Source organism: Copadichromis virginalis, linkage group LG17 (genome assembly GCF_057382275.1).
Source record: "Copadichromis virginalis isolate Kocher_CV1m ecotype Utaka linkage group LG17, C_Virginalis_male_GT1.1, whole genome shotgun sequence".
NCBI lineage: Eukaryota > Metazoa > Chordata > Actinopteri > Cichliformes > Cichlidae > Copadichromis > Copadichromis virginalis.
In genome coordinates, this window is record NC_140634.1 from 31,001,153 (window position 1) to 31,145,331 (window position 144,179).

The following is a 144,179-nucleotide window of genomic DNA, read 5'->3' on the forward strand; positions in this document are numbered from 1 at the left end:
TTTGACAGCTCGGAGCCATCACAGCAGCAGAAGGCAGTCTATGCGTGTGTGTGTGGTTGTGTATGTGTGTGTTTTAGTCTCTGTGGGTGCAGGTGGTTGCGTATCTGTGCACGTACTGTACTGGTGTGTCGGTGTATGTGTATGCGTACATGCACACGAAAGACTAAAGGCAGAGACAGACAGTGACGTTTCTTCTGATTCAGAGACAAAGAGGGGGAAAAGGAAAGTGTAGCACAGAGGCTGGATGAAGGACAAATACATTTTTTTTAAAAGATCTGGGGCTGTGTCTGTGTGTGGTGTGTATCATATTGAGTATACATATTGATATGTGTCAGGAAGCCTGCAAGCAGACCAAACCCTCTCATTAGAGGGTTGTTGATGAGCAGACTCTTGCTTCACCATTTTCTCACCTTTTTGACATTATTTCCTCTCCCTTCCATCTCCGTAGACGCAGACAGAGCAAGCATAAACTCTTTGTGAGCCTAGACCTACTTCACCTTCACACACCTCCACACAGTCACACTGGGATCTGGCCTGAACAAAAAACACTCTTCAGCAGCTGCCACTAAACGACTCAGGAGCGGCTGGAGGTGAGATGTTTTGCTCAAGGGCACCTTGTCTTGAAGTGAATGCCTTTTTCTTCTTCTTCTTGTGTTTGAAAACGGGAACCGCTGTTAAGCACCGGTGGCCCTACAGTTGCAAACCTGTGCTTTTTGCTACGATTGCAGTCGCAGTCGACTGTATTTGCATTTGCTTATTTGTATCATGATTAACTGTTTTGTCAGAGCATCAGGGTATTGTGAAAAAAAAAATACATTAAATCTGCAATGACTAATTTTGATGGCTACAACAGCAGATATGACATAAGCAACTAATGTGTATAAAGTATGTTAGCTACTGTGGCTGCGTTTTGTTCTATTCTCTCTTAAGACGATCCCACACTGCTTCAATAATGTTGAGGTACAAGCTCTGAAGTAGCCAATCCATGACCGGTAGTGTTTCACTGTGCGTTTTTATTTTGCCAGGGAGTTGCCAGCTGTAGCCAATCAGATGCTTTCCAGATGGTGGTTCAAAAGTTGACAGTACCTTTTTGCATTCATAGTTCTGTCATTTCTAATGAGGCTTCACTGAACAGTGGATGGATCAACTGAAGGGCAAGACCTCAGGTTATGTGTCAGGTCAATGCTGGATTTTATTTCCTACATAACTTTCATATGATACTGTTAATCTACTGTGGATAGTTTTTCAGGCCTGCCACTTTTTCTTTTGTCCTCCATTTGTTCGCCTTGCTCAAATTTTAAGGACACACGCCACACCATGCTGAGATGTGCCATGTTGGTGCAAAAATACTATTTTATGCTTGTCAAATGGTTTCAAACTTATTCACAGAACTGTGTTAAGTAGCTTAACAATCAAAATCATTCCTCTGAATATAGTCAGGTACAAGGACTAGACCGAAAATGAGTGAATACACTTTGAAAGATTTTCAGAATGCCTGGAGAACTATTCTTCAATACCACCTTAAAAATGAAAAGAAAGTCTGGCTCCATGGAATCAAAATATAAAGACATAAAGGGTGACTTTTGTACTGTACTTATCAGTTAAACTGCAAAGCAAGCCCTTATAAGGTCATTAATACTTAATGCTAAATAAGATGAAATGGCACTCCTATGCTCACACGCCTAAAAAATACATAAATGAAAGCCTTAAAATATAATTAAACACTGCTGTCAAAAAAGAGGCCACAAATATAATTAATCACATTTTTTGTTAAAAATATTGATTACAGTAGCTTTACAGTTAGGGTTAGCTGTGATATGATCTAAGCTACTATTGCATATCTGCAACATACAAAACATACAGTGCTACATATGGTGTTTGAAGAAGAGTCCAACAATTTTGAGGGAATAAAAACAGGCAAAAAGATTTATCAACAGTTTGCCTCATACAGTCTCATTGTTTCTCCTTCCTGTTTGCCAGACAACCAATGCACATGAGTAAACAGGGAGAGTGAATGTTTGCTGCTTGTCAAGCACGCACACGCACGTGCGCTCGTGTGTGTGTGCGTGTGTGTCAGAGAGAGAAGATGGTTGTCCTTTTAAGAGGGCCAAACGATGGAAGGATTCGGGGTTTTTGTGTGTGTGTGTGTGTGTGTGTGTGTGTGTGTGTGTGTGTGTGTGTGTGTGTATATTAACAATGTACCCTCATGTCCCCTGTGTCAAAGCCTGGCTAAATCAAGTGAATCATGCTGTGTGTGTGTGTGTGTGTGTGTGTGTGTGTGTGTGTGTGTGTCAGGCCAGATCAATATGAACTAATCAATAGGAGAAGACAGCTAGAAGGACCTTGGGGACTGCAGATACGCACCTGGTGCACACACACATGCACGCACAGTCTCCTCTTTGTATTCCACGCTCAGTTTCTCTATTTATCTTCTCACTCCCCTTCCCATATCTCTTTCTCACTCTTACATTAGTCTCTTTTTAAAATATCTATTTTCTCTTTCGCGTAGTTCGAGCTCTAATCATGTATACACCTGTATGTCGCTGCCTAATTTACTCTTTGTCCGGTAACAAACCTGGTAAGGCGGGTTTCTTTAAGTTTGATCATATCAGTTGAACCATATCAATTCATATGTTTCAACTGATATTTCAAAAGATATATATTATAAATCTGCCATCACTCACCTGCTGCCATGCATCTCAATCCATGCTTTATTGCAACGAGCTGCAATTATTCTGATCAAAATGTTTGTAATAAATTGCTATTATTTGGGGAAGAATTACACCCTTTGTCAGAGTGTCAGAATATTCATTTCCTCTGACGGTGTAACAGGGCAGCCCTTAGTGGCTGGAAACACAGTGAGACAGACCAAAGCAAGTGTAGTGGAACAAAGTATTTATTTGCTATATGGCTCTCCTTAAAACCATCAACTTGTCGAGCTTCTTCACAGCACAAAAATCCATCCTCTAATGACAACTGGCAGCCTTAAATATGTTCAGCTGTCACAGACTAAACCATTATTCCACTCTCAGGTAAATTCTTAAATCCCAACCTTCCACCACAGTATACAATATATCAATAAGAATAAATAAATACATAAATACATTTCACATTTACATATTAATAAATATTTCACACTTAATGTTACACCAAACCCAATATTATAAAAACCCAGAAACCCAAGCACAACAAGATTCACCACACTCTCTTTACCAATGGACTCTCCCGGAACCTTTAAATGGTGTCTGGACCCCCAGGGAAACATTTGCCCAAACACCTTGAAGAGGACACAGGCAAGAAAGGTGAGTAATCATTAACTTACAAACACTTATTTGCACCACTTTTATCCCTAGATTTCACACACACATTTGCATTAGTTTTCCTTATTGGTAAACCTTAATAACAATCTCAATCACCATTCTTCTCTCCTGACAGACAACCACCACATTCCTTGATGAGGAGCAGCTGTGCAGGATCTGAAACAAGGCTACCAACTGATTTTAAAATTCCCAATAAATAGTCAATAAATATTTAAACTTCTTGTGTGCAAATCCATGCTTAAAGTGCAATGCTCATAAATTGCTTGATAAGGTGCTTTTAATAAAGTGAAAGGTGTGCTCTAAAGTGCTATACATATAATATAATATAAATGCAGTAAGGGAGTCCTCTTCCTTACAGACGGGTTTTAGGTTTTGTCCAGCCTGGTCTTGAATTTTGGTATCTATGGTACCAGTATTGATTTAAATTCTCAACACTGACCACATGTGGTACTTTTCTGAAAAAAGAAATAAGAGAAACTATCCATCTTCTTCTGCTTAGCCAACTCAGGGTCACAATTTGAGACTATACCAGCTGTCATATGGCAAGAGGGGTATATCCTGGAGAGGTTGCCAATCTATGGCAACCATTCGTGCTCACATTCACACCTACGGCCAATTTAGAATCACCAATTAACCTAATATTGCATGCATGTCTTTGGACTGTGGGTGCATGCACGCAAACTCCGAACAGAAACGCCCCAGCTAGTTCATGGAGTCAAACCCTGTGAGGCGATGGTGCTAACCACCAAAGAAAAACTAATATAAATATTATTATGCAAATAGAAATATATTCCATTTAAATAGACATTACTCAAACGTATTGTCAGAACTATTAAAAAATGGATGTCTTGAAAAACTTGGAAAAGAGTGACGTTCGTTCAGCTGTTTTTCAAAATAAAACATTCCAAGGACATAAATTATTTAAATAGCATTTTGTAATATTTAAAGCCTTACAGCTTTTCTTTTTTTTTCCCACACAAAAAACCCAAAGGTCTAGCAATAAGGCTGGACAAGTGCAAACAGTCGGAAAGATTTCCAGTGTGAATCTCTTTTCCTCCCATAGGACTTCTTACAGATCCACACACGCACGCCTACACATAGAAACCAATCAAAACCCCCATATTTCTTATAAAGTGTGAATCAAGCGTTTACCAAATCCTCAGTTGACAGGCTGCTTATCAGCAGGGACATTACAGCTCTGGTGGACTCACTCTGGTGAGTCTGAGGCACTTTGAGTTAAATTCGCTCAGCATGCAAATTGGGAAACTATAATTCAAGGGAGATAAGAGCACTCTGTCTCAATAATGCCTTTATATACTGAATATTAAATAACAGTTTGATGGAGATTTTCTTATGGTTTAAATGTCCACTTCCAGGGTTAATTGAAATGAACAGGGATAGACCAGTACTCTGAACCAGTTTACACCTTCGCAGGCTAATTTTTAAGAATTCCCTTGTGATTGGATCACTTCAGGGTCCCTTTTGCTTTTGATCATCCTGGTCTTTTTCTGTATCTTACTATTCACTATCCCCGCCTTTTTGTTTAACAACAGCATTCACTTGAGCTTTCCCCTCTGTGCACAACCAGATAACCCATGGTAAGAGCTTCCTGAAGGCTTGGCTTACCTTAGTCTTCACGTGCACCTATAAATGTGTTATAAGGCTGTGATGGCTTTGGAGGAACAACAGTGTCAACAGTGTCACAGAGTTCTTGCAAAGCTTGAAGAGTTTGGAATTGCTTTTCTTAGTGTGCATCATGCTCCCAAAGATGCAAACACGATTGCTGTGAAGGTGGGGAGTGGGAGCACAGTCCGGTCACTGTGGGTGTTCAGCTCCAGAGTAGCAAAACATACCCAGATTTTAGCATTCAGTCTGGGTTCAATAAACTGCTGTATTATTATCTCTCCTAACCCATCTGTTACTGGCTTTATTCCCGAAATAAACATGGATTTATCAGTCAGTCGCACTGTTTCTTTCCCCCAGTCAGTTGCTGTGAAATGCTGGTCTGAGCCCACCCCAAGCATTTGTCTTGTGTCCTCTTCAGAAAAGCGGTTTAGAGACTGCTGCTCATCCTCTGAGACCGCTGCTAGACGGGCTTCTTTTTGACAGGACTTTTGCACATAGCTTGCATTCTTTATTTAGTGGATTCTGTATATTTGATGCAGCTGTTTTTCTATCTCTCAGCGAACAAGGTTTGATGTATTGATCTTCCGAAGATGTGACTTGTGTGTGTATGTGTGTGTGCCTAATCATTTAGTGGAACCAGTTTGTGTAAAGGGTTTTAGAGCGTCCTAACCTTGCCCTTTAGAAACCTTCAGTGTAGGTGAGCCAGCACCTCTTAAAACAAATACGCTTAATTCCCTTCTCAGTGAGAGCTAGTCAATCCCAACATTGCTGACTTCACTTTCACAAGAGCATTAACAGTCCATGCATACACCTGAGTCCAGCCCGTATCACAGTGTGCTGCATTAAAGGGCTACTGCATGTATTTTGTATTTTTTTAAACTTCCTTTATAGAAGGAAAGCTCGTGATTACTATTCTAATACCAGTCACCTCTGACTGGAGTTGTAGGTTTTTATCAAGACCACTAATGCCAAAGAAAGCTGGTCTCCACACCTCTGATGTTAAAGTCTGAGGAGATTTGTTGTGTTTTTATTTTTCAGCCTTGAATTTTCGTAGCTATTGCATCAATATAGATTTTTGGATCTCAACATGTTTGCGCTCTCTGGTGAAAAACTGCCCATACTCCAAGAAATTTGCCTGAATCTTTTTTTTTCTCTCTTTCTTTTTCATAGCTATTGCACCTCTGCAGTTAGAACTGGCTTTTAAAACATAACGCATAACTTTTAGGGACATTTAAAGTGTCTAATATATGCATTTTAAGGTTAAAGCTCACCATTTTCTGCCATGCCGTTTCTACATTGTTAAATACATGTTTCACTGTCTGCAGTAACGCAGGTATCTGTGATGGCATCACTTTCAGCATCTTCCTCCTGCCCTCTGTTGCCCTCTAAAGACTCCCACCCCCCAAAAAACATCTCTGAAAAGTCATTTTAATGGAGGGAAATCTGCTCCATTGCGCAGTGCTCCCTGTCAAACACGTGTTCAACCCCATCGACTGCTGCTGCAGTTCTCTGTCTCCCTTTCTGCCCGCTTCCCGCGTTTGAGAAAAGCATGACAAATTTTTTTAACAAAATAAAGAGAAAGAAAAAGTTTTCACTTTATTGATGCTTGAATGACAAGTTCAACTGACAGGAAGGTACGGAGAGCTGGCAGAGAGGAACACACACACAAAGCGAGTGTCTACGCACATGCATTATGCACGCGGGCCTTCAATCATACGTATGCGGGAAGACAAGCACACACAAGCACACCACACCACCCACGCTCCCAACACACTGTCTCACCTGACAAATTAGAATGAGTGCGAGCCTGTTGGTTTTTGACTTTGCAGGTATCTGTCACATTTCTGTCAGAGCTTCACGTGGTTTCACATCAAGACAAAGAAAGGCTCTCTCTCGCTCTCTCCCTCTTTCTCTTCCTCTCTCCGTCCTTCGCCTCCTTCCTGCCGTTCTCCGTGTGGAGCAGAAATAGGGAGCAGAAGTCAGCATCACATGCTGCATAATTCTCAGTCTTCCGATTGTAATTGCCAAGGCTTTCATAAAACATTCAGCGACGACGTCCATGTTTTGATTTTGAATAAAGCAACATCTTATGTTTAAAATGAAAGATTTAGTGTGTTGTTTTCCTTATCCAATCTGTCGGAAAACAGCACAGAATGGCTTGTCTGGCAAATGTAACGACGCTGATCATTTTCTTAACATAGCTCTTGCTTAAATATCTTTATAAAAACTCTATACTATATAGCCATAATGGTGATGACGGACTGAAAATTCAAAGAGCCCACAGCGGTATATGACCTGATAACAGCATGTGGGAGATTAATAAAAAGTTGAACACCCAGAGGATCTAAGATTGAAGAGTGATTTATTGCTTTAGTCACTGTGAAATGATTATCAAATATGCAAAAAGTCCTCTTTTATTTTAATCATATGTTGAATATGTCCGGGTTTTGACAGCTGGGGAGCCAATAACACGCCATCTTGGGTGTCACTGAGTGCTTGCATAACTTGAACTGATTCTTTACGCCACACTACCAGAATATGGCAATGTAGCTCTTTTGTTTAGTCACCCAATTTGTGCACAGTGAAATATCTCAAATGCAACAAGTGTGCAGTGGCATAAAACAGTGGAAGCACTTATTGTCCCAAGAGGATTCACTACAAAGTAGCAGTGTGTTACAGTACTGTGCAGAAGTTTTGAGTTACATTTCATTTCTTTATATTTTGCAAGAAAATTTGGAAAGTAAGTGCACAGATTTATTGAAGCATGTGTGAACATACCCAGAAGTACAATATAGAAGGCGAAAACAGAGTTTGTACAACCCTAATGAGCTTGAAGGTCAATGTTTGCGATTGTTTGACCACCTTTATTCTCCAACACACCCTAAACCCTCTTAGACAAACTTTGACCTTTCGTTAAATAGTCTTCAGGAATAATTCTTCAGGTTTCTCAAAGGACATTCAAAGCTCTTCTTTGGATGTTGGCTGCCCTCTGTTTTGTTGTGTCTCAAGATGATCCCACACTGCTTCAGTAATGTTGAGGTCCAGCTACGGGAGGACAATTGATTACTAATTATTTTCTTTTTTTTCACACATTTGGGATCATTGCTTTCTGAAAGATGAAGCTGTTATCAATCCAGATGGTATTGGAACATCAAAATTTGATGTTTTTTCTGCATCCATAATTCTGTCAATTCTGACGACATCGCTGCACTCACTGTTGTACCTTTCTCCTGACCTCCGTGCATATTGTGATAATTTGAGGTGAAATGTTCAGATTTAGATTCTACCTCTTGTCCCTGAAAAGTATTCTTCTTAATAAAACTTAATAAGTTTTGCCTAATAATAAATACTAAGATTTTTATCAGTGAGTTTCTCCAGTTTGTTTGTTTTCCTCAAAGGAATAATGGGATCCTGTCTGGTGATCCCACTATTTTACCTTTAGCACCTCTAGGAAATTATACCTTAATCAGCTGATTGGCTCGTAATAAAAGCAGACATTTGCTGCAGTCGAAAACCAAATTTAAAAAAAAAAAGTAAAAACTAAGATGAAGACATGAAAATGTTAGATGTGTGTCTTTAGAGCAGTTAGAACCACAGACTCGCCTCTGTCTAGCAGGCAAAAATAATCAAATTCATTTGTTAGGAAGGTTTTTCACTAATTCATCAGTTACAGGTTGGATAATGTCAGTGTTCCTTCTTTTCCTGTAAAAGTTAGATTTTCAGAAGTGGGAAAAAACTCTTTTGACTTATCCCTAACGTCTTACCTTTGTAGAAAAGCAGCTCATTCCTTTGATAGGAATGTGCAGCAGAGGTGTGTGTGTGTGCCTCGTGTGCAACTGAAAATAATTAGCTGGTCTACTGGGCAAAAAAAGCACAACTGTTTTTTTATTTTATTCTTTTACATAGGTCATTTTAATATGTGTGTGCACACGTGTGTGTTGCGCCAGATATTGTTGGAGCGTGTGTGTTTGTGTGCGCACAGACGGTATTTTAACATGGCTAGCCGACTTCTTGCAGCCCACAGTTAAACAGTGACTCACAGATTCCTCTCTCCCTCTCATTCTCTTTCTCACCAACCTCAACTTTTTCTCATCTGTTTCTTTCCCCGTTCCCCTCCTCAATTTTTACCACTTCTCTACTTTTCTATCTTCCTCTCTCTGCTTTACTGCCTTGCTGCTGTTCCTATCTACAGGTTGGGTGCTGACTACAGCAGACTGTCGGACAGAGGTGCTTTTTCTTCCGCTTCTCTGCCTCTTCCCTGACTATGCCAGCTTTAAAACCAGTAAGTTACAGTAAAACCACACCATCCCCCCTCTGCTCTTTTAATGCTATTTTTGACCAACACTGGTTCTGAAAAGTGTGTACAGTATGTGCATGGATGCCTAAATCAGAAGCAGCAGTACATGTTCTTGACTGGAGCTGCTGGTTTAAAAAAAACGTTTCCTAAAGCACATAGACACACTGAGCCCCCGAGGGCCCCGGGGACAGCTCTACAGCAGACGGTAGAGCAGTCCACTGTACCTCAGCAACACCTCAACACCAGGTGCCACAAAGAGGAGGAAGGAGGCAGGGATAGTGGGGAAAGAAATGAGAATTGTAAGGGGGGCTGAAGAATGAGAAAGATAAGAAAGGAGCACTAAAGGAAAAAGAGAAATAAAGTTGGTGGTGAAAAGAGAATGACAAAGGTAAGATAAGAATGGGAAGTAGAGAGGTGAGAAGACAGGAAGGAAATAAGGCTTCAAAATAAGTTGACAAGAAGAATAAGAAAAAAAGGCGAGGATGAAAGCTGACCAGCAGACAGGCAGAGATCTAAAAACAGGCCAGAAAGACAGACAGACAACACAGCAGACGGGAGAGACAGAAGCTGTTGCAGCCAAAGGCATGTGGGGGAGGGCAGTAGCACTCCGCTGCTAATATCCCTGCTGCTTTGTTGTGAAAAACCCCAGTTCGCCTTTTAATGGCGAACTATTCCTTTAATGATAGCAGTAAAACACTCTCGCACACATACATAACACCGTTCCTCTCCACCTGACAGGAAATGTGGTTCAGAGCGCAACGTGACAAGTCACAGTTCAACTTTTACAACTTGCAGGCCAAACACACACACACACACACACACACACACACACAACAGATTTCAAAAGCAAAAACAGCACTATGAATAGTATGAAAAGGTTTTCTCAGTGACCTATATGCAGCAGAAATGTTGGTTTTGTCTGATTTAAGTGCCTGTAAGTTTTTGAAGTAACTTTGTTTGGGAGCTGTCAGTCATGCAGGCAGGCAGGCAGAATCTGTGAGGGGGAAGAGACAATCTCACTGAGAGGAAGCTACAACATGTTCTTTACATGAAGTCCTTTTCATCCGAGCTTCCTACAGTGCACACGCTGCTTTGCCCGAGCGCAATGCTGAACCTTTAGGATCCACGACAAAGTGAAAACCTGAGGAGAGTGGTGGTAGTCAGGTGATCAGCCTTTTGTGATATTCATCAACAAGGATAAGTAGAGCTTAAAAGCATAGCAGTGGCTCTCAATGTTATTCTGAAGCTGTAAATTCCTCTTTGTTAGCCATGTGGATCAATCATGTCTGGACATTTGGTTTTGCTGGCTAAAGAGAGATTATATCATTAAGCAACCATAGAAGATAGGACCTTGGATTGGATGTGAAAATTACAACTATTTTAATTTGTAAGCTAGCATGCAGTTTTAATTGACTTTAACTGAAGCAGACAAGCTTCTTCTCCCAAAAGCTAACATTCTTGTGACCCTATATGTCCTATAGTATAGGATCAGGCAGGAGCCAAACTGTTCACTGCTTTTTAAGATGGATTATAAATGATGCACGTGTCATGTGCAAAAAACGAACCAAAACTGCAGGAAGAGGGACGGCTTTTCCTGCTGTGCATTTGTACAGTTATTACCAAAGAGAAGTGCAACTGTCCTAAAGGAGAGTGTGCACTCAGAACATTCAGTGCAAATGAGCTCACGTGTTTAGTTTTTACACAAATCACGATATCTTCATGCAAGTTACTTTACTGTATAACCTGTTTTTTGTACTTGCAGTCTATGCACAGAGTGATATATCATGCCTTCTAAGCACATAATGCTGAACACCCAGCATTAAACTCACTCAGCTCTCTCTCTATTTGTTCAAAATGCAAATTGAGTCATTCTGTACAATAACATTCATGTTTGTATTCTCCTAAATTATTGATGAGATTTTGTTTTTAATTGAGAAGAAAACCTTCAATATTTTAAAGTAGGAAGGGCCGATGCCTCTTAGTTCTTCCGGACAACCTCCAGGGACTTACAGCAAAACAGTGAGGAGCAAGCAGATATAATGTTAAAACATGAGAGCTCTTCACTGTGTTCGTGTCCCCCAGTAGCACCCAGCAGCGGGGGGCTCAGGAGCAGAGTCTGACCTTTGACCTCCCTATGGAGTGTAGTGGACAAAAAGGGATTTTCCCTGTAGGGATTACTAAAGTATTGCATTATCATTTGAATGTAGCTGATTGCATCTTCGTCAGTCTACACTTCAGCCTGCCGACCTTTCTGTAGAAACCCACGATATGACCTTCTCTTCCGTATCTGCTCGGTAAAGGTCTGCATGCACAAATGTCAAATGATAAAGAAACAATTAGTTGCGTTGTACGTCTCCCACTTCTATTCATTAAACAGCATCCAAGCTACATTTTATCTCAGTGTCACACCTCTTTTACTTTACTCCTATGGCTTCATGTCGCCTTGCTGCAGCATGTAGGAACTCCTAATCTAACTCAGGCATTTAGCACATAAACACACATTTTCTGGTAGATTTAAAGCAACACTAATGCAGGGTCAAATTACATCAGCAACAGTAGCTCATAGCATTCTGTGGCTGACAAACAGGTTTGAGATGCTTCTGGGACAAAGCTGCTCAAAATGTCACAGACTGTGTCTCTCTTTTTTCTTTCTTTTTTCCACATCTCAGTGTGCACTGGTTGCAGCGTTATTGCACAAGACCAAAGGCCAGCTAAAGCAAACTTAAGAAACAGCAAACACTGGCATTCTGTGAGTGTGTGTGTGTGTCTTTCTTTCTGTCTTTCTCTGTCCCTGTGGTCAACAATCCCTCTGCTGGCCTTTATCCCCAAATCCCCATGGACAGAGAGTCAGGGGAGAGGGAATGCTTAAATGCTTTGAATGATGGTGTGGAATGCTAAAAAGCAGTCTGTGTGTGTGTGCGTGTGTGCATGGTGGTAAGTGGGGGGGGGCAAAGTAAGGGGGAGAGGGGTCTCTTGCCTGGTCTAGGATCTGGTATGCGTGACTGAACAAGAGGAGGAGAAAGAGAGGAAGAGAAGAAAAAAAAAAAGCACCCAAACCTGCCTTTCTAACTTCTAAAGGGAGACAATGGCTACTGACTGGCCTGGCAACCCCCTATGTGTGCGTGTGTGTGTGGTGTCACTTCACACACAGGACACGTCCTGATGGAAAGCAGAGAAGAGGGAGATCTGCTCTAACCAACTTTTAGATCTCATTACGCCGCACATGCAGCTGCACAGACGCAGCTCTGCCACATGTGAAGTAAAACACTGCGAAAAGGATCCAGACTAAATGCCCCAAACCCTTCATTTAAACCAGGAAATCCACCAAATACACCCCCCCCCAAAAAAAAAAAAAAACCCTGAGAGTTGCATCTGGAACTCAGTTAAGCTAAACACCTTTTGGTAGCGTTGTAGAGGACAAAAAAGAAAACAAAACAGACGTTTATGATTAGAAAAAATCAGCAGGGTAGAACAGTTTCCTGCAATAAACGCCTTGGTGATAATTAATTACACAGGCCCTGGCAGCCAAATCAAGACGGCAAGCATCCATTTTGAATCTGCTCATAAATAATAAAACAACACAAGAGAAATTTTTTCAGCCCTTTTGAGAAGCAAGACAGAACTGATGAGGGACAATGCTCAGAGATGCGTGGGCGATTATTGGGAGTAATGTATGAAAATAAGAGACCTTATTGTCTTAAATGCGCCTGAATATGGAATATATCTTTGTAGGACAAGAGCAGAGCAGTTGTGATTGTCTTTATGGAAAACAAGATTAAAATACCTTGTGGGTATTTTTTTATATTCCCCCTCCAAAAAAAACAAAACAGAAAACAATGGAGCGCTACACCTACACAAAAGTAATCCACACCGCTCTCGTTCGTTCATTATATAAATATCTTTAATTGTTTTAACCGTAAGAATATAAAACAATTTAATTTTGGGATTCTGCATTTTTTCTCTCTTTACAAACACATAATATACAGTACATCTTTTTATTGTCAAACACACGCACGCACACTCACTCACACACAGCTTTTTCAGCAGGACGCACATCCGTAGATTAATTTTCTAGCAGGTCATTGCATTACATTAAAACGCGCACACACTGGCGGCGGTGTGCGTGCGCGCGTGTGCATGTGTGTACAGCCTAAATGCGTGTGTGTGTGAGAGAGAGAGAGAGTGAGATGGGGAATAGCGAGGTGGAGAGAGGGTGAGTGAGTGAGTGAGTGAGAGAGACGCAGTCTGCTTGTAACCAGAGATGGGAAGGGAGAGAAAGAAAAATAATCGATTACTCCTTATTCTAAGCATGTCTCAAAATGGATTTGGGGTATTTTTATTCAGGGGGAGAAGGGTGAGAGATGGTAGGAAAAAGAAGAGGGTATAAAAAAAATAAAAAAAACTCCTCCTCCTCTCTCTATATACCGGTGAGAGCAACGTGAATATGAATGTGTCGGTATAAACGTGGGAAAAGAAAAGCCACGAACCCTGATTTGTTTCCACGAATAAAGGCTAAGATATAGAAATCACTTCAATTTGAAGTACGACGCTCTGAGCAACATTCACTTGACATTTATCTCCACCAGCATCCCTTTCACAACAAAAATACCTACAGCCTAATAATCCTGTAAGGACATACACTGGGTTTTTAATGACGGTCTGATCATACCTTTAACATGCATCTATCGTTATAGAATCACTACAGGTATAGGCTTGCAATCGCATCTCCTTTATATTGATCAAAGCTTGAATGCAATGCATCTCTAAAAGGGTGTAAAGTTGGACTTTATCCCTTTAAAAAAAAAAAAAAAATAGGAAAATTTTAACAATATAAAAAGCTCTTGCACTCAAGCAGGTTTTTAATGTATTTTGCATAAAGCGACGTCCTCTCACTCTCTGACTGGATCTGACAGCCCGCCTTCCCCTTTCCCCCTCTCGTGGCTCTCTCTGGGAAATTGCTCTTGTTTATGGGGGTAAATTAACAAAGGTAGTTAGATTGTGTCCTGGTCTCCTTTCTCTAGCTCTGCTCAGGGAAGAGGGAGGGAGGGTAGAGAGAGGCGATGGAGGGATGGGGGAGGGGGCAGACACAAGTCCCTTTAGGCACATTTTCTCCCAGTCTCTCTTTCCTTCTTAACAGTATACACCCTTTGAAAATAACCACATACGAGGTAGCCAAATGTTTTTTGTGTGTCTGTGTTGGGTTTTTTTTGTTGGTTTTTTTTTTTTTTTTAGGCGTGATGGCTGTAGCGGAGATTAGTCGTAAATGCCTCAGACTCACTGCAAAAATAAAAGTCCCACAGTAAAGTTTTAAAACCTCTGTTTTTGACTTTTAAGGATGGATGCAAGTTTTCGCATCCAGAATTTTCTGGAAGCAAGTGTCAGGAAGAGAAGCCGATTCTTCCATTAGGGAAAACGACACCTGATTGGAAACAAAATCTGGCAAACAAGCTGAAGTTATTCTAGTCCCAAGTCCAGTTTTTGTGAGGTCTTAAAACTCGATTTGAGACCAAAACATTGCGTTTAACACGGATTTTCGTGAGCTCATGACAGAAGTTTTGAATTGCTTTCTGCCAGGCTGAATATTGGAGTCAAACACTGATTTCAGTCCTGCAAGGCCAACAGAAAGAAAAATAAAACATTTTGAGCATACATCCTGGTCACATGGGAGAAGCACACTTTACACAGAAGGGGGAAAAAAAGGAAGGATTTCTCTCTTTTTAAATAAGAAAAGAAACTCCTCTGCCCACACATCCCTCCCTTTCCCCACTCTGTCTCCATCCAAAAAAGAAAAATAACACACACTCCCAAAACAAAAACAAAAAACCAAGCATTTCCAATCACCTCACTTTCTCACTCTCTGTCATCTGCCAGAGTCCCAGGTTCAACACTTTAAGGCAGGGGAGCTGTGTGATCCTCTCCAGTCCCCTCTTGGTGATCTTGGTACATCCATACAGGTCGATGCCCACCAGCTGGGTGAGGTGGTCCGCTATGAGCTCCAGCCCTTTGTCCGTGATGCGCACACACTGTCCAATGTTAAGGGTCCTCAGCTCGTGCATCTGCCTCACCATCCGGTTTATCCCGTCGTCGGAGATGTGACACGAGCACAGAGACAGGGACTTGAGCTGGTACAACCCCTGAGCGATGTACGCCAGAGTCTGGTCTCCTATCTTGTCACAGAACGAAACATCAAGCCCAGAGAGTCTTAGGGTGCCCATAGCAAGGTGCATTGTCCCCGTGTCGCTTATGTTGTCACAGGAGCGTAGGTTGAGGCTCCACAGGGAAGTCATATGTGAGAGGTGGATCATCCCTGCGTCTGAGATCCCCCCACAGAAGCTCAGGTTCAGTACCCGGAGCTTGGTCAGCCCCTTGGAAATGTGTTTGAGTGACAGGTCTGTCAGTTTCTGACAGTCTTGGAGGGTCAGGTACTCCAAGTTCAAGCAGCCCTCTGCTGCACTACGGGTCATGCCCGCCAAATGTCCAATCCCCACATCTGAGACATGTCTGCAGGACCTCAGATTGAGGCTCTTGAGTCTGTGGAGGCCCCAGGCTATCAACAGAAGCCCAGTGTTGGTAATGTTGCTGCAGCCACCAAGCTCCAGCACCTCCAGGTTCTTCAGATACTGAGCAATCCTCCCTAGACTAGAGTCTGTTATCTGCTTGCACAGACTTAGGTTCAAAACCCGAAGTGATGGGATCTCCTGCACGAACGCATGGCCCAGCCCGTTATCCGTGAGGTTGTAGCAGCCGGACAGATTGAGGGACTCGATGTTTGGCATTCCCTGGATGACATAGCTCAGGCTGCGGCGCAGAGACAGGATCTGGACCCTCCGGATGCCCCTGGCCTGGAGGCTGGGGAATAAGGAGGGATTCGCCCTGCGGAGGTGCAGCTTGGCTTCCACCCCCCTCCACACTGACTTGTGGTAGGATGCGTCCCTCCAAGCGATGCACACTTGGGCTACCCTGCCTTTGTCCCTCACGTCCAGATAACTGAAAATCATTGCCAAAATTTCTGGGAAGAGGCACGAAATGTGCGTCTCCATTGTTTTTCAAAACCCAGGCATATAAAAATTAATACTCCACACCTCCAAGGCTTAAAAGAAAAACAGAAGACTTAACTCAATCACACCCTCCTCTCGCACAAAATGCAAAAGTATCAACAGTCCCAGCTATCCACAGAAGTAAAAAAAGAAGAAGAAATTGGAGTTGTGTGTTTCTCTCTTTTTCTCACACTGAACTGTGCAAAATCGATCAAACTCCCTCCAGTGCCACGTGATCCGGTCTGGTTGCGCAGTAGGATTCAAATGTATTAAAAAAGAAAAAAGGGGGAAAAAACAACAAAAAAGAGCGTTTATTCCTGCCTCAACCCCTCTCTCCGCCAAAAAGAGGAGGAGAGGGGGCGAAAGGAAGAAGGAGGAGGAGAGGAGGAAAAGCGTCAATCCTTCCCCCTCTCGCTCCCTCTCTCAGACGACGCTTCCTTGTATTATACCTACAAAAAGCCTTCCTCTCTCCGCCGTGCGAGGATCCAGACGGTCATACATTTCAGATTAAGAAAGTAAAAACAAAACCAACTCGCTTACCGACACGTATTAAGAAGCGACCCCATGGTAGAAAAGCAAAAAAGATAGAGTTGGAGCGGCTTTATAGGCAGAGCGAGAGAGAGAGAGAGAGAGGGGCGTCCTGGGCTCAAAGCCTTTGTCTGCTCTTTTCAAACCGACTTGGCAGGGACCCCAGCACTCTAGCTGTACCGAAGGGGTGGAGGGAAGTAATAATATCACCCTCGTCTCTTTAAAATGTATTTAACGACAACCACCGTTACTACGGGCGTTTTAATAGCACGTCGTTACACCGAAACGTTCTTACAATGATTTAATAGCAGATGTAGCTTGAAATTAATTCGCTATTTTATCGACCCACCCCTACCCCCTCCGTGTCACACAGTTGGTTTGTCCCGCCTCAGCTGGAACGGTGCGAACAGTTTCCCTTGGAAACCAACTTCTTACAATTCAGTTCACTTTGGGCTTTAACCCTTTGAGCGGACCACACGGGAAACACAGGGAAGCCAAGTGGAGAAGCTCCTTTCAGTCCGCTTACTTGGCATGAACGTTTAGTATTTTTATTCTGAATTTGTTGTTATTGTTGTTGGTGTTGTAACTAGAGCGCTTCTACAGCTGCCAGCCGCGTTCATTGTCTTTTTTTGTAAACAGCCCCTCTCCGTCCACTCTCCTCCAACACTTTACTTTATTGCAAAACCAGAAAATAAACGTACTTTTCCAGAGACGATCAATCAACATGTCATCAGTCAAATACTGGGAAGAATAACTGTGGCTCCAATAAAACAAAACTGAGTTTAAAGAATAGTTTAAATAACGCTGAAAACAATGTACAACCCGTGAGTAAAATCCCTTTTAATTAATTTGAACATGCTTTATTGGCTTGGTATTTGGCAGAAAGTTGCCAAAGCCTTAAGACCACATCAGAGGTTGTGTCAGTGTGTGTGGGTCACTCCCTTCACTACACAGGCACACACACACACACACACACACACACACACACACACACACACACACACACACACACACACACACACACACACACATATAAGGTTGCTGTTCTACAGCCACTTTTTACAACTAATAGGCTCATGATATACAAATGTACAAGATACATACATTAAAGTTGGAGCATAGATTACTATGGTAATAAAATATTCTATAAAGTGTAAAGCAAATAAAATGTCAAAGGCTTTCTTTCTCTCATGTGTCTCTCATAAAGAAGCAAACTTTGAAGCTGTTGTCTCACATCTGGCATTGGTTATGTTTTGATAGTTGAATAATCAAAGACTTATTTTAGTCTCAGCTGATGGCACTGAGAATATATCAATCAGTGTGTGTGAGTTTCAGTAATAGATTGCTATATATAGATGTTTTCTAATGTTGCTTATTCAGTGTATCAAACCATAATAATGACCAATTATAGCAATAAAGGTACATTTTAAAATTTACCTTTGTTGCCTAAGTCAAGAAACCATCACCTGCACTAGTCTAATTTAGTTAGATTTAGGATGTTTCATAAACCAAGAATGCATCTGAAACCTATGTAGACAAGTCGATAAGGATAGGGAATGATTATTAGGGGAAAAATGGATATTTCAGTATAGAAATATATTGTGTAGCCCATATGACATCTTAAAAAAAGATTTCTGTAAATGAAATAGCCAACGAACAAATTCAAACATGATTTGGATAAGTGAACCTTCCTGAACAGTCTTAAATCTGAGAGTCAGTCCTCATGAGCGCATCTTCAAAATCTACTAACTGCAACAAAGTGCTAACAATTTGGATGAATCAAAAAGCCGTAGGGAATTGCAAGAAAGTTTCAGAGTGTTCGTCTGAAACTTTTACTCTTTCTGCATGCACACAGCACGAAAGAGAAAGGCAAGCCGTTGTGCTGCAGCCGCTCACTTGGAGCGGCGTGCATGTGAATATATTACAGTGTGATAGATTTGTGGATATTTCTTGCTTTGTACATGATTTGTCTGGCATCTGTTGGGCTGTCCGTCCATGCGCTGTCAGTATTTTCCAGAGCGTTATTGGTTATGAATTTGCTTAACTGCTCAGTTGGGGAATCTGTGTGTAGTTTGTAGTTTCTGTGGTTTCATGCATGTTAACTTAACTGGTAATTCTAAATTAGTGTGCATGGTTCTCTGTCTCTCTGTATTAGCCCTGTGCTGGACTGTTGACCTGATCACAGTATACCCTGCCTCTCACCAAGTGTTATAGCTTCCATCCCCCATGACCCTGGCAGGTTTAGTGGTTAAGACTAAGGGGACTAGTGGATGATTGCAGGGACTGTGTAATGATGATAAGATATGGCTGGCAAAACTATAACTTTTATTGCCTTAGTTTAGTAGCAGGAATGCTAGTGTTCCATATCCTCCACTGCTAAGGCAGCTGTGTCTATATGTGTATGTGTAGACTGAAATTAAAAGATGTGACATTTTCTGGATGCATCTCAAAGCAGCAGTGTAATTTTGTTGCTGCAAAGTGACCATCGTGGGTGTAGTGCTAAATTATCAACTAATGTTTGCAAACTTTTTCTTACAGAGGGTTGAAACTGATGAGACATACCATGAAGATATGGGAAAGAGTTTTTGAAGCTAGGTTAAGAAGAGAGGTTATGATCAGTGAGCAGCATGGCTTCATGCCGAGAAAGAACACTATTGATGTGATGTGGTGCAGGACATGTATGAGGATGGTGAGACAGTGGTGGCATCTGTTGGGCTATCCGTCCATGCGCTGTCAGTATTTTCCAACAACATGCCAACAACATGCTGACAGATGAGGTTAGGCAGCAGTCACTGTGAACTATGATGTTTGCAGGTGATCTGTGATCTGTAGTGAGAGCAGGGAGCAGGTGCAAGAGAGCCTGGAGAGGTGAAGGCATGCTCTGGAGTGAAAGTCAGTAGAAGCAAGACAGAATACATCTGTGTGAATGAGAGGGACAGAGGTGTAACAGTGAAACTTCAAGGAGCAAAGGTAGTAAAAGTAGATAAGTTTAAATACCTGGGTTCAACCATCCGTAGCAAGAGGCAATGCTCAAGGGAGGAGGAGAAGAGAGTGGAGATGAGATTTGATTTGTAAGAGAAGGAGAGCAGCAAGAGTGAAAGGGAAGGTTTATACGATGGTAGAGAGACCTACTTTGATATGATTTGGAGATGGTAGCACTGACAAAGAGACAGGAGGTGGAGCTGAACATTGTAAAATGTTTATTGGGAGTGACCAGGATTGAAAGGATAAGAAATTAGTACATCAGAGGGGCAGCTCAAATCGAGTAGTTTGAAGACAAAGTTAGGGGGTGAGATGATTGGGAGATATCCAGATGGTGGATTTACTAGGCAAAGGATGTCGAAGATGGAGCTGCCAGGTCAGAAAAAAGAGGAAGACTTAGATTCAAGATGTAGTGAAGGAGGACATGCAAAGGGTTGGTGTGACTGAGATGTGACAGGACGATGTTAGGGATAGGGTAAAATGAAGGCAGATAGACAGTTGTAACAACCTCTAAAGTGATAAGCTGGAAGAAGAAAAAGCTAGGAAATTTTGTTAGCAAGCCGTCTTCATAAACTGCACGGCACAGATACAGATATCTTTTATTAGTGCAACACTAATAAAATACTTGAAGTTTGTGCTCAGAAGTTTGGAGCACAAACCTCTCAGATGGACTATACCTCACAGCAAGTCATATTATTTGCCATTATTCAATTAAATTAGAGAGCAGACTGATGCTGACTACAGCTAAGCCTTTTACTTTAAGTCTTAATCAAATTGAAAAGGGTTAGTTATAAACAAGACCACTCGTCTCAGTTATTATTATTGATTTCTAAATTATCTAATGAAACTAAAACTTTTTTGTAGGCAGTCTTATAAGAAACTCTATTTTTTTGCATGGCTTAATTTTTTCAGCAGCAGAGGTTGTCAGTTGCTATATGCATACACATTACAGGATATCTATGTGATTCTGTAGCCTTCGTCATGTAAACACGATTGTTTTTAAATGTTCGCATCTTCTCAAGCACACACACATGCACGCACGAGCTTCTTTGTGTGCGCGTTTGTGTGCATGCGTGCGTGTATGTGCGATAAAACGACAGGGGAGCCGTTTGCTGTAGCCCGTGGAGTGTGGCAGAGTGGCTACGAGATAGCAAAGAGAGAGGAAGAGCTGATGAGAAACATAGAGGCAAAGCGATAGGAGAGAGGCAACAGTGATCAGGTGCAGATAAGACAGAGGGAGAGGGGCTGCAGAAAACGCCGCTTTTACGTGGAAAAAAAAAAGCAGCCATGCACAACTGACGGCAACTCTCCTTTCTCCCACTTCTCCCTCTTATTCTCTTGTTCTCCTTCCTCATGATGGATGTTCAGATTCGTCTTAATGCAAAGCCCAAATGTTACTGAAAGGGCTGTTGATCTCTTTAATAATTTTGCATGACCATGTTCCCCATATCCTTTTATATGCATCTGCACTGAAAGACATAGAAAATAAAATTCACTGTCTTTGTTCCATGTAAAACTCTCAAATGACTTATATTAGTCTCAGCTCAGCTGAGCTGGGACTAATATGCCCTACTCTACGTTAACAACATCAAACAAATGTTTTCCAGTACGCAGTCTAATTTGTGTTACTGTCTGTTCTGTCTCTCTGAAATTGTACTGTATGCACACATTGTTTCACTACTTTCTCTTTCTGCTTCTCTTCACAATTCTTCCAAATTATTGCCATGAATTATAGCGTTAAAACATTACCAACATGAATTAGAATGAGCACGTATACAAGATGTGTTATGACAGTGTTTATAATTTAGCACGAAGAATTGCTCATACTAGCCCGACAGTTTAAACCCACTCCACAACAAGGTGCTCTCTGTGAGTTTTGCTTGTAACTGTGTGTGCCTCATAAAGTATAAACATTCATCAAAATATCTATCTCAGGCTGGAAAACACTCGTGCCTCCAGTGTGAACACAGAAGTATTATGGGGATCCAGCCAGTACAGAGTCATGCTTGCCTGCAACAACTCAACTGCAAGTCACCTTTGGGCAATGATACTATGTGTAGGTTAAATACTGATTGCTGGCTTTAAGAGTAAAGGGAACAACCACTGGGAAATTCACTCAGCAGAGGAAGAAACACAAAATACATGAAAGAAGTGTTGATGAGAAGCACAGTGGACAGTTTTAATTGTTTTTATCCCTTGGTTGCTACAAATAAGTTCTTTGTCATCTATTAATTCTGCCTTTTCCCAGAGGCAAAGCTAAAAAAAAACAAAAACAAAAATTAGCAGATCCATCTGCAAAGTTCTGGTTAGGAACAGTGCAGAGTCATAAACTGCGTAAAAAAAAAAAAAGTGTGGGACTAACAGGGGATTTAGGTTTCTGTTTTAAATATGCTCTTTTGGTACACTGTAACTGCAAAACCGTCTGAAACTCTATGCTGGAACCTGATGCGCACATCACATCAGCGCAGATCACAGCTATCGTGATTGGCCTGATTCCTCCTATGCATTGACGGCTACTTTTTCACAGTGAAAGAAAAACGATTATCACCTCAAAACAAGGAATAATAATTATAGAGGCATAGGACTGACAGATGTGAGAGATTGACAAAATTAGCTAAACAAAAAAACCAAGAAAAACACGTGATCACAACGAAGAGTGGGGAGGCAGGAGAGAAAAACAACAAAGTCCCAGGATTTTATTTCTTTTCTATTGTGGTTAGCAGTGCACAAGGTAATTAACACCATGCACAGGCATGAATAATGGCTACGGCCCCTCAGATAGGTTACATCATAACCGGTGTGGGTAAAAGTCTAAATCAGCAGTATGAGGTGCAGCCAATGTCAAAAAGGCTTTAATATGTAGTCCTTCTAATGGGCTGCAGGGGGAGACTCCTCTGTAAAAAAAAAAGAAAAAAAAAAAAGATAATAATTAAAAAAGAAAAGAAAAAAAAGAAAAATAAAAGCAAAAATTAAAAGGACTTCTTTAATTTTGTCTTACTACACCATGACTGCGACACCATGGCTTATATTGAAGACCGCTTCTAGGCTTTAAAATATACAGTGTGAATATTATTACTACTATTTGCAAGTAGCCAAGTATAGATAACATAGTAGTATTTGGTTCAAACATCGATTTGAGCTTTTTAAAACACATCAAAGAAACATAAAGGCTGTATTTATAAATGCAAAGCACCTAGTATGTCCCACTCTGCTTTTAGCTTATATTCTGTAACTTCATCAAGGGCAAAAACAAAGCAGTTAACTGCACTGTCCCCTGTGGCTGCCAACACCTACGTCCTTGGTATCCGGGCACAGAGTGTGTCATGCATTTTCAAAATAGCAAACCTGACATGAATACCAAGCCATATAATGATACAGCAAACACCTTGAGATCTAAACATGGTGGGAGATTATTAACACCAGCTCTCAGTTAAATGTGGCTAAACTGTGGCCAGCTCTGGTCTGCTGGACAAACCTCCCGGAAATCAACAGGGGTGAAAGAAGAAAGCCATAATCTGTTTAGTTAAACCAAACCGTACATGGATTTTGAACTTGTTTCTGTGTATTCATACCAAAAATTGACCTTAAGACTGTAGCCAGACTGGCTTGTTCAAAAAACTTTATATGCATCACCAAAAGTGTCTTTGGTTTGTCGCTCTCGTCATCTGTAGCATGAAAGAAAGAGCGATGAGGTAAAAGATGCGTAAATAAATAGTCTAGAAATGACATAAAAACTGAGAGGCAGGTCTATATGCCACAGGCTTTCTCCTCAGCAGCAGTAGCTGAGTCTGTCTCTGCATGACCTGCCTGTGTGTCTGTGTGTGTGTCTCTGTGTGTGTGTGGTGTGCACACTGCATTTTTTTTTCTCCTGTTTTCCTGTCTCCCTCTGTCTGCCTCACATCACAGCTCTGTGTGCGTGTGTGTGTGTGTGTGTGTGTGTGTGTGCGTCGTCTTGCTGCTGTGGTGTGTCATACCCCTCTTAGAAAACCCGCTGGGCCCAAGCTAGCACTCACACTGAGTGAGAGAGCAGCGGAAGAGGGATAGATGGATAAGAGAAGGAAGACGAAAAGTGAGATGTGGGGGGGGAGGAATGACTACGGAAAAAGGAAGTGGAAGAAAAGAGTGTCAGTATGTTAAAATAGAGGTTGAAAAAATCAGTGTGTGTGTGTGTGTGTGAGAGAGAGAGAGAGAGAGAGAGAGAGAGAAAGAGACAGTGTGCTTTCAAAGTGTTCTATAACACAAGACTCTACTCGTCATGTGACCAGACGTGTGTGTGTGTCTGTCTTTTTGTGTATGTGTTTGTGTGTAACTTTATGTGTCTGTATTTGATGATTCAGGGGAGGACTCTAACTGGATAATTGCTCTCCTCCACAATGTGATTCTGCACCCACAGCGATTGCTGGTTGCCAAGGTTACATGGGCGTGTGTCAACACATATCCCTGAATGGCAACACCTTCCTGAAAGGATATTACCATGACTCGGTAGATTATATTTCTTTTTAGCACACAAACAAAACATAAAGAATGCGTGTGCGCACACACACACACACACACACATACACACACACACACACACACACACGCATGCATGCATGCACACCAGCATATGAAAGAAAACAGTAACAACACCTCAATGGCCCTAAGATGCATGTGGGTGTGTACACATATGCACGCTGTACACTGTACACCTTAAATCTTTTATGTTCCTTCAGGTCTTTCCTCGCTTCAACTGTACAGTACTTAAACATGGGTGTGTGTGTGTGTGTGCGTGCGTGCGTGTGTGTGTGTGTGTGTGTGTGTGTGTGTGTGTGTGTGTGTGTGTGCGTGCGTGCGTGCGTGTGTGTGTGTGTGTTTTACACCTGCCTTCAAAGCTTCTCTGCTCTTCTCTTCCCTCTTTCCCTCCCAGCTCCCTTCTTGCATCTCTCTTTCTCTCTCCCTCTCTAATAATCTCCCTCTCACATGGGGGCTGGTGTGTCTTCTTTAAGCTCACGTTCTCTACAAGAGGCCAGTGAGCTTCAGAGCAGGGACCCCCACTAGGGGGTGGGGCACTGGCCAACCCCCAAAATTTGCTGGTCCCCAAGTGGGCCCCCTGGCAAGATTGTCCTATGTTGGTAATAATTTAAAAAAAACAACAAAAAAAACATGATCACAAGAGAGAGGATGACATCCTACAATGAGTTGAAACATTAACTTGTTATTTGTTCCTGCAATATACAGTTTTTGCCCTTCGTATTACGTCACTTTGTATGTCCCTCCAGATTTCCTGTCATCAACCCCTCCCCTCTACTGAACCCCTGCACTGTTCTGTTTTTGGTGTGCCACCTAAATATTTTTAGTGGCCCCCATATGGCCACCCCTATGAAAAAATTCTGGAGGCAAACTTGTTTCAGGGTTCTGCACAGTATCTTAGCTGTCCCTAGGACTGCACTCTAATGGACAGAGACCTCTGATGTTGTGGATGGAATGCTGCTGGAGCCACTCTTCCATTGTGGTGATCACTTTAGGCTTCCTTCAGCCCCAGGTACTTCTTAATCTTCTTGTGCTCATTTTTTCTGATGTTATACTGTCAGATGGGATTTCCACATCTATCACAACTGCTCTCTTTTGCTTCTGATCAGCCACCGCTATATCTGGTTGGTTAACCAGCAGCTGCTTGTCTTGAACTTGAAGTCCCACAGGGTCTTAGCCCCGTTATTCTCAGCTGCTTTTAGTGCCGTGCTCCAGCGGGACTTGGAGACGTATAATCCGCATGAGGCACAGATGTTTTTGTACATTATCCCGGTCACTTGGTTGAGCTTTTCAGTCTACGCTGGCCCCAGCTTGCATCTTACATCCTGCTGTGTACCGGAGTGTCTCAGGGGCATCGTCATGCAGCCTGAACCTTGGGTCCTGTCAACTGTGATAGACATCTGCCTTCATGGATATGGTACTTGGGACCTGTTCATTCCCTGTCATGGTCAGAGTCTCTGTGTGCTCCTTGTCCTTTTTAAGCCTCCGGTACTACCTCTTGATATCAGCCACTTCTTTCCACCTCTGGTCTTTCAAAGTATTTGCTTTTCCTCATCTTTATCACCATATGTCTTCTGCCTGAAGCACTTTCAGACCAGGTTATCCTAAGGGCCATCTTCCTGATGTAGTTAGGGTTAGATGTTCCTTATTTCATCCCAGGTTTTGGTTTTAACACTCCTTATTCTGCTTCATCGCATTGCTCATAGAGCCTTGAGGTGTTGGACTTAGGGTTAAACCCTCTGTGTGTTGTGAGAAGTTTTCCTGTCTTGACATCATTATGATGTATTTCTTTCTGTGTCCAGCTTACTATTCTAGCTGATTATCTAATGATTTTCAAGGCTGAGGTCTTCTTCTTACCACTACCACACTATTTAACTGTTGTAGACCGTTGTGGTGTGTACTATACTCAGGTACATGTAGGTGTCCTGTAAGTGTCCTGATGACATTTGCTACACTCATCCAGCTTTGGCACTGACAGTGAGTTGATGTCATCCATGCGTAGGAGGTGGCTGATGGTCACTCCATTTTTGAGTGTGCTTCCATATTCACTCTTTAAGCTGGCTGAGGGGAGTTTGGGACACAGCAAAACAGCAGCATCACCTTTGTACGTGCGACACTTGGTGGTGAGTTGTGCAATGGCCTTTGAGTTAACTTCCAGTGTTGTTTTCCTCAGCTGCTTGAGTTCTTGAAGGTTATCAGTGAGGGTTAAAGTGTCAAGAACTCTAGGATCCGCGAGGGCATTGAGGCTTTGTTGCAGTCAATCCAGGGGGTGCTCAGATTAGTCTGGCTAGAGTCTTGGATGACTGCTCTGTCGTATAGTGCTGGTGGATTTGTCCTCTGCTTTTCCTTCTGATGCCCTTCTGAGCATTATTCCTGTGCTGTTATGATGCCTGAGAGGCAGGTTATCAACTAGGTGTTTGAAGGAGTTGTACCCCTGTGGGGACCTGCCTGCTCCTAGGTAATCATATAATCAGATCAGATCTTTATGCTGTCCATCTGTCCAGCTGTTCACGCCTTGCTGTCTGACTTAGTGATGTTACTTTTTTCTGCTTTGGATCTGAGGGATTGCTGCTGCTTTCTGGTCCAGCAGCCATTTGGCATTTGTGTTTTAGGGATGCCTCCTTCCCACAGATGTTCTTTCATTATTGCACAGTCACAGCTCTACTCCTTCTGTTATGGCACAATATACATGGCCATTAAGAGCAAAAAGACAAAAAGGGTGATGCACAAAAGGGTGGAGACACCAGGAGGTCAATGCCAGGAGTTGCAAGCCTATTTTCTGTGTATCTGAGTCGCTCTTTTTTACATCCATCTCTATCTATCTATCTTTACCTCAATTTCTTTTTATTTGTTCATTTTTGTGCACTTTCTCCTACCTCTCTCTCCCTCTCTGGCAGCTCTTCTGTGCTTCCATCTCACCACAATGCCTCAAAGATTGCATGTGTGCATGCATGTCTATGAGTGTGTGTCTATGTTATGCACTGCCGCTTTGCTCCAATTTTTTGCACCACACAGGCTGCCTAGGTGTGTGTGTGTCCCTTCAACAATGCTTTTCTTTTCTGCCAGCTCTGCAGTCTGACATAGGAGATTTTTCAGTCCGTGTGCTCTCTCTCCCTCAGTAGTCAGCATTTTGGCATTTTCTCAATGCACTCTGTCATCTTTTGGCATGAATAGTCTGCATATTGTTGTGTGTGTTTATGTGTGTGCTTGTGTCTGTGGATGTGTGTGTGCATGCATTAGCCTGACAGGATCTCTCCATGTCTCTGTGTTTGTACCGGGACCCATGAAAGTGTAAAACAGTTCATTTTCAATCCTAGAAATTACTCTCGGTGGTGTGGATATACAGTGCCAATGCCAGAGCAATGAGCAAATACGAGACTGAGCACAATCACCTGAGTCCTCCCGCAAGACAAGAGCTATTCAAACAATTTAACCAGAATTTGTTCAAATGTTTTTACCTGTTAAGACTTGTGTTAAATTGGTGTGAAACTCACTCTGGAAAACACGGGACTTCTTTAAGAAAAGCAAAAGTCACTCAAGCAAGCTGTAGTCTTAAAAAAACTCTAACTGGACTTAGTTAAAATCTAAAACCAAACATAAGACCAAAATAAATCTTAAAATACTTGAGCTTTCATACCGAGACGTGTCTTTGAAATATCAACGCTTGAATGAGAAAAATAAAAAATATTCAGGACACAGATGACTCGCCAACAGTTGATAAATGTGCTGCCAAACAGATTTTTACTCACCAGCTGGCTCCCACATCAAAGATATTTTAAATAACGAAAAAGATTTAATTCCAAATTTAGGTTGCGTTCATTTTATTAATCTCACATTATTTTGGTCGCTTGCCACTCGTACACAGAACAGCTTAGATTTGAATCCTCTGAACAATCCTTTTCAAATAAAATTTAGCAAAGTACGTCTTCCCAAGTAAAAATAAGATAATAATACAATTTTCTATAAACTGCAGGGACTCCTCTCTCATTTGCCTACAGTGACATGTCCCAGTGTCTTCGTTATAAACATTGAATGACAGATAGCTGTTTCCACAGCAACCAGTATGCATGTTTATATGGGTTTATGGCAAAAAATTACGTCCAGATGATGAGAACGAGAGTTGAAGAAAACCTTGGACTTTGTGATGATAATGGTAATCGACCTCTGCACAATTCATCTTTGAGAGAATATGAACATCACAATGCTGATGTTCTATTGTAGAAGGCCAAGGTGAGATCAAGACAAGGGAGAAAAATGGATGAATGGATGGTTGCACCTAAGCTTTTGTATGTCTTACGTCTCTCAGTGCTACTTGAAATACTTGTAACTAAGTGAGTTTACTGGAAATGATTAGAAAATGCACATAGCTGTCTACACAGTGTACATCAAAGTAGAAACCAAGGCATGAAATAATTACATGGAGGCCCACAAAACTGGATGCTGTCAACGAACGATAAACTGAAGGTGTCCAGCTCCATCTCAAGGTCTTATTAATGAATGCAATGAATGATCCTGGGCCAACAGGTAACCAGGATCCCAATGGGTACTAGCAATGAGAGCCAAGGGCAACCATCAGTGCTACACTTCAACGACTGGGCCTTCATCAAAGTAGCCAACTGGAGGCCATCCCTCAATAAAAAGTCACATGACAGCCAGCTGTTAGCCTCCCAGAGGTTTTTGATTATGCCTTAATCAAACAAAGATTGAACATATTAGCCAAAAATCAAAACAGATTATGTGGGAACAGCCAGCACTGAGCATCCCCATTAATATCGCCGCTAAAGTTAAGCATGGTGGTGGTAGGATCATTCATGTGGGGAGGAGCATATTGCCACAAAAACACTACAACACACAAAAATCTAATGATACTGGACCTGATTTAGAGTCTGGTCCTGAAGCTAAGGCATGATCTGTGACGCTTGTCGAATCACTCCTGGGTTGACTTGAGGCTCTCATAACTGCAAAAGATACCTTGAGTAATATATAAAAGGATTATATCAGACTGTTATTATCAGTAAATTAACAAAACGCCCCAAAATTGTTTTATGCAGATTAGTAACACAAAAAATTAAAAATAAAACATGAATTGAATCTATTTTAAGATGATTCTGAAGCATAAAAAAATGTTGAAAGAGTTGAAATTGGAAGGCTGTCAACTTTGTGAGAGTATACTAGGTTTATTTTAAGGCGAGGGTACAACTTCTGCTAAGCATATAGAAATTGTGGTTTGGGTCAAAGTACAGCCCTGAGAAATGAATGTAAGTCAACTGAATGTCCTCCCAAGTGATGGCAACAGGACTGCGTGTGTTCTGACCTGACACAGAAGAAGGCTTCCCAGGGATTTACAGGCCATATGAATCAATTCGGAGACGAGCATTAAATCAGGCCAGACCAGCCGAGACTTCCGCTGTTTCATCCCCTGATGAGCATGTGAAAGTTGTTCTGACCCACACCGTGTCTGTGTGTCTTACTATAACTTTCTATGGGCCAATTTCTTATTGGTGTTACTCTGATATGTGTGAGTGCATATAGAGCTCTTCCGTGTCACAAAGACATTCAGTTCTCCGTCCCAGAGGGTGGAGAAGTTGCTTTTGACATTCATTTGAAGCATGTGTATAAGGGTGAGTGAGGCAGAGAGCAAAAATGTGTTTGTGTCAGAGTGTTTGTTTTTCTCTACATGACCATGCTCATGAATTTCTGTATGTGTGCACATCTGCTGTGTGTGCGTATTTGTTTGTGTGTTAATTTCTCCAGGGAGGGGATTAGGAGACCAGTGTAGTTTTGAACTCCAGGGCACAGGGAATCTGGGGATCTGGCCCAGCCTCAGTGGCTTCTCCCTGGGCTTTCTGATCAGGGATTCAGCCTCTCCCAGGTTTCCTGTCCAGTGCCAACAAGAATTTTCTCAGTTGCGCCACTTGCACTCACACTCCAAGAAAACACAATGCCATTTTACTCTTAACAGAGTTGATTTAAATCCGAGCAACAAATTAACCTTTTTTCTTTGTGACATAGATTCGATCGTGGGACGATCATGGCTCAAGAGTTGGCAGTTTGTCTTATAATCGGAAGGTTGCCGGTTTGAGCCCTGGCTCCGACAGTCTTAGTCGTTGTGTTCTTGGGCAAGACATTTCACCCGTTGCCTACTGGTGGTGGTCAGAGGGCCCGGTGGCGCCAGTGTCTGGCAGCCTCGCCTCTGTCAGTGCGCCCCAGGGTGGCTGTGGGTACAATGTAGCTTGCCATCACCAGTGGGTGGATGACTGAATGTAGTGTAAAGCGCTATACAGACACAGGCCATTTACCATAAATTTGACAAGGTATGTAAACATTTCTCAGAGAGCTTTTGACTTCAGATTGACATGACAGCATCACACAGTTTCTGCTGATTTGTTAATTGCACATTGGATTGAGATTTCCTCCATACCATTACACTACCAGCAACACCATAAATTGCTGATACAAGGCAGGATGAAGCCATGCTTTCATGTTGTTTACACCAAGTTATGACCCCATCATCATTCAGATGGTGGGGTCATAAGGTGTTTTGTGTTCAAAGATGCTTCTGGTTGAAGTGGTTCAAAGCTCTGGTCTGGCCATTCTCCTCTGACCTCTGACATCAACAACGCACTTTTGCTCAGAGAACTGCTGCACACTGGATATTTTCTCTTCTTCCGACCATTCTCTGTAAACCGAAGACATGTTTGTGTGGGGAAAACCCCAAAAGATCAGCAAATCTGAAAAAGTCAGACCAGCCTGTTTGGCACCAACAGCCATGTCACGTTCAAAGTCACATAAATCACCTTTCTTCCCCTTTTTCATGCTCGGTTTGAACTTCCCAAAGTTGTCTTGACCATGTCTACATGCCTAAAAGCATTGAGTTGCTGACATGTGTTTGGCTGATTAAATATTTGCGTTAACAAGCAGCTGCTTTAGAAGATGAATTTAATCATCCTGATGTCACCCCTTGTTTGCGGAGTACAGCTTTGAAGGACTGAGTTTGACTAAAGTGTCTGTTTGTGTCGTTTGAATCAGATCGAAGTGTTTATCACGTATTGCTTGCTAATACGATAAGCAAGGTGAATCCATAAGCTGTATGCATCACACAGACACAAAACAGAGCAGAAAATAACAGCAAATCATAGCATTTGTGTCATACTCTCATTAAAAATGGTTGTTTGTGGTCACCATTGGCACAAACATGAATGAAGTCCAGTTCACTTAGGTGGTACCTAACAGACAGCTAATCAACCTGGAACAGGATTATTGGTAGGTTGCCTATGCATATGTGCTTCTGTGCAAAGAAAAGCACATAGTTGGACGGAGATGACACTGCAGTTAGGTTAAATGCTGACTGGCTACAAAATGGGCTTGAACAGGAAAAGGAGCGACAGCAGAGTCCACCACATAAAGAGAAGTGCGAAAAAACAGTAGCGATTTCTTTTTTTTAAAACTGCATGAAAAACACGATAGCAGCTGCAGTTGCCACTTCCTATTTATTTTAATTCTGGGTAGCTGTTGATGACAGCTAGCAAGTACAATGTGTAGACCAACCACCAAAGTCCCTTTAGTCTGCACCCATTTGTCAGTCCAAGCTGCCACACGTTATGCCTTGATACAATTTAATTGGGTGAATGGCATAAAAATTGACCCCCGTAAAGAGGCACATCAGCTGTAAAGACTTTCATAGACAGCTGGTTATGCAAATTGTAAATTTGGGCATTTGAAATGGGGCGATACAAGTATTGACCCACATTTGGAGCCATTCACAATTAGCCATTTTAGGCAACTGTGGTTTTTGGTACTTCCTCTGTCGGCTTTAATTCTCAGACCCAGTTATTGTGCACTTGTTTGCAATATTTTAAATGGCTTTGTTTTTGGCAAAGTAATACAAAACCATATACTTTAACTTGATTTGCCTTTAGCTGAACCAACTCTACTGTCCAAGTATGTTGACATACAAGAAATAGTTGTCCTATATATATATTTATAGAAATAGATATGCAATCAAGGCTAACAAAAATTGCTCATGTGGTAACACAGAGCAGCAGATATACAGTACCGAGACACACTTTATGGACATGTTAAATGAAGAACAGTAAAGAGTAAAAAGAAAGTGTTGGTGTTCGTGACATTAAAGAAAAGGGAACGTGAGAGCGACTTCTTATGGACGCCTTTCTGCACATCTGATTGGAGAGAGGGACAGATAAGAACAAAGACGGCAATCTGACTTTCAGACTGAGAGAGAGAAACAGAAACGCGTGAGAGATATTGAGAGATGAAGGAGGCACGGGCTTCGTAGTGGAGTAACAGAACAAAGCAGAAGGATGCAGAGAAACAGATGGTGATACAGGGCAGAGAGATGTGTGAGAACGAGGGAAAAGGAGACAGAAAGACTGCGATGGAGAAGTGTAGAGAAGATATATTTAGAGAAAGAGGGAGAGAGAGTTTTAGCCTCCCAGCTAGAGGCATGACTCATCTTCTGCCAGCTGACAGAAGGATGGATGGAGACAAGGAAAGGGGGTGGGGGTGGTGGCGGGGTGGACAGAGCTGGGAAGAGGAGGGATGGAGCAGATGAAGGAAGAGAGGGGAGCGCAAGTGTGACGGAGGAGGGCGACAGACAGGGAAAGGGGGACAGCACAGAGAGAGAGAGGGGTGATGAAGGGTGGAAAACAGAATAGAAGAGAATGAGTTTCCACAGGCCATTTTACATGCAACCACACATGTACACCGAAAAAACAAAGAGACAGATATAAAGCCCAGGGCCCATCTCAGCTGCTTCCAAGTCCCGCTGAACTTCCCCCAGGGGTGTATGTGTGTGTGAGAGTGAGAGAGGATGATATAAGCAGCAGATTTCCCCGCAGCAGTCTGTTGCCGCACACGTGTGTGATTGTGTACGTGCACATGTGTGTGTTTTGGAAAGGGAACAGAGACATGAAGAGCACTCGGGATGACAGAAAGAAGGCGAGAGCGGCGCTGGTATAGTAAGCGAAGCAGGTAGTTTCGTCATCACGTGCGGCTGTGGCTGAATTTCAGTTCTTTCTCTTGCTGCTTTCTTTGTTGAGCGTCTGCACAAAAGTTGGTAAATATTATATATTTGTTCCAGCTTGTTCTTCTTGTTGTTTTCCAAAGAAAACAGCGGGGGCTTAAAGCTGTGCGTGGAATAGGAGAGGCTTCATTTGAAAATACAGTTTCTGTCATGGCACAGTAGACAGAGTAGGTGTGCTAGGTGATAAATCACTGCAAACCCTTCATTAAACACATTCAGTAAAATCTAATCTGGCTGTGTGTTTATTGTGGAAATGGATTAATTATATAGTGCGTAGAATATTAGTTGTTAGTTGGCAGCATTGTTTATAAAGAAGACTATTCCTCAACTGTTCAACTGGTGTTTGAACTCGCTGTATATCCAGACATCTGCATTGCAAAAGCCTCATTGAGAAAACCCTTGAATCCCTGCGGGCATCTACAGGCTCAATGTTCTGCAGCTCTGCAGGACTTCTGACCTTCAGATAGAAGTAGCAGAAAAATCACAGTCTTTTTTGCCTATTGAATGCAATAAACTTGTTTATGCTCATACTATATCTTTATTGTGAACAAATTACATAAACACCTCTTGCATTTAGAGGGCAGCAACCAAAGAGAATTTCAGGCATTTGTGCTTTACGTGTTCATAAAACATGTAAATCTTTAATCGTACTTGACGTTTTTCCAATAGCTGTAGTTACTATGAGTTTGACCCATGGATGGTAAAATTCTCATGTCATATCTGCAGATTTTTCTCTTCTGGCTTCAGTCGTAAGTCATTAGAAGGCATGGGAAATCACTTGTGATATTAAGTCGGCCTTGAATAATTAAAATGCAGTTAAATGTTGCGCCAAATCACAAAAACTCTTTATATTGTAAGACAAAGACCCTACAATAATACAAAGTTAAATGTGAATGCATTAGTGATAATCATAAACAAAACAATAACGGTCACTGTTGGGTCCAGTTTTTGATACGTTGTAATTATAATATATGAAATTGTGTATCGGAAATTCCCGCATACTCATCATAGGTATGAATGTGATTTTTCTGTGGTGGAATAATTGTACAGCGTACAATTTCAAAAACAAGAATTGGATGCACAAGTTTTGGACAATTAATTTTCGATTTTCTCTAAATCACAAAGGGTCAAAATTACCATAAAATGAGTCAAATCTTTTAATAAGTGGTGCTGAAACCTCTACAATGTCTTTTAATTTGACAAGGCCAAGGCCTATTAACCTCTCATTAATGATTATGATTGACTGCAACTGGTAGTTTCTCTTTGCCAGCATAAAAATGATTTGTTTGACAGCAAGTCCAAGGACCTCGGTGAAGATTGATGGAGGAGTACTGTAGATTTCATAACGCGGGACGCCATTTCTAAATAACTGCAGATTCCAAGTTCTTCAGATGTGTCACCACGTTGCACAAGTCTGGAAAAAGACCCGAACTGTCAGCCTCATTTGAAAGAAAACTGGTTAGGATGTTCAGGAACAGTCCAGGAACCACCAAAGCTTAAGCCTGCCATGAACTGGAAAATGCTGAACCACCAGCATCATTGTCCATAGTGAAGCCAGTTTTACATTGTCATGGACTGAGAGGATCCCGACCAAGAAAGATAAAAAAAAATCAACACCTTCAGGCACCACTGAAATTCACAGCTACCCACATGGACGAGCCAAATGCCCTCTGAGGAAAGGTTTTACGGTCAGACCTGACAAAGTTTTTCAAGGTGAGGCTTTCAAACCTAACAACACTGCACCATACGCCATGTATGGTGGTTGTAGCATCATGATCTGGGGCTGTTTTGCTGCCAGTGGTACATTGCAAAAAGCGGATGAAAAAATAAAAGAGGACTCGCCCCAAATTCTCCAACTTCACCCCAAGTCAACAGCTAGACTGTTGAAACTTCGACACAGCTGGGTGCTCCCACAGAACAATGACCCCAAACACAAATCGAAACTGGTTTTGGAATGGATAAAGCGGGCTAATATTAAGATGCTTTGCCAAAGCCCCCAACCTCAACACTATTGAAGAAATTGTCTGCCAAAACGAGTGGTCAAATATCCAGCCACAAATATGCCAGATGCTTGTTGATGGCTACCAAAAGCATCTGATCGTGGTGCAACAACCTAAGGGATATTTATATCCCTTAGGTTGTTGCACCACGATTTGTGAATTACAGAAAATCTCAAATAAATGCAAACTCGTACACCCAATTCTTCTTTTTTAAAGCCATCAAAGATGTATGCTGTACAATCACTTCACCCTGGAAAAAGATGGGTTCAAAGAAGTTAACAAAAGCCTGAAATTACCATGAAATTCATGCTTATGATGAGTGAATACAAACTTCTGACCACAGCATTAGTATTTAGTTACCTTTTAAATAAAATGTTGTAATTGGTTTTACTTTAATTTTAATAATAGACTATTTTAAATCAAATTTTACTATAAACTGCCTAAATGGACTGTGTTAGTACTGATGCAGTAGCCCAGACAGGAAACACCATCTGATTTTGATGTAAGCTCAGGTGGTCTCCTTGACTCAAACACAAGGCCAAGGTTTTCCTGCTTCCTACAAAAATAAAAGCAGGTACATTAAAAAAAAAAAAGTGCCCAACATGATTAGACAAAGTCTCGATTGTCTTTCAGTTGCTGAGTCTACTTTAAATATTTCCCTCTAAATACAACCAGTTCGCAGCAGTGACAGTGATTTTAAAAAAATAATATTTAGCATTTTGTCCCGAGCAGCTTCCAGGCAATCAGCTCAGGCTCCGTCAGCTGCCGCTTCCCCTGCAGGAGAGAACGGGCTGGTTGTTTTGCTGAATTCTGGCACTGTAGGCAATAAGAAGTGAGGCTGTTGTTAATCCAGCGAGGAGCTGCCGACTTTCTCAGGCATTGCTCCCTGTTGCATGGCTATTGCTCATATCCTCTAGGGACAAGTCCCCCCCTCTCTTCTCTCTCCACTCCCCTCTCTCTCTCTCTCTCTGTATCCATTACTTGGGCACTCCCTCTCTCTTTCACCCTCTCTATTTTCCCTCCTTCATCTCACTTTGTCCAACTTTTCTGTGCCTCTCACCCACCCCACCCTTCGTCTTTTTTACCCTTTCCTTTGACTGTGTCGAGCGCTAAGGATAAACTGCGCCTCCTTGTGTTTCTACACGAGCATCACAGGTTGGCAGTAAACCAGTCTCAGCTGACACACATCATGCTTGCGCCGCTCCTGTAGTTCTGAAGCTGTAGGTCATGTCCCAGAATAGGTGGTTGACCTGTTTTTCTCTTTAGTGCCGAAATCAATCTGATTATTTTTAATTACACGGATTCTCATGAGGAGAGTCCTCTTTATATTTGTAGACATTTCTCCAAAATGCAGATTCAGCTTCAGGAAAGGGGTTAGAAAAAAACAGTGTGCGGAAGACTTGAAGTGACTGAAAGTGACTTGTTTCTTATTTGATTTGACTTTTAAAATTAAAGTTAAAGGTTAAAGGTAACCTTTACTGACAAATGCTGTGCAGCAAGGCATCAGTAGATGGAGCTGCAGTGTCGTTCAAACTGCGTGCTGTGTCCCAGCCTCTCATTATGTTCACTTACAGTACCATATACATAATGGCGTGTATGGCACTGAGAATGAGATTAAATAAATGTGCTTACTTTACATCTATAAAATAGCAACATCCTGCAGCACATGCTGTCTCCGTGTAGTCATAAACCGATAGAGTGGAAATGTATTCTTGAAGTATTCAGTTCACTTTAATCCTAATAGCTTTACTGGCATGACTACATGAGTACTACCAGAGCGCTGTATGAAGGCATGGATGCAGACTGACTGAAAAAGAAAATCTGAACGCATGTATTTGGGTCACTGTGTGAGGAGGAGTAGATGTGTGTATCCCAAATGAAGACACAGTTGTCATACAGGGAGTGCAGAATTATTAGGCAAGTTCTATTTTTGAGGAATAATTTTATTATTGAACAACAACCATGTTCTCAATGAACCCAAAAAACTCATTAATATCAAAGCTGAATGTTTTTGGAAGTAGTTTTTAGTTTTAGCTATTTTAGGGGGATATCTGTGTGTGCAGGTGACTATTACTGTGCATAATTATTAGGCAACTTAACAAAAAACAAATATATACCCATTTCAATTATTTATTTTTACCAGTGAAACCAATATAACATCTCCGCATTCACAAATATACATTTCTGACATTCAAAAACAAAAACAAATCAGCGACCAATATAGCCACCTTTCTTTGCAAGGACACTCAAAAGCCTGCCATCCATGGATTCTGTCAGTGTTTTGATCTGTTCACCATCAACATTGCGTGCAGCAGCAACCACAGCCTCCCAGACACTGTTCAGAGAGGTGTACTGTTTTCCCTCCTTGTAAATCTCACATTTGATGATGGACCACAGGTTCTCAATGGGGTTCAGATCAGGTGAACAAGGAGGCCATGTCATTAGTTTTTCTTCTTTTATACCCTTTCTTGCCAGCCACGCTGTGGAGGACTTGGACGCGTGTGATGGAGCATTGTCCTGCATGAAAATCATGTTTTTCTTGAAGGATGCAGACTTCTTCCTGCACCACTGCTTGAAGAAGGTGTCTTCCAGAAACTGGCAGTAGGACTGGGAGTTGAGCTTGACTCCATCCTCAACCCGAAAAGGCCCCACAAGCTCATCTTTGATGATACCAGCCCAAACCAGTACTCCACCTCCACCTTGCTGGCGTCTGAGTCGGACTGGAGCTCTCTGCCCTTTACCAATCCAGCCACGGGCCCATCCATCTGGCCCATCAAGACTCACTCTCATGTCATAAGTCCATAAAACCTTAGAAAAACCAGTCTTTGAGATATTTCTTGGCCCAGTCTTGACGTTTCAGCTTGTGTGTCTTGTTCAGTGGTGGTCGTCTTTCAGCCTTTCTTACCTTGGCCATGTCTCTGAGTATTGCACACCTTGTGCTTTTGGGCACTCCAGTGATGTTGCAGCTCTGAAATATGGCCAAACTGGTGGCAAGTGGCATCTTGGCAGCTGCACGCTTGACTTTTCTCAGTTCATGGGCAGTTATTTTGCGCCTTGGTTTTTCCACACGCTTCCTGCGACCCTGTTGACTATTTTGAATGAAACGCTTGATTGTTCGATGATCACGCTTCAGAAGCTTTGCAATTTTGAGACTGCTGCATCCCTCTGCAAGATATCTCACTATTTTTGACTTTTCTGAGCCTGTCAAGTCCTTCTTTTGACCCATTTTGCCAAAGGAAAGGACGTTGCCTAATAATTATGCACACCTGATATAGGCTGTTGATGTCATTAGACCACACCCCTTCTCATTACAGAGATGCACATCACCTAATATGCTTAATTGGTAGTAGGCTTTTGAGCCTATACAGCTTGGAGTAAGACAACATGCATGAAGAGGATGAAGTGGACAAAATACTCATTTGCCTAATAATTCTGCACTCCCTGTAGAGACCTCGGAGTGAAATGTCACTGGCGAAAGTCAAAATAAAGAAGTTTTCATCTACAACTTTGTGCAGTTTTGGTTTTGTTGGGCTCGAAGAGTCCGTTTATTCCGCTGTCAGACTTTAACCCGCTCACATAAAACACTGCAGAATGTCAGTCACATGTGACTGCCACATAGATCACTTAAAAACAAAATGTGTGTATGCGTGTGCGTGTTGGGGAAGTTTATTGCAGGTCTATTATTATGCAGAGACGAGAGACACCCCACTCTCTGTTAGTGCGCTCCACTTTGACACCGACAGAAACTCCATGTTTAGTGAACGGGGAAATACACATCCCCGTTCACTAAACCTCTCTCAGTGAATTGTTTAAAAAGAGAAATTCGATATTTTTGATCCTCATAGGTTTTTACGCACCCGGGATACACCTTAAGTTGTTAATTAGATATTTTTTGTCTTATTTTACACAATTAACGTGTATATATAGGCAGCAAAGGATTTTCACCATCATTTTGTGTGTTAAATTATGCTACTATAAAGTTTCGTTACGTAGGGGAGACCGGGGATAGTTGTAACATTTTTGACATTTCTGTCTGTAAATTGGAGCTCTTTTAAGGTAGTGGATTCAAAACGTAATGCAAAGTATTTACATGTCTCGGCTATTAAATAGTGCAGCTATTTTCTCTGCAGCACAATTACCCATTGCATGGTATGGTCTCAAACACGAAGAGTGAAATGTTACAATTAACCCCATAGTCTGGGTTAGTTGTAACATATCCTGGGGTAAAATGTAACACAATGAAATAAGGGTACTAACAAAACATTAACATGTAATCTTTGTTTATTCAACACATGAATGCACTTACATCCATTTATGTAGCTCTGTGTGTGTGTGACAGAATGCAGAAATCTAGCTTTTGAACATATTCCAACCCCCCAAAAAAGACAAATTATGGAATTTTCTGCAACTGAATATTTAATTAATTTTGGTTGGTCTTCCTTGAGTTTGGCCTCATTGGCTCAGTGGGCATTATAACTTACAACTCTTGCACCAATTTTGAACATAACAATGAAGCTGAAAAAATGTAGTTGTTCACCAGCATTGCAATTCCATTACTTTTTATCATGGCTTACCTAGGTGTGGTTTGCAAAGTGCTTCAGAAAGATGAGGAAATCTGTTTCTTGCATCCATCCTGACTTATTTCCACTACCAGTACTTCCTACTGGTCCATCTCTGACACAGAGGTCTGCATAATGTATGTGTGGGAACACAAACAGTGGAGGAATTGTGTTGCCAATGGCATTAACCGCATATACAAAAGCGACCAGTGAACCTCTCTCTGCTGATGTCGTTGCCCCAACTTGTTTAATATAAGTTAAAGTAATAGTGTGGTAAGTTGTAACATCTGCATTATTGTTACAACTAACCCAGACTGTTGCTGTTACAACTGACCCAGACTCCTATAGCCATGAACTAGCTAACATTACAGCCAACGGCTAAAACATTAGCACTAAAGACCTACACAGAATATATCCCCATAGACATACAAATAACATAATTTAAGTTTGATGAGTTTAACTGCAAAGCAGATAATGCTATTAGAAACTGAAATAAAGTAGAAAAACTTACTTTTTGGCATACAAATTACTTTTTTTCGTGTTAAATTGTCTGTGTTTGACAAAATGTGCTGATTTTTCACATGTGATAGCAGAACTGAATTGGGCATGCACAGGATGAGTCACATCATTTGAAACTTAGCCCTGATTGGAGAAATTGGAAGTGTTACAACTGACCCACGTTACAACTATCCCCGGTCTCCCCTATAGCCACTATAACCTGTGGGCAGTGTGTCGTAATATTCTCGTATCCCGTCGTTGTTTCTGAACTTGGTGAACCTTATGGTGGTTTTAAAAGTGGTCAATGCTCTAACGAAGCCCAGTATATACCTGCTTGATTAATGTTCTGAGTAGTTTCTCTGGACTTCAGGAACTCCAGTCTTTTCCTTTTTCTTCCCTCCGGTTGTGGACGCGCTCTTTTGAGAGGCATTGAACCACATTAAACAGCCTATTCCTCCGCAGGTTCACCGCCCACCGACCCATCGTAGTTTGCTTTTGACCGGGTTATGAATTGAGGAGAACTCGCTTCAACACGCCTTCTCTTTACTTCTAGACTTTTCATTACTCCTGAACGCGCTCGCGTGTGTGTGTCCAGCTACAAATGTGAAATGTTTGTGTGTAAGACGTGGTAGCATCGCCTTTTATATTTGCTGACCAAAAGAGAGAGGATTAGGCGATTTTGAAGCACTCACCTTTTATTCAAACAAATTATTCACTTCAGCTAGTCAAAGGAATCTGACCCACGTGAACTTTTTTTGTAGGGTTGATTGAGGTTTTTCCAAAACGTTCGACCCCCATCACGTCTTTCAACTTTGTTCGCTTATTGCGTTTAAACGCCCCAGAGTAATCCCTCTACTAAAATATATTTTATATATACAGTTTAAACACTGAAACACTGTCCTGATTACATTTCACCCAGACATAAACGTAAATAAATAAACACTTTTCATTTTTAATTTAACTTAGTAAAATGTCCCAACTTGATGGACCGTTTATTAAACGCTGATCAGAGAGGGGGAAAGGGATTAGAAAAGGTATTAGCTGTGTTATTCCGGAGGTGATGCTTAAAATGGTCACCAGAGATAATCTCTGTCTATCTAACAAGTTTTTGCTCATGTCAAATCCCAGTGAACAACAACCTCATAGTCCTCACAGGTGTTAGAAGTGGTTTGGCGTTGAAAGTTCACAGTGTTAAATAGTCATCTGATTTTCTTGCACACAATCACCGGTGCATAATGTATAGAGGACTGAGGAGGGGAGGGCAGAAGAGGGTTCTGAGGTGAAGTGGGGGTGAGAGAAGGAGGAGGAGTGTATACGAGAGAGTGTGTGTGTGCGTGAGAAAGAGATAGTGGTGGTAGTAGTAGAGTGGCCGTAAGGGGACAGGAAGGGCAAGGAACAGTCGCTTTGCTGCTCAATTAGTTTTTTAATATCCTTGTTAATCTTTTCTTGAGGCAAAAACGGGATCGCACTTTTTACTTTTGTACTTTTGTTTTATTTATTTTATCATAAGGCCCTGGATTTCTCCAGGGAGAATTCATATCGCTCTGTGCGTAAAATCCAAACTCATACCAAAGTATTTTACGCACGACTTAGACCTGGGATTTCAGCGAATAAACTGGATTATTTGACCTTTAGGAAAACGTTAATGTGATTTCAGATTACCCAACGACAGTAAGGTCACCTGAAAATTACAATCTCCGTCTTTTTATTGGATTTTTAAAAATTGCTTTTTGTAAATATAGTTGATCAAACTAGAGACGAGAGGATACAGCAGGCAGAAACAAGTGGTCGGTAGGAGCAGATTTCGTCGTACTCAAACCCGCCGCTTTGCCTCCCGTCAGGCCTCTAAAAAGACTGAGCAGGACGACTCCTCATTCACTGCTCATGTCTCCTCAGCAGAGCACTTTCCCGGCGTTGAAGCGGCGGACCATGGACAACAGGCCTGTCCGGACAAAACGAACCGGTGCCGTCCGACATCTGCTGTTGGCTGCCGCCTTCCTTGTCTGCAGCTCGCAACTGCTGATGGTGGACGCGAACTCGTGGTGGTAAGTAAATGATTGCGCACTGGTTTGCACTGGTTTCTGAAAGTTATGGTTAGTAGAGTAACGGCGACTAAAACGTGGGTGAGTGACCCTCCCCAAATTTTGTGCCGTCAAGAGAGCAAATAAGAAAAACATCAGATTCGCACAATAGACCAATTTTTGTTGATTTCTGTCATGCTGAAGCATAATGAATGGAATTTCTTTGAGCCATGGCTTCACTTTGTGCTGCTTCTTGCATCTGTGCTTGTGTGTGTGTTTTGGGGGTTAGTTTTGCGTGGTGCGCTAGTGGTGGGACACTAACAGTGAATGGAACAAATGTGAAGGCTCTGTCACAATATTTACTCTGGCTGAGCCCCAAATGGCATTGCATGGCGGGCTGCTGCTGTGCCTACAGGATCGCAAATTAGCCACACTTGTTCTTGACTTACAAAAACTTACTGCGGTGGCCCAGTTCAGGGTGGCTCTGTGGAATGATACTCCTAGAGGTCAGAATGAAATTACAGGACCAGATGTCCATCTTAGAAGTCTAGCCGTTAAAACAGCCTGAGATACTCAGTAGTTTGCACTCATGTTCAAGACTAAAAGGGAAACTTTCATAGCCCAGGTGATCTGAATAGATTATTACATGATTTTTCTGTGTTAGGCAGTCAGATTTGAAAGGAAAGGAAGTGGCTGCAGAGATGTTCACCAGAAGACTCTTATCTATATTTTATTGGCCACTTGTACCAATAAACCCAGCATGTGTCTGAATTTTTGCCCTCTGCTGTGCTGACCTCTACTCACAAAGGAGTCACAGATTCCATAAACTCAGTTTGAGGCATTTCTGTTTAAATTTCAACATCTACGGTTTTTTAGTTGAAATGACCTCTGTCTCTCAGGTCACTCGGTCTGACCCCGATGCAGCGGCCAGAGATGTACATTATTGGAGCTCAGCCTCTCTGCAGTCAGCTGTCTGGTCTCTCCCAGGTAAGTTAGTATCTGTGTGCTTTGGAAACGATTCTCCTCTAAGTCAACAAGGCTTTTATTTTGTTAGAATAAAAGCATATCTCAGTTTTGCACCTCTGATTCTTCTGCATGATTTTTTTTTTTTAAGAATAAGCCTTGATCTTCTTGTCACTTCCTTTTCTGTACCCTTTTGCAACCTAACTGGGGAGCTGGTCGAATAAAAGCGCAATTTCCCTGCAGGTACCACTGAAATATAAAACTGTTAACCAGCTAATGTCTGCTAATCTTATCTCTGCTGCTGCAGGGTCAGAGGAAGCTGTGCCAGCTGTACCAAGACCACATGACCTATATTGGAGATGGAGCCAAGACAGGCATCAAGGAATGTCAGTACCAGTTCAGACAGAGGAGATGGAACTGCAGCACAGTGGACAACACTTCAGTGTTTGGGCGGGTCATGCAGATTGGTGAGTTTACTGTAACTGAGGAGGGAAAAAATGTGATTAAAAGGGCATGACACAGCCTTTAAAAGCTCTCAGACAATATGAGACTAACAGCAAATTACAATCTTGTGTTTTCAGTTCTTTTTCTGGGATTTTATCTTTTCAAAATCTTATCACCAACTATTCTATAAATGCTTACATGTGCTTGTTTTGTATGTCAGCTCTGTTTCTGTTGCTTCTTAAACACAAGATATTTCAAACTGAGCTCCTACCATCCTAGAAAATTCAGATTACATGTGTGTGGGTTTTATGGCCCTCAGTCAAAGCAGACAGATAAAGAAATGTCAGCGGCACCACAGCTAATGTGTGATGGCCTGTTTCAAAACACCATATAAGCAACAGATAACAGAGGCTCAGCATCCAGCCAAAGGCTCGTTTTCAACTACAGCTCTTACTTCATTGTGGCAGCATATGTCTCCTCTCTCTTATAGTTTTATTCTGGTGATTTTTTTTTAAGATTATCAGTTTTAAAAAGAAGATTTATTCCACTTTTTGGTCACATTATATAAAATAGGTAGCTACAGGTTTTGATTACATTTTTTTAGCCTGTAATTGTATCCAATAAAATATGGCATATATAGATATGAGTTATGTGGTAAAAAGATGGGTAACTTGAGGTGAAATAGCACAGTAGAAGTGGAAAGATTGTTGTTTGTTAGTGCAGTGGCATTAAGATTAGCATAAAAGACATATCACATAAATAGTGTTAAGCCAGATGCTACATATAACATATAAATACACATAAAACACACACATATATATATAAGGACAGTGTAAAATTATTTTTAGAGATATTAAGATGTCAAATTTTTTCTCATTATAAAAAGTGGTGTCATTAGAATATAATATGTGTGTAAAATAAATGTCCTTCAAAATGTTCCTATTTCCGCATTTTAGGCATGATAATGCCAAGCGCATGCTGTTCTATTTAAAGAAATCGACCATTAACAATCCCAAGAAATTATAAAATAAAGAGAAACAGAACTCAAATTCAGACTGAAAAACCTCATTAAAAATCCAACATATGACAACATCTGAAATATTCACTTCGACCCAACTATTACCGTGAAAAAAGCCGGTATACTTTACGCAGGCGCACTAAAACGAAAAATGTAGTCCTTCGATCAAAAAGACGGGGAAAAGAAGCAGTCACAAAGGAAGACTTCAGTAGGCATAAAACAGGAAAGGCATGTACGCTTTATGCATATCTCCAGTATTTTAATAAACAGATACCCGGAGCGCAGATTTTCGGATCGATAACTTTCGCGTCTAATTCCCAGCAGGCGATGTGGGAATCGCCTCATCAACAAGTATGTGCCAAATCCGCTGCGGGCTCTCTCACTCTGCTTCCATGCCTGTCTTTCTGTTGACAGTCTAGCTCCAGGTTTATATGGAGGTGTTAGTCGGTCCATTGTCCTGCGGCTCTTCTTTTGAAATGCACTGATGAGCTGACACCGAGCCGGCAGATCCGGACCTGCTATTTGAAGTCTAGGCTCCGCAGTCTCATAAAACCACCCGCTCTCTATCTCCCTGTCTTGTCTGGCTTTCTTTATCCTGCTGCATAACATGAACGGATATTTGCATGCATACCTTCCTGTCTTGACTGGCTGCTGTTGTTTCGGGGCCACAGAAATTGTCTAATATAGAGACCATTGTGCGCTATTTAAATAAGGGGGAAAAAGGAAAGTGAAAGTTTTGCGTTCTGTATATTAGAGTAGGGCATAAATACTAATAAATGGTTTGTATGTGTATAAGAATAATGTGAAGTAGGGTAATATTAAAAAAAAAAAAAAGCTGCAATATTGTAGCTGTAGAGACCATGACAGTAAGGTGATGGTGAGAAAGACAAAAAGCACATTTTGTTTAAATCTTTATTTAAATTGAACTTGAAGGTAAGCGCTGTGTAAGGTTACTCTTTAAATAAGCACTGTTGTAGCAGCTTTATGCTGGAAGCAAGGACAGAGGGTGTAGAGATCACTCAGTAAGGTCGTGCATATGGTATATTTTAAATACAGATATTTTGCCCTTTTCAAACACTCATATTGAAGCTAATCATCTCAGTGAATGCTGCCTCTACCAGGAAAAGCACTTCAAAGCTCCTTGTTATTCTCATGTAAATCATGGTGTTTCAGAGCACTTAGTCTCCACCTGTCAGGCCGTTGTCCTTGTCCTTGTCACTTCTTTGTGCGCTGAAGTGTGTATTAATGCAGAGAATAGGACAAGCAGGCTGTCTTGTGTATTCCACGTTGGTGTTAGTGAATGGAAATCATTAATATGGACCAGTCTGTGAAATGTATTGCACCCAGGCCACTTCAAAGAGCGACCAAGACTGTAAAAATACAGTTGTTTATTAGAAGCTAGTGGCATTTAAGCAAACTCCTTCAAAGTGCATTACTCTGGCTGGAAATTATGTAAATTGTTGTGAGATGACCATCTACAGTAAATGCACAGTGTGACAAACATTCCCAGAAGTTTCTTCCATGGATTTTTGCCCAGCTCCTTTCTTCTTATTCCTACATGTTATCTCCTTTAAGGGTCAGTTCACCCAAATTACACAAACAGATTATCTCTGGAGCCATCGAGTCATGCAGACAGTTCGGTTTTATTTGCTTTTCGGATATCCATCACTCAGATTTCTGCTTTTAGCCCCATACAATGGTGAGGATACAGCAGTACAATTCTTCTGAAAGTTCTTTATTTGTTTATTTTTTTCAACTAATCTCTCTTCTTTAAAGTAAAAAACTGTGGGAAGGAATGTTTCAGATGTATTTCCTTTTGGCTCTGAGCTCCACGAGTTCAGTTTTTATCGCATGAGTGCTGCAATGATGATTTGTAATCTGGTAGAAGTAACTCTTTAACGTTATGGTTGAGTAGCCAGGACTTGGACAGATATACCCAGAGGCCAACCACATGAGGAAAACTGATATGCTGGAGAAACCGATATGTTTACATCATCAAATGCTGCACGTGCATGATCTGGCATTTAAAGTTGTGGAGTTAACCAGGTATGAGGTCAGGGCCTCAAATCACTTCTATTGTCTATTGTTAGTTCAAGTGGGGTGTGGGGCTGTTAGCTGTGTGTTTGTGTGTGCGTATGTGTGTGTGTGTGTGCGTGAGAGAGAGAGAGAGAGAGAGAGAGAGAGAGAGAGAGAGAGAGAGAAGGGGTTATTTAGCTGTGCAGCTACCTGTGTTTCCTGTCAGTGATGTGACAGCAAAACTGCAGCTTTACTGTGTGTCAGAATTCACATGCTTAACTCCTGTTTTCCTTCCTCCATCAGGCTCCAGGGAAACAGCCTTCACCTACGCCATCAGCGCAGCCGGTGTGGTCAATGCCGTCAGCCGTGCGTGCCGCGAGGGCGAGCTCTCCACCTGCGGCTGCAGCCGCGCCGCTCGCCCCAGAGACCTGCCGCGTGACTGGCTGTGGGGTGGCTGCGGTGATAATGTGCATTACGGCTACAGGTTTGCTCGGGAGTTTGTCGACGCCAGGGAGAGGGAGAAGAATTACCCCCGAGGGTCACCCGAGCATGCCCGGATGCTGATGAACTTGCATAATAATGAAGCAGGGAGACAGGTATGGGACAACGAAAAAAAGCTTTATCTCTCAACAAAACCATCGCTGTGTTAACTTTCCCAAGGTTACTGTTGTCTTCTTCATATGTTTCCCTGTCAGGAATGTGTGTAAGCTGAGTGGGCCTCTGATTGCCTGACCGGGCAGTATTTATATGCCTGTGTATGTGGGTTATTTATTGGGAGGGTCCAAATGGTATACTGGTAACGCCCTTGGAGTCTGGCGGGGCTGACAGGTCAGAGCACATTCCTCCGGTGTAACACACAGGCACATACACAGACATACAAAAATCCAACACTGAGAGGGGCTTTAAAGGAAATTTTACAAGACATTAAAAACAAGAGAGACAGACTCAAAGCTGGGGTGGTATGATGGTCATTAAGCTTCCTTTCCACTCCAGTTACTGAACAATGGCAATGATGGTGATTCAACAAATGGTCTAGTAACTGAAGTTATCTGGAAGGTTCTCAGGTAGGGAGAGAAAGAAACCTCTTGCCTTTCTCTCTCTCTCACACACACACACACACACACACACACACACACACACACACACACACACCTACACCTTTCTCGTAAACTCTCCATTTGCCCATTCTGGTGTTCCCTGGAACAGGAGAACACGTTTATCTTCACTTAGAGAAGCTTTGTTTAAGCTGTTTACAAGACAGAGACGCTGCCTGTGCGTGTGTGTGTGTGTGTGCTCACCTCAGCTTCATTTGATTTGTGTATGAGACGGTGAGCCTAGTTTTGTGCATGTGTGCGTCAGAGGTCAAAGGTGAGGGTCTGGAGAGGTTGTGTTTCTGCTGAGAGTCCCTTTGGGGCTCTACGAGAGTATATGAGGGAAAGATCTACTGCTGCAGCAACCTTTCACACGCACAGTTCAGTGACATACGCATGCTTTTTTTGAATGACTTTTCCTCCTGTCTCCCGTTTGATCCTTTGCTTTCATTGTTGTCTGTCCATCGAAACGGAAGAGAGGCAAAGGGAGAGATGAAAAGGAGGAGAGCCACAGACAGGAAGACAGTTTCTCTCCTTCTCTCTATCCCCCCGGCCCCACCCTGCTTTCTGTCTTTCTATCGTGGACACGCTGGTTTGTCCTAAGCAGGATTTGTCTTGCTTGGTTGAACAAGGCAAACCACAGGGCTTTTGTGGAGGTGACAGCGGTGTCCGTGTGTGTGTGTGTGTGTCCGTGTGTGTGTGTGTGTGTGTGTGTGTGTGTGTGTGTGTGTTTGCAGCCTCATTTGATTTGTGTGAGCGGTGGACAACGTGGTCGTCCGTGTGCACAAACGTCTGGAGACAGAGACACAGGGTGAGGGATGGACCTCCGTCACACTTCTGCGACTCTCAAAGACTTTCGCACACTTACACACACACAGACACACACACACAAATACACACGCAGAGAGCTACTAACTTCCACTGTCTCCACATAAATCAAATGAGGCAGCGCTCGTTACACAGACCCAAAAAACAGCCAGACATACATTCCCGGCCTTTTTTGAGATGCCTCTGCTCTGAACACACAAGATCATTTTCAATCACTATGTCAGCCCCCGGGTCCTTTTGTTAAAGGGGGGGGGGGGGGGGATACACACACACACCACACACACACACACACACAGACACAGCTCCTAAACCCCTAACCCTGTCTGAGTAAAAACCTATTGTGCCTGACACAGAGACTGTGTCTCCACCACGGATCACTGAGCGTGTGTGTGTGTGTGTGTGTGTGTGTGTGTGTGTGTGTGTGTGTGTGTGTGTGTGTGTGTTCATCAGGTCCAGTGTCACTGTGCCTAGCAGGCATGACCTACCAAATAGCTCAGTGTGATGCTGGACACACACATGCATGGTTTGGTTTGAGCAACATGAGGCTATTGGCAGGTAGTAGTATGTAATGAAAAGCTCTATACATCAAACAATGATGTTCAGAGTAATGAAGGAAATGAAACAAAGTCACAAAATTAAGCACTGGCTGTGAAGAAATGTTAATTGGGAAGATTAGCACAGAAAAACATAGTAATGGCGTCCCCATCCTTGTTACGTGAAATGTTACTGTCGCTGTAAACATGTCATAAACCACACAGTCGGGAGTCTCAGTGAAAACAAAGGCTCGTAAAATTGGCAAGGAGTCATAAAACATGAGAATTTCCTCCTTTAAACTTATATCTGAAAGTTTTTCTTAATTCTCAGAGTCCCATTCTTCTGAAGCTACAACACATTTCTGAAAGGTTGTATTATATGGCCTTTCTATTCCTTCTGTTCTTTCAGTTTAAGTTAAACTTAAGAACGTATCAAAGAGAGAATCACCAAAAATCATTTTACCCTTCCACAAAATGACACTGTCCCCTGTTCCCCGACTGACGGGGGGTCACTGAGGTCGGTTCATGGGATTGGAGGGTGCCGAGTGCTATGCCTGCTGGGCAGTAAAGTAGAGGAGAGGGAACAGGGGTGGAAGGTGGGGGTCGCTGGGGAGGCTGTTTGGGACGCCGGGGTTAACAGAGGTGAGAAGGTAATTGAGATCAGGCAGTGTGAGGAGACAGAGTGATGGGTTTCGTTTGTCTGAGGGTGAATCGGGGGAAATCGGGAGTCAGAAGAACTCGATTCGGCAAGAATTGTGTGGAGATGCGCTGGAGTTTGTTTAAGTGGTTGTAGGTGCTTGCACAATACCAAGAACAATTTGTACTTGTTTGTGTGTCTATGCTTGGGGTGTGGGTGTGGGTTGTTTGGTTTGTTTATATTGCAGTTTAATTGACCTGGTAAAGCTGCAGGGGTGAAGGGCTCCCCCTAAAGCCCACTGCTGTGAGGACAATAAATCTTAGATTTCCTGTTCCTGTTTTTCTAACAAGGCCAAACGCTGTAAAGTAGGAGCTGTTTTATCTTAAGGAGGAAAAAAAAGCTTGTTCATGTGTTTAAATCAATAATTGTCATGTTCCAATTATTTTCAAGGGATAGTTTTTTATATGGGAACTATGTGGGAAAGACTACTTACAATAGAGGAACATTTCCTCCAGTTAGCGGGCCTTTTATTCCAAGTCAGCTGTTTGTTTTACTTTGGTGGGGTCATGTTGACAGCAGCGTCGAAGAACAGCACATATGGAGAAAAAAATCATTTTCTTTGCTTTCCATTTTCCCTCCTGTTTATCTGTTTCACTCTGCGTTCATTGTATAGCCCACCTAACAGAGGTTTCTTAAATAAACAGATAATTTTGCCTCCACAAAGCCAGTTTTGGAGAAAATGTTGCAGTGTGTGTGTGTGTGTGTGCAGCAACGTTTGTGCAGCAACGTTTGCACAACTCATCTCTTCTTTATGTTTTGGGGTCTTTTAATTGGCCGTTCCAACAGTGTAGCAGCTCCATGATGCTTTTTTATGTTCCCCTCTCACTATGTGCTCGCTGTAATGATGAGAGCTGAGCAGTTACAGATTTTTACCACTAGATGGCAGCAGCTTAGCAGCAAATCGATTGTAAATCTGCACCACAGAGCTGGAGCTAAAGCTGCTGACCTGGAGGTGAGACTGAAGCATCACAATGACAGGTATTAGGAGGAAAGAGAAACATGGGTTATTTTGCTTCAGCTTGTGCATAGTAATCCCTCCCACTGCACTTATCTCAGTGTATTTTACTGTATATAGTAACCTTTAGTAGTATAGTATGTAGACTATTTTTCTTTTTACTAATATTTCTTTATTCACTTTTTCTTCCTGTGCTTTGTGAATTTCCCCCATGTGGTAGTGTAGTAGTAGTGAAAATTTATTGTGTAAAAACTAATGTGGAGTTTTGGGGGGTTTTGATCTCTGTATACATTTTGATTATTTAACATTTATATCTTTTTTCTATTACTCCAACAGGCGGTTTACAACCTGGCTAATGTGGCCTGTAAGTGTCATGGAGTTTCGGGTTCCTGCAGTTTGAAGACCTGTTGGCTCCAGCTGGCCGACTTCAGACATGTTGGAGAGTTCCTGAAAGAGAAATACGACAGCGCAGCAGCCATGCGGGTTGGACGCAAGGTACTAAATCCATTCATGTCTCTGTCTCCTCCCTCAGGAGCCATTTGAAGTATTGCCTCTGCTAATTCTGTCCTTGATCCACCAGGGAAAGCTGGAGCTTCTAGACAAGCGCTTCAACCCACCCACCACTCAGGACATGGTCTACATCGACCCCAGCCCGGATTATTGCCTCCGCAATGAGACCACAGGATCGCTGGGCACCCAGGGCCGACTGTGCAACAAAACCTCGGAGGGCATGGACGGCTGCGAGCTGATGTGCTGCGGCAGAGGTTACGACCAGTTTAAGACCTACAAGCACGAGCGCTGCCACTGCAAGTTCCACTGGTGCTGCTACGTCAAGTGCAAACGCTGCACGACGCTCGTGGATCAGTTTGTGTGTAAATAGCGCACTTCAGGATTTGGAGGAGGCGGCGGTGACGACTAAGGGCGCCGGAGGTGACGGGACGGTGATGTTTCGAGAGTTTTGTTCAGGATTAGACGCACAAAAATCAGATTTCTGACAAATGTCCTCATCTCCCACCATTTCACATCAAGCCAAGCAAAAAGCAATAAATAAATAAATAAAAACTGCATAGCACCTGTGCAGCATATTCTTTGGAAGTAGATAACACATCAATGGATGGAAAGGTAGGGCAAAAGACACCTCGGATTTTTATTTCCCCCCACCCTCTGTCATCGCTTTCTGCTGTCGTCCTGATCACAATCATAAAGGAAACAAGCAAAGCTGATGGACAATGAATGATACTGAGGATGATCTGTGAGAGGAGATGTGACTGGTGTGAGATAAAAAAATAAATATATAATTAAATAATAAATAAATACACAACTCTTGATTGCTATTTAAAGAGACTCAAATAAACCCAGGACACAGTTTGGACCCCACCCTTCAGAGAAATCTATTGATGCTTTGGGAAAAGTGATCACTTGTGTCACCATTGTTTGTTGTCTGACCTTTTAACCCTGCGAGAGAGATTCTGAGATTTAAGAGATGTGTTATCATGCACGGCAGAAATGCAGAAAAGTTCCGATTGGTGGTGTAAATAAGGTAGGAAATTAATCAAAAAGATGAATAAATGAAAAGTAGGAATACACAAATGCGCGCACAAGCTGCATCTGTTTCTGTTTCACAACACAGTGAGGTTCAGGGAAAAAAACTCTTCAAAAGACTAAATGCACCACCTGTTTTGTACAAGTAGCAGCAGAGGGTGTAGTTGCTGCTGTTCCTTGTATCATCAAAGCAGTAATCCTGCACCCGTGACCTGACAAGTGTGACTATGCAGGTTAATGAGGCTTGGTGGTTGAAGCCATCGTGACACCACGGCTGTTTAAACAAGCAGCTCACATCGGCCGTCCGGCTCCGTGACCTTCACGTGACAGCAAAGTGAGCGAAACCTCCATTAGTGAGATTAATGTGCTGTACCTGCCTTAATGAAGCCACACTGAGAGACACGTTCGCTGTGAGTGGACATCTTCATCTTGCGTTGTAGCGCAACTCGATAAGAGCAGCAAACAGCCCCCGTGGTGTCGACTTAGCAGTCCTGTCGTAGCGTGATTTTTAGCCTGTTTCTATTGGCTCGGTTGTGATACAGATGTTAGATGCAGTTGGCACGAAGAGGACAGAGTGAGCAGGCGAGGATGGAGCGCGCCGTGGAAACTCATGAACGTGCAAAAACAGAGAGGACTTAAGGTTTATTACTTTTAACAAAAAGAACAAATAGTAGATGAGAACAGAAAGTATATTTTATTATTGTTTTTGATTCTCCTGTTTTCTATGTTTTTATACATGAGCATTACTGTGTATTCTTTTGATAAACTACTCTTTGGAAAAATGAGGTTTTCTGTGTTTTAAGTCTGCTGCAGTTCTTCCAGGAAAGTTTTTATCCAGGCCCTGTCTTCCCCATCAACATAATAAGCACAGACACGTCTTTGTCATCGGGGTGGCTGTTTTCTCAGGTACAGGCAGAACTTTATTAGGGACAACAAGACATTTAATCTCGACTTAATCTGCACATTTACATTTAAATGAACCTTAAATTACTCTTTCTTGATCATATCAGTGTTACAGTAGCCTAAAGACATGAATGTTCTCACGTCCATTGTTTTTATGTGGATGTATTGGTTTTTTCCAATATAAAAATATAAAATATGATGTATATTCATAAATGACCTTAAGGATCTGATTTATTAGTAGCTTACACTTATTAATCATTCAGTTTTCTTAACTTTCTCACGCCTCCTTGAGACCTTTGATCCCATCAGATGGCCAAACAGCTTGTCCAGTCCTGGACTCTTCTTCTGCTCTTTTATATCTAAATCATCAAGGCTGGATTCTCCCACAGCCTCTTTATGGAACCAGCAGGATGGCTTCATCATGTATCTGCAACTGTAAAATATCCCAGCAGAATTTGCCCAAAGCTGAATGTCAAGTGCACAGTCACGGTTAAGCAGGTCTGTACGGTGACCTTACTAGCAATCCCATTACTTTTAGCTTCTCACGAGTAATTGGATTAGACTACTGACCAGAGCACCATGACCGACCTACAGCGCTGTCCCTCTGTAATCCTCCTCACCTACTTTTGTAGGCAATCTGCACTTGCTGGTTAGGTAGTATGATCATTTCAGTGTGCACGTGTTGGTTGTGTATCTACAAATGCATACCTATCAGCCACAATATTAAAACAAGCTCCATGGCAGAATTGGCCTTCTTCAGCCAGACAAAACTACAAAACGAGGCAGCACCAAAGCTCTGCAGATCCTAATCACATAAAAAAATCATTGGTGTGTAATTAAACAAGGAAAATCCTTAGGGGACCACAGGAAGAAGCAGGGCTGCTCTCAGTATCTCAGCACTGGACACAAGGGGACATCCGAACCCACCGTTTTAGGCAGGTGGTTTTAATGTTGTGGCACATCGGCATATGTGTGCATTTAATGGAGATTAGAAGAGTGAAAGTGTAACCTGATGGTTGGTCTAATCCTTTTTACCTGACAGCCATCTGCTGTTGTGATGCTGCTAAGTTGAGCTCTCTGAAACAAACAACCAACAGTGAGTAATTCTTCCTTTCTTTGATGAGGCCTTCTCATCCCGTGAGAATATTACTGGTTATGTTTACAAAAATAGTTCAGAAGAGTATGGATGCCAAACTGTCTGACTTAAAGATGACCAGAAAATGTTTGCAAACCGGTCAGGAACACCATTAATGAGACCCGGCTCCAGGAAGACCTCTTGGCGTCTGACTGCCAGCTTGTTAGTTGTTTAGCCTAACCAGTTTAACGGCATATTTTCTTCCTTATGCACTTGGACTACATTACTGTGACAATGACTCACACAATTTATCATAACATCATAACATTTGTTTCCTTTCTCAGAGGTGTTCTGACATTGAGCAATGAGCTCATTTCCTGTACAACCTGTCCTCCCCACATGTTGGAGAAGGAGTTGGAAGCTCTGGTTGCTTGTCCCATGTCCAGCAAAAAGCAACCTAAGAGGCTGAAATCCTCCATTATGGGAGAAAAAATAACAGCAAATAGCTGTGAACTACAACAAATCTGATGTGTTTTACTATGCAGAACATGTTGTTCTTTGTACAAACCATAGTGAGTCACGGTGATAAAGTGTTATAATGTCATTGGTATTCAACTGCATTTTATTTTAGTTACTGTATTTAGCATCAACAAAAAGCTGCTTTTCATCATTTTACTGAGGCTGTACATTATGCCAGAAGCAAACTACACATGGGGATGTCACACGTGGTGTTTATAGATTATCCAGCAGCTGTTGTGGTTAAAGAGATCTATATGCAAACTCTCTGATCTGGATTAGCTGAACTGAAGGAGAGACACAACCCCACTTTTTCAGACACACACACATGCGCACAGTAACTCAAAAGCCTGATTCTGAGTCGGCTGCTCTGTTTGTGTCTTTTTCGTAGCTCAAAGACCAAGTTAACCAAAGATGCTCAGACACTTATCCATAAGCTCATTCAACCATATGCTTTCTGTAAGATTTGGCCGCAGCAGAATGGATCACTGAGTCCCAATGAACCAGAACATCTAATCTTCTGTAGATATGGAAAAACCATGTATGGTCAGTTCCCACATCAATACAGCAACAACTTCTTTCATCCTTATTGACGTTTATCGCATGGTTTGTAATTGCACAAAATGCCTATTCAGGTTAAAAAAAACACTGCACAATGAGGAAAGATGTAAGAAACCAACATGTTTATTAATGAAGAGTGACGCCAAACATAAAGCAACCAGGCGTCACGAGAATATACTAACATCAAGTTAAGCCAGTCTTGTTAATTATTCAGGGCCTTTTCAAGTGTTATGCCAAAACAGACTCAGTATTCAGATCTAGCAAGCTACACCTAAGGAACAAAACAATTAGCAATGCATAGTCTTCTTGTCTGGCTTGGCAACTTTGCTTAACTGAAAGCTACGTTAGTTAGTAATTAAAACTTGCCCTGGCCTGTGAAGGAGAGAATGAGAGGTGCAGTAACCTTAACAGGTTTGGTGGGTGTTACATCAGGTGTTCTATTCTTCTGTAAACCCTGCGAGGACACGTGCAAGTGACCATGGGGGGGAAGCTTGGTAAAATAAAACTTTCTATTGCTTTATTTGAACCTGTGGAGATGAGTTTATTCTTAATTACAGATAAACTTTTCTATCACTAACAGTCACCCAATTTGCAATTTTAATATGCTGTTCTCTTCAAGATAATTTTTAACCATTTTAACCGTAGTTGGCAGTGTGATCCAAAAGAAAATGACTCTGAGTGACACTTACCTTAGCAAAGAAGAAAACACAGGTGTGAATCTGGTTTAGGTGTGTACAGGTGTGTTGTGTCATGTTGTGGATACCTGGATCCCAGCAACAGTTGAAGAAACACTGTAACGCACGCCTATTAAATTCTGCACTGATAACTAATGGAAAGTTACTTATAATGTGAGGTAAACAATGACTTATTTGAGAGAAATCAAGTCAGTTTCTCCCCGGCATTTCTTAATTTTCTACTTTTACACAATCAAGTTTACTGTGCACAGATTAGACTTGTAAATGCTCAAATGTTCATGAAACATTTAAAATCAAATCAAATCACTTTTATTGTCACATCACATGTGCAGGCACACTGGCACAGCACATGCGAGTGAAATTCTTGTGTGCGAGCCCCACAAGCAACAGAGATGTGCAAACACAACAACACAAACGAGCAAAATACAAGAATGGCCAACCTGAAACTAATAAATATATGTACAATATATAATAGTATATGCATTTCTGGATGTGTATACTAAATATTTTCCTACGTGTGTGTGTGTGTGTGTGTGTGTGTGTGTGTGTGTGTGTGTGTGTGTGTATACACATTTTTACAAATTAAATAGTAAAAAAAAAATAATAATAATAATAATAATAATAATAATAATAATAATAATAATAAAATATATAAAATATACAGAGTTGAATATGTGCAGAACAAGTGGCATTTATATACAGTGTGGAGTGCATAATGTTGAAGTTCCAGTAGTGAAGCTGTAGTAGTGAATCATTATGATTTCATTATTTAGCCAAATAAAACCATCTTCCTGACTAAAGCAGGCAAGTCTTCTGTGTTTCTCCACTTGTTACAGAACCAACAGATCATTCAAATGGCCACAAACTCCAAAATAACACAGAGCAACAAAAAAAAAAGCTTTAAATCAGTAATCAAGGTTATGCAAACCTGCATGACCACACGACTGTGAGTTCATTAGAGAGCTGTGGAGCTGGAAAGGTGTTTTATAAGCAAATGTTTAGATCATTTCCTAATCAAGCATTTGGAAGAAAAATGTCAGTTCCCAAGCTTTATTTTTGCACGTAAACATTTAAAGTGCGACGCTGAAAACTAATTCCATTGTGTAGTTTGTCTGCTGTATTTCCCAGCAGAGAAACTGAGCACACTTTGTCATGTGCTTTTAAAAAGAGAAAAATGATCAGTTTTGGTATCAGTACACAAGGTTAAAATCACATTATGTACTCATGCGCTCTAAGTCCTTGACATTTGAAGAAACATCAGTTACACCGCAAAGTAAACAAGAAACCTTTGTGAAAAGATATGAAATCTGTGATGGTCGCTGAGATAAACTGATTTGCTTGAAAACATTTTTTATCAACAGCAAAAGTTCTAAAACCTCGGTAAAGATATATAAAATTATAATTTACAAGTTATATGAGATCCTGTCAATATTACCAACTTCTTTGTTTTGCAAATGAATCCAATTCTTTTCTCAATTTTTTTTTATTTAACTGTACTTATTTTTGTAACACGCAGCATCCTTGTTTTATCTGTCTCTTTGTAATCTATATAGAGTCAATCCAATGCACTTATTCAAAGAAGATAAAACTTTAGTGATAAGATATCCCAATTGCAACAGAAGAACACAGATATAATCAGGTCAAAGTTCTGAGGTAACGTCATCATGCATTGCCTGCCACAGAGATTATCTGTTTCAGCGCAGCAGTGGATATAAGATTTTAGTGTTTTCAGAGTCAAGTCACTCCTTCCAAATACTATTTCTTAAAAGTAAGACAATATCTGTTGTTAAACACGTGGTTCCAGCAGAACCTCTGAGCCTGGTTCTGCTTTAGGTTTTTTCCTGTTAAATGCTAGCTTTGTGAAGTGCTTGCTCTCAGGAGGTTGTTGGATTGTTGTGGGGTCTTTACCTAATCGTAAAAAGCGCCTTGAGGTGACTGCTGTTGTGATTCAGCGCAATTTAAATAAACCTGAACTAAACTGAATTGAAATGGTACTGTGAACTTGCTTAAGCAGTTCAATGTTCAATTTCAATTTTCATCGCACGTGACCAGGAAGGACAAGGTTAGAAAAGAGTATACCAGAGGAACAGCTTGGGTTGAGCATTTTGGAGGCATAGTTAGAGGGGCATGGCTTAGATGGTTTGGAGATGTGCAGAGGAGGATAGTGGATATACTGGACAAAGGATGTTGAATATGAAGCTTACAGGCAAAAAAAGAAAGAAAAAGAGCACAGAGAAGATTCATGGATGCTGGAGATGCAGAGAGTTGGTGTAACAGAAGAGACAACCAATAACTGAATAGTTTATTGGTATATCAACATAACAATTTGCCTGTAGTTAGCAACTGTGATCAGTAATACACTGTTTAAGTCCTATAATCTGCAAAAGCAAACCAAAGAAACTCGCATGTAAACATGTGTTTATTGATTTATTGATTAGCATTCAAATATCTCAGTGAATACAGAATAAAGATTACCACAAAGCAAGAAAGCACGAGACAAGGCTAATCAAAAGGTATTGGCTGAAGCATTTGCTTATTGTTTTAACAAAAGATCTTTTGCATGCAGCTCCTGTACACAGGGCTCGAAGCAAAGAATAAAGCAAAGCAAAGCAAAAACAAACAAACAAACAAAAGAAAAGAAAAAAACTTTCCACCTTAGATAAGTAACTACATCAAAGCAAAACCATCAAGAGTTTCAGTATTATTATTTTTGCTCTTTTCATTCTTGATTTATATATTTCTCTGTTTTTAAACATGTTTTTAAACAAGGAAAATGAACTACACCTTTTTAAATCACTGTCATAACTATTCCACAGGTTAACTCCTCTAACAGAAACACATCTCTGCTTTATATATATATTTGTTCTTATCTTGTTTTTTTTTAAAAAAAGAAATCTGTTCCCCTTAAGTCATATTGACTCTCTCTGACTTTAAACAGCTTCTGAGTACTTGTTTTAGATCAGAGACTGACACTTTCATAAAATAAACAAAATGATGTCTCAAAAATACTTGATAGCTTAATCAATATTTTAATTAATGATTAGTTGCAGACCAAATACACGAACACTGGATTGTTTAGCTAATGTGGTTTGGCAGGTGATTGCTCAATTTCCACATAGCAGCTGCTTGCCAAACAAGTTTTGGCAAAGATGAACTGCTGGTTTAGGGCATTGAAGAACACTGTAGTGCACAGATACCTAGCTCACATTATATAAATCTAACTATAACATATATTCGTCTCAAGTGCGGAATATGGTTATAATGTGATTTCATTCTTGATCATTTACGATTATAAACTCGGCCTATGAATAAAAACTACAAAAACGCTTCTTCGTTTATGGAATGTACCTTTCTGTTCCTGATAGTCTCTGATTGGTGAGTTTTCATAAAGTGCGATGTGATTGGCTCATGCAAGCTCATGCGAGCGGCGTCACTCAGTGAATGCCTGCCTCCCGTCGTTTCTGGGTCCAGTCTAGTCCAGAGACTGTGAGAAGCTGCTTATAGTGGAGAGAGCAGAGCAGAGTACCCACCACAACTCTCCCTCAGCTGTAGTATCTATAGCCAGACTACGGACAGACCAAGTCATCCGGAGCAGGTGAGTACTACAATTCTCATTTGTTTCTGTTAATTCTTATTGTTGTTGTTCTGTCTTGTTTAGAGCTGTTTTATTTCTTGTCGGACTTTCCTGGCGTAACGTTAGCGCCACCCTGAATGTAACCTGCCAGCTAGCAGCTTTGCTATTCAGCTAATTCTGGGCTGTCAAAACAACGGCATAGTCTGCTAGCCAGCTAGAAAGCACAGCTTTGCTTTCTTTTTCCAAGTCATTTTTATTCTTGTGAGAGCATATTTGGCATATTTGGAGGTAGATAGGTGGCTCTGGGAGGCTGTCAAAAGAAAAAGAAGCTTTCTTAAAGAGTTATCTGGGTTCTTTCGGAGGTGTCAGCTCTTGTTAGCGGACTAGCCAGCCCGCTAGCTCGGTGTAAACAAACCATCATCGCTGCCTGTCGCTGAGCAGCAGTCTGCTTCTTATTACAGCTCGTGTCAAACGTAAGAAATATTTTTTCGTCAACGTAATGTTATACAAATAAAAACGCCCCTTGGTGTATGTCTTGTAGTAAAAGTAAACGAATTGTCGCTGTCAACAAAAACGTAGTGCAGCTAGAGTTTTAGGTTTCTTTGTCTTGCTTGCTCCCGTGTTGTGTTGACTCCGGGTACTGTGAGTTTACTCTGAGTGGCTCTTCAGTGTATTCGAAGCTTGTCATCTAAAATAAAAGAAGCGGGAAGCTGCTGTTTAGGCTGATTCATTTAATCACTTGACAGTCTTTTGTAGAGTCAGTTTTGTTCATCTTAAATGCATACTGTGCTTTCCACCTTCTTCCTTCTTTCCATTGATGACTTGTTAAATCTGATAAACTGCCTGGAAATGGCATCATATTTTTTTTTCTGATTCTTTAGCTCAAAACATTCATGTTATTTCATAAACAAATTGTGTTCCTATTTTTTTAAATTTTTTTTTTTAAAAAAGGTGTAAGCTGAGCTCCTGTTAACAATCCTAAAAGAGGTGATTTTGTGTAAGTCAGTGTGACCTGTAACTTTTTTTTTTTCAGAAAGCTATAGTCATTTCTTTCATGTGTGAGGAATAGTTGATTCATCTTATCTGCTAACATTCATTAAAAATACTTAACTTTATGGAAATATGATTGTTACATTATGACACTCATCACCAGGAGACAACACTGAAGGCCGGTTCAAAATGGTCACTGTACTTCCTCAGCTAAATTTTCTGTACATTTACAACTGTAAGTAAATTATGATATTTGATAATAATAGTCTTGAATGCCTACAAGTTATTGTAGTAACAACCAAGCCTGTGTTAATTATTGGGTTAATATTAGTTAAGAGCATTTGCACCAATCAGAGATGAGGTAAATGCTGATTTTGGAGCACATTGGCCCATGATGCCTTATGTATACCTCTTTGGAACTAAAAAAGCCCATCATCAGCTTGTGAGATTGTTTTTAAAGAATGATCTCACTTAAAACTTCCAAAAAAAAATTGAGCATACCAGTACCCCGTGTTAAAGTTTGTTGCCCACTCAATCCATCAGTCCTGGTGCTGACCCTGATTAGCAAACTGTAAGTCAGGAGATCTCAATCTCAATAAAACCTGTGGGAGATCTTGGACTTTGCATCTTGTACAACACACTCTATAGAAGAATATCTTCTGGACATCCCTTTAGAAGTTGTCTGGAAACTTGTAGAAATAGCACAAAGACACTTTTTTTTTTTTTTTTTTTTTTTTCCCGCTGAACACCCTATGAGGGCACTTAGTTGTGTTCTTTCACTAATTTCCCACCCTTGTGTATGTACTCTTTGGATTGTTATGCTACCTAATATTTCCTTTTAGCTGAATATTATATGAATGCCCATCCCATTTCAGTATTTTAACAGTTCGGTTTGCCACAAAACATGAAGTCATCTCATACATTTTTTATTGGCTGGGGTAGCTTATAACACATTTGTCCTGAATCCAAACTTTATATGCACAGAAACACTTCCAGCTCTGCCCTAAATTGAGATTAGCTTATGGATATTTCATGGAGCATCTTTTTTTTTTTAATTGGATATTTTATGCATTTCTTTATGTTTGAATTTCTTTTATTCTTGTCTTTCCAGTAGGGCCCTGCCCTTACTTTGCTCTGTCATTATTTCCAAGTTCAAGTTTAGCTTTTGTTGACCTTAACAGCACCAGAAAGAACCTTAAAACCGTTGCCTGTAAACAGAATTACATACACCCACACTACCTACTTCAATTCTCAAGTACCTGTATGTGTCTTCTATTTGAAAATCCACACAAGGATGCAAAGCAGATGCATGCATTGGGTTTTACATAAAGTCCATGCCCTGTAGAAAAGTCAAGTTGTGCATAGAGCAGGGTTCTCACAGGACCACGCCATAAGTTTTTGTAGTAATTTCTTGTTGGAGGATATTGATTTGTTGTTATAGAAAAACTGAATCTGTTGCGTAGGTTATGTTTGTACCACACCAGCTAGACATGGTTATTGAGCAATACGTCATATTTCTCCAGGAAGTTCAACTCTCTGGAGAACTTAATGTATAATGAAGTCAGCCTTTGACAGCGTGCCAGGCAGGAGAGCAGCTAAACATAGCTTCTAAGAATAGTAGAGATCTGTCATTGCTAAGTTGATTGATCATAACACAGAGTAGCTGCTCTCTCTTTCTCTTATATTTCCCTTCTCTTTAGTCCTTTTTTTCTTTTTCATGCACAACAGGGGTGTGTGTGTGTTTGTCTCTGTTTGTGTTGTTGTGTGCCAAACAAAACAAAAAAACTCAGGCCTTTGTTTAAAATGGTTTGTTCAAATGCTGTTGCCTAAATAGGCCTGGAGAGACACACAATACTCCCAGCTTGTACTCTAAACAGTGTAAACTATGTTAAAATGTGTCTGCATGTGTGTGAGTTTGTACTTTGAAGACTAGCAGATGAGTCACTAGATTTGCAGTAAAACTAATTTCAGTCGTAAAGTTCAATTGTGTATAACCAAAACAATTAATTGATTAGTAGATCAACAGAAAGTAAATTAGCAAAGAATCAGTTGATTAGCAGTGCTAAAAGTGTACTCCTTCTAGTCTCTCATATCTGTATTTGTGGTATTGTCTGTGAGTCACAAAACCCCCCAAAAAACAAGTTTTTCTGACATTTCATTGGATAACATGGCAAGTGGTCTGAAAGAAATCAGCAGTGGTAATTTTAACTGTTTAACTATTATTTTTAAAACCTTTAGTTATCTTCATGCACATGCCTTGTGTAAAGAACACGTGTTGCAGAATCTGAAAAAGATTTTTAATTACAAAAAAACATAACCTGAGCTAATCAGTCAACTTTATTGCTTGACTCCCCATTAAAATATCTTACTGTAATCCTTAGAAAACAAAAAGTAAACTTGTGTTTTATCCAGTCTGCTCCACATGACACAGAATAACAAGTTTGTGTTTAGTGGCTTTAGGTTCCCTCTTTCATTTTCAGGTCTCATTTCTGTTCATTTGACCTACTTTTAGATTACCACCTAGTGTCTGAAAACATTTGGTTGTGCTGTTTCTCCAGCAGAGCCAGCAGCACAGTGACCTTGATGTGGTCACGTGGTTGATGGGTTATGGGCTTTTTTCTTTGGTTCCAGTTAGAGACTAAAAGCTTCATCTTCTAATATTTTCCCTCCACTAGTAATTTGCTCAGGATGTGGTCTCAGTATTGTTTACTTCGGGCCTTGAGATGTTTATGTAATTTCAAGGACAGTTTGTTAAGTGATTTTTCTGTATCATGTTCGATATTTTAGCCTTCATCACCAGTCTGCGACTCAAAGTAACAGGCAGAACCATGTGGCTGTTTCATGTTATTTTCTCCATCTGGAGCACGTGCTCCAAACCCTTTCAGCGTATTGAATTACTTCCACACAAATCACAGGTGATGAGCTCTTCAGCTATAGAGAAGATTTCCCCTTTAGACTGCATCATTTGAAGGATATTAAGAGTATTACAATAAAACCAGCATGGCGTCTGGTGCCTGGACCCACCAGTTTATAGCACAACTCTGTGTTTACTGGTCTGACCACAGGGTTCTCCTTTGGTAATCAGGTCAATGCATTATTGGTTAGTGAAAATGTTTTTGTACATGCTGTCCTCAGTAAATGTCATTTTACAATATCTTTAATATATAATATCTTTTTGGGGGGAGGTCACTATTTGAGCAAAAACTGTGGCGCGGCATATTCACCTACAACCATGTCTGTCAAGCATGGGGGGGAACTGTACTGTGTGTGTGCTGCAAAGCTGAGAACAAAAGTGTGTGTGTGTGTGTGTAGATTACATCACACTGGTTGCCTTTGTTTAGCTTTCCATCATAAGACTCCAGCATCAGAAAGTCACTGTTTCATCAGGACTTATCAGGTCACCAGTAGAGACATGCTCAGCAACTGTTTTAGAACAAAAGCTCTAAAACTGGGATTGTGTTTGATGTAGAAAAACATGCTAAACTGGCTGTCAAGTAGTCTGACGTGTGCTAATTTACTCCAGAAGCTGACCCCACCCGTGTGAAGCTGCAAGTAGGTAAAAGCAAACACTTATTCACTCTATCCAATCTCTTAACTTTAGGTGTGTGGATAAAGAGTGTAGGAGGGTGTGTATAGGTTTGTTAAATTTAAAGGATGTCTCAGGGGAGCCATATAGTCCCCGAGAACAGTAAAGGCAGCCATGTGGTCTCTAAACATCAGGTTTAAATCACTACGAGGCAGCTACACATACAAAGAGTGGCTTGTTCGATGCGTGTAGGAACATGCACATGTTATAAAGCACAATTAGGTAAATGCAGTTTTGAGGACAGCGTAAAACTGCGTAGGACCTTACCTAAGTTTAACTTTCTTAAACATAGCTGATAAATGCACACGAATAATTGCTTTGTAGGAACAGAACCAAAGGTGCACAGAAAGCAAAAAATAGATGTAAGGTATTGACGTCAAAACCATTTTTCTCAGTGTCTGCATAAACAAGGTCAGGGGCTTAAGATATTGACAGTTTAATGAGACAAGAGTCTTCACCAACAATGGAAAATTCCTGCACTAATTAAAATACTCCCACATAAACCTAACTGCATTCACTGTTATCTCACAATTCCCTGCCTTTCCGAGGCAAAGATTTTTTTGTTTTTGTTTGTTTTGACTGGTACTAATATATGCATAGTGAAAGGAGATGGCCAAAATCTGACAAAACATGACAGCAGGTCTGTAGTAAAGTTTATGACATTGTTGAAATGTCACTGAACAAAGTGTGTTGTTGCGCAGTTTTTATCTTATGCAACAAGTTTGTGGCTCTTAAATTTATGTCAATTTAAAAAGAGCTTACACATATCAGAGGCCAGTGTCTGTTTTAATCTCCATTTAAATCAGTTGGTTTTTTGTTTTTTGTTTATAAAAAAAGCTGACATAGAAGATCTAAATGGCGGTATTAAATAACAGTCCTTATGTAAACATACTGCGACCTACTTTCTGTTCATTGGCTATTTTTACATTAAGAAAGTCTGCTAATGTACTTTGATATAGACTTAGCAAGTTTAGATGCTCAATAAGTGGACTTATTTGTTTCACCTTTATTTTGTGTTAAAACTTCTATATTATGTGTATATTTACAAGAAGGGAGAAAATTCAGATCTGTGTAAACCTGTTCTGCTTGACATAAGACAGACAAACTTGTGCAACCTGTTTGGTCATGAAAAAATTGATTGTCATGCCCAGGCTGGATATTAAGCAACATTGGGTAGATTATTTTACTTCGATGATCCCTGCTTTGGGCCTGTGTTATGCTAAATGTGTGTTATTGCTTTGGTTAAAAAATGCGTTATGTTGATTAAGTAGCAGTCCAGAAGGTGACTAAAAAGTGACTCGAGCAGCTTGACTTTTGTTCCTTTAACATGTACTTCCTTCTGACAACATTAACAACTTAACAGTCAGTACCTGTAGAGATAAAGCAGGGACGCAGTTATTAAAGTTTTCCGGTTGCAATACAACACCATTAAACTAGGTTTGAGTGTCTTCTTTTACAGAACACTCTGAGAATCAGACTTCAGACATTATCCCATCTCAACTTAGAAGGAAAAAGAATAGTAAATAGGAAAAACAGTGCAAAAATATGTTCGACATAGGCTTGACTTAAAGATTGCCAAGTTAAAAAATATATATATATTTACCACAATTATTTGCTCTAGTTTTTGCAAGCCATTGTATTGCTGTCCCTCCCAGTCAAGCTGGTTCCTCCTTTTCCTCTCAGTTTCACTGTGAGTCACACACAAGAGACACACACACAAGTAAAATAATATTAATCGATTTGATGAAAACACCTTATGTTACAGTAGGTGCAATAAAAGATTCACAACAGCTGCTGTACCACGGTGACAAAGGCTACGTTCACACTGCAGGCGAAAGCGCATCAAATCTGACTTTTTTGACCCTATGCGACCCAATCCGATCATGGTCTGACAGTGTGACTGGCACAAATCCGATCTGGGTCACTTTCGTATGATGTTTTAGAAAGCGACTGCTGTTTGAATGGTCATGTCGCATTAAATCCGTCTTTTACATCACTGACACAAGACAGACGCCAATTATCAGCGCCGGAGAAGCGCCTGAGAATGCATCGCGAACGCTTCCTGGCCATCCAGCGTAGATGTTAGTGAAACTTTTGGGAAGACAGCATTGGAGAAACGTGAACATTTTATTTGTACTGTATAATCTGCAGATTCTGACAGAAATCTGCAACTATTCTTTGAAGCACTGCTCCTCTCTAAAAAAGCAATAAGGATAATTATTAGGCCATATGTAAATAACAAAATAACTTTATAACTTAAAGCAAAATTGGGAAACGTAAAGTCCGAAACAAGTCTTTATATTAAGGGCCGTCAGTCAAACATTGTTTGGTCTGGGTCTAAACAGAGCGCGTTGTGTGTGACATCTTTTTTTGTGCATACAGGCCGCTTTGAGGGTTCACACTAGAGCGTGTTTGCTGTTACATTTTATTTGTAGTGTGAACAAGCAGACAAAAAAAATCAAATTTGATCAAAAAATCAGAATTGAGCATTAAGACCTGTAGTGTGAACGTAGCCAAAGTGAAGGAGGCCAATGGAGGATGCGTCATGCATTAGAGCTCTTCAGTCATGTCAACTGGTAGAAAAACCTTTAGACTGCTTACCTTTTGCTGCTATTATCCTCCGTCCTACAGTATGTTACCCACTGACACCCAACCCAGGCAGTGGTTAGATATTGGTTTATCATGATTTTTAGATTTTAGTTGGTTACATTTATTTTTATTTTTTTTATTTTTTTTATTTTTTACAGCATCTTAAGTGAATATGTATTATCTCACCCAAAATTTGCAAGGTAAAGCACTACTAAGTACCAGTAACACAAGAGTACCGCAGACACACAAATGTTGAATCTGTAAATTATTTTAATAATAACAGAACCAATAATAATATATAAACTCATAATCAGTCAATACAAGAGAACATTTTTGCACCAAAGGGGGAGCAGGAAAAAAGACATCTTTTCCTGGTCTCTCTCTGGAATTTGAAACGGTTATCCGTCTCTATGTTTGAACACAGTTTTGTTTTTTGTTTTATTTCTGCAGCAGGAAGAGCAACACTACTTGTACTATGCTGACCTTTGTCCTACATTTGCTTTTCACTAAATCAAAGTAAAGCAAACTCTGTTTAATTTGCACTAGTCTATGACCTACAACTGTGTGTCATTACACAAACACCCACACACTGATGCAGTCCACAGGCATAGTTGCCTGTCTGCCAAGCAGATGATGCTGCAAAGGATGAGTTTAATGAGTCATACTTTCTGCCCTTCACTCACATTTATTTCTTGCATCTCTCTATTCTCTCTGTCTGCTTTATTTTGCAGAAGTGAGGTTTTCACCTGCTTCTGTCCACTGCTTTCACCTATAATGAAGGTCCTCACATTTTTTTCCCCTCGGCTATCTGGAGAGACATTAAGGCACCCACCACACCTATGTCCTCTATTACAGGTCATTTGTACATATTGCTTGGCAATAAAATGATAACGGTCATTATTGTGAAACTATCTTTCCGTGATGGAAATATAAGACATGGTTAATATAACCTCAGTAGAACTATTTGGATTCATGTGTTTAAATGAAATTTAACAGCACAGCTCCAAATAGGAGTAAAAAACAGAAATTTTAAGCATGAGCCATTTGATCTGTTTTGTATCTATTTATCATGATGAGATATTATTTTTATAATATTTTCCAGCTTTATTTTTACATATGATAATTGTGGCAGCTGTGATTTAGAGCAAAAATGGTCACAGCCATCATGAGCGATCGTCCTGTTGACCTAAAATCGTTGTCAGTGCACGTTTTAAGAAGCAGAAATGGGTAATTCTGCTTTTTGGCTTTTTCCCCCGCTATACTTCCACTTTCTGCAGCTGCCAGATGTTCACCACTCCTAGTTTTCCTTCAGGAGGAATAAAGAAATCGAGAGCAAATCAATCCGCATTGATGTTTCCGCTCAGCCTTCAGTTGTTCTTATTGTCTTTCTTTCCTCGGTGGCTTTCTTTCCCCACTTTTATCCGAGTTTGCTGTTAGTGTCCTGGATTGATTTCTTGGGTTTTTGAAGCCTCTTCTATACTCCTGACGGACTACTGCTTGTGGCTTCATACCCCTGACACACACGTCTTATCAGTCTTTATATTTATTGCCAAAAATATCCAGCTATTGTTCTAAAATATTATCTATAAGATGGAGAAGAGTAAATATGTGTTTGTCGTCCATGTGCCTTTGATTTTGAGGGTTTAGTGAGCGAATGCAATGACTTGGAAAACTGCACAATGTGAAGCAAGAGATACTGATTTGGATGGCACAGTGAACTCTGTGTGACAATCTGAACACTTTACTTCTGGATAAAAGCAAACCAACCAGCCTTCTGTCTGCTGTTTTGTAAAGTGATTTTAAATTGGTGCCTTTGGATTTAGTACATCAGACAGAACATGCAGCGGGAGGCGGTGCAGATAAGATGTGCTCGGTGATGATATACTAAAAATAAACACTCTTAAGCAGTAAGTCAGAGCTGTGGAGGTTTTTTTTTTTTTTTTTTTTTTTTTTTCCATCTTCGATGTAGTGGTTTTAACAAAAATATGTGCACCTCGTCCTTTCACCGCAACTTGTTTTCTTTCATTTTCAAGGCTGGTAAGCACTTTTAAACTTGTTTTCATTCTTTCAAACTGAAGACCGGAGCTGAGTGACATCAGTAATGTAATCTTTAAACATGCGTGCTCATAGCATGCTATCACAGCCTGCATGAAGTGGATACATGCACTCATTGTACTGTGGATATTGACCTTTGAGTCGGATCAATAGCATCAATGTTAAAAGCTCAATAGTGTCCATCATTAAAGTAATGTGTAATAATGTGACCTCAAGGTTGTTGTGATATCAATACATTTTTAGTGATTTTTTTTTTTTTAAACTGATATTAAGGTTTAGTGAGGTGTTTTTTTTTTTTTTTGTTTGTTTGTTTTTCTTTCCATATATGGTGCAAAATACTGTGCAACTTCCTAAAATGAAAACTAAACAGTCCCCCAGAAAATTTCAATAAAGGTTAAGCTCATGCACATGAAAGGAGGTGCACCCAATATTTCAAAATATGGATTGCTTTCTATTTTAAAATATTGCTGACAGCATGCATTCTGGATTGCTTGCGCTGTTGTATTTTTTTTTTCAATTCTTTTTAGGACATAGTTGAAAAGCACTAGAGGAGTTTATTTTCAGTAAAGGGAAGCATTACTCAGGGGCTCTCCAGGAGAGATTTTGAGTGGGAGCGTCAGTTAATTCCAGTTAGTTCCAGCGGGTCGTCCACCTGGCTCCTTTTTGTCCAGCCCTCTGTCTCTCCCCGAGTACCACTCAGGGTCAGGTAGATGGCATTTAGTGAGTGGCTATAATTAGCAGAAGAACAGAGCAGATGGTAAAGTTGTCTGTGTTATTGGTTTGTTTCATAGGTGATGAGTGTGGAAAATTATTGGACGTCACAGCAGGACGTTAATAGGGAACAATAAGCGTGTACATGACATTCACAAGCCTTTTATGAGCCAAGAAAATTGTGATCATAGATTTACCCAGCATGAAGCATCTTGATGGTGAGTCATTTCACATCCTGTCGACAGACATTGTGTGTCAGCTGGTCTCTCAGAAATGAAACCTCTTTGGGCTTTGGCTCAGACCCTGGGAAGCCCCATTTGGTTTGGTGTCTAAAAATGATAATTTTTTTTCTCTCTTTTTATCTCATGTTCCCTGATAGCGTGCCTTTTTATCTCAGTATGGGGTCAGAACTGTGGCGCTTGTGTCTTTCCCTTTAAGTAGTTCCAATCATTGTGTTTTGACTTTGACTTCCCAGGCAGCTGGACACAGACAAGTGAAAAGACTCAACTTTGTAAAGCTTTTTAGTGAGTCTGTTCTCAAACCTGCAAATTTATTGTTTTGCTTTACAGAGTTGAAGCTTTCTGTTGTTTTTTTCTTCTTCTTCTTCTTCTTCTTCTTCTTCTTTCTTCTTTCTTCTTTCTTCTTTCTTCTTTCTTCTTTCTTCTTTCTTCTTTCTTCTTTCTTCTTTCTTCTTTCTTCTTTCTTCTTTCTTCTTTCTTCTTCCTTCTTCCTTCTTTCTATTTCATTTTATGATTTTTTTTATTTTTTCCAGTTCAGTTTCAGTTAGTTTCTGGAGTGGGTTTGCACATCTCAGTTTTGTTTCTATTAGCTCATCTGGCTGAAGGACCGATGAGCTCATGCCGTGGCCAGACGTCCATCGTCTGTCTGTCCACAGGTCATAAGAATCTCTACTCCTCCCAGAGTATTTGTCAGATTTCAGTGGAACTTGGACACAATGATCACCTAATGGGAATGTGGGACTTCACCCAAACTGTGGTCAAGGTCAAGTTCATATTTATCATTCTCGGTGATTTTAATTCACATTAGTTTGTGCAATATAGCCAGTCAGCTTGTTTCTGACCTGACATATATCGTGACACATGTTTTATAATGTTTACTTCGAGTTGTTTTAATAGCATGTGTGGTGTTTGTCAGGGGTAATTTACTAGTTGTTTAAGTTATTTGACTAACCAGGGGAAAGATTAAAGACTTTCTGAGCATAAATCACAATATATTTGACTTACAATCATGTAAACATCCCAGTCTCAAAAAACAAACGCACCAAAACTTCCTCATAATTATTGTATTTGATCAGCATAAGGCTAAAGACCTTTCCTTCCTATTTTCTATTTTGTTACACTGTAATGCTTTTTCACATCTATTTTTTGGTGTTATTTACATGTATAACTTTGTGGTTATTCTCATAATATTGTTGTTTTTGTCACAACCACACAGAACAAAACTTGTCTGCGACTTGAATCATCTGGAGAGCTGTTTGCGCCTGTGTAGCAATCAGACCACAAGACTATTGTCCTGGGAATCCACTATTATAGCTGCCAAAATACCCTTCAAGAATACTTTATTCCCCTTTTTTTCTAGTTAATAGGGACCCTCCATGAAATCTAACTTTTCATCATGACGGAAAATAACAGTGCAACTAGAGTGGGAAAGAGTGTAATTTTCGTAAATGGTCGATTGGGGAGAAGCTGAAAGGAAAGGGGGAGAGATTGATTGGACAGTCTTTAGATGTAGAAGTGCTTCGATTTGGGAACTTGCCCACTGGCCAGTCATCTCAGTTCAGCTAAAATAGTCGCCATCATCTTCTCTGCGTATAATAGAGCGTGCTGGTCAATGTCACAGGGTTTGACACTCAGCATTTTTCCTGCGGCTCTAAGGATTTTCTTTGTTCTTAGCTTTGGATAGTTTTTTCCTTTCTTGTTTACTTTCTTTTTACCCTTCGCCGCCACACTTATGGGAGTATGTAACAATTGCTTTACATACATACTTGCATCACCCTAATACAAATGGTACGTTAAGTGGTTCGTGTTTGTACGCACATGCTTTGTGTTCCTCTTTTACCCTTGAGTGTACAGAATCCCCTAATGCTTGTTTGGTAGCACAGAGAGATGGTTTAAATGAAGTGGTCCAATGCTCGAGGGCGTACTCACATCAACTTGGCCTCTCGGGAGCAAATGTGTGTGTGCTGGAGAGGCACAGTGAATAAACAGTATGCCGATATGTGTGTGTAGGTGTATTTCTCATTATGTACAGAGCATTAAAGGTTCAGTGAATGTTTAAAAACATGCTGCAGACAGTATAAACATACAAATATGAGCATGCTGTACTGCTGTTGATATTGTGAGGCTACCTTATGAATTTTGTTCATTAGCTACATTATGAATGTCTCTTTGCATTGCGATTGAATTGTTCAACCATGCTGCCCACACTGTTTATCTAACTTAAACGACGTTTATATTTGCCTGTAAAATCCAACGAAGAACTGTTCTGAGAAATAGTGACGTATTTTGTGAACGATAAAGGAAATTGATTGTAAGTTCTGAACCTCCGTGTCTTTTTCCTGTGTGTGTGTGAAACACTTGTCTCTGTCCTTGACACTTCTTGTCGCTAAGCAACTCAACATGACAGCAATTTGGCAGCGCCTAGCTGGCTTTGAGTGTTTGTAGGTGCAGTAGTTTAAGGCCTCGATGCCATGAGCAACTTTTTTTGAAGTGACAGAGAATGCAGTAATCAATGGTAGCTGTTTGGCTGTGGTGATATTTCTGCAGGACACTTTGTGTGTCAGGAGAACACAAACGTGTGACCTTTTCAGGCCATGCTGCCACTAAATTTATTTTTAGTCTGGGCGGCCAAGCCAAAAACCAAACACGAAGCCTCACTAATGCACTGGCTGTTACGGGTGTGTGCAGGATCATGTATTTATTTTATAATATATATTTTGTTTCTTATTGCATTCTGTTTTTCAGTTACTTGGAGACTGTTATTGTGAATGATTGTATTAGGTTAATGTTATAAACTTGTGGTTTCAGGGTTTTTTCTGCTTAAAATGGTCCTTTGGAGTTTGTCACATAATCATTGGTCCAGATTTAGTTTGCCAAAGAATCTGTGGTACTCTTTGTAGCACAAGTTCATATATTTTGCTGTTATTTCTGGCCTTCTAATACACCAAAATGTATTTTATGTTTGAATAAATGAAACCCCACTTAGAAAAAAATTGTTTCTTTTGAAAGATCCTGGACATTTTAACAGTTGTGAAGTAGATTTGTTTTGATCACATGTTATGACTATGTATTTAAATTTGAGAATAAACAAATAACTTTGGTTTTTCCTGTTTGTTTCTTTGTCTTCCTCAAAAAATGTAGTCTCCTTCAAGTCAAGTGGCAGTCCTGCCCGCCTTCTCAGTGGATTCCTGGTTGGTCACCCATCTCACCAACCAGATTTCATCAACATCTGCGAGTCTGTCCGCTGCCCTCTGAGTTCACCTCAGTCTTCGTTGGAGGCCAGTCCAGCACTTCAAGCTGGACGGAGGAGAGAAGAGTGGGGCCGAGGGCCCAACATTTGTGTTGCGACATAGAACTTCAAATCTCATAGCACAACACACCACAGAGTCTACGCCTACAGGTCCCATGAGTCCACGGGAGAAAGCAGACTTGCCCACCTCAGGTTCTTCAACCAGTCACCTCAGCACCGCAGAGTGCCCCTCGCACAGTGGGGTAAGTATGACACGCACACACACACAATTTGCTGTGGTTGGTTCAGAGCAGTGAGGCGTGATGTGGGTCAGCTGGTTACACTGTAAAAGTATCCCACCAAAACACACACCCTCAAGTTCATAAATAAACAGGTGTTGTTAACAGGAAAGTATAATATAGTGTAACTGATGCTGACCAGTCTGTTGACCTAATAATAAAATAAAAAAACATGAGCTGGAGGATTTTTTTTAAGTTTAATTAAAGAAATGAATGTCAATTTTCTTTTATATTTTATATCAGTTTATTAGCAAAGTGCAAACTCGCTGGGGGCTCTTGTGTACATAAATACAAAGTAGATTTGAAGCACACACACCACACACATCGATTAAAAACAGTAATTGGCACTGAGGGTTAATCACTTGGTCATAGTCTGGCCTCAGTTTGTGTCCTTTGGAGTTTATTGAACGGCATATTTAATTTAACATAAAAAGGCTGCGAGGCTTTTCTTTATTAATGAGCATTATAAAGTTAGAAATGCCAATAACTGTTTAGGAACATTTTGGACCTACTTTGTTGTTAGTTCTGCGAGTGAGCTTTTGTTAGGGAATTATCCTTTAATCATTTAACATTAAACCATTAAAAATAAAACAAATAAAGCACAGTACATAAAACATGAGTTGAAGTAACACATTAACACTCTTCTCAGTGGGAAGTTTCCTGGAGACAGAAAAGTTGTGAAGTATTTTACATAAAGCATATCCAGTACAAAAAGCACAATCTATGCCATTAGCAGTTTGACAAAGCTGTGCGTATAAAACTTCAAATGCAGTCTGCTGCTATACCTGAGCAGCTTAGAAAGAGTTGCTGGAGAATTAAATTTTGCACGTTTTCATCACGAACCTCCTCCTCAGCTTTTCCAACCTCAACTTATTATTGACACCCTCACCACCTTCTAGGCTGCTCAGACTCAATGATGAGTCATTCTGGGGTGTAGTAATTAGCAGTGCATTTTGATGAGGTTGCCTCAGGGACTGCCTGATGTTCACTTTTGGTTCCTCTCTAAAATCTCAAGCAATGTGGATAGTGAATAAGGCCAAAACTCACAGCTCCTGAAATAAGCCTGTTAGTACTATATAGAGTTGTCTTCGTGGAAGGAAAGCAAATGTTACCAAAAATCAGTGTGTTTAGCACCATATGAAGGTAACCTATCACACAAATGTGCCAGACACTCACCCTCAGAGGCACCATTTGTCCTTTTTCAGACTGAACGTGTGTGTGTATACAGTCGGAGCTGCTGTTCTATTGTTCGCTGTGAAAGACGATCAGCAGTGGGACACTGAGCTGAAACACAATAGTATTTGTGTGTCTGCTTGTGTTTGGCCTTTTTACCCGCTGTAACAGAACACAGACACCTGAGACAGCATCGGGGCTCCCTGCCCCAGTCAGCAGGGACACGCTGTGTTAACACCCCACAGGCCACATTTGAATTTTTAAGTGTTTTGCTCAGGTGTTAGCTTCTCTCAGATGTGTTGTTTGTGCTTGTGCGGTTTGGTTTTGGGGGTGGTATTACACTTCCTGTTTTCCGTGAAACTGGAACTTTTTTTTTTTTCTTTGTCAGTGTGACCTATATATTTCATATGTTTGATTTACATTTGATTTTATGGTAGGGAGATGATCTCCTGTTCAGAAAAATGTACACGTGTCTGTTTTTCTGATAGTTTTGAACTTGTCCCTGTGGGATTCTGGCATTTGAGTGCTTTCCTGGTCACACCCCTCTGTTGCAGAGACGAATTTTGAAACAATAGTTTCACATCCCAAAGTCATCAGCCTGCTATCTTTGCATGAACTATGTGTTATAGGGAATTTGGTGCTCATAACTGTTTTAGAAATAGCATAAAAGTTAGAGATTGTCATGAAAGATGCCTGTAAGGGCTAAAAACACAACATCATTAAAGTCAAATTATGGGTCTTTTTACAGGTCATTTAATTTACTGAAAGTAATTAAGATGTTGAAGAATTTAAGGTGGTAATATCTGTTACATGAGTCCAGTCCAGTTTAAAGTTTTTCATAATGGAGATAATGGAAAATAATTTGAGTAGGAATAAGAAAATATCCCACATAGGAACAAAAATATCCGCAGAACCCAATAAACTCAGTCAACATTATGTCCTCTGTTTTGTTTTTTTTGTTTGTTTTTTTAAAAAAAAGCTGTTTATCCTAAGATAACAAATAATGACAAACTCTCATAACACATGTAGTACACACAGCGCTGAATGAGACACAGCTAAGGAATTTGTTTTCAGTCACGTACACACAACAACGTAAAAGGAAAATGCCAACAGACGAATGACGTCTTCAAACATCCTCACTTCGTCAGGGTGTTTTTTTTTTATTTTTATTTTATTAAACTTTTATCCATCTCAGGTTAATGTAACATCACTTTTTACTTCCTTTTCTTGTACCTGTCATCCACAATCACAGTCATTAAGTAATTCTAGCATCCTTCTTAGTCATTATTCATTAAACCCTCAAACATTGTGGGGAACAAATTAGCACTTACAGTCACCAGTTAGTATATTGGTTATACCTTGCCGGTGCCAGGTTGGGCCTCCTTTTTCCTTCAGATCCACTTTAACTCTTTGTTACACAGATTCAACCAGATGCTGGAAACATTGCTCAGAGATTTTGGTCCATGTTGACACGAAAGCATCACAGTGGCTGCACATCCATGATGTGAATCTTTTCTTCTGCATACTTTGGTTGTAGCCATTTTTCTCTGACCTCTGACATCAATAAGGCATTTTGTCACAGAAACTTCAGTTCACTGGATGTTTTTATCTATTTTAGACCATTTCTGTAAAGCTTAGAGATAATAAATCCCAGTTGATCAGCAGTTTCTGAAATGCCAACAATGTAATTTCGAAGTTTCCCTAAATGTTTCCCTAAATGCCTTAAGTTGCTGCCATTTGATTGGCTGATTGAGTATTTGAACAAAGTGGCCAGTGAGGGTTTTCTATTTTGAAGTAACCCACCAGCATTGTTTGTGAAAATATCAGCAAGAAGGCAAATAAAATCCCCTGCTTTTAAAAATATCCCAGCTTGGTAAGGCTTTCAGAGCTTCCATTCTTTATCCAGTGAAGCAAGGAAGGAAAAAAACTTGCTTCAAGGTCTTTAACTGTGAACAGCTTGATAAAAATCTAGGACTTTGTTGCTGGACTTGCAAATTCATGCCTACTTGCGTTCATTTGCACAAACAGTTTGTCTTGTGACCACTGGAGGTGTGTGTGTGTGTGTGTGTGTGTGTGTGTGTGTGTGTTTACCCTTACTGCCCCAAGAGAGCAGCTGTACATGTGTGAGTCACATGTCTGTTGTGCTGTGCAAGGGTTAGCGTGTATAAGTGTGAGCACTTCCCTCCAACACCAGTTCAAGTTCCAACTCTTGTGTCATTGGTCCTCAGAGTTGGACCATGTAGTTTAAAGTTCACTGGAGGATGTTGAACCTCTTTTGCTCACCCCTGACCAAGCTAGAGAAGCTAATCATTCATTACAAACACAGTATGTGTATGTAGGTGTGTGTAAGTGCATGTGCGCCATCATTAGTCAGGAGAAAGTCATTAGCCAGGTATACATATAGGGTAGTTAATGAGCCTGAGGGGAGCTGGATATATGTTTCTTTTTGTGTGTGTGTGTGTGTGTGTGTGTGTGTGTGTGTGGCATTGGGCAATATTGCTGTTTTGGGACTTTTGAGAAAAAGTGCCTCATTTAATCTTGAGCAGACCGATACCTTGAGGGATTTCCTCTTCTTGTGTCTATATATCATCCAAGACCAACTTTTTAGCTCATGCTCAGAGGAAAAGTGTTGCGAGTCTTTCTGCTGTCATGCTCTGACATTCATTTTTCTTTCTTTCTTTTTTTAGGTTTTATTCAGTATCTTAAGAGATCCCAGATACAGCACATTTTGATTCATTTTCACAAACGTTCTTGCAATAAATAACTGTGCAATCCCTTCATCTCTTTGTTTAGTCTTTAAAAAATGTAACACATCCAAAATGAACAACCACTCCCACTTTAATCATGCCATATTATAACAGACTGATAAATTGAAATCACAACAGAATATATAACCTTTTTATTTCACTCTTAAACTACTGCCACGTTAAAAAAAGAATAATTAAAATGGCTTAAGGCAGAACTTCCCAAAGTGTGGGGCTCGCCAAACCAACTTCATTCTAAGCCAAAGACTAGAAAATATGGTGAAGCATATCTTCCCTTTGGTTTCACCTGCACAAGTGCCAAGGTAGGTCTCGCCTGCATAATTGATTTTCCCTGTGTCGGGAGCAGCGCTGGGCTCTCCAAGTCACGACAAACAGTATCCCACAGCTGTTTATGTTGTCAAACCCATTTTGCACAGAGAGGCATTTTTTGAAAAATGTATTGATAGCAATGTTGAATATTATTACACAGGAAAAAAACAACTACAGTAAAATAATCACACCGTGACGCCTCTGCCTTTCTAAATGGAGGGACAGTAACTGCGTGTGTATCTGCAAGCATTTAAAAACTGAAGGTAGAGACAAAATACTGTTAATCTGACTATCTGCCATTCTGCAATTCATCTCATGTAAACAATAACGTGGCGCACAGCATGACGTGAAAAAAGGCACATACCTTTGACGTTGCGTGACCAACTCTGTATTCCTCGTCCACGCGTAAACGGAAAAAAGGAGTTTTAAAAAATCTCAGTTTTCGGTGATTCAAAACGCCGTTTACGTGTGGACGAAACAGCTGCGTTTTCAAAAATGCCCGTGTAGGTGCGGACGTAGCGTAAAAGAGTTAGTAGAGTATTTTATTACTACCTGTAATTTATTGCAGATTACTTGTATTTGCTTAATTGTTTACTAAATGTTTGAGGTGTGAAAGAAACCGCAATGGAGCAAAATATGGGTGTGTGTGGCTGGAGGATGTGTTTGCATGCACGCATCAGAAGGGGGGTGGGGCGCGAACATTTTTCTTATAAAACAAAGGGGGGCCTAGCAAAAAAAGTTTGGGAACCACTGACTTAAGGCATTAAAACATCCCATCACTTAACAAAGCTGGTGAAAGTCAGCGTGCCTGCACTGCACTGATAAGGTTATTTACCTTGTGTGTCAGACACAGATGCATTTTGCTACAATATGAGATAAAAAAAAAAAAATTTAAAAAAATGTATATTTGTGGTATTTCTATTTTCAGTAAACACATGTACCAGGCTTAGCTTTGCAAATGTGAACACTGTGTTTGCTGTTTCCGGCTAATCTTTGAGTTTTGGACTGTTGGGCAGGAAGAATGAGCCATATGAATAAGTCCGTTTCAGCTTTGGGCTGCAAGTTGAACATGCTATCAATTCTTTTTAATTCAGTGTTTGGGAAGAGGCTCCCAACTGTCCTTCGGGAATTTGTTTTCCACCCCCCAAAAAATGGAGAGGAGAAGTGTTCAGCTTATACATGACACCAACTGTGACACGTTTACACAAAATACACGTGACTGTGCCAGACGAGCAACGATCTGGGCCTCGCTGACCTCCGGACTGCGTTGTTACTCATACACGATGAGCTGGTGCATGGTGACCTCACCGAGATAAGAATGAATGGTTTTTGGATAGATGGGATCATATCAGTAGACATGCACTCTCTCCTATACAGAGCGAAATCTGACTCTGTAACCTCTGCCATAATACCTTGTTGACAACCATGCAGCTGAGTCACATGTTCAGGCTTTTTCACAGGCGTGTTTATCTCTGAATGTAAGCACAAGTGTGTGAGGGGTAGCCCAGAGTTCCAGGAAAATTGTCCTGCTTCGCTGTGACAGACCTCCTCCTGTCCTCTCAGTTTTTAGGTCTGATTACAGCAGCTTCAGCTGAGCAGCTGGCAGCTCGGCTATTTGCGTCGCCTGCTGCTAAACCTCAGCACTGTGGCTGATTTCAAATGAACTGATGTTTCACAAGAAAAGCAAAAAAAAGTTTCTGTGCCTGCATCACTGGCAGTCGGTCATTTTCAGTTTCTCTGTATTTTTCTTCCTGAGAATATGCGCAGACACCCATAGCTTCCTCTTTGCAATCAGCCTCTTTCATCAGCTTTTACGTGGCAGAGAAAGACGAAAGCTGCTAACTACCAGCTACAGAATACCCATATTAAACCCGCTTCTCACGATCAGAGCAGGAAAGCACTCTGGCAGGATTTAACAGCTGTTTTTGCAGATTTTAATAACAACATCTCTACGGTCGTGTGAAAACAGCCTCCAAAATGTCAGCTTCACACCAGGTAACAGAAACGGCCTTTTCAGTCATTTATTATTTGTAATCAAACCTTTTGTGTAGGGGGAAAAAAGTTTACTAAGCTAGCATACTGTAGCTCAGAGCAGGAGAGCAGGTTGTCTACTAATCGGAAGGTTCGTGGTTTGATCTCTGGCTGCTCCAGTCTGTATGCAGAATATCCTTGGGCAAGATAGTAACCCAAGGTTTATTTAAAAAAAAAAAAGTGTTAAAAATGAGGTCAATTGTACTAAATCACTATTTTTCTGACAAACACACTAACAGATTATGTCCCACGGTGTTATGTGCAGGCGTTACTTCAGGGCTTCAGCGTTGTCGTACATATAGATTGTTTGGTGAAGTTTTGTTGATAAAACTCAGTCACAAGATTCAGTCTTGTTTTCACATGATGTTAGCATAATTTTATTCTGATATTCACATGGATTCAAATTACAGCAAGACAGGTTAGGCGAGTAGCTTGTTGCTAGGATAAATTATAAATAAACTGTGCGCTTTGCATCCAAAACTAATCGGGGATTTTAGTCTGGTCGTGAGATGACAGTAGTTGTATTGATAACTGCAGTAGATGCTGTGCTGCTTATGTGTCATACACTTTCTACATCAGCGAAGAGCACCACACGTGTCTCAAAAGCCGACGAGGATATAATATCGCAAGAACAGCTACTCGTCCGTCTGTGCATCTGCAACCGAGCATAATCCTGACCTTAGAGGACATGCTGTTGTTCCTGCTGTGCACAGACACGTGTGCACACACAGAGTTACTCAAGAATCTCACAATCCACAACCAGACTGGCAGCACCTGAAGTTAAGGCCACACCTGTATTACTTGCATGCATGGACACACATGAGAGGTTATCCATGAGAGATGCAAAGACCAGAGGGCACACGTGATTGTTTGGCAGTCACCCAGATACCCTCTGCTGACATAGTGCACTAGGTCCTTTGCACATAAGTACACCGAGAATCAACGTTAGGTGAAACAGCAGATTCATGAAAATATTGCCCTCAAGTGTGATGGAAGCTTTTGTCCCTTCCTTGCATTTTTGCGGCCTCTGATTTGTTCTCATGTGTGGTTAAACACTGTGTGCACACAGATTCAAGGAAAAATAAACTTCGGAGACGTTCACTTTCAGTTCCTAAACGGCATGTCATGGTCAGTAGGCACACGTGCACGAGCAGAGACCTTGCTGTTGCAGTGTATTTTGCTGGTGGGTCTTTAAAAACGGGGTTAGTCATGCATTATATATAAAACAGGACTCTCATTCTCCCTCTTTCTGCAACCCACTTGTTCTCGTGTCCCTCTCTGTCTTGCCACTTTTCCCCTAATTTCCTCACTTGGCCTTTTCCTGCTCCTCTGGAGTATTAAAAAGAACAAGAGGGATGCCATTTCTAATCATCTCCTATTAAACATAAATAAATCTGTGGCTTGTTAAGAAATTCACACTGAAATATTAAAATTGACAGAAAAAAACTATCCTTTGGCAAATTTGGTTATATTCCACTGAACACAGTGGAAATGGCATGCATTTAAAACATGAAAGTGGCACAAAAAGGGCCCAGGATAGCCGGAGGGTTAAGAGGAATAAAAAAATAACAATAATCATCAGTGTATGTGTTTTGATGCATGTGTGGCCTTAATACTTATCAGCTTTCCCACCTGAAACCGCACACATCATCGGTGTGTCGGCGAGCGCTTAACTGTGTGCGACTGTTTGTTTGCGTGTCAGTAATGATGAATGACTGTGTATTTATCACAAAGCGCTAGCCATATTAATTCTGCCACAGACTACCCAGCGGTGACAGCTATTGTGTTGGATTGAATTCACACTGTCTGTTTAAGCCTCTATTTATAAATGATAGCTCAGACAAACGGGGACTGCAGCGATTTAATAATAAAATGGCTTTGTTTTCTTTACACAATAGCTTTAATTTTCTTCCTTTTACAGTTTTGTTAATCTGATTTGTTTGTGTATGCAGTCAGATAGGGATGATAAAATGTGTATTTTTACATGCGCGTATTCTCTTATAGTTTTTGTGCACCACATGCTGGGATATGGGACAGTTTAAAAGCTTTGCACGGACTGTCTGAGGAGTTGTCAGTAACAGCGTTAAAGGTAGAACGAAAAGAAAAACGATGGAGCTAAATTCTCGAGTTGTAAATTTATGAATGTAAATAAGTTGTTATGTTTCCTGGTTTGAATAGTGAAGTAGATTAAAGGGAGGTCAGTTTATTTTACATTTTGGCTTATTTTTAAACACTTCATCATCTTGCTTCAGTAGACTTGTCTCGCGTGCTGACAGCATATGAATCAGCGCGGCGCCTCAGCTGCACGGGCACAAATCTGCAAGGAGGCTTTCAGCTGTTTGAGTCTGACAGCAGCTGGAAGTGTCGAAACCCTGTTTTTATTTACTTTGTTTGAACTAATATTAGCTTTTATTGCTGGTTTATTCATCTGGATTTTTACTTACCACTACAATATTTTATTATATATTAATAATTATATACCTTGAACTGCAATACTTGCACAAAAGGTGCTATATAAAAAAAATAGTTTTTTTTTTTTTTTTTAAACATAGCACATTTAAACACAGTTATGAGTTTGACATTGACTGAAGTGTTGCACATGAAGCCACTCATGTATATAAGATTTGAACAAGTTACAACTTTTAGAAAATAAGAAACTTAAAATATTTAATTAAAAAGCTGTTCACTGGTAAAAAAACAAAAAACAAACACTCTAATTTGCTACAGTTAGCTTCAGATGAAAGTGGTCTTAAATATCCTCAGTGTATGATCACATTGTACAGTGTGTGCTCTTCCAGTCACTGGTCAGCAGTAGGTTTAAGAAAGGATCTATGATGAGTCTTGTCACTCATGTTGAATGTAATTTGCATGTGAGAGGAGGATTGCACAAGCTTAGATCGATGATAGCTCCCACATGTTTGAACTGGGTAGCATGCAGCCAGAGCAGGTTCATGGTAAAGGTGTCAGAAAACAGCTGGTCCTCTTCGACTAAGTGTGTGTGTGTGTGTGTGTGTGTGTGTGTGTGTTTCTTTGCAGAGCGTCCCAGAGTGCGACGACAAGAAAAGGGTAAGCGAAGAGGATGACAGAGGAAGAAAAGAGGAGGAAACGGAGGAGGAGGAGGAGGATGAGAGGAACGGTGATGAAGGCTTCATGGGAATGACTCCACTCCTGCAAGCACACCACGCCATGGAGAGGATGGAGGAGTTTGTACACAAGGTGCAAAAAACAAAACAAAAAAAAACAACCCAACCCCCCCACACTCACAAACACACTTCAGACCTTCGTCTTAACTTATCTGAAAAGATTGTTGGGGAGCGCTCCACCTTTTAATTCCACCGCCCACTAAATTAGGTACTCCTCCCTTGGGGTATGTTTGCTTTACTGAGGAGGTTTTATAACAACACTCAATAAAGCCACATAGTAAACGACAGCAATAAACCCATAAAAACAGCTACGGTAGAGTTCTGTGTTTGCTTAGTTTTTTTTATTTTTATCGCTTATACAGAATGTGTTTCAAAAGACGGAGAGTTAAAAAAAAGAGTTCAGTAATTTAGTGCAGTTTAAGAGCATAAAGCTAAAAAAGGCCAGCACTGTTACGCCGCAGGAAGCTCTTCAGATGTGGTTCTTGATACATACAGATGCAAACAGTTATGACACTGTGATGTAAAGACGCGTCACTGTGTCGAAATAAAAATAATCACGCGACTATAAGAATTAGAGTGTGTGCTTTTGAAACAGCACAGCCTGGACGAGTGTCCTGTAGCTAAAAATAGCTGTATGTAAATTGGTGGAGTCAGTATATTTATTTACATAATAGTTGTCATTTGACACTCCTGATCTGCACTCCAGTCCAGTAAACTGCAGCAGTTTTCCATTCATACCAGATCATGATGTAGATGTTTCCTCTTTTTCCCTTATTAACCAATCAGATGTGGGAGGGTCGGTGGCGCGTCATTCCTCACGATGTACTCCCCGATTGGCTGAAGGACAACGACTTCCTGCTTCACGGCCACAGGCCTCCCATGCCTTCGTTTCGCGCCTGCTTCAAGAGCATCTTTAGAATCCACACAGAGACGGGAAACATCTGGACACACCTGCTAGGTAAGACACACACACACACACACACGCGCACACACTGAGAGAGTTTTCTAAAACTCAATACTTTTGTGCATCTTTAACTTTCTGTATTCTTCATTTTAACCTTTTTATCCTAATCTTAAATTGTCTCTGCAAAAATGTTGAGGCATGATGAGATGGCAGATGTACTGGAGCACACACGCACACATGCACACACGCACACACACCACGAGAACAGGATTAGGGTTAACGGCTGGAAATAACAGGAGTGGGATTGTTTTTTCCTGTGTGTATTTCTGAAATGTATTACTCCACTCCTTATTTTATTCTTCAGCTAATCTGCATATTTATCCAGACTTCATTAGGTAACAGAGAACCTTGTGCAAACCTGCTAACTTGTTACGTTGCATAAAAACGTGTGTGTCGAAAGCCAAGCGACTGCCGTCAGTAGATGGGTCCAGGAAATCCAGTGTGTTATTTTTCTGCTTGAGTGGAAGAGTTGTAGTTGATCCCAGATTTTTAAAACTCTTTATTTATCCTTCCTTCTACACCTCTATAAACAAGTTTTGTTCTTCTCTCTGCTGCCACCTTGTGGCGTGTGAGAGTGTGCACCTCGGCGTCATTGTAGTGGAGAAATTGTGAGTCCTGATACTTTTTCATTTTAATATCACTGATATCCATCTTACCCTGTCATCTCATCTCTCTGCAGGCTGTTTGTTTTTCCTCTGTCTGGGCCTGATGTACATGTTCAGACCCAACATGTCTTTTGTGGCTCCGGTCCAAGAGAAGGTGGTGATCGGGATGTTTTTCCTGGGAGCCATCCTCTGCCTTTCATTCTCCTGGCTCTTCCACACAGTCTACTGCCACTCTGAGGGCGTGTCCAGAGTCTTCTCCAAGTAAGAAATGTCTCGGTCTTCATGCTGTATTGGGGACGTCTTTTCTTCAGCAGTAAGCTCACGATGTTGTTGTGTCTCCAGGTTGGACTACAGTGGGATCGCCTTCCTGATCATGGGCTCCTTCGTCCCCTGGTTGTATTATTCCTTCTACTGCTCCCCTCAGCCCTGCTTCATCTACCTGATAGTGGTCTGTGTACTAGGACTGGCTGCCATCACCGTATCACAGTGCGACTTCTTTGCCACTCCGCAGTACAGAGGAGTCAGAGCAGGTAGATTGGGATAAGTGAGGATGGGTTGGGTTTGTGGTCATGTGGCTTCAGGCCTGTTATTTACAATAGAGGACACCATATTTGGTCCATAAACTGCATATTTCGCTGCTAAGGTGTGGCACTAAGTTTTGCCTCAACGTAACCCTGATTGATTTGGTGTAAAAATATTTAAAAATATATAAAAGCATTTTAATTTAAAATAAGGGGCAGCTGGAGTCTATGGCAGCTGTTGTAGCTAAGGAAGCTGGATTACCCATAGAGATCAAACTCAACACCGGTTAAAATCTTTTCAGTAAAAAAATTAAGATTGGTGTTACTTGCTTGGTTGTCTAATCTAATAATCCATGAGTCAAAAAATCTGTTATTACAGGTTTAAGTTGGTTGACAGTCGATGTTCTTAAAGCGGCCCTTGCTATATCTGCTCACTCGTGTATTCACTTTGTGTCCATTCTTTGTTCAGGCGTGTTTGTGGGCCTTGGTCTGAGTGGCGTGGTTCCCACCCTGCACTTTGTCATCAGTGAGGGTCTGATCAAGGCGACCACCATTGGCCAGATGGGCTGGCTGTTCCTCATGGCCACGCTCTACATCACCGGAGCCTGTCTGTACGCCGCCCGAATCCCCGAGAGGTTCTTCCCCGGCAAGTGTGACATCTGGGTGAGTGTCTGTCGCCGGTAAGGAAACATGCTTGGATTAGAAACTCTTCACCGTGATTCTTATGTCCTGCTGTTCCCTCCGCAGTTTCACTCCCATCAGTTGTTCCACATCTTGGTGGTCGCCGGGGCTTTCGTTCACTTCCACGGCGTCTCCAACCTGCAGGAGTTTCGCTTCACGGCAGGAGGAGGCTGCACTGAGGATGGCAATCTCTAACACACATACAAACATACACTGACCCTTTCATCATTTACTGACACAGTGAAAACTGTGTCAGGCACTGGTTCTTACATCCACAGATATACACGAACAGACACATACACACTCACTTCACCCCCAAACTGAAGACCGAAGTGGCTTGTCCTTCTCGTAGGACGCGATTAAATCCAACTCTGTCTGCCTGTCTGTCCCCATTTCCTCTGGCTCCGTTTGCTTTGACTATAAAACCACTTCTGTGACAGCGTGTTTTATAAAAGCAGTTTCTGAGACTCTTTCCAGGAAGTAATCCTTTTGTCCGGGAGGATACCAGACATTCAAACCTCCCTACGTTCTCTTCTTGGATTAATGGTTTGGTTTCCAGCAGAAGCGTGATTCATGCTTTAAAAAGGAAAAAAAACCAAACATTTTTTTTTTGTTTTGTTTTTTTTTTTTACTACTTTTTTTTCTTTTTTGCTGAATGCTGTTTTCCAAGTTGCCTCTTTAGAGGATGCAAACAAATGAAAGTATGGGGGGGGGGAAAAGAATTGAGTGCAAAATTGATTCTTTCTCTCATTGTGAAGCTTTGCAAATGCGGACAAAAGGGTTAATAGTCACTTTTAAAATTTAAAAAACAACAAAAACCAAACAAAAATAACAACTTTTCCATGTAAATAAGATTTCTAAACTTTGGGTTATAGATTTGTAAGAAATATATATTTAAAAAATGACAAAAAATGATTGCAAGAATAAATATGATAGATGGTAAACCAATTAGAGCCGAGGGGGAGAGGTGTCAATTCTACACTTGTTCCAGTGTTCGGTGGGAGGCGCTTCAAGTAACTTTTTTTTGTGTAAGGACACGAGGTGGGGGAGGTTTTAGAGAAAATTTATTGGCACAACATCCAAATCCTATCAAAACATAGTACGCCGTCTCCAGTGGCGACACGGGAGTCACTTACAGGCGTGAAAACCTTACAAACGGCGAGCAACACAGATTTCGTCTTAACATCAAAAACTATGATTATATATTTATGAGTTATCTAAATATGTAGCATCTTCTTTCTCTGATTGAATTCAACCTAAAGCTTATTTTTGCTCCACCACTATATGTTTATTTTTTCTAATATTTCCTTAAATGATTTATTGAAACGCATAAATGATACTTTTCACAATATTTTTGTAAACACGGCCCCAGAATTAGATAAACTGGAATCATTAGTTTCTGCTCCTCCTACATGATTCTTGATGAGATTCATGTCCACAGACCACAAATATTTAAAACTAAAATTAAAACAATTTTCTTTCTTTTCTTTTTTTTGGATTGCATTTTCATTTGTTCACTGCTGTTATTGCATTTCAAGCTTTAATTTTACGTGTTTCTTTTCTTTCGTTTGCTTCGTTGTTTCGTTTCGTTTGGCGAGGGCCAAAACGTTCCTCCCTCCAAACGTTCCGACTTAAAGGGCTCATGATTAATTAACACGAGATGAACTTTCAAGTTTATACCAAAATCTTACAACTTGCACAATAAAACACTTCTGAGCTTGTGTTTCTGGGGATGTGTAAACTTTTTAGGTGTGCAAGTAAAATGAAAGTTGATCGATCGTCTTTGCATCGCAAGAAGAATTTTTTGTTTTCATCTCCATTTTTTTTCTGTTTCTTTTTCTTTTCTCTAGTTTATATTAAATTATTTCTCTCGGGGAGGGCATACTGTCTGAAGCACACAGTTCGCTCTGGTGGTGTTTGATTGCAATAGACCTTTATATCTGCTGTATTGTTCTAATAAAAAGGTTTTTGAAGCAGTCACTTTGTTTTGGAAGTGTTATTATATACACAACACTGAGATTGCATCACATAATCTCCTTGTTTTCTGTGTTAGTTAACACTTTACTTAAGCTGCAGCTGAGTTCCAAGTTTTAAAATATTAGGTTGTAGATGATTTACAATCCTTCTTCTACCCACACTTGGGTGTTGGGTATGAAAGATTCCATACATGTCAATACAAAGTAACTGCTCATGTAACCCTCTGCTCTGGGGTTCCTTGTCTAGTGGCATTCAACAACGTCCTATCACCTGATGCAGGCTTTGCTGACACCTTACTGGATAGAGATGCCAGCATGTGGGAATTGAACTTGAGACACCGTCTCCAGAGGCGTGTAGTCGTACCACTATGCTATCCAGCTTGCTCAGAAAACCTGCAGTTTTCTGTGATTTCTGTGATTTCTTGAAATGTGCACACATACATGGCAACATTAAGGCAAAAATGGAATTGACAAGCTTGAAGGTGAATATTTGGTATGAGCACCTTTATTCTTCAACACTGCCTGAACTCTTAGGCAGTTTTTTTTCCTTGTAATTTCTTTAAGAGTCTGGAAACATTCAGAGATGACTGATCTGTTTGATTAGATATTTTTGCTGTAAGAAGCAGTTGATCAAGTGCAACTAAATATTTAAACAACTGAAGGAAAAGGATAACACAAACAGTTAACAAAAGAATAAAGGATTTAACATCCATTTTTTTTTAATTATTCATATAAAAACAGATCTTATTGAAAGACCAGTTCACAAGAAAAAACAGTAAATATTTAGACTTTTGGAAAACAGCATCATAACACAGTCCTTTCCTCAGATTCACTCTCATATACGTGATTCAAAAGTCTCGTTGCTAAAAAACAAAAACAGTCGAGCATGCCTTTTCTAAAGAGGTGAGGAACAAACATCCTGTACAAATAAATGATGAAAGAACAAAAAGGAAATATTCTTAAAACCAGAACGCTATAAATACATTCTTTAACCAGAAGAGACAAACAAATACAGTTAAATTAAAAGCACTTTGGTCTTCCTCCTCAAACACACTGAAGATGATTATGCTCGCATTTTTATGAATGAAGCTTGTTCCAGTGAACCGAGGCAACCATTTGTTTCTTTTCCGTGGGCATCATTACTTCACGTACCGTTTCGGATTTAATTCACACAAATCATCAGTACACACGCTGAACTAGCATTCGCTATAACACCAGACACACACAAACTGTATCACACAGAGTGATGTAAAAAATATTGTTGATACAAAGTAACTTTTCTTCCATTGAGAACGTGTTTTTAAAGTGCATGTCTTTGTTCACACACAAGAAAGACTTCACCAACGTCTAAAGGAGCTCCGAGCGTTCAACAGCATTTTATGTGAAGTCCTGTCAGTTTATAAAATATCTGAGTTGATTGTGATTGCCTTTATTTAGGGTTCAGTTTTATTATTTGAATGAACTTCTAATTGAGATTTGACCTGGTGGAGTGAAGGGAGAGGCAGAGATCTCCAGTACGAGTTTCCGTTTCATTTATCCAACATTTTGCTTTTTGGGGATTGTCTTCTTCATGCTAGGACAGCTGAAACTGTTTGATCTGGGACTGGGAGTCGATAATGAAACCATCTGCTATGCAGGTGCGCTGCTTAACGAGCTGTTGGACACATTACATTTTGGCAACCTATTTTTATGCTGTTATATGACGTATCCAGAGAAGTTGCAGTTATCAGTTCACATTTTAACATTAAAACTTCAGTTTGAGATTTACCAAAAATCTTTGTCGGTCCAGTCATCTGTGTATTTAAAGGGCATCCACACAGGAAGCAGCTAGTGGTGGGGCCCAAGGTAAGCTTTCCTCAACTTAGAGATGAATTGATACTGGCTGTTGTTAATCGACACGTTAGCGGGTTGAAGATACATTAGAGCAGATGTGGGCATTATCTGACCATTGGTGGCCCATGATAATTAAAATTTTTTTTACTCATGTGTGTGCAACTAAATACAGTGGTAATAAAATTATGTTTTATGAGATGTGGCTGTTTATCATTGTCTAAATATGAACTTAAGTCCGAGGTAAAGCTGTGTGGTCATTTGGTATGTTTGAATCGCTATTACAAGACTAATCATAAAGAGAAATACATTAAATGACTGAAATGAACCCAGACCTGAAAGTGGTATTTCTGTCAGTTATTTTTTGTTGATGTTGCAACTAAAATGGTTTGTTCTACTTTCAGAGGAGCGTGAGACTGAAGATGGTGACATAGCTACCACACAGCTGCCAGGTGGCTCAGTCTGGGCAAAGTGTTAAAATAAATATCAGATACTGAATCTGACTTTAATGCACTTGTTTAGGCCCAAAACCGACTGGATCTCTCTCACTGAACAAGAAACAAGAACTGAAAAGCTCCATTAAACTACCAGCAAAGTAGCAGTAGCACTTTGTATAACTTTAGACTTATTTTCAGTTTTGGGGAATGTTGAAATCAAACAACAATAAAATGTTGGCCTACTATCCCCAGTTCACATTTTTATTGCCTAATTGTAACATCTACTCTTATCAGTTGCAGCTTAAAGAGAGAAAATACTGAGCAGACTTGAGTTCAGCTTATTGGTGCAGCCCTCCACGACAGTGTTTCTCATGTGGCCCTTTGGGAAATAAAGCACACGTGGCTTTGCGTGTGTTCTGAACAAAGAAAGCTGACGGGTGACACCGTCGAGCCGTTTGAAACCAGTTTACCTGCAAATTTCATGGACACAGTAGATGCTGTGTCAGCTCTCTGAGGGAAGTGTTACCATCTACTCGCGTATTGCTGGAAATGCTCCTGAAACCACTGATGGGGCTCGTAATATTAAACTGGAGCAAAAATTGAAAGGTCTTGCTTCAGGTCACGCCGTCTAATAGTGAAGAATAACTGTAGACATGTTCAGTCTTCTTTCTGTTCACACGTCTGCGGCCGTGTCGCTTTTCTCCCTTTTGGTTTTGGTAAATGTCATCTGCTCTCTAGTTTTGTTTTGCTTTTAAATACCTGGAGAATGGAACTGTTAACTTCCCTTAAGAGATATTTGCATGTGGCCTGAGTGTGAACAGGTGCAAGACACCAGCAATGTTTTTAACCAAACCAGTTAGCAGCTTGATCTAAAGGTGTCCGTGTGGAGCATTTATCTATCTTAAAGAACATGTTACACCTTCAGTATTTGTTTGTAATAAAATTAAAAAATGTTTGACGAACTCAGTTTGTTTGAATAAAACCACTGGACTAACGTTTGCTTTTTTAAAATCTGTTTTGTTTTGAAACTCAACATATAAATAACATTCAGTTTAAGCAAAAAAAAAAAAAAAGGGAAAAAATACAATAAAATATTTTTGCCTGCAAATGAGTTAAAATGAAAAGCTGCAGATCGAGCTGAGAACCTCAACCATCACTTAATAATAATTTATGTTCACACAGCGTTCCCCCTACCAACAACTCAGGGGGGGCGAGAGGGAAAAAAAAGCACACTACTGTGTTTTTGTTTGTGAAGTGAAGATAACGTTACTCCTGTTGAAGCCAACTTCATGTGTGTAAATGCAAAAAGCATCCCAACAAGTCTTGATCCGTCTAAAACGACAGGGGAGATTTGCTTTAGAGCAGGGGGGAGGAAAAAACAAACAAGCGAGAAGTCTCCCCTCCAAAGCGGTAACCTAGGGGAAACACTCATAACACTTTTGTTGACAGGTAAAAACCGAACTTTGTGTCACAAAACACAAAAACATGAAAGAAACTAGAATTCAAATAAAGCCTAGGTATAAACACTGAATGGGTAAATAAATAGTCTGTGAATTGCACAAAGTGGAAACGTTGAAGGTCAAAGCACTCTGATATGTCGAGGCTGAGGCTCGGTCTCTCGGTGGGTCGGGCCAGTCGGACGAGCGTTCAGCCAGTCAGTGAGAGTGAAGTGTTGACGCCGTTTCTCAGTCCACTGTCATGATTTGATCTTCCACAGCTGTGAACGGGAACAAACGAACACACGTCAGACACTCGAATCGGAGAATTCAGCCAATGAGCAGCTACAGTTTAACAACAAGACGCAGGAAAGGTATCAAAGGTAAGATCAACAGTGCTGCAGGAGGAGCCAGATTAGGTGTCAGCTTATTAGACATTTGGTCTACTTCGTTTATATCTCTGCTAAATACTGGAAACTGTACCCAATAGTATGAAGCCAGGTAAATCCATTTTATTTAAATCTGCCTCGATCACCACGGTAACTTACAGTAGTGTGCAAAAGTCTTCATTTTTTATAGTTTGCTGGGGAAATGGGTGGAACAGTTTATTGAAATGTGCAAACATACATGGAAATACGGAAAACAGGCAAAGGCAAAAAACAGAGTTTCTATAATTCTAATGAGCTTGAAAGTCTACATTTGCACACATTTATTCCTCAACACAACCTGAACTCTCTTAGGCAGCTTTCTTCTAATTTCTTTAAGCGGTGTCCAGGAATAGTTCTCCATGTTTCTCGAAGGACATTCGAAGCTCTTCTTTGGATGTTGACAGCATTTTGTTTTGTTCTCTGTCAAGTTGGGTTCATATCAAACTGTGTTATCTTTATCATTTTTGTAGATTCAGCTAAAGTGTTTTTCCAACATGGCGAAACACTTTTGCACAGTACTGTACGCCCTGCTAATACTGAGCTGGACCTTTTCTGTTGAAGGAAAACATTTTGCAAAAGAAACCTGGATCAGCTGTGTCTCACGAGTATCACAGGAGGCTGTGAAGTTACAGCAGTGAAAAATGCAAAAATGCATGATCACAGGAACTTTTCGTGCATTCAGCTGGCCATGCACATGTTTTCATGCCTAATCGTAATCTGCAACCACAGCTAATATATAACACAGAATAGAAAAGAGTAATTTTGCTTTAATTTGGGTAGAAACTACATGATTTCAACATCTGTCATTAGGTTTAGAGACACGGTCAGTCCTGAATGCACCAGTGTTTAAATCCATCAGCTCTAATATGCTAGAATATGTGACAGACAAATGGCAGCACTAAGAGCCACTGAAAAAACAAATATTAAGTTATGAATTCACATTTTCTACAACACAGATCTCTTATTTGCAGCATCATTGGCTTTTACAATTAGAATTTTTATAGCCTGTCTTTTGTGAATATCTGTCACCTGTTTCCGTGATAATATCTCTAAAGTAGGCAGCAATTAATCCATTTTTGTGAGGAAGACGAGTGAAATCACACGCCAAGCAGCTCGTCCTGAGCTGCCTCAATCAGAAACGCTGCTGTGACACCCGTCATCTCTGCCTGGATTTCAGGTTTTTGTTGAACCAGCTAATGCAAAGAAAGCCTGTCTACGACTGCCTTTGATTTTAAATGAGTGCTCATCTGCTCCCTCATAGGTCAGAATTCAGCACACGTACTTCTCCATCACAAACTCATCTTCCAGGGATTTGATTTACACTGCAAGATTATGACGTGTTTTAACCCAACAAATCTTGAAAATTCATTTTTGGTGCTAAAAAAGGATTTTCAGTCCACATTGTCTGTTTTGCACCTTTACTGTTTTACTTCCTCAAAGGACAGAGGTTTTTTTTGGGGGGGGGGGGGGGGTTTCCACCACAGGACAGACGTGAACAGATACATGTGACTAAAGAGCGTTCACGCATAAAATTACCTTCAGGTTAAATCCTAACAGGTCAGATATGACTCCCGACACAGCAGACAGGATGACCACCTGGGTGATGTTGTAGAGCAGAGGGTTCATCGTCAAACCGTACAACCTGAACGGAGTATCCAACTCCTGGAGAAAAGGAAAAGAAAAAAAAAAAAGAGTCAGATTGTAAAAGCAGGGGCAGTTGGTGCCAGATGACCAACAAGAAAGGATATTGAGACAGTGTGTGTACCTTGAGTAGTTTGGTTGCCAGTTTTAAAACATTGTTGACCAGTGTCAGCTCCTCCTTCTTGTTTGGCTTCTTCTCCATCTTCAGATACAGGTTAATCTGTGAGAAACGCAGTGGATCAGGGTCAGAGTTTGGACACGACACTGATCATACTTGTATATTGTGTGTGTGTGTGTGTGTGTGTGTGTGTACCTGTTCAGTGAGCAGGATGGAGGTGTTGCTATACTTCTTGCTGGTCTCCGAGCCCAGAGTGACGAACCGGAGCAGGAACAGAGTCAGACTGGAGCACCAGATCACCAGCTCCCAGTTATAGTGACAATCCAGGAACGTTTCATGGACATGGAGCAACTGGAGGAAGAGAGATAAACACACTGTTCAGTTTCTAAAACCAAAAATAAAACAGACTTGCTGATACTGTAATTACATTTTTTTTAATGTATATGAAACACCACATTTGTAACAAGCTGCAGTGTCTTTCAACTCATTTTCCCTTTTTTTTACAGCACAAGTACTGTAAATGTCCCAAAATAATTATTCTGAAGGTCGATGCATTCACATATTTGCTCTTTATCAGTTTTACAGATCAGTTTTACTTGAGCTGACTGTTCTGCTAATTGTATGACTGACCCCTGGTGGCAGAAACTGTGCAACACATGTAAGACTCGTCTGCATCATGTGCAGGTTTAGGCTCTGCAGCCAATAAAAACTTGTTTTACTGGCTAATGTGGAAAAAGCTGTTATGTAACATCTTGAGGCCTCACAGCTTTTCAGGTAAAGATAAAATCTTTTTGATTACAACATCTTTAAAGTGACTATAACGGGCACAGCCGGATTACCCTGCAGTGCTATCTGCTTGATCACTTTTATAAACAGAGCTGATGATGTCAAACACTCCTTCAGTTCCTAAGTGCAAACGAGCATGGCGGCGCCACTGAAAGTTAAAACACTAATTCTTTCAGTGCCAAAAAACAAACAAACAGTGAAAAGTAAAATAGCAGCAAAGTTTAGTGGGTTAGTGAAACTGGGCTACATGATATATACTGATGAGCTACCTGGTGGGTAGCTATAGTGTGATTAGGCTTATGCAGGCTGTTTTTTCCCCCGGAAGTTCACATGAGGGTCCAGACTTCCCATGGACGAGAGGATTCTACACTTTGAATAGCAAGAATTGATGGTGCATAGTAGTTGCAAGCTGCTTTGATGAGACATATAGTCTCAGTCTCAGGAAGTGTGCTTCAGGTTATGCTGTAGAGCTGCAGGGGGGTTTGTGATTACGACGTAGCTACAGTGCAGGTGTCCTGCTGAAGCATAAATTCCTAGTTAGAAGGGATTTTTTTTCCCTTGAAGTGTTGAAATAATTAGTACCCATGAGCTGTAGTTTAGAGTTTTTAAAAAAAAAAGTAGATTAAAGACAACTAACCGAAGAATGACAATTTAATATACTCTGAGAACCGTGTAGAGGAATCTTCCCATTGAACTTTTTGTGATTTCCTGCCTCTTTGGAGCAAAAAGAGCCCATACAAACACATGAGATATCAGTGAAAAACCCACGATGTTCTCTATTTAGTACATCAGGACTTGGTCAAAAGATAGACAGGGGTGCACATAAGTGGTCTGCAGGTGCGCATTCGCTGTCAAAATAAAAGACGTGCACCAGATAAGAAGTTGCAACGCGCGTTTGCGTACATACGATTTTCTGAAGGAGGACAGACATTTGTTTAGAACTCTTAAAGATGTCGAAGAAGCGAGCTCCTTTAAGCAATTACTTTGGTGTTCCTCCACCTCCAAAGAAATGTCAGAAGGAGTCCAAACCTCAAAAGAAGTGCGTATTCTCAGAAAAGTGGTTTCAGGAGGTGAGCTGGCTGCAAACAAATGATGAACGCACAGAGATGTGGTGCAGAATGTGCCGTGAAAATCCCACTCTAGCTGACAAAAACAGTGCCTTTTATATGTACGCAAACGCACGTTGCAACTTCTTATCTGGTGCGCGTCTTTTATTTTGACAGCGAATGCACACCTGTGGACCACTTATGTGCACCCCTGGATATAGACCAAAAACAAATGTCCATCACAGAGGACATAAATGAATCGGCTGGTTCTCATTTTAGGGGACTTGAGTATTTAAAAAAACATAAACAAAAGAAAAAACCTGCAGAAAGTTGAAAGGGCAAGAGCAACACTTTTTGTAACATTTCTCTCCATGATTTATCCACTTTGTAACTTAAAACAAAAACTTGTATATTTTGCTGATTTGACACCTTCAGAAGTTACCTGAGCACAACAGATGAAGACGACTGACAACGTGAGCAGGAAAGCAGACGATACAATGACATCCACCGAACGCTGAGGACCCCGTCTCTGCAAATGCAACAGTTTCTCCATTTGTGTCTTTACTTAACATTTAAGTTTTTCCAGTTGTACATTTAAGACTTTTACTTTTGTACCTTGAGGTAGGAGCGTAGCGACAGCCACATCTTGATGTTCTGAACTTTCTTCAGCCTAAAATGTGGGACCTCAGACTTCCTCGCTCTGCGGGCCGAAGTCAGGTGACCAAAAAGTTTGGCAAACAGAAGTCTCTGAAACATCGACGTGATTGTAAGTACAGGGACCGTTTATCCGACTTGCAAACGATCAGCAGACAACAGTTTTTATCTGTGCACCTGTTTGTATGTCCTCTCTGCTACGCTGAGCAGGAAGAAGAAGAGCCAGATAAGGCAAACGCGCACCAGGAAGCTGAGCGTTACCATGGTGATTACCAGGACATCTGAACCAGACCCACACCCCAGCGCCACAGACAGAAGCTCATTGGCTGAGAGAGTGGTCAACTGATCCAAGTCACGGTACTGAGCCAGTCTGCATAGGAAAGAAGGATATAGGTCGGAAAATAATAAATCCACACATTTAAATTCTTAAGTTACTATATTTTTTTAAAAATGACACCTTGCCAAACTGTTTCAGATACATGTAACAATATTAAACACACAGGCTTTAACATGATCATTCAAACTGAATTTTAACTTCAAAAAACACAGTTAAAAAAAATGAAAACTGCTATTATGACGAGTAAACATTACAGTTTTGCATAATCATGGTTAGAATTCCTACCAGTAACAATGCTGCTGTGGAAACTAGGGCTGCTCAATTAATCGAATTTTAATCACGATTACGATCTGGGCTTTCAACGATCATTAAAAATGACTAAGCCGATTATTAGCCCCTCCCTCGTGCTTTACTCTCGCGCTGCTCCGTGTGGCAAATCGAGCGCACCTCTCTGCATTTCGAACACGCGTCACAACAATTAAGAGGACCCGAGGGAAGCTCAGAAAGCTAAGTAGAAGTTATTTGGAGAGGAGAGTGACTGCCGTTGGTTGAAAAGAGAGGTAAAAAAAAAACTTCAGTGGTGTGGAAACATTATGGGTTCGCGGAGTCAGACGTGGATCAAGTAGACACAGTGTGTAAACTTTGCTACAGTGTCGTAGCTGCACCACAGAGCAACACTGCAAAGTTCACTAAACATAGATGTTTACATTTTTCATTTATTTTTTATATTGCAAACATTTGCACTGTTATCAGTATTTGCACACTATTTTATATTATTTTTTGACAATCTTTAAAGTCATTTTCAATACATTGTTATTGTTAAATAAATATCGTCAAATAATCGAGATCTCAATTTCAGTGAAAATAATCGTGATTATCATTTTTGCCATAATCGAGCAGCCCTAGTGGAAACCACCACATAGGTAGGCGAGTTGGCGTTCTCAAATAAAATTATTCACAGATATGTTCTGGATATTTACTTTTGTCCTGGTCAAAACCATTCTTAACATTCATAACAGCTGATTGTCACTGTTCAAAAGACTTCAGTTGGATCACTATTCAAATACTGACCACACGTGTAGTATGGATTACCTGTAAGCAAAGGGTGTGAGCCCAAGCGCTACTGAAACTAGGTTCCCAAAGACCTGGTAACCGATTCCAGGAGTGTAAAGATTCACCTGTGAAAACATACAAACTACATGAGTATGGTGCCCTCGTTAGTGTTTTTTGCTTGTATGGAAAGCGTCACTCACTCTGTTCATAATCATGCCGCTGATCTCCAGGACAGACATGTCTGCTTTCTTGCACTCGTTTCCCTCCCACACGATGGCGCTCACCCTTTCCAGGCCTGGGTTGGAGCTGTGCAGCCAGGGAAGGTGACCCTGCAGGGAAACCAAACACCATTAAATACTGACACCTCTCCTCACGGCAACTACTACTACTACTTCAGATCATCCCACCCCATCCCCATTATCCTCCTCTGTATGTCCTCTTCCACTATGTCCACAAAGCTTCTCTTTCTCTATCCCTTCTGTGTGACAGCTCCATATTCGACATCCTTTCTCCAATATATCCACTCTCTCTCCTCTTCGCATCTCTCTCATATAATCCTGTATAATCGTACTCAGGTCTCACTACCACCTTGTAAACCTTCCCCTTCACTCTTGCTGCCATCCTTTTGTCAGAAATCACCCCTGACACTCGTCTCCACCCATCGTCTTCTCTTTTGTGCACCGTCTGATGTTTTGGATTATTGACTCTAGTTGTTTCTACCTTCACCTTCTCTACTCTATTTAGTGAAACTACTCTGCTTTATTACTGCTAAAAGTGGAGGTAAAAGTAGGGTGACCAAAATTCCTGTTAAACTTCAAGTCATCCTAGTGACATATGTGACGTTTCCTCCCATGAATTTGTCATAACTGTTATGCACGTCGTGGCTCACTGTTTTCTTCTAATTGTGATATTGTAATGATTTGGTCTAAAGAATAGCAAACAGACAGAGTAGCAAGATTCCTCTATTCCCGTGTGAAATACAATAGAGTATGAATAACCTCCCTCAGTCATTGAAAAAGTTTGGTTACTCAAGTTTTAAGTACTTTAATCCACAAATCCTCAAACTCCAAGTGTGAGAGCATTTACAGACCTGATGGAAAGGGTCGTCTCTGTATTCCTTCTTGGCCGGACACACAGGCGTTCCTCCTCCTTCTCCCTCTGTGAGGAAGAGCAGCGATAGTGCTTATTTACATGCAGTCATCGGAAGGTATGCCAGGGTTCATATGCATTTTTCAGAGTCAACTTCAAGCACTCTTTAAGCACTTTCAAGCTTTTCCAGCACATTACCAAAAAAATCCCAAAACTATCGCCTCAGTAAGACCATGTAAAAATTAAAACAAATCATCTCAGGTCGACCTAAATGTCCTTTGTTCCCCTATTGTTAAAACAGAGAAAAATGCACCACACAAAAACACTGAAAAAGGAAATGGTTGCCATATACGCATATAGTGTACAAACTCAAAAAACACATTTCTCTTAAAATTTAAGATGCGCAAATGTAAACAAACCAACTTGTTAGAGACATTCCTCTCCACTTGAAAAAAAACCAACAACCCCACAAAACAAGAAAACTTCACCAAACGCCACAATAATACACAGCAAGGCCAAATTAAGTTTTTTCATCAGATATTGATGATTCTTTCCTGTGTGACACAAAAATAGGAGACAGATGTTTGTTTGTTTTTAACTAGTTAAACACCCACGCCCAGAAAAATGGGGGCTAAATGGAGGAGATCACGTTTAATCGGTTCCTAAATATAAGTGCCGACATGAGTAGTGTCACAGGTAATATCCATATTTTGTTATATGATTTAAATATGAACCAAAGCATATTTTATGCTATAAAATACTTTAAAAAATTAGGTGAAGGAAATAAAAAAAATCAAATGTTTCTATGTTTGAGTCACAGTAACTTTGACATAGTAACATCTGCAGTAATATTTACACCTCTGATGACATCTCACAAGTGTTAGCTGTATTTTGTTACCAAGACTGTTTACACACAGTTTGTAGTGGGAGAGAAATGCTCCATTTATTTTGGTCAGAAAGCTCAGAAAACGCCCGCCTGAGGATCTAACAGCTTAAAGTTAATATTAAAACTCAAGATTTTTCAAGGATGTCAAGCACCCGTATGAACCCTGGTATGCGTCTGAGTTTAAATGACTTTAGCACCCAGCAGATGATTTCTACATCTTCCTCTCACCTGTCTCTGACGTGCAGGACGATCGGCACTCAGTGCAGTGCAGGAAGTCCTCCCACATCAGGTCCTCGGTCTCAGACTCGTGTCGAGTACTCTCTGAATCCTGAGTCCTCAGACTTGAACATCTGGAGCTGCAGCTGGTACCAGACTTGGGGACATCCTGACAGAAAGGAGAAAATGACTGTCATTTGTTTGAATTTGTCCAGTATAAATGAATGAATGAGCTTCCTGCGAAGGAGTTAATGTGTCCATGCTAACCTCCACAGTGTAGTGTTTCTTATAGTGGTGCGTATTCTTGCGATTTCGGAGTGCACAGTCACTGTTCATTCTTTCCACTCCCCTGCGGAGGGTGCTGTAGGACGCTTCAGGGTCCTCCTCACTGGAAGCCTCATCTGACGCCGGCTCCTTAAAAACAAAATGACATGAGAGTCAAATCCAGGACAATATTAGGGTTAAAATATTGAAATAATGAACACTGATAGGTTACCTTATTACCACCGGCCAGCAGCAGTCCATTGTTGCGGGCAGCGTGACCGTGTGCAGGCTGTGTGTGCGGGTTCCAGCACACCTCGTCAGCCCTATTTAACAAATCGCATCGCTGCTCGTGGAGCTGGAGCCCCTCCTCGCTACTGCGATTGGTCACGCGGCCATCCAGCGACACGTAGCCGTTGTCCGTTTCTGTGGATTTATCGATGGAAAGCTTGGACTTCTTGGACCTTTGGTAGGAAGCAAAGGAGAGGAAGAACAGAAAGAAAACCAGACCGGAGGTCGATGGGGGGGGGGGGGGAAAGTGCAGAAACAGACATATTTAGATAAGCAGAGAAGTGGCAGGGCTGTGATTATCTTAAACTAGTAAATAATTACAGTTAGAAAATTAGACATGCAATAGCAAACTCACAACAGGATGCATTCAACACAGTAATGTGGAACATTCACACAAAATAAACGCTTGTAATGGCAGCTAAGTCGACATCGAGTAAGATACCTGCATTTTAAAATACAGTGTTTTATCTGTAGTACAATTGGTGATACTGCTTTCTGATACTTTCTAAAACTATTTTTGGAATAAAAGAGCCTGAATCAGATAGAAGAAAGTGTTTTGGAGCTAAAGTGAGTGTGGCAGATAATCAGTGGATGGATTTCCCAAATAAAGAGCTACTTGGATCTCAAAAAGGTTCCACACTGTTGCGGTCTGCTGAAAGCTTGTTCAAGTAGAAGCATGGGGGTTAGGACTTTACTCACCACAGACATGCACGCCTCTTGCCCCAGTGCTTCTTTTAAACATAGCTTTATCAGCAAATTACTGGCATAAAATTTAGCTGCAAAATCCACCTGCACCTCATTAATGAGGGAAAGATTTGGCACTACAGGAAGCAGAATTTACGCAGGCGTTAAACTGCAGAACTGACTTTACATTTCAGCACCAAGCTTGCCTGTTTAGTTGACCAATGAGGGGGACGGTGTTCTCCATCCCTTCCTAAATAAACGTTAGGTTATGATGTTGCAGCTAAAGAAGCCCAGGTTAGGCTCTGAGGCAAGGCTGGGTTTTTGTTTTCAAAAAACCCAACGTTTGAAATTCAGAGATCTCTTTGCAAATTAATGGATTCAAACTGTAGCCCAGCCCTGCCTATGTTCATCATCTCATTGTAGGAAGATGGAAAATGAAAATACACACCCAGCTTTACAGATATCATGCCAGAAATCTTGGAAGAAAGCGCCCAGGCTGTATGTGGTGCTGGCTGAGTGGGAGTGTGGCGCCCCCTCCTGTGTGTTATCGGTAGTGCTAGACCCGTCGCCTTCCCTATGCACCTCCATCTGAGATGCCTTCCTCAACTTCCTTCGGTTTGGAAAAAAGTGGAGAGACACTTAGAGCGGACCTGGAGACTCCTGACACCACAGCCGTGTGTCCACCGGGAGTCTGGCTGCACCTTCATCGTAACACTGATGATACGGTTCAACTAACACAGGAAGCTAAACTCAAAAAAGGTGCTGTGACTCAGCCGGCACCTGCTGGACACACAGGCTGAAACAGATCAAAGGCAAATTCTCCCAAAATCATCATCTAGGCTGTTACTCTGCAAAAGTAGATTCATGAAATAATACAACCTAAAATTTAACTATAATAGCATCAAAACAAAAAAATGATAAAATAGGGATTTAGGATGCTTCCAGTTTCACTGGTGTTCTTTGGGTTGTGAATGTGATAAACTGAAATTCTGTGTTTATTTTTGCAGGACATTAACATAAAAAATTATTATCAAGAACTTGATTATCATTATTTTAATATAGGACACACAGGAGAGGTGCAGGACAGAGCTTCTTAAAATTTAAAAGCAAAGAGTTCATTATGATGATCACTGGGTTAAAAAAAAAAAAAAAAAAGTTAATTTAAATATTTTGCTGCTGTCAATTGATATGACGACATGTCTCCAAAGGTAGGATAAAGAAAAGAGAGAAAGGTCACAACAAACTCCTCTTTGATCAAATGTGATTGTTTTCTTTCGCCTGAAAATCACAAGAAGTACAAAGATTGATTCAGTATTGAGGCACACTATTTCTGTATCCCCAGAAAACCGTTCCAAAACAGTGGCATGGTCCAATTTTCTTCCCAGGAGTTTGAAAATTGTCTTTACGTTACTGTGAGCCAGAAAAGCAGCCACACACCAAAAAGCCTTGAACCAAAAAAACAAAACAAAAAACAAAACACAAAGGGAAACTCACAGACTGCAAATCTAAACACTACAAAACACAGCAGCAATAAGCAAACTACTCTACTTTCTCACACACACACAGAGCTCATTTCATCTTTAAGAAGTGACAGCACATTCATCCAGGGTGTGTTTTAGTACAGATTTGAGTGTTTTACGCTTTACATTAACTGAGGTCAGATACACCCCAGCAACAAAAGAGGTTTTCATTCATTTTTCTTTCCATCACTCTTTTGGTATCTCGTGGTTTGTATATCAACTAAATACTGCCTTTGTTATTTCACATCTTCCTCTTTATCTCTTCCTGACTCTCTCTTTTGTCCCTGAAGGGCTTTATCTCATGTGATGCCTTCACCTCCTCCCCATCTAGTCTTCCTAAAAGCTTTCACTCAGCAATACTTCTCAGCCCTTCTCCCTTCCTCACCTGCGTCTCTTCCCCCCACTGCTGGAGGCAGGTTTCGGGGTCCTGGTGGAGACAATCTGACAGTGGACGGTGCCCAGCAGCAACATGAGCAAGATGGCTTCAAACACCTCGGTGGCCGGTATCCCATGAGGCTGCGGGATGGTCACATACAGGAATGCTGCAGCGACTGTGAGAAATATGAACAAACAGGATTCATTAGAGCAGAAACAGACATTAAATTAAAGTAACAGTAGCAGCTTGAAGACAAAACTGCAGGTCTACACATTACATACAGCTTGTTTTAATCTACAAGTTTAACAAATGAGTAGAAAAGTCTGAATGTGACTCAAGTGAGTAAAAGCTCCTCTAATGTTAATGTTTTGCAACAGAAAAACACACCAACTCAAACATGCAAAAAGAACTGATGAGTTTTAATATCTTCCCCTGGATTGGCCAACTGCTCTCCATCCCATTCCTCCATGTTACTATTTTATTTGTTGCTTCTCTGCTTGTTTCTTCTTTTTTTTTCTCCAGTGTATGCTCAACAATTTAAAAAAAAAAAAAAAAAAAAAAAAGCTTGACACTTCAAGTTATTTTCATTGTAGTGTCAGCAAGAAGGCGTGTGGTGTTTTATGTGGTCTGTAGACGAGGTCGGCAGGAAGGGTGGAGGGAGAGATGAAAAACAACAGTGTTTTCTTCAGGGTAGAAAAGGTCAACGTGATGTAGGTGGTGGAAAATACCGTTCAGTGCTCGTGAAAGTGTTTGTGCAGAGAGCGCGAGTGAGCGTGTGCATCTGTGGGTGCAACCTGGAGGTGCTTCTTATAGAAGTCTGTGCATTTTAGGAAAAACATTATTTTACAAGCGCTTTGGCAGCTGTTCAAGCAGTTTGTGAACCTCGTTTTAAACTGAAGACTAAAGAAGAGGAATAAATTACCCTTATAGTCAGCTCCATGTTTTTATTCTGGGAGTCTGCTGGAGTACCTTTGCATGATTCACAGTTCAGAACATTTGCGTCTTATAAGAGGCCTTGGTTTATCCTCCAGACTGTTGTAGCTCCTACCACTTTAAAACCACTTTCTTCTGATTGGCAACCCTTCAAAGGTTTTCAATAACAGAGAGCTGGGGCTTCTCTGTAGAAATGTGTGTGCCTATTCTCCTGAACCATAGGTGTCACCACTCAGACAAAACTAGAGGCAAAGACTTTGAAAACATGAGACTTGTGGAAAAACGCTCTGCAAACTATCGCAACTTCTCCCTCTCTATATCTGCATATCTCTGAGCCTCTGTCCCAGAATCTCTTTCAAATGGCAGTAAAAACCAATACAATCATACACGCGTGGCTTCAACCCAGCTGCGACATCAATGTTGCAACACGGCAGATCAGGAGCCGCAGAACCGATCAAAGCGGAACAATCTGCTAGACCAAAGTAATCATGAGGTTCTTGTGCAGCACCCTTTGTGACTGACAGCTGGCAACCACTTGCAAACCAATTGGAGAATACATTTTCTCTAGTAACAGCAGATTGCCAGGGAGTCGTCTAAGTCTGTGCGACTGATACATAAGATGACCATATAAGGAGACTTCTCCTCTGATGTTGTGCATATCCAAGAATAAAAAAAAAATAAAAAAATAAAAAAATAAAAATCAGGATTATTGTACATACACTAACCTCATTCTTTGAAAGTTTGGTCATGTTTAATATGATCAAATCTAAATGTAAAGAGCAAATATATGACAGGAGATAAAGACAAAGCAATAGGTCACTCACTCAACAAATAATCAGGATTTATTTATTTGTACACCCACTACAGATGTTGAGAGTGTTCACCCTGACATCTTACTAAACAAACAACTCGTCCCACAGTTTACTTAGGAGTTGCATTTCCACTCCACTGAGAGCACCAAGATTGTGGGTTGTGAGAAAAGAAAAAAAGAAACACACTCTCACACCAACCTTGCAGCAGATAGAGTGCCAGCAGTAAGAGGAAAATGGCCCTGGAGGTGACTTGGATCCACCATCTGTAAAAAAACGGGAAGAAGACGACTCGAACGATGCCCTTCCGGGTCAGTGACGTCCATGGACTCTCAGGTTTGGCCTTGGCAAACGCAGACCCTGAGGATAAGAAAACAGAAACAAACACACACACACATTCTCAAGTTTAATGAGAGCTAATTAAAGCAAATGACTCTGCTGTGAGCAGAAAAGCACATCAGTTAATACATCCAGGAGTCACATTAGAGCTCAGCTAATCTTTTAATCTTCGCTTCTTCCTTTTTAGGCTCCCTCTCCCTCCTCATCTATCTTTTTTATCTCACCAGATCCCTCCCCCCTCCCCCCGACTCAGTTTATCTTTTCCCTGCCTGCGTTTCTGCCTTGATTATGTCCCTAACCAAGGGGGATTAAACTGACTCTTCTGATGAATAATTGAAAATGTGATGAATATGAGACGGATGGATCGAGGCAGAAAGAAAGAGCGGGCATTAACAGCGACGGGAGGTTGGCACGGCCATGCTGCCCGTCTCATGTTCACATGTGTATCTTTTATGCACATGTGGAAATGTTGCAGTCGGTCTATTGGATTTTCCTTAAGCAGAAAGCCCCCATTTTTTTTACCCCCTCACCTCTAACCAAGTCCACATCGATGAGATCTGGTTTAACGTGTCCCGTCTTCTTTGGCTTGTTCCTCAAGCCCTGCAGGGGGAGAGAGACGCAGAGTGAGTGCAACACAAAGAGACATCATTAATATGCAAATACTCACAGGGATACACGCTGCTCGTGCACTTTATGCCTTCATAAACACACGTGTGGTCAGTGTCTGATGAGGCACACCGTGCACTCACACAGCTACGGCTTCTACTCTAAGAGTTTATGCATCTACACACATCAAGCAGATTTACATGTACAAGAATCCATTAATTCGTGGAGAACTGCATCTACACTTTAATGTTTATTTTGATTCTTGTGCTGTGGTGCAGCTTTTTTTGATGAATATACCCTCTCAGACCCTGAAGCCAGCCCTGTCATTACAAACTGTGTAATAGCGCTTACTCATTTTGACTGCTGTAGTTAAATACGGTGCTTTGTTCAGTTTATGACCCTGGGAATAACGCTCCCCTGTGGCATGCCAACTTCCTGTGCCAGCCTGTCACATCCTCCTATGATGCATATGCTCCATTTGTGTGTGTGTGTGTGTCTGTTTTTGTGTGTTATCTGTTAGCTCAGATAACAAACTGTACCGAAACATTATGAGCGACTATAAATTATAAAATTCGCATGAATCTCTTGTTTGACCTTTCTGTCACAGAGGCAGCAAATTAACACAGCTCAAAGCTCCCTGTGTGTGTGTGTGTGTGTGTGTGTGTGTGTGTGTGTGTGTGTGTGTGCGCGTGCGTGCGTGTGAGAGAGAAAGAGATTAAGTACAATGCCTGAATTAGTGTGTAAGCAGCCCGACAATAGTTTGGATTAAATTATTATGATCTATAAACACAGCCGAGGTCACAGTGCTGTGTACACATGTGTGCACCTCTGTGTGCACGGCCTTTTTCTTGGCTCACCGTTGGGCTCCTTATGGCTTTACTGCAGCAGTTCTGACTAATTTCATGGAAAGCCACTCATCTCACAGGACCAATAATTGCATTTCTGTCATGGTCTTTAGGAAAGTTGAGGCTTGTAGTTTTTCAAACTTAGGACTCCACAAGTTTATGAAATATCCTCAGGCCTGTCTGAGGTGACACTGAGGCTCCGATTTCCTGGGAAGAACCAGCCTGTTCACAGAAAAGGTGTCTGGAAACATGTTTGGAAACAGGTTCTTCAGCTCTTGAATACTCTTGCACGTTTCCACTTAACACTAGAGTTAAGTGGAAACGTGCAAGAGTATCTAGATTTACTGTATCCTTTTACATCTTTCCTGGCAAGCACTCGTCCGTTTGGTTTTTCGGGGCTAGATTGTGCACATCGCAAAATCTCTGGAAACATTTTTAGGAAGACGGCCGCAGAAGCTCCGATTACTCTACATCATAATTACTGCTGAAACATTAAACTTATTTTTAGTCAGTCACCAGATTCCTGCATCTTTTTCCACTTTTGTGGAGTCTCAGTTTTCTGGCAGCTCCTTTCCAAACGTAGCCATAATCCAGACATGCTGCTAGAAAAAGCCCATAAGTTTAAAAATAAGGGAGGTATGGTGTTGGTCTTTATATAACTATGTTCATGCAGTTCGGAAATCACAGGTAATCACTTCATACTGAATGTATTCCTCGTCTATACTTGCAGCTGGATCTAAGTTTGGGCTTTCTGAGAGTACAATTTTTAGTCTTGGTATCACCTGAAACCTGGTTTTCTATCAACACTAGTACTGTCCTTAAGTCCTTAAGTAAGTCCATTCAAATTCTGCACATTTCAATGTGAGACATATCCAAGAGTACTGTGAAATACCACATAAAGCGGTGCACCTGAATCTGCTCAGCTCATGCTAATATTTACATAGCAGCCAATCAAGTTCTGTTATCAGCGAATGGTCTGATATGGAGCCTCGGTGAAGGTTCTTATCTTTAAATAGCACTATTTACATGCTAATATAGTGTGTGTGTGTGTGTGCGCGCGCATGTGTGTAAGAGAGTAAAGTAGATGCAGGTAGAGTCTTTACTGCAGCAGTAAAGTCCTTCACGAGCATCTCGCCTGGCCTCAGCTCACTTATCTCCATGCTGTGAAAAGCCTTTTATCTTCACAAGCTAAACATTGCTTCTGTGACTGACTGTGAAATATGTACAAAACAAAAGTTTATTTAAATCTAACATTTACAAACACTCTTTGCATTCAGTAATCACCACTTCTCTCACTGCTTTTCATCTGTTCTTTTGTTGCTGATGCTTGGCTGCATTTCAAGTTGTTTTTAGCCCTCAAACAGTAGTAACAGTAGTTTCCTGCCTGCACAGCAGGGGGCAGCTTGGGTTCTTCTCCAGACATTTCTACTATTAACAAACTCACGCTAGGTTTGGTTAAGTTTAATAACCAACCCCAACTGAGACGTAAAGTCTTTCTAATCCTAATTTTATTTTGTTAATAAGAGTTTACATTGTTTAAAAAAAAAAAAAACAAAAAACAAAAACAAAACAATTTCAGCTCCTGTATCTGATGTTTTATTGTGTATGAACAGATTGTGCTCATGAGTGACAAATGGCATTTATTGTTTGTGTTGTAACAATAAGGCTTAACACCAATTAAATAAAATGGCATTGGTCTTTAAATCATTAAGTAATCCAAAAATACACTTTCTTTCCAGTTTGTAAATAAACTGCAGCTATGATCAGGGTTGTGATAAGAATAAAAGCAGTTCTCCTCTCTAGTGAGATAAGCTGTCGTCTTCTGCTAAAAAATAGAATGAAGAGACTCGTTTCTCTAGATTTATGATGCCGATTGGTTGAGTTTATATGAGCCAATAAACGGTATAATTAACACTTAGGAGTTAGAGCATCTTGTGTCAGTACCACACTAAGATGCGCTCTGTACTTCCTGCTGCAGCTGCAGACTCTGGGAAACCATTGCTTAACAGACATAAACCAAGGTCAGTGGTGTGCATGTGCGCGCGTGTGTGCGCGTGCGTGCGTATGTGCGCGTACTGAGCTGATTAAAAAGTCTATTTCTCTAAGAAGTACTATATGAGGGATGGAGGGTGATAGAAGCACAGATCTGTCAGATAGCAAAACTCTCATCTGAGGCCGATTCAATGCATATGAAATTTTAATAACTCCTTCAATAAAAAAAAAATAAAACTACAGGAAGTTTAAATGCAAGAAAACTTTTCTGATTTAAAAAAGGTCAAAAGATCAGAGGTTGAACTTCCTATGTTGGTATAGTAATTTCTGCACTAAGGTGTCATCTTTTGGTTGTTACGGTAACTGAGGTCACATGTGCACATTGCTACTGTGAACTAGATGTTGAGGATGCACATTGTTAGGTCTGTGATGAGAGAAACACACCACACTGACTGGTCACAGGAATGCAGCTGTGACCCTGAAAACTACGTGATAACAAACCAGTAACCAATAAGAGTCTATTTTGTCTACAGCGTACGATGAGCAGACATGCACTGTGGGAAAACAGGAGGAACATCCTCCCTGCTGTGTACTCACCAGAGAAATAAACTGAAGAGAGGAAGAGAAAAAGATGATAGGAGGAGGAGGAGGATGGAGGTGAAGTGAGGACAAATGGGCAGATGACACACAGCCAGGAGGACAGAAAGGAAAGAGTGAAAAGAAAACATAGGAAAAGTGACGGCAGAATAAAAACTGAAGCGATAATGCAAAAGGAACCACAAGACATGAAGGATGAATAAGCAGAGACCAGAAGGAGAAAAACAGGAAAATGAAAATGGCAAAAAGCAAAAAACCAAACCAAAACATGTAAGTGTGGAGGAAACAGACCTTTATTTCTCTCTGCTCCACTGATTTCTCCCATATCTGTTGGTCATAGGCGCCAATCTGGAAAAATAAAAACAAACAAGGTATTAATTATGAAATCCAGTGAAGAAACCAGCAGTAAACACAAACCTAGTACAAGCTTTAATCTTACAAGATGCTCTGCAGACTTTACAGAAAAAAAGTAGTAATGATTGAAAACCACAACAGGTTTCTTTTACACACAACAAAGTTTCTGTTCTGATAAAGACTGCAGAGCAAATAAAAGGTTAGTGTCAGACCATCTGCCTCTGAACAATCAAACTTATGAATAAAGCTTGATCTACTTTCCTTCTCTGCATGAAATCCGCCCTTCATCTGCTAGCTGCATCATCCCCATTACCTACAGCCTCATTATATCTCATAACAACAGGAAGCCTGCAGAGACACACGATTATGGTTAGAGCTTTGTTTTGTTTTGTGTGGGAGTTCAAGATTTCAGGCTCTTGCTTCACAACTGGAACTGTCACGGTCTCATAAAACTAGCTGGAATTTATTGAAAATACAACAGATATGGACGGATCTGAAAGTGAGCCATTAAAACACAGTAAATCAGACCCATAAGGAGAAATCCACTCCAGTAACGGGATTGTAAAGATGTCTGAACCTGGTGAATCGATGTTTTCTCCTCTAATGCTTTAAGAACTTTTGGTTTCAGCTGGTTGTATTTTAGTTATACTCCGATATAAAAGCAAGGTTGCCGAGCGCCTGTGTCATTTTGTGGTTAAATCTCCATCTTTCACAAATAGTAACTATGTCACTCAGTTGTTAATGTGAATTTCTGTTTAATATGGATTTCTGGGCATGTAGAGAAGAATAGATTTGCCATTTATAGCAATTTATCAGTTAATATTTGCAGTATAACAAACGTTTCCTTGGTATCTGAATGCACTGAAGTCACGTTCAAGACACCAAGTGACTGAATGGTCACAGAACTAGTCTCCATCTTTATAGCAACCACTTCAGTTTTCTTGGTGTCGCTGTAGCATAGAGTCCCAAACAGAGGAGCAGTTCAGCCATTATGTTGGAGGATAAATTATTGCACTCTGAGCAATCTACTTTAATAAAGTGCTGCTGTGCCCCGACTCTCAGTCTGCAGACTTTTTGGATGTTTTAATAACAGATAGAACTACAGCAAGTTAACAGGGATGTAAACACTTAATGCACTGAAATGTACAGATCACATAAAACCAGCAACAAGAACACATTACACCTACAGTACGTCCTGTCTGTTCTTTTCCTTGATTACCTCTTAACTGGAGTACAGCTAACAAAAACCCCTGATAGGATAATATGCACCAGCAGCTAGTATTTACCAATATTACACACAGGAGGAAGGGCAGGGCGAAATGAAGGGTGCACCACTTGTTACTGTCACAGGGATCAGAGGGATCAATAGACCTGCAGAGTGTTGGTGCGTGTCGAGGACTAATCGTGTTTATCAGGGTGTGCGTGAGGTCAGAGGAGTGGATAAGCCATTATATGCTATTATGTGCCAAGCAATGTGGTCTGTATGAGCCAAGCACAGCAGACACCAGAAAGAAAATATATCAGACAATGATAGAGTGTGCTGTTACTGTAAGAACAAGATATTTGTATCTGATCTGGGAACACAGATCAAAACAAACGCACTCCAAGGTCAGACTGCACCAATTTCACAGGGTTGCTGGTTTCTTATGTCACCTGCTTTTAGATTTCACAATTAGAAGATACAATTCTACTAGAGTTGCACTATTAAGCAGCTTCTTTAAAAAAACAAAACAAAAAAAAACCCATCTCCTGGTAGAGGTGTCAGCAGATCAGGTTTTTCTTGCGAGCTTATATGCCTCCATGGCATCGAGTCTGGGTCACCCCATGAGCACGCCAGTGGAAACTATGCATATTTAATGCAGTTTCATTAATGATGAATGGAGAGAGAGAGAGAAAGAGGTCAAAGACGACGAAGGAAGAGCACCAAGAGAGACTGAAACAGAGAGGAATCAAATTTAGGAACTCAAGAAGAGAAAGTGTGTGCCATGTAGTTACAAAAAAACCAAAAACAAACCCTGTCTTATTACTAATATCACTTTACAAGTCCTCTAAAGTTAATTTTATTAACAAAACAACGATCACATTAGTGAAATGATTTGTTCTTTTATGTGGTGCAGACAGCACCTCAGTCTGGTGACATCTCCATGTCAACGATCACATATAGCAGTAAAAGATGTGGGTCAGGCAAGGTGTCACATCGTGGCCGTCCCACATAACAGGCACACTTTGACACCAGCTTCAGCACGTGCCTGTTGTGACACCGCCCTCCCGCAGGTCACACTATGGTACAACTATTGAGTACACATCAATCCCAAATTCTAATCAATTGGTTTTGTCTGGAGGTAGCTGGGTACTGCGAGGTTAATCATGCGGTTTCATGGACAGTTTTCAAATTATATTGTCCGGAACTAGCAGTCAGATTGTGATGCACTTGTTTCCTCTTTATGAAGAAGCAACATTTGATAATATTCTCTCTGTGTATAGTGATACCAATCTTTAGAACCAGGGTGCTGCTCTGATCGCATCTATTCCAGAGGTTCCAGATGTGTTTAATGCTGTAAAGACTTGTTCAAATACAAACAAACTAATTCTTCTATCAAGAAGTCTGCTGTTTTGATTATTTCAATATAAAATTTGTCAGTAAAAGGTCATTTATTCGCTTTTCCAACCTTTGCTAATGAATAACCTTATAAAATGAATAAATCCTAATTACAAATGACAAATGTTTATTGATAATAAAGCAACAAGCCGGGCCAGACAACGCAGTCTCTGGAAAGGCCTCATTGAGGAGCAGTGGTTGTGAGCGTATTTTGAACAAAGTTTGTTGTTAATTTCTGATGTTTTCTTCGCCTTTACAACATCAGAGAGCTCATAACAGGTAGAAACAGCTAAGTGTGGAGGGAGGATGACAGTACACGACCGTACAGTGTTTTTATTTACCGGAGTAGCTCGGAATGGGAACTAAACAAATTTGGAAATGCATGCTGAAGCTGGAATGAAAGGAATTGTCTGCCTAGGTTCCAAGTCTTAAAGTTAAGATAAACAGTCTCCAAAATATCAGTTTATTGATATTTATAATGACCTGGCCTTCTGTTATTGTGCTAAAAGTAGACCATAGCAAAGCAAGTTCAGTATTTCTAGTTTTATGGGCTAGAGATACTGAACTTGAGCTGACAAGACACCAGGACTAACTGTAAACAGATACATTTTACAAGCAAGTTTAATGCATTACAAATAAGTATGGACAATAATAATAGAAAAACTTGAGAAATCTTTGGCTATGCAGCTATAATTATGTATTAACATACAAGTATGCAGATGTGAGAAGGGAAAAAGTCTTTAATTGCGTGTTTTAAAGGGTTTGGCTGCACGCGAGCAAAACACAAAAGAATGACTTTATTTGGTGAATTACAAACAATTCAGCTTTTTATAATTAAACTGCATTCATGAACAACAGCTGGCAGGCAAAAGGAAATCTTGACCTTGGCATTTTCTTTTTAAGCTGAAAGTCCAGGAAAACTGGCAGCTACCCACCGAGGCCAAATCGGTAAACATGGTGACAGATTACCAGACTGTACAGTGAGTGTCAAAATCTACCTGCTGCTGAAGATCATGCAATTAAAGCACCTCCAACAGCACTAAGTTATAAACAGAGATAAAGGCAGACTTAAGGCCACCTTAATTTTTTCCTTCCCTGTCTCATTATAAATCTAACTAACTATAGGAAGGGCGAAAAAAAAAAGACCATTTTTTCAACGGGTGCAACTTGAGACCTCCGTCTAATTTTAAACTCCTATTTAAACATTTATGACTTGGCAGACTCTTTGTCCGAGGCGACGTACAAATAAGGAAAGAATCCACGCTGGAGTGGACTGAGAAGCCTTTTAAGCAGGTGAATAAACACTCATCTCAGTGTTCAGCTTCATAAGCATATAACGAAGAACTTATACTTGAAGCTAGAATTGAATATTACCTTTTACCACTGCTTTAAAACATTATAGATGCTTTTCAAAATAAATCCTTCATGTGTTATATAGTAAAAGGGTTGTAACTTATCGACTAGGGACAGATGAGGATCTCGAGGCTCCACCAGTAAGGTAAAACCAGCCGAGTTCTGGACGTCTGACTGACTGCATGACATTTAGACTGACAGCTAATTTTCCACTCCACTCGGCCCATTAAAACACACACACTCACACGCGAGGATGTTTGACTGTCCTCCACATATGCTCCAGAGGACAAACATGACCAGACTACTAAGTAGGAAGATAAAAGTGGAAGGGGGATAGATAAGAGTGAAAGTTGGTATGGAAAGTGGAGGCACACGCACACACGCTCATCTGTTGTTACATCATAGAGTCGCGAGGTAACTGTGATTTGACAAAGAGGCATTTACAGCACTGTAAATCCTCTTATCACCACACTCACACACCGTTACATCACTATCTATTTACCTCATCAACCACTCATGATCAGCCAGCTGGTTTTGACCATTTTGCAAAAAACTGCTTTAATAAATCTCAAATACTTAAATTCTCAGTTTTAATGTAAGGATTTGGACCAGGGAAGAACAAAAAAAAAAATTCAAAGTTCAGCAATTTGACAAGCAAATCAAGAGCTGAGAGCGAAGAGGCCGAGTGTGCCGCTGCAGCAATGCTGGAGTCGTCATGACAACAGAGAGGGACGATGCACCGAGGGGAGTCGGAGGAGGAGAGCGGAGTTACATAACTGCCTCTGCAATTGAGGGGGTATCAGAGACAAAGACAGATGCTGACTTTCAGAGGAATGTTGTTGACGTGAAGTTTAACATATTAACAGAAATTTCAGCCGCGAATGATTTACACTCTTCAGTGCGCGATGTCGTCATTCATCCGTCGTCTGCTTGGGGTTTAGTCGGCTTAAAAATAACGAGTACTCAAATGTCAATCCTGGTCACAGACTTTACTGCATTGACTTTAAATCTGCTGTAATCAATATTTCTGCATTAACCATGCCTTCGAGGACTATCTCACATGATTTATCCCCTCATACCTATGAATCCTATAAAGGCCTTAATTACTGTTCAACCGTAAACTTCAACTCTAGCGTCCAGAAACCACAACATTTCCCTTGGGAATTAGTGTACACCAAAAACAGAACAACAAAAGAGCAAACACGATTCCACATAAATGGTAATGTTGCTCTATTTGTTGTGGGTTGCATGTGTAAACTGTTAACATGTTTGTCATATAAACTTTACAGGGGGACAACCTGTCAGTGGACATTATGTAACAATCCTGAACAGTGCAGCTTCAAACGAAATGGGCCGCTGAGGTTTAAGAGGGTTGGGTGAGTCCGCTACTAATGACAGGGCCGAGAGTTCAATTCCCTACTCAACTGCAGGTTTTGCAGAAGCCAGGTAAACAGTACTGTGCAAAAGACTTTAGCCTACCGCGTTTTCTTCATATTTTACCAGGAAAATGCAAAAATAGGTGCAGTGATTTATTGAATGGCAATGCAAAAACAGTTTGCACTATTCTAACGAGTTTCATTCAAGGGGTTTTCATAGAGTCAGCAAAAGGGCATTCAAAGCTCTTTTTTTTGGTTCTCCATCAAGATGATCAAACACTGCTTCAATAATGTTAAAGTCTGGGCTCTGGGGAGGCCAATCCATGGTGTGGTATGGTATGCTTTTACTGTATTGGCACTTTGCTTGAGATCAAATACAGGTGAATCAAAATCTGACATTACTTCTCTCTGGTCATACTTCCAGCATATTTGAAGATTTTCAACACCAATGGCTAAACCCCCCCCCCCCAAAAAAAACCCAAAACCCCTCAAAACCATGACCAAGCCTTCACCTCCACTGTTTACAGATAGCTTTATATACACTCACTGTTTAACCTCTCTGTATATACACCGACAAGATCAATCAAATCTCAAATTTGGATTCATCACTCCACCAGACCTGTGGCCACTGAATTTCAGTCCAGTTGTGTAAACTGGCATCCCTCAGCTTTTTCTCCCCATTTCCTTTCCCCAAGAATGGCCTCTTGACAGAGAACTTTCTACTCAGACCATTTCTAAAGAGGCTTGCGTCAACAGTAGATTGATCACCTGAAGGCCTAGATGCATCTTTCAGTTCCTGTGCCAGGTTTTTACTGATTCCCCCCCCCCCCCCCCCCAGTTTCTTAAGGATATGACTTTCAGATACTGTTGATCTGCTGCAGACTACCCCCCCCCCCCTCCCCCCCTTTCTTTTAGGCCCCCACTACTTGTTTTATGCTCCACTTGTTCCAGTTTTCTCAAACTTCAAAGACATGCTTAAACACCATGCTGAGATATGCCAAGTTTTCAGTCAATTGCTCTTTATTTTATCAACAAGGTGATTCCCAAACAAACACTTATGCCTGTCAAACTGTTATACTGTTTTGGTTTGTTTTGTTTTTTTCCACAAGCAAAAGAAATGCATATACTACCAGGTTATCACAAAAACACATATGCAACATAGTACCTAATGATACAATGTAAAACGGGTTCTTTGCTAATGTGCCTGTTATGTGTAAACAACACTGGGTCATCCTTTGAGTTGGGTCTATTTTTATGCTTGAATGATTCATAGGTCAGTACTAAGAGGCTCAAAAACATTCCTCTGAACATTTGTCAAAAAGTCACCATCCTGGAAAACCATAAAAAAAAAAAAATCTTCTCTGAATAACCTACTATTATTAAGCACCCGATTGCCTGAGCTGTTGAGGGAAAATGATTTTATTTATTGTTTTTTGTTTTGTTTTTTGTTTTTTTTAAAATCAAGATTTGCACCAAGATTAGACAAAACAAGCAACAATGAGGACGTCACCTTTCCAGCAGTAGCTTCACAGACTAAACTATTAACACTGCAAAAAATAAATAAAAAATAAATATAATTGGCAAAGATTTAGTGATTACAATGTGTAGCAGTCAAATTTATACCAGGATTTTAACAATGTGTGAAGCTGCTGACAGTGTAGTTTGTCAGATGTTTGTGTCAACTTTTCATCCAGTTTTTCCTCGTTCCTTCCAGTTTGAAAACATCTCTTCTCTCTGAGCCAGACTTTGGTGGTTAATCAGCGCGTGAGAGCTAACCACACCCAGCGTCCCACAAAGAGGGGAGGGATTTTTCCATCAGTGTGTCTCTAGGGCATCACTACTGTGTAAATATAGGAATACATTCAACCCAGGTTCAAACACACAAAAGACTGCAGCTACCACTAATAATTATCAACTTAAAATTAGTCTAAATAAATAGTGAAATCCTACAATGCCACAGTCATAATAAAGTCTTAAAATTGTTCTGTGTATATTTAAGCTACAGTGATAAAAACATGAAGCTTCCACCTTCTAATAACCTCCAAGAATCTCTTATTAAATAAGTGACTTTGTACAAGAAGAAGAAATCCGTAAAGGGGCAAAAACAAAAGAAACAAACTAAAGAAAAGAATCAGCAAAAATAAAAAAAATTTTTAAAAAAAAAACCCATTTAAAAAGAAGTTTTTCGTGGTGTCCACGAACCCCTGAGATGTGAGACTACAGCGACTCAGACTACAACAACAGCTCTCCCTGTAGTCTGTGTGTAAGGTTTATTTTCTGCTCAGACAGGTGTGTACGTGCATGCGTGTGTCAGATAAGAAAACTTTAATTTGGCTGCCAGAAACACATGAAGGACATCTCAAAAGAACAATATGCTTGTTAGATTTGTATAGTTGGATTGCCATTTATGCCTAGAAATATATATTTATATATGCTTAGAAGTATATAACCATTTGTAGATTGAAAGAATGTCTCATCCTAGGAGGTCTGTAACAACTCTGTAGCATGAAGAGGGGAGTGCGTTCACTCCTCTTCAGAGGGTTCTGGCATAGATCACACACCTAGGAGAGGTCGTGTCTTCTCTTGCTGGTATAGCAAACACACGTATATCTGTCTAAGTGTAAGAGCCTTTTGTTCAGATGGACCGCTAGACTCCTGGCACCAGCTTTGGGGAGTCTTCACACCCACACCCACACACACTATTCGTTGTCCACATGTATACCTATACGAAACGTCATATGTTAATGAACCTATGCATATTCATGTAACCACAATAAAAGGAGTGCTATGGGGAACCTGGCTGAGAGTCTGACGGAGGTCAAGTGGGTGGAACGACACTTGGCTCCAGGCAGGTCTCCCTCATGCATGAGTAACACAAAGAACTTTGCCTACTTGTGTCTTGCTTTTTGCTGTGTAGTAAATTGTCTTGAACGTTCCAGCGAATAGGTTTATGCTACAAACCTATCAATGCTTCTTTTTTTCTTTTTTTTTTTTGCTTTGGGGGAAATGAAGGAAAAGAAATGAAGATTATCATTACTTAAGCCAACCCAAAATAACAAATGCCGTTATTTATTTAGCAAAAACTAAGCCCAGAAGCAGTATGTGGAAAAACTAAGTACAATCTATGATGCAAAAACCAGTAGTATCACGTTCAGCAGTGATAACTTGAAGTCAATCTTTTCTGTATGACTTTTGATGAATTTTGGCCCGCTCTTCTTCACAGTCCGAACTTTAACTGAGTCATTGCGTTACCTTGCTTCTTTTCTCTTTCAGCTGTTCTTGGGATCATCGTCCTGTTGCAGGACCCAATTCTGACCCAAGCTTGTTAGACAGACGAATACTTTGGTATACAGAGGAGTTCATGGTCAACTCAAAGGGCAGCTGGTATGAGGTGTTTGTGCTGAAATGCTGGGTTTGGTTTTCCCCAAACATAGTGCTGTACATTATGGGCTCATCTGTTCAAAGGACATTGTTTCAGAAGTCTCATGATTTTTTCAGATGAAACTTTGCAAACCTAAGCTGTGCTATCATGTTCTTTTTACAGAGAACAAGCTTTTTTGCAGTAGCTGCCATTCCAAACTCAGTGACTTGTTCTTTTTTAAAATATTGTACTGTCATGAACTTCAACATTTAACCTCCTAACCGAGGCCTGCAGAGTCCAAGATGGAGCTCTTGGGTTTTAAACATTGCACAGTGTGACCTCAGGGTGAATCTGCTGGAACAAGCTGGAGTCTCGGATGTTTTCCACTTGTGAATAATCTTTCTCAATGCACAGTGATGGGCTTGGAATTGTTTTGGAAATGGCCTTATAACCACAGCAACAATCACTTTTGAGATCATTGCTGATGTCCTCCTCTGTGTTATGTTAACAGACAGCAGACAAACAATTAAAACTGCTTCTGCTTTTACAGATTTGCTGATAACTTAATCGGGTGTATTTGACTTAGCATAATAACGGCTACTTATCCTCTTAATTCCTACGCAAACAGTGAGGGTGAACTTAGTTTTTCACACACTTTCTGCATTTTGGCTCAATACACCATGCCATTATTTGCCAAGTCATGCCTCGTTTCAGAACCCAGTAAAGGTCAGATGATTTTTATTATATTCTGAGATGTAAACGTCCAAGGAGTTGCACCAAGAAACTACAACAGGGAAGCGACAAGATAATCCACAAAAATTCTCATCTCCTAAATATAGACCTGTGACTGCTAAGTGTGGTCACAGTGAATCTTCACACGAGACTTTCTGATCTCGAGAAGTCAACAACAAACACCCTCCGAAAATACACACTGCGTCACATCTCAAAATACACACACGCAAGCTACAATTAAATTTGTTACAGTTAAACATTTTCAGCTCAAACATAAACCAACATGCATGGCACATTTAAAAGGTTCAAGACATTAAAAGCTGAATAATTTCTACATGGAACCGCTTTCTATCTGGTAACAACAAACAAACTGTCAGAGAGAAAAAGTAAGTATGGCTGGCGCTGTGGCCGATATAGCCTGCATGTGCCTTCACTGTGATATGGGCTTGGCATGGCACGGCAGTGAGGAAAAAGAACAGACTCGACACAAACAAGGCACCGAGTCTATTTACAGCTGGTCTCCCAGCACAGCAGTCAGAAATACACTGCGACTCTGACATAAGCCTGAAGGGCTTAGAGGCCGAAGAGCCCGAGTTGTGAAACACACCTTAACAGACCGGTTTGACAAGCTCGAACTTTCTCTGCAACATAAAATGTAACTTCATGTGAATACACTGAATAAGCTTTGTGAGACTCAACAGTTACTGGACCCTGTCTTTTATTGCATTGTGAACCATTTTTGCAGTTTTACACATTTAAAAGTAGGCAAAAATATAGCACAAAAAAAACAAAACCAAATAAAACAAAACACACCTGGAAAGCATAAATGTGCACTTTTATATCATCTCGGCTGAATTTAATCAGATTTATGGAGCTCACAGCATTAAAAAAGGAAACATTTAAAGAATTTAACACCAATGCAGGCTGAATACTAAATATCTCTCAGCGATTTCTTTAGAAGTAGCTCTACTGAAAACAGCCCAAACCTAAATCTGTGACTTGTTTGTTGACATTTTAACTATACTGTGACGGATCAGAAATGTCAAACATTTATAATGAAACTGCAGAATCTGCAGTGCTAAAAGCCATCAGAGGCAAGTGAACAAATACATTTTCTTTTCACTTGGAAACAAATTATTCAACTGTGTGAAGCTGGATCTGAGAAGTATGAATCTTCCCTGAGGGCAGAGAAGATTTGATTGGCAAGATTTCAGGTGGTTACATAATGCTGCTGATATCAAACCCTTTCCTGACAAGCTAGACATTATAATAAGGTGCAGTGGACCCTTCTATGCCTCTCAAGACTCATCTATCTGGTGTGCTGTTGTTCAATTTTACAGAACACTTAAGAGATTTAACCCTCTCAGGCTCAAATTAAACTTTTTGTTGCTAATGTACAACCAAGTCCTGCAGTGGTACTTCTGAGTAAAAAGAACTCACAAAATATGTATGCGGAGTAATCAGGTTGTTAGTTTGCAAATGGGCAACGCCTGCCTTGAGAGGGTTAATGCAGACGAATGAAACTGTCTCTTGTGAGACACTGAAATCCTGGTCACGGCTTGCAGAAAAGTTCAACCTAATCTCTTGTTTATTTTCTCAACTGAGTGAGAAAACGCACAACCACTTAACTTGTCTAAATGAGACACGCTAGATAAAGAAGTCCCCTGAGGACAGGTGTGAGGGCACTAAAAAAAAAAAAAAAAAGTTTAGTCATTCGTGACTCAGCGGCTGTCGTCACTGGTGTGCCTTTGCCCAGACAAGCTTTGCTAGACACACAAAACACAGACGTATGATGAACAAATACCCAAGAAATGCATTGAGCTTAATGTTTTTTTGAAGAAAACATTCTGCGTTTAACTCAGATTAATCAGCTAAAGCCAAGACAACGGTTTGAAAACAACCCAAGTAGGGTTTGTGCAAGCTTTACCGTTTCCTATATTTACGACACAAAAGAATTTAACTTAAAGTAATAAAACAACATTTTTAAAAATGCAGTTTTGATTGAAAATGTATATATTTACACATGCAAGTGTTTTCAATGTTGTTCTTTCATTAAAGTTACTTCTGATGGGTCATATTCTGTGAGCTCTCATTCCAGCTTCTGATCTCTACATCTGGAAGGGGTGAGCAGAAAGAGAAAAAGGCAAAAGAAAAAAAGGCCAGCAGTGAGGGCAGAGAAAAGAAAAACAGGCAGTCAGGTTTGTGAGAGCAGATGAGTGTGTAAGCTGAGAGCTGCAGGGGGACCGGGGCTGGAGTCCAACAGAGGATCTGATATCTGAGACTATGGAACAACAGGACACACAACACCAGCCGGGCTGAAGGCAGTGCTGAACGGCTTGACCCCGATGTCGCTGCTGACAGCAGCAAGGAAGTCATTATCAAAATGGTTTACTGAAGGAGTCTGCTCGCTTCAGTGTCAGAAGTCTTGTAAAACTATCTTTCTTTTTAAAAAAAAGAAATTAAATGATTTAGCGACTTCTCCCTCAGTGTGCCACAGAGCAAGAACAATGTATGATCACCTATTGAGTATATACATATACTGCAGTCTGTATATAAAGTAAGAAATCACTGCAGCAAAAGGAGCAAATATGTCTTAATTAACACTGTTACTGGGTCAGAGTCAGGATGACTGCAAATACAAGCAAAACTGGTCAGCGTTACCAGATCTCTGTGCATTTCTCTGTAAAAGATGATCAGTTTGCTCTTCTGTACTTGCTAAACTCAGAAAATCATGGACAAGATGCATCATTATCAATAAAAGCAAGTAAAGAAATAAAAAGGAGGGAACTACACTCATTTTTTGTGTTATTAACATTTACATTACTAATTCTAAACTACAAAATTTAGAATAGATGTCAAGTGATGAGAGTAGAATTAGAGGAAAGTGAATGAAACTGCATTTCCCAAGTGCAGTAAAAGCATGTAAGAGAAAAAAGAAAAAAGATGAAACCATGTGTAGGAGATTATTCAAAGTATAGAATAAAGCAAAGACTTTATAAAGAGTCTTACAGAAAAGGAGGTCCACCCGACAGCTCATAATATTGAGCATTATAATCAGCTATGCCTCAGCTATGGTTTAAAGACCATAGCTGAGGCACACAAGTATAAAATATCAATACAATTTAATATGCACAGACGATGCCTTAATCAGACACTTCTACAATGCAAAGGGAAAGCATGATTGATGTCTATAAAATGCAAATTGCAACATAGTCCCCAATCATTACAATAATAGTAATCAAACTGGGCAAAAATTAGTCTTCTGTATAAGCTACAAGGTAGTGCAAAGATAATAGGAATCTTTAAAAAGTGTCATTTAGAGAAATAAAAGGAAAAAAAATTAATGTAATGGGCCTATAAAAGGTCAAAGCCTTTTTCTTTTCTTTTTTTTTTTTTTTTTTTTAAATAAGACACTATGAAAAGCAGACTTGTAAAACTAGTATTAGTAAGAGTGCATAAAAAGGTTAATGGTGCTATCAAAGCATAGTTTCAGAGGTAGTCAAAATATCATATTAAATACACGTTTTCATTTTAATATTATAGTTAAATACTTAAAAACAAAAGCACAGCAATGGTGTGAAACCAAACACACACAATTTTTTTTTTTTAATTTTATAAAAGATTTTAAAATGCAGCGCCTTACCTTTTTCTGGTACCACACCACAGCATCTTTTACTTTGGAAGCCATTTACATTTCCTTCCTCACCGCCTAGGGCATCTTAGACTGAAAACACACAGCGAGAGAGAGAAGAGAGCGCAGCGTGAGTGACTGAGTACTGGGGACAGGGAGAGGAGGACTGGGGTCTATACCTGGTAGGCAGGTGTGTTGTGACAAATAAAAGAGGGAGGGGACTAAACACACCCCTCCCACAATCAATTTTTAAAGCAAATCTCACTGACACGTCTAATAGAACCAGGTCACTCTTAAAAAGCAGTGTTTTAATCTCAGTGAGGCTTTTAAGAGGATAAATAAGGGATGGACAGTGATGTGATGGATTCTCCTTGTACACAAATCTGAACATGAAGTCTAACCTGTACTAATCAATGTGAAACGTGTCCAAACATAAGACATGTACGCACTGAACAACACACCTTAGTAATAAGCCTAGTCACTTTTATTTTTTTAATGTTGTTTCCCTTGACACCCATCTTACAATACAAACAAACACTTGTTTAGAGCTGGTTATTCCTTTTGAATCCTCACCTGAACCCCCCCCACACACACACACACAAAAAACAAGACTTCTGTGGAAGCGGTTTGGTTATGGCTGTCTGATTTCTTGCAGTGGTTTGGGTGTGTATGAATGGAAAAATAGGCGCAAACACCCATTACACACACCCATATGCACAGGCATGCAATCCAATGGACACTTATGTCACCTTAACGCAATGCACGCACACATGAATACACACTGATGGTTACAAAATGTCAACATGTCATTAAGTTGGATTTATGAATGTGTTTGTCATTAATGTGCGTGTGAGTATTTGGACAAAGACACATCTTTGGTGTGGTTAACTTTGCCTGAACACAGCACCACACTGAATTTGAAATGAGTTTAAAGTCTTACTGGATACAGTGTGATGATTATTCTGTGCGCAGTAGAGTCAAAGCAAGTTGATAAAGCTTTACCCTTATGCGTCAGGGTGTTCCCTTCAGTTTCTCCTTCACTTGTCATGTCCAGTTTAAAACAAAAACAAAAAACACAACAACACAGATGGGAAACTGTGTTGAGGCTTTAATACAAGACTTCACAAACAATGGGTTACTATGTTCATCTTTTAACTACATCCATCCATCTTCTACCATCTCTCTGGTATGGATCACAGGGGAAAGCATCTCAGCAGAGATGCCCAGACTGTTCTCTCCCCAGCCACCTCCTTCTGCTCTTCCATGCGGAAACCATGTTCTAGGTCTTCACTGGGGTCTCCAACCCCCCCCCAGTAGGAAATGCCCAAAACACTTAGGAGGCGCCTGGGAGGGCTCCTAGTCAGATGCAAGAATCATCACAGCTGGTTCTGATTTTTGATACAGAGTGGCAGTTCTACTTTGAGCTCCTCACCTCATCCCTAAGGGACGCTGCATACGCTCTTCAGATGACTCATTTCCACCACTTTTATCTATGATGTCATTTTCTCGGATTGTACCCAAAGCTCATGGGCGGAGACCAAAATACAAACTATGGAACTGGACATTTTTCCTGCACAGCCCACCACTTTCAGAGGCACAAAGGAAACCTGACATCATGCCTTGTTATTTTTCTGACACGTTTGCACCCACAATCTTAATTAGCCGATGCAAAATGTGAAAGAAATCGCAAATCAGAAATCAGAGAAGGAACCGACAGCTCTGTTTTCAATAACACAATCCAATAAGCAACAAACTTTATCCTTGTGGAGGCAATGGAGAATTTTGGGGGGGCGGTTGCTGACAATTTATCCAGATAGGAAATTATGGATGTGTGATTTAAGTCCTCCTGTTCTGGGCTCCAGCCATTTGTCTGAATAAATAAAGGGACAAAAAGAATGACATCAAAGTTTTAGCATTTAGTTGACTTTTTAAAATCAAGGTCCAAAGAAATTATGTTATTATAGCCTGACGTTACTGTTTTTGTGATTTGGTGCTTTATGAAACTGCATTGACTGCTCTATTCAAGACACTCTACCTCAGCAACAAACCATTCATTTTACAACTCTGAGTTGATCATCAGTATTTGAGTCACTGATGGGAAGAGCATACAACCATGACAGTTTCCTGGCTGTAGTTTCACTGTGCACTCTGCCAATATTACAGGAAGCCGTCACTGAAACACGCTCCACAGATGGGTGGAGGTGATGAGAACATGCTAGCTGTGGTTAAAGCAGAGTAGTACTGGATCTGCTTCAATAAGCCTGAGCTTCAGAGTCATTTGACACTTGATATAACAAAAAGATGTAATTGCACATGCTGATGCATGCTGCACAAGATTACAGACACATTTTCATTAAAAGTTATTCCATTTTAAATCAGCTTACTGTGGGTTTCTGACTTCTCTCTATAAAGATTTGTTAATCAAATTTTCATGACGATTTTATTAATATGACAAGTGCAAGTGCTTTAATAATAAGTAAATAACTCATGGAGATGAAGGGGAAGACGAGGACAAAATGTGGTTAATGAAGGGGAAGACGAGGACAAAATGTGGTTAATGCAAAGCTGTTGCTTGACAGCTTTGCATTAACCACATGGAGGCATGCGGAAAACATGGAGGCATGCGGTTAGCCGCTCTCCTCTCTTTCTTGCCCTCTCTCTTTTAGCCTCTCTTCCTTCCTCTATCTTAAGTCTCCTTGTATCCCTTTTCTACTTCTCTGTTACATAAGCACAGCGTTGTCCTGCTGTGTGAGTGGGAGGGACAGAGGGCATCGGCTGCAGGCCAGGCTGACTCACAGGGTAGCAGTTGCTCTCAGCTTTTCTTAAGTCGTGGATTATATCATAATTCAATCAAACATGGCTGCAGACATATGCTTTTCAGCTTTTTGAGAAAGCTAACTAAGGGCTGCCATTTCTCCCGTTTTTCTAGCAAAAGCTTTTCTCACTCGTCTCAAGATTCGCACATGAGACGGAACGTTTAATTTCAACGCAGCCAAGTGAAAACATCCTGCTTTGCATGTGAAGGGTTGTCTGTGCTGTCAGCCTCAGTCAGCAGGGTAATCAATTCCTGACATTTTCCAGTGAGTGTTTTGGTCATCGTTTCCAGTGTGGTTATGTTCCGCGCATGTTCTGATGTGCACCTGCTTTTTAGAGATATAATGACAATTATAATACATGGAACTAATGATTCAATTTTGTGAGACATGCATGTTGGAGACCATAGTACATAGTGTTTGATAGCGCCATAGCCTATCTGTCATCTGCGAAACCACAACACAAATGCTGAATGCATGATAAAAGTGCCACTTTAAAGAGAAGAGTATTGGCTTGACTGTGTGCGTCAAAGTCTATGCCGTTCAAGCAGCCATTGCTAGGTGAACCCAGACTTGTGTGTGAAAATGTAAGCGTCCAAAGTTCAAAAGCAAGAAGGTGAGAAAATGTTATACTTGAGCCAACTGTGAAAGGTTTCAAGCTCACACAGAAATACTGCAAAACCACCAGCTGACTAATACTCAAAGCTAAACAAACAAGTTCCTGCACCACAACTGCTGCATGCACACTGCTTATACTGTTGGAAAGATATGCGCGCATGTGTGTGTGCGTGCGTGCAGCAGAGGGCTGAAGACATTTTTAGACACAGGAAGAAAGGTTTCTGTTTTTGCAATGTCTATACTTACAATCTAGACTCCTCCCTCTTACTGCTGCACCAGACTGTATTTGATATAAATTGCATTTAATAAATAAATAAATGCATGCTTTGCCTTTAACTTAAGCAGCAACAAAGCATGCTCTATGCTCATTTATCTGTTTTATTCCCTGTGGTTACACATGTAGTGTGTCAGTAAAGACATTTCGATTAAAACTTAAATTAAAAGCAGAGAGATCGCGATAGAAGTGGTAAAAGGACAAATGAAACTAAGGATTTAAACAGAAGAGTAAGCTTGAAATTCGCACGTGCACATTTTAAAGTGAGCGTGAGGATTAAACAGAAAAAGCATCATGTCCAGTTTGGGAAAACTGCAGATCATTTTTGTATAAGTGAAATGACATTCAAAGGTTTAGCTAATAATAAATTAATTAATCAGAAGCAGAGATTTCCATTAGCAGCATTATAACTCTATCAACTGCATCAAAAATCACAACGTAAAATGAGATCTACAATAATAATACTGTATGTTGTTGGAATGTCTGTCTGTTGATTCTTTGGAACATCAAAGGTCTTCACACTTTAAATATTCTAGTTACACCAACATAAAAACAGACAAAACAGGAAATCCTTGCAGAAGCAGCAAATGTTTTTCAGTTTCTGCATGATAGGTGACTCAAACTATCGTCACAACTTTGAGTGAAAAACAAACAGGCTATACAGTAAAAAAAACCCAATAAGGTTCTTCTGCATGCAGAAGCTTCTTGGACGAGAGGTGAAATGTCTTCAAGCAACTTAAAGAAGTCCAGACTCTTTTCTTTCCAAGCTCCTTAGACCAGCGGTCCTCAACCTTTTTTGAGCCACGGACCGGTTTATGCCCGACAATATTTTCACGGACCGGCCTTTAAGGTGTCGCGGATAAATACAACAAAATAAAACTAATACCGGTACCGAAAAAAAGAAGATTTATTCATAACACACTTGAAAAGACCCAGGGACACCGAGTTAACGATAAAAACGATAACAAAATAACGCTGAAAACCGATAAAAACCATACATTTCACACCTGAGCCTCAACTCTCGCGGCCTGGTACCAAACGACTCACGAACCGGTCCGAGGCCCGGGGGTTGGGGACCCCTGCCTTAGACTACGATGACTTGGTTGACTGAGAACCTTCACAGTCAATAAGTTTGGGTTTCTGAAATCGAGCATGTCAGCTGTATATTCTGTTTAATTTTACCAGGAATACACTCAATTCAACTTTGCTCATACCAGGTTGACCTCCTTCTGCTTTTAAAAATGGCTTTATGCTTTGTGACAGAGATTCAACAAAGTGTTGGAAACAGTCCTTGGAGATTTGGTCCATATTAACATGACAGCATCACACAGGTGCTTGTTTGGCTACACATTCATGATATGAAACTCCCGTGTTCACTAGATGGAAAATAGCGAGCAAACCGTACACTGTAGCCATAAAGGGATGGACATTGTCAGCAATAATTAGACCACCACCACCAGCAGCCTGAATTGTCGATACAAGGACTTGGGAGTGCCCATTTTTCTGTTGATGTAGAGCAATGGGCACTGAAGGTTATTCAACTGATTTTTGCAGCACTACTTTTAAATGCACAAGCAAACTTCTGCAATTTGATGTTACATAATAAACGAATTTCTGAGACCACATCACTCAAGTATGCTATTAAAAAAACAAAACAAAAAATGCCTTGTTGCTGTGGTCTGGGTCAACAAGAACCACTAACAATTTCTGCGATGAGAAACTTTCAAAATGCACAACATAAAATGACGATGGTAAGCATGAGCAGAGAGACAAAAACAGACTAACCTAACGGGCAGACACCTGTCATTACTGGAGCTGGGCACAAACAGCGGTGTGACGGCTTTAACGCCACAAATCCTCCTCATGTTGAGGCAGCAATAAGAAAAGCAGGCACTTGAGGCCAGCACCAATCCACAAACAGCATCAGACAAAAAACACCAGCAGAGACGCATATTATTGCCTAACACAGCTTCATACAGAGGATTATGTGTGAGCTGCATGGTTGTTATTCTGGCTGGAAAACACAGCAAGAAGAAACAGTTCTTTCCCAACACGCTTTTTTCCAAACTACACATTAGCAGCGTTCCCAAAATACACTGTGGTTTCCTGAAGGGTATTTAGGGAACAGAGCCCAGACAACAGAAACACATGCAATCATTACACATATATGGTCACAAGAGGCTGCATTTGTAGATGTTCAAAAAAACCCAAAAACAAACAAAGAAACAAACAGGGCTTCGTTGGGTCGGGTAAACATCTTAGATATTTCAGGGTTTTAATTTTTCCTGATTGGAAATTTTAACAGTAAAGACACACAGTGCATGCAGCAGTGACTCTTGCGAAATCTGTCTGGGCACCAGTCTGTCTGAACTGACCCATTTAGAAAAAGAAAGAGGGAGAGTGCAGTCAAGTTAGAAAGAGTGCATTATGTAGGCCACGGTTTATAGGAGGCTCTTGTGCTGAGGACACGGCTGTGTGTGTGTGTTTGTGCATCTCTTTGTGAGCAGGAAATGGTTGAATGCAGTTTGATGTATGTTAAAGCGGAGCATCAGTGCCAGAGTGTGCATCTGTGTGCGTTTGTTTTGTTTGTTTGTGGTAGTATAACTGACCAACAAGGAAGTGACACCAGCTACTGTAATTTCACAGCGAGGTTAGGACCTCAAATATTTCTCAATAATGTTAAAACAGAGTATTTTCATTATCAAAACCAGTGACTGTGTCTGTATATTTGGGTGTGATTTGGATTATGTTTGCCCTGCAAAGTTTCTACTTTTAATATTAACAACAGACAGTAATAGATAGTTAAATCATAAAGTTGATTTGTGGTCAGTAAGTCTCCATCCACACATCTGCTGCTTATCTGGGGCTGGGTCATGAAGGCAGCCATTTAAGCGAAGCCTAATCTTTCCTCTCTGCCGCCACATCCACTCCAGTGTGTTCTGACCTCCTCCTATTTGATCTCAGGAGGTATCATAGTCAGATCCCCAACTCACCTCTTTTTGAAGCAGAGGACTAGCAGCTCTACCTAGAATCCCTCCCAAATGACCAAACTCTTCACCCCCATCTCTGAGGGAGAGCTCAGACACCCTTCGGAGGAAGGTCATTTCCACTATTTGTATCCATGATCTCATTTTCTGTCACTACCCAGAACTTGTGAGGATGGGAATACAGATCTACCAGTAAATCAACAGCTTTGCTTTTACACTCAATTAAAACAATCAACGATTAATGCAAGCTGGCCAGATCAAAAATATGCAGACTTAAAAACGGGATGCAACCTACTAGTAAGCACAAACATAGTAGGCAATTGATTTAACTGTGTATAACTGTAGTTATCTGCTGGTTCTGCCATGTTATGACTCCACCTGCTACTAGCCCTACTACACGGCAGCACCCCGCTCTCTTTCTGTGATGGAAACTTGCAAACATGCAAGGTAAAAAAAGTAAGACAAGACTGCTGCTCCATGCAGTACTCTTTGATGTAGAAGTGAGCAGGTGTATGTGTTCAGCGAACACTGGTATATAGCCACAAAAGCAAATGTGTAACCACGTTGTGCACAAGGCTGAGGACACTGGCCTGACAGGAAGGCTGGCTGCGGGTGATAGCGCTTCTAATGTTAGCCACACTGGGCAAAGTATGACATCATTTGTACGTATCAGCACAGTGCAAAGGGAAGCATTTCTCACAGACATTTAAAACATCATTTGGTTTTTAAATAATGGTAATCTTAAATACACAAGCACTATTTGTATGGCAAATGTTTAACCCTGACCATTGGTTGTTTAAATACTCATAAAACATTCAAAACCAATGTTAACTAGTCACCACTTGCAACAGAGAGCAGCGTCTCCAGTAACGTGCCTGTCGAAATGTGAAACAAAGTCACAATTTCTACTTCTAAGACCATGAAGTCACAATGAAAGTTGACCTTTGAGACAAAATGTTATGCATTCATCCAGTTAGCATGTGTGTTAAATTCCGTCCTAGCTGCTAATGGGGTTGCTAAATTATGGCCGAACATGTGTTTTATGGTGCAGACCTTTTATTACCAACTTGTAATCATGACATGGAAATATCATGACGTAAACCTAGATAATCTAATCAGTTCATTCTTGAGTCCAAGTTATATCTGAAATACTTAAAAGAAACTTCCTCAAGGTTTATATGATCAGGGTCAAAAAACAAACCCACCACCCACAGCTGTCTTTGACCCAGAGGCATAAAAACATCTCTCTCAAAAAAATTTGTTTTTTGGCATTTTCCAAGAAAACATGAGCTCCATAAGTTCTGAGTGAGGGTGAGGGTGAGGTGACTACAAGTGGTGTGAGGCAGATTTTTTTTAAATAATAGTTCTCATTACATTTTACATAATTGGTTACACAACCTGCCACCCTCTGACTTTTTAATCTGGCACCTCACAGTTACACTCATTTGCTCTGCAAGACACAGAGACAACCACACACAGAAAATTTCACATTATTGGAAGTAACTTATAATGTTCAAATTAAAAACAAAACATTATTCATCACATTTTTCTCAGTTAATAATTTAGCTAGAAATTTAGGTTCTTTCAATGCAACCCATTCATCTCATTTGTTGGGCAGCTCAGTGGAGCTGACGCTTACTGCAAATAATAATGCAAGTTGCGGGCTTTGGTTTGTGTAGGTAACCCTTTAATGTCTAATGTATCAGTCCGACAGATGTAAGTAAACGTAGAGTGAGAGAGTCCACATAAAAAGCAGGTTGTGAAAGGATCAAACACGAAACCTTCACCTACAAGAGTGTGGTTTGTGTCTCGTGTAAGTCAATGTGGTCCAGCAACTCTGTTACTGTCTATCACTGCCTATTACAGTAAATCAGCACTATTTAAGTCTGTTATTTTTAGACCGACTACACTATTTTCACATTTAAAAACACTGGTTAGGCTGAGGCAAAAAAACAAAACAACAAACAAGGCCCAGTCTTGCCTGAATTTTAGAGCACATCCTTTTATTTTTAAAGACATATATGATAAGCTTATGCCAAAAGAAGCAGTGACACTACAAGACTGAAAATAGAGGACTATTAACTCGTTTGAACTTTGAGCTCACAGCTTTATTTGAAACAGGATGCAACAGTGCAGCAGGTGCCTGGCAGCAATGACGCACACATGCACTTTTCTTATTCACAGTATTTGAAAGTGTTTAAACCAATGAAAGACACTTTTCAACACTGGGGGGAAAATAGCAAAGTAAAACTTTACCAACAGGCAATGGAAGCCAGATTCAAGAGTCCAATATTGGGCAAAACTGACATGCTGTTTAATGTTTTGTTCCCTAAATTTCCTCTAGAAAAAAAAAACAAAAAAACAAAAAAACAAAACAAAAACACAGCTACGGTCAGTAAGTGCAGTGTATGCTTGCCTAATCCTTGTCATATACAAGTGTATACATTGTTTCACTTCCTCATCAAACCAAATTAACATCGGAGGTTTTGGATGCTGGCTGAAATGAGTCACTTTAGGTTTTACATTTGTAGCAGTAAGAGTTCACGAAACAGGTTTTATCTGCATATAAGGAAAGCTTACATAGCTAAAATGATGAGCTTAAAACGATGGGCTGTTAGACTAAACAGGTTAGAGGCCTTCAATGCTGTTCAAACTTCAAAAAGAGATGGAAAAGACAAGAAATTCCGCTTCTTTTTCCCAATTTTGCTACTTGAAAACAAACCTACACATGACTGAAAGAGTCAGGTAGGGTTAGAAGAAGGTGCCTCATCATGGTCCGATCTTTAGCAAAGCAGTTCCCAGAGCTTGTTTTACAATATCATAACTAGACATGTCTTCAGTCAAGACAGAAAACTGCATTATAAAACAAACTTCTTCATTTTTCCATCCTACTCACTTCTAATACAAACTGACAGTCAGATCATGTGTCTTTGGGATCTCTAATGAAAACATGAGCACAGGAGGAGACCTCCTTCACAAGTCTCGTATCTTGTGATGTGTAACACTAGCTGCTCTCCTCCTATCTGGGTGCTTCATGTTTCATGATGGGAGTAGGTTACCTCTCTGGGCTGGGTGAGAGGGCACATGTGTGCATGCCTGCAGGAAACATGAGGCTGCACGGACGGCAATAGAGAGTCAAAGGTGTTCTAGGGTGATTTCCTGACTATCTCAAGTCACACCAAACAACCTTACAGTTGATCTACCGTAAACCCTTATAAACAGACAGCAAATTGGACATTTAACTGTGATGTTTGTTTAAGCTGAACAGTTTGTTAGACAAGACAAATCAAATGAGCAAGACTTTCCAAAAAAAACAAAAAAACAAAAAACACAACAGCTTCTTGGTTGTCTGTAGCAGTTTCACTTAAATACAGGCTTTAAATGAAGTTATATTTACAACTCTAAACATAGAAAAGGGCCTTTGTGGTTGGAGGACGCAGCCAGTGTCATCTGTTTTTAAGTTTTACAACTAGGCTTCAACAACATGCAAAACACAAGTTAATTTTATCAAAACAACCACACGCTAAACTTCAGTCCCTTCATGTGAGAAAAACTCAAAACTGCAAGCCAGTCAATTCAGAAATCCATCCATCTGTCAAGCCTCACATCTCATTATTTGGACAAATAATTGAGTGTAATGATGCCCATTAAACTGATCAGAGCAATCAGGAATGCATTCAGATACTAAAAGCCATGAAGTTAAAATCTGGCTTAAACTGTGTCTGCCAAATTTGAGATCTGCCACAAAATATTCCATGTTTATGACACATCCATCTAGAGTAACTCATAAGCAGGAGTCAGGTTAATTTTCAGTAGTGGAAAGCCTTCAGTGCTGCTCTACATCCCAGTAAGTATTGAGGTATAAACTACAAATACCTCAATGAGAGACCAAAGCGAGCAATAATCATAAAACACACCTGTCTTCCATCTCATAGGCCTGATTCTACAGCCACAGGAAGAATGTAACGTGTGCATGTAGATCATTCGTGTGTTCATAATTTAGGACCAAGCATCTGCACGTTTCCCTTGTACAATTTTCACTGAGCATTATTATTACTACGCTTCAATAAATAAATATATTCATACAAAATGCCTCAGGTAAGCAGCTTTTCTGCCTTAGGCACAACTTGAAAGCAAACTCGAATCATCTCATATGCATGTCCAACATTTGGATGCTTCATCAAATTTGCACTGAAACAAACAAAAACAGAATATAACAATGCATACATACATCTACTACTACTACTAATAATAATAATAATAATAATAATAATAAATTCATAATGCCTATAAACAAAACAAAAATTGTAATGTTATTAGTTCACTTTGCCTTTTACGTGTCTTTTTGTGGACAGCGGGTTTCATTAAAATACAAGTGCAAAGAGCTGGAGAAACTATTCAAAGAAAGATTATGTCCGTTGACTTAACTTTGTACAGCAGTTGTAGCTACACTAGATAATTAGTTATTACTGCAGCTTGTTTTGATTGTATGATTGGTGGCTACTGGCATAGTTACTATACTGCACATAAAAAGGAAAAGTGTAGCCACTGTGATTTCATGCCTCTCTGTTGAGGCAGATGATGTTTCACTGTCAGCTGACACCATGTTTTGGACCCAGAGGAGACCATATTTGTACATGTGAGTGGAGACTGTACAGCTGAAATGCAGACCTGCATGTGTGGTACTTATTGCTAACAGGTTAACGTGTGTTTTATGGCATCATGTTTGTGTATTTGCAACCAATGCAAACGTACTAGCGTGCATTCTTCCAACAACTCAGCAGCATGTAGTTCGACATTTAAGCTGTAAAGCAAGCTTAAACAAGGAAGGGAGAGGCAGGGGAGTTTACCACAAAAGTGACAGGGGCTAAAAAACATCAAAGACTAGAAATAAAAACAAATAAAAATAAAATAAAACAGCATGAGAAGCACAGATACATTGCTCAAGTTCATCAGAAAGCAGACATGTCTGTGCAAACGATGCTCCGCCCCCTCCTCCCCCACTAACATGTAGCAGGTGAGAAAGACGACCATGTGTAGAGCTACTTTACAGCTGTAAATGAAAACACTGCTAACACTGACACGGGTTGGAAGGAGACTCTCTACCGTGGAAACAACACTAACTTAAATAAAGACATGAAAGACCACAAAAAAGAAAAACCCTTTATCCCAGAACAAACAGAAAAAGAAACGAAGCGAGGAGGAAGGAAATTAATCACACAGACCCAGACCCCAGCACAGACACAGCTCACCGTTACACTTCTTTCAGAGAGGCAATGAGTAACCAGGTACATAAGATCTTCAGCATTAGTTAATGTTAGTTTAGACTGATTACTACAGACTATATTCAGACATTAAAATAATAACAGTATGACAATATGTAAATTATTCGATTTTAAACAAAAAATGTATATATATTTTTACCTGAAACCTGATTTATGAAGAATGTCTGATTATAATAACCTTTAACTGTAACCTACAAGTCTTTAGGCACTACTGTCCTGTATTTACTTTTGGTATCGGATTGATACCGAAAGACTCAGACGGACTGCAAGTCACAGACACCAACATCCTTTGTCAGATAATTACAGTGAAAATATTTGAAATGGCACTGGAACAAACAAACATTGCTCACAGGTCCAGTTCAGTGCGTCGAATTAATAAAGGTGAGGCCTCGCAAGTAACTAAGGTTACAGCTCCTTTGTCACGGTAGCTGCCAATCAAAACAGGCACATCCCTAAATTTAAGCCTTCAGATGAGTGTTGCACAGGGTAGTACTCTAGAGAAAAATACTTTTGTTTAATTTGGGGTCTTACTCACTTTTGGAACCTGTGGCCATTAGAGGAACTGGAATTTTTGACACTACCATGATGGCTTTAATTTCATTTTTTTAAGTTGCTGATGGATATGAAAGCCCGTTTCCGCCACACAAAGAAAAAAATTTCGAGAAAATAACTCAAAATTTCAAGTTATTAACTACACATTTCGAGAAAAGTAGCTCGAAATTTTGACTTTTCTCCAAATTTTTAGTTAATGACTCAAAATTTCGAGTTAGCGCTGCCAATCAGTAATCTACGTGAATGACGTCATTTCCTTGTTACCCGGAAACTGAAGCCCTCAGCTACAAATGCTACAGCTAAGCTACCAATATTACAGCCAGTCATGAATGCACAAATTGCTGATTATTTTCAGCATGGCTTCACAAATGATGAAATCCTTGTGTTATTAGCTGAACAACATGGCGTTACTATCAGCAAACGTACTCTCAAAAGCGCCAATTTGTTGCGATCCAGTTTTGAGGGTGCATACCACGTAGATTACTGATTGGCAGAGCCCACTCGAAATTGCCCCAAAAATGTGTATTTTTTGGGCAATTTTGTGTCACCCCTAGTCAGTGGCAACTTGTTGGACTGGAAAACACAGTCCAACAAACACACACACCACGAATACCAACCACAGACTTTGTTCACTTGACGCGCGCACACACAAACACCAAGTGTTTGCTACTTGTCTGACCTTCTCAAAAGGGAAGTATTGCTTTTTTCACAGTCTCATTTTTCCATCTGTCTCTCTTTTTCAGACACAGTGAACAGAACTCATGAACTGCTGTTGCCATCTGAGCAGAGCAGCTCTGTGTGTAAGCTTGACTGAAGACACCCTCATAACCGTCTGTGTGAGGTTTCAAGAATCTCCTCCATTTCATTCAGAGGGCACTCAGACACAGGACTCACCTCTGTTTGGGCCGTGTAGCTTGACTGGAGACTGTTGAAACCAGACGACTGTAAAACAGAAAGAGTGTCGTTTCAGACTACTTGCAATGAAACGATCGCATTTGAGGTTCAAAGGAACAGCAGGTGTTTGTGTGCATCTCAGGCTCTCACGTACTATACTGGCTTTCTGGTCACTAGGGTTGCAAAATTCCCGGAATTTTCAAAGATGGAATCTTTCCATGGGAATTAACGGGAATTAACGGGAATTTATGGGAATAAACGGGAATTAACGGGAATTTATGGGAATTAACGGGAATTTATGGGAATAAAGTGGGAATTTTCAAAATTGAAGGTTGGCTCTTCTTAGGGAACTTAAATATAGTTGAGGAAAGTATATTTTAGCATAATATTGACAAAAACAAACAAATGCAATTCAAATACACTTGAATATCCATGCCATTCCTTAATCACATGTACAGAGCACAAGCTTGCTGCATGGCTATTGAGACCACCTACTGGCACTGTGCATGCCTCCATCACATGTACACATGGACCACACTTTTGAGCCTGAAGGACAAAGAGTATTAAAGGCACACATTTGAGCCTGTGGACTTAACAAGTGAGGTAATTTTTGATGATATTATGGGAAAATATATTCATTAAATGTTTAAATTGTGAATATCACATAAAATGTATTAATCTGGTAGATAGCAATCTGATCAGATGCTAAATAAAATGCTAGCATCTGATCAGATGCTAAATAAAATGCTAGCATCTGATCAGATGCTAAATAAAATGCTAGCATCTAATCAGATGCTAAATAAAATGCTAGCATCTAATCAGATGCTAAATAAAATGCTAGCATCTAATCAGATGCTAAATAAAATGCTAGCATCTGTTAGATGCTAAATAAAATGCTAGCATCTGTTAGATGCTAAATAAAATGCTAGCATCTGTTAGATGCTAAATAAAATGCTAGCATCTGTTAGATGCTAAATAAAATGCTAGCATCTGTTAGATGCTAAATAAAATGCTAGCATCTGTTAGATGCTAAATAAAATGCTAGCATCTGTTAGATGCTAAATAAAATGCTAGCATCTGTTAGATGCTAAATAAGCCATAGCTAGTATAACATAAAGAAGATGCTAGCTTCCTCATTTGGTTGTTTTGTTTTGAAGATCATTCCAGTTGTTTAGCTAGCCTTACTATTTATATCTGTTTATTATCATATTGCAATTGTATTATTACGATCTCTTGCATTGTATTAGCATTTTTACAAGCTCTTGTTTTATTTTACAGAAAAATGCCACGTGCGCTATCTGATGTGTGGAGACATTTTACACCAGCTAATGTACAAGGGAAATCTGTATATATGTGTAAGTATTGTGATAAGACGTACGTGAAGAATGCCACAAAAATGCAGCAGCACATTGCAAAGTGCAAAAAAATTCCTCAAGGCCCAACACATGCAGCAGCCAGGAGTTCCACTCAAGGGGAAAATGAATCTGTTTCAGCTGTATCAGAGTCAGATACCCACTCATCAGCTCCTGGTCCCTCTGGCATCAGAGGATTCTTTGATTTTATGGATGACACTAGCCAGAAAAACGCAGATGAGTGTTTCGCTCGTGCAATCTATGCAACTGGCTCACCCCTGATGCTGACATCCAATGTGTACTGGAAGAGATTTTTGAATGTTCTCCGACCAGCATACATTCCCCCAACCAGACATGCATTGTCTACTCATCTACTGGATGAAGAGTTCAGTCGAGTTCAAGCAAAGGTGAAACAGACCATTGACCAAGCTGACTGTATTTCAGTCATCTCTGATGGATGGTCCAATATCAGGGGACAAGGAATTATTAACTACATAATCACCACTCCTCAGCCTGTGTTCTACAAGAGTGTAGACATAAAGGAAAACAGACACACAGGCCAATACATTGCAGATGAGCTAAAAGTGATCATCAATGACCTTGGACCAGATAAGGTTTTTGCACTGGTCACTGACAATGCAGCCAACATGAAGGTTGCCTGGGCACATGTGGAGGAGACCTACCCTCATATAACTACTATTGGCTGTGCAGCCCATACACTAAACCTTCTCCTAAAAGACATAATGGCACTAAAAACAATGGACACTCTGAATAAGAGAGTGAAGCAAGTTCTGAAATATGTTAAAGGCAAACAAGTAACTTCCGCTACATTTCTGTCAAAGCAAAAGGAAAAGAACAAGAGTACTACACTGAAGCTTCCCAGCATAACGCGATGGGGTGGTGTTGTTATCATGTTTGACAGCCTTCTGGAGGGAAAGGAGTCTCTGCAAGAGATGGCCATATCCCAGTCTGTAGGCATCGACAGCGACATCAAGAAGGTCATCTTGGATGATGTGTTCTGGGAAAGAGTATCTAGCAGTCAGAAAATCCTCAAACCTATTGCAGCAGCAATAGCGAAGATAGAGGGGGATGGTGCCATCTTGTCAGATGTCCAGTGCCTTTTTGCAGAACTCAAAGAAGAAATCCAGACAATTCTGCCCACTTCCCTACTACTGAAAGCAGAGGAAACGGCTGTGGTCAAGTCATTGGAACAGCGAAGGGAGTTCTGCATGAAGCCAGTGCATGCAGCAGCATACATGCTGGACCCCAAATATGACAAGGGCATACTTTCCGGGGAAGAGATCAACGGTGCCTATGCGGTCATTACAGCCATGTCTGACCACCTGGGTCTCGATAAAGGCAAAGTTCTAGGCAGTTTGGCAAAGTATCGAACAAAGCAAGGCCTTTGGAAAGGGGATGGAATATGGCAGTCATGCCAGCACATATCTGCAGCCACCTGGTGGAAGGGACTATGTGAATCTGAGGCCCTTGCACCTGTAGCCTCCATCCTCCTCCAAATCCCACCATCATCAGCCGCTTCCGAGCGCAACTGGTCACTGTTTGGGAACACCCACACAAAGGTTCGCAACAGGCTCACAAATGTGAGAGTGGAAAAGCTGGTCGGCATTCGGGCAAACCTACGGCTCTTTGAGCCTGACACAGAGCCATCCTCAACAAAGCTGGAAAGTGACACTGAAGAGGAAGACTCAGAGTTGGATGCTGAGGAAGTGGACATGTTGTTGGATGATGATGAGGTCCAGGAAGAGTCTAATGACTGAGCAAAAATGAGAAAAGAGGATTGCTTGAAGGAAGATTTGAATGTTTAATGGGACGTTTTGGAGGATAAGTGGCATTTTTCATTTAACGTTTTGAATGGGACTTTGTGGAGATTTTTGGACAGGGGGCATTTTTGAATGAGCGGGGTTAGGGGATGGTAATATTGAACTCAACATTTCTGTTTTTATTCATCCATGAAACAAGTTATTGAAACGTGTTCTATTCTACTGTACTTACAAATAAATCTGTTTAAATATCTGTTGAAAACATTTTGCATGGAGGTTTTCTTATGATTTCTGTTTATATTTATGCTTGGAAATAATATATTCCCAGTTAGTTCTCCTAAATTCCCATTAATTTCCATAATTCCCATTATTTCCATGGACAGTTTCCAATATGGAATATTTCCAAAATTCCCAAGCTTAACTTACCATGGAAATTTACCGGAAACTTTTCGGAAATTTACCGGAAATTTTCCGCCCCTTTGCAACCCTACTGGTCACTCACTAAAATGGGGCTCTAATGCATGTGCAAGTGCCTCCTGAGCACTGTGTAATTGGACTTTGGCATGGGTCCATGTCACGAGACTCCACAGGGGGGGTTAAAAAGCAGCGTGTATCATTTGCTGAACTTCAAATAAACACAAACACAGAAAGTCTGCCTGCAGACAGTATGAATTCTCAGAAACTGTAATGATTAACAACAGGCAGCAAGGGACCCAAATATTCAACCTAACAGGGCAGCTCTTGTTTAAAGTCAAGAGAAGGATTGGAATAATCACAATCATCCTCACAATTCTTCCTTCATCATCGACATGCTGTCGTTATTGCCATCAATTTACCCTCAACAATAACCTTCCAGGTAATAACAGGGCAGGCAGTCCCAGCATGTCCTGAAGTAATTCCTAAAACGCCACACTTTCCCCCTAGAATCAGAGTTTTACGACTCAGAAAATTATGAGAAAATTGCATTTACATTTAAACCAATCAGACTCAGATAAAAATAAACAAACAAACAAACTCAGGTAATTTGTGCTAGTAAATGATCAGATATGATTAGCATTATTGTAATGTCATACTGAAGTGATGGACAACAGTAAAAACCCTTCGCAATTACCCAAGTTAAAGAATGACTTGTAACCTCAGGGAGTCATGAAATGATCTCCTTATCGCATTAAGAGAGATAAGACAGGATGCTTATTTAAAAAAAAAAGTTTGCAACACAGCTGAGACCTTATGACTTTAGATATGAGGCTTTGTGGTAAGTTTCACTTATAGTCCAGTATTTTGTTTCACAGTGATGAAGATGTATCCCAAATGGGGGAAGAAGAAACACGAAACAATCACGCTGGTTGGTTACAGTAGCTTAGATGTGTAAAAGAGGGGAACCTGCCCTTTGCTGCCAAAAAGCCAATCTAAGATCTCAATCACTTTGAATTGCAAAACCTTGCAAGAGGCGTCCGATGCTCCTGTCAGTTTGGCTGCACTTCCTGTTCACAATAATATTCTTATCAGCTCGTGATGTGTGACCAGTTTGCAGAACTTTCATACAGAGAGCTCTTTTCTGAGAAAAATTATTAAAAGCACCTGTGTGTGTACATCAGCTGGCACCAGTAGGATAATGCACAGAGCTGTATCAATCCAAGCAGAACTACAGCGTTTAGCACGGATCCTCATCGGGTCCAGAGTCAAAATGCTCCCACTGGTAAAACCTGATGTACTGAAATGCCTACCAGCTCTCAGGACATAACCTCTTGATCCACCACTAAATATTAAACATTTGATTTTATTTCTTTTATGAAGGTGGATTTTCTTCCATTTAACATGTGCTCATTAGAGACCTCCAGCTGTCAAGAGGAGACTATATTGAGCTTTAATTACACACAGTTCTCATAAACTTTATAGGAGTCTTTGACAAGTGGCATTTATAACCAGAGCATTAATGAGATCTAGCTCACAATTCACAAGCTACTGCCTGTAAAAACAGCAAATGTAACCTTGACCTTGAGCACAACTTGGGTAAAGATCCGTTTGATAAGGTCACTGGTCCTTCACCAAATTGAGGACAAGTCCTCAGACCCCATTAAGTCTTAGGGGAGATGGTTTTGCAGTGATTTGAGTTTGTGCCACACAGCAAGGAGCTGCTGGGCTCAAACACCTTTTCTGAGGAGTCTGGCTGCTCTGTTTGGCTTTCCTGTCCAACTACTGCTTAAACAGGTGAGTCTAAACTGGTTGACGGTCTATTAGCAGTCTGATGGACTGTTGACCTGTCCATGATGTAACCCACCTTTCACCCTATATCTACAACTGCCCATTTTTCTTCTTTAATGTTGCTGTGCATTTTGACTGCTGATTTAGTATATCACAAAAAAAAGTTATCTTTTTACCCAGACTATTTTGTCCTCATAATCACTGAAAGCTATAATCGCCACTGAGATTAAGCTCAGAATAAATGGCCCAGTCCTAGTGGATTCGGGACGTTTATAGAACAAGAATTTCCAGAGGCATTACTAAGTGTTTCCTTGTTCTTATTTTGTATTAAAGCAGCATTCAGACTTAACAGGATGCGTGCATTTCTGTGACTTCCTGTGTAAACTGTTGGAGTCCCAACTGCAGCTTCTGGTCACTGCCACCTTGTTACTGACTGCTCTTTTAGCTGCAGTACAGCTAAGGTGATAACAAAGAAATGGTTAAGTGATTATGAGGTCAACTGACCTTTCTGCTCACAATCACCACTGCAGTGACTTTATTTCTACGCATGATATCACTTCCATGCAGGCCAAGCTGCAGCCGTAGCATAAAATAATATAGCAGATGAGTGTGTGATATAACCATGTTGCAGCTGATGATATAACAAGCTCTGCAGGCAGATTCACGCTCCACAAAACAAAATGCAATCCATCGTCTCAGAGCTCCTCAAAGAGACAAATAAATGAAGGGGGAATGCAACAAGGAGACAACTAAGGCGACTAGGTGAGGATGAGATTGAGATGCAGAGAATGCACTCTCACGTGTGCAAAAGTAGAAACTATTTACAGAAACACTGCTTTTATTTTAAATTACTTTAATTACTAAAGCTAGAAATAACAGCCCAGAGAACATATGCAAGAAGTGGGATCTCTCTTTAGCCAGCCTTGGGCATGCCTTCATCCACACTTTGTCAGGTGAAGACAAATGACAATTAAGGCCTTGCAGGACCAAGAGACTCTTGCAATGTCCAAAGGGTGTAAAAATATACAGAAGGCCACTCAACGAGGGAGTCACTCTCTACAAGTCACATTTGTGTGTGCACACAACGATGCGGTGCAGATACATGGTCTGACTTGTAGTAGTGGACCAGCAGATGATTAATCAGTGTTTTAAAGGCACACGAGCTGCCGAGTCCTACCCTGTTTGTGTGTCTGGGCATTAACAGGAATCCCATGTGTGTGCAACACCACAGTGAATATGCAACATAACACAAAAGTGAGCTATTTTCTGTCAGGAAGAAAACAAACAAACTGCACTTCTGAACCACAGCTTCCTGCAGCGAGGCAGGAAAACGAGCACTGATCTGCCTTGCTCAAAGGCACTTCATAATGGATTTAAGTGAGATCTCTGATATCATTCCCAGTTTTTTTCTTGTTAAACAGGTAGTTCCTAGTAGCTCCTTTTGGGGAAAACCCATTCCTGTTGATGATCATATGACTAACACAACCCTACTGAGTCTAAGAAAACTATATTTCTCTACCCCGAATACGAGGCCCTACAGTATAAGCTGTACATGGGGTTCACAGCAAGCGAGATTAAAGGTTTGCTTAGCTGTTGCACAAGTCACATACTTGCAGTTTGATTAAAAAAAAATAAAAAAAAATAAAAATGTTCCACTATAACTGCTCCAACAGCGGAAAAAACTCAGCAGCTGATCATTTTTACTGCTGTTGTCACCGTGTTTGTAAGGATAATCAGGATAATCTGATCTGCTTCTTCAGCGTGTACGGCTTAATAGGAAAAAGTGATTTTTAGGCTTAAAAGCAACTCAACCGGTGCGACACAGCGGACTAATTTAGAGGTCGAATTATGACTGCAGATAGAAATCTGGGTGAGCGATGACTTTGTTGGTCAGACATTGGAGCAGACAGACAGGCTCAACGATAAACTTGTTGGATAATCAGTAGGCCTGCCAAACTGAGAGCCTGACCCCCCCCTGCAGAAGCCTGCAGCAGTTTCACTTCTCTGACACAGTCACTAACAGGTTTTAAAGCAGAGTAAAATAGAGTAGAAGAGACAGATAAAGATTTGAATAATGTAGATGAGCACGAGGCGAACTGCTGTTACTGGCCTATCACATATATTGGCACATCTGTTAGTCGAGATACACAGATATGAAGGACATGCACGGACATTTTTTTTTTTTTTTTTTTTTTTTTTTTTTTAAATAGAGTGGCTGTAGCCCTCAGCAATATCTGCAGCACATGCAGCAGAGTACATCACAGCTTAGCAGACTATGGGCACCCTGATGGCTTCCGATTACCTGTATGCCTGCAAGCAGTTGGCTGGTTAAAAGAAATGCAATGTTTATGGACAGCCACAAAAAACAGACAAAATTATAGCTGCTTAGATGCATGTTTTAATTGATTTAAAAGACTGTGTAGGAGGGCACTAATATTTTTTGTGCCATTTTATGTCCTATACGCTACCTTTCACTGTATTTGCTGCTTTTTTAAATATTGTGTTTGTATAGCTTGAACCAGATTTGATATAAATGGGTCTTCGTAGTTAAATAAAGTGAAAAAGCATTTGCCTCCTTCTAGACTTCTTCCTGTTTTTGCTTGATACGTGTGCATGTTTCAGCTCAAATACATTTTACATATCAGGCAAAGATAAACCTAGTAAAGAAAAATCTGATTTTAAATCATTTGTTATGCGTTTCACGTTACTGTGGAGGAATTTTGGCTCATTCTTCTTTGCAGAGTTGTTTTAAATCAACCACACTGGAGAGTTTTCCCAAGTATGAACAGCCTGTTTAAGGTCAAAGCATCTCAATCAGATTCAAGTCTATTTGGAGGTGGACTTGGTGTGTTTTGGAAAATTTGCATAACCAAAGCGAGCTTGAGTTTCAGGACACAAACTGATGGCCGGACATTCTCCTTCAGGATTTTCCAGTATAGAGCAGAATCCATAATTACATCAATCACGGGACGCTGTCCAGGTCCTGAAGAAGCAAAGCAGCCCCAGACCATCACAGTACCATGTTTGAATGTTGATCATGTTTACACAGGAAGTCACAGAAACACACATCATGACGTTCATTTTGTGAAATGCTGTGTTAGTTTT

At 40.6% G+C, this 144,179-nt stretch overlaps 5 protein-coding genes across 8 annotated transcripts in view; 3 read left to right on the plus strand and 2 right to left on the minus strand.

Annotated features, from left to right (window-relative positions):
- The first annotated feature begins 9,141 nt into the window (after window positions 1–9,141).
- On the plus strand, window positions 9,142–53,293 carry wnt5b (wingless-type MMTV integration site family, member 5b). The gene is made up of 7 exons (XM_085436043.1): window positions 9,142–9,228; window positions 42,296–42,444; window positions 43,320–43,407; window positions 43,691–43,850; window positions 47,165–47,457; window positions 51,302–51,460; window positions 51,546–53,293. Exons 1-7 carry the CDS (start codon window positions 9,211–9,213, stop codon window positions 51,843–51,845), a joined length of 1,167 nt encoding a protein of 388 aa, XP_085292169.1. The 5' UTR covers window positions 9,142–9,210; the 3' UTR covers window positions 51,846–53,293.
- Window positions 13,127–16,945, minus strand: fbxl14b (F-box and leucine-rich repeat protein 14b). Its single transcript, XM_085437031.1, has one exon. It carries the CDS (start codon window positions 16,281–16,283, stop codon window positions 15,081–15,083), a length of 1,203 nt encoding a protein of 400 aa, XP_085293157.1. The 5' UTR covers window positions 16,284–16,945; the 3' UTR covers window positions 13,127–15,080.
- Window positions 53,294–59,690: 6,397 nt separating the features above from the next.
- adipor2 (adiponectin receptor 2) lies at window positions 59,691–87,697 on the plus strand. The gene is made up of 8 exons (XM_085436724.1): window positions 59,691–59,852; window positions 73,143–73,493; window positions 82,844–83,023; window positions 83,737–83,908; window positions 84,594–84,780; window positions 84,862–85,049; window positions 85,510–85,703; window positions 85,788–87,697. Exons 2-8 carry the CDS (start codon window positions 73,407–73,409, stop codon window positions 85,914–85,916), a joined length of 1,137 nt encoding a protein of 378 aa, XP_085292850.1. The 5' UTR covers window positions 59,691–59,852; window positions 73,143–73,406; the 3' UTR covers window positions 85,917–87,697.
- A 694-nt stretch (window positions 87,698–88,391) lies between these two features.
- Window positions 88,392–144,179, minus strand: part of LOC146689699 (protein PHTF2) — a 58,605-nt gene continuing 2,817 nt past the window's right edge. Inside the window, exons 2-22 of one of the 4 annotated variants that reach the window (XM_085436720.1) lie at window positions 135,737–135,784; window positions 122,326–122,406; window positions 109,199–109,255; window positions 108,908–108,919; window positions 105,398–105,467; window positions 104,730–104,888; window positions 102,796–102,961; window positions 101,339–101,500; window positions 100,151–100,379; window positions 99,922–100,068; window positions 99,667–99,823; window positions 98,554–98,621; window positions 97,664–97,792; window positions 97,503–97,588; window positions 96,251–96,443; window positions 96,035–96,166; window positions 95,862–95,948; window positions 93,783–93,938; window positions 93,594–93,689; window positions 93,365–93,490; window positions 88,392–91,681 (exon numbers count right to left, since the gene is read on the minus strand). In XM_085436720.1, coding sequence (XP_085292846.1) covers window positions 91,661–91,681; window positions 93,365–93,490; window positions 93,594–93,689; window positions 93,783–93,938; window positions 95,862–95,948; window positions 96,035–96,166; window positions 96,251–96,443; window positions 97,503–97,588; window positions 97,664–97,792; window positions 98,554–98,621; window positions 99,667–99,823; window positions 99,922–100,068; window positions 100,151–100,379; window positions 101,339–101,500; window positions 102,796–102,961; window positions 104,730–104,888; window positions 105,398–105,467; window positions 108,908–108,919; window positions 109,199–109,255; window positions 122,326–122,370 — 2,298 coding nt within the window. In that variant the 5' untranslated portion in view covers window positions 122,371–122,406; window positions 135,737–135,784 and the 3' untranslated portion in view covers window positions 88,392–91,660. The remainder of the gene's footprint in view (window positions 91,682–93,364; window positions 93,491–93,593; window positions 93,690–93,782; window positions 93,939–95,861; window positions 95,949–96,034; window positions 96,167–96,250; window positions 96,444–97,502; window positions 97,589–97,663; window positions 97,793–98,553; window positions 98,622–99,666; window positions 99,824–99,921; window positions 100,069–100,150; window positions 100,380–101,338; window positions 101,501–102,795; window positions 102,962–104,729; window positions 104,889–105,397; window positions 105,468–108,907; window positions 108,920–109,198; window positions 109,256–122,325; window positions 122,407–135,736; window positions 135,785–144,179) is intronic. The other 3 variants (XM_085436721.1, XM_085436722.1, XM_085436723.1) reach the window with 3 other exon arrangements.
- LOC146689700 (uncharacterized) lies at window positions 135,980–138,866 on the plus strand. Its single transcript, XM_085436180.1, has 2 exons — window positions 135,980–136,339; window positions 137,015–138,866. The coding sequence occupies exon 2, from the start codon at window positions 137,019–137,021 to the stop codon at window positions 138,864–138,866; it is 1,848 nt and encodes a 615-aa protein (XP_085292306.1). The 5' UTR covers window positions 135,980–136,339; window positions 137,015–137,018.

Excerpts from the sequence above, each read along its gene's own strand:
- wnt5b (XM_085436043.1), top strand. Across the intron at positions 43,851-47,164 it reads TGGGCGGGTCATGCAGATTG|GCTCCAGGGAAACAGCCTTC; the intron begins GTGAGTTTACTG and ends TTCCTCCATCAG. Across the intron at positions 47,458-51,301 it reads ATAATGAAGCAGGGAGACAG|GCGGTTTACAACCTGGCTAA; the intron begins GTATGGGACAAC and ends TTACTCCAACAG.
- fbxl14b (XM_085437031.1), bottom strand. The coding sequence starts at position 16,283 with ATGGAGACGCACATTTCGTGCCTCTTCCCAGAAATTTTGGCAATGATT.
- adipor2 (XM_085436724.1), top strand. The coding sequence starts at position 73,407 with ATGAGTCCACGGGAGAAAGCAGACTTGCCCACCTCAGGTTCTTCAACC. Across the intron at positions 84,781-84,861 it reads GTGTCCAGAGTCTTCTCCAA|GTTGGACTACAGTGGGATCG; the intron begins GTAAGAAATGTC and ends TTGTGTCTCCAG. Across the intron at positions 85,050-85,509 it reads GTACAGAGGAGTCAGAGCAG|GCGTGTTTGTGGGCCTTGGT; the intron begins GTAGATTGGGAT and ends TTCTTTGTTCAG.
- LOC146689700 (XM_085436180.1), top strand. The coding sequence starts at position 137,019 with ATGCCACGTGCGCTATCTGATGTGTGGAGACATTTTACACCAGCTAAT.